The 115000-nt window shown below is 43.6% G+C and overlaps 6 protein-coding genes across 8 annotated transcripts; 4 read left to right on the top strand and 2 right to left on the bottom strand.

The window, feature by feature from the left end:
- The first annotated feature begins 16060 nt into the window (after nt 1–16060).
- On the top strand, nt 16061–23330 carry cbx4 (chromobox homolog 4 (Pc class homolog, Drosophila)). Its single transcript, XM_084488542.1, has 5 exons — nt 16061–16387; nt 16483–16526; nt 17231–17296; nt 19053–19119; nt 20299–23330. Exons 1-5 carry the CDS (start codon nt 16319–16321, stop codon nt 21751–21753), a joined length of 1701 nt encoding a protein of 566 aa, XP_084344668.1. The 5' UTR covers nt 16061–16318; the 3' UTR covers nt 21754–23330.
- A 5323-nt stretch (nt 23331–28653) lies between these two features.
- Nucleotides 28654–31364, top strand: cbx8a (chromobox homolog 8a (Pc class homolog, Drosophila)). The gene is made up of 5 exons (XM_084488610.1): nt 28654–28840; nt 28983–29026; nt 29429–29494; nt 29585–29651; nt 30166–31364. The coding sequence occupies exons 1-5, from the start codon at nt 28772–28774 to the stop codon at nt 31012–31014; spliced, it is 1095 nt and encodes a 364-aa protein (XP_084344736.1). The 5' UTR covers nt 28654–28771; the 3' UTR covers nt 31015–31364.
- Nucleotides 31365–33588: 2224 nt separating this feature from the next.
- On the top strand, nt 33589–35929 carry LOC311345302 (meteorin-like protein; the record flags this gene model as incomplete). Its single annotated transcript, XM_084469661.1, has 4 exons — nt 33589–33674; nt 33869–34266; nt 35120–35179; nt 35580–35929. The coding sequence occupies 4 exons, from the start codon at nt 33589–33591 to the stop codon at nt 35927–35929; spliced, it is 894 nt and encodes a 297-aa protein (XP_084325787.1).
- A 9935-nt stretch (nt 35930–45864) lies between these two features.
- Nucleotides 45865–62364, bottom strand: LOC311360149 (aquaporin-8-like). Its single transcript, XM_084480246.1, has 6 exons — nt 62161–62364; nt 49612–49880; nt 49040–49166; nt 48182–48396; nt 46939–47073; nt 45865–45993 (listed from the first exon to the last, which is right to left on the bottom strand). Exons 1-6 carry the CDS (start codon nt 62293–62295, stop codon nt 45951–45953), a joined length of 924 nt encoding a protein of 307 aa, XP_084336372.1. The 5' UTR covers nt 62296–62364; the 3' UTR covers nt 45865–45950.
- On the top strand, nt 54460–81479 carry arhgap17b (Rho GTPase activating protein 17b). Of its 3 annotated transcripts, XM_084479990.1 has the most exons (21): nt 54460–54818; nt 58729–58768; nt 64379–64483; nt 64801–64877; nt 65824–65935; nt 66248–66324; nt 66503–66605; nt 67077–67145; nt 67249–67330; nt 68333–68460; nt 70851–70962; nt 71934–72015; nt 72193–72273; nt 73599–73712; nt 74147–74238; nt 74563–74704; nt 75637–75936; nt 76803–76924; nt 77584–78018; nt 79136–79171; nt 80147–80281. In XM_084479990.1, the coding sequence occupies exons 1-20, from the start codon at nt 54766–54768 to the stop codon at nt 79141–79143; spliced, it is 2334 nt and encodes a 777-aa protein (XP_084336116.1). In that variant the 5' UTR covers nt 54460–54765; the 3' UTR covers nt 79144–79171; nt 80147–80281. The 3 variants fall into 3 exon arrangements, with proteins under 3 accessions (XP_084336116.1, XP_084336115.1, XP_084336117.1); XM_084479989.1 differs by lacking the exon at nt 79136–79171 and having other exon boundaries at nt 80147–81479; XM_084479991.1 differs by lacking the exons at nt 75637–75936; nt 79136–79171 and having other exon boundaries at nt 80147–81479.
- Nucleotides 81480–82166: 687 nt separating this feature from the next.
- On the bottom strand, nt 82167–94397 carry slc5a11 (solute carrier family 5 member 11; the record flags this gene model as incomplete). Its single annotated transcript, XM_084488654.1, has 15 exons — nt 82167–82408; nt 86026–86203; nt 87174–87389; nt 87648–87816; nt 88886–89036; nt 89301–89408; nt 89746–89881; nt 90294–90499; nt 90912–90992; nt 91392–91497; nt 91668–91772; nt 91927–91986; nt 92718–92822; nt 93562–93633; nt 94275–94397. 15 exons carry the CDS (start codon nt 94395–94397, stop codon nt 82167–82169), a joined length of 2058 nt encoding a protein of 685 aa, XP_084344780.1.
- Nucleotides 94398–115000: the final 20603 nt, after the last annotated feature.

The following is a 115000-nucleotide window of genomic DNA, read 5'->3' as shown; positions in this document are numbered from 1 at the left end:
CAAGTTTCAACACCTTAAAGTGAAAACTGGCATTCAATCCAATTGCAAGGTGTGTCTTTCCCTGCCATAACGAAACAAAGCCATTTTAAACTTAAATGATATGGTGGGTGCTCCAGTCACATTAACAGCACACAATGAAAAGAACTACAACAAACAAACCGAAAAAATGCAGCGGAAGCAGTTATTATTTTCAATCCCTGGCAAAACCAATGAGCCTGGTCAAAGCGTTAATCTGTCCTTTTGCAACAAACACATCCCGATCCAAATGTCTCCCCCTCCTCCCCCATATCTATGAGAAAATAGGAAAAAGGATGAAAAACCAAAACAAAATAAAGAGCTTTGCGGTATTCATCACAGAAGCTTCTGCTATCAACCCCCCCCCCCCCCCCCCCCCCCGCCGGCCACCACCCTCTCCTGTCACATGACCAAGTCGCCGATAGACTAGTCTATGAATATCACAATAGGCTCCACCAGCCATATTCCATACTCTTCGATAACAATAAGAGAATCACCTCTATGAATATTAATGTGTGCTGCTGGGGGAGTGCGGAGGCTGAGGGCTGGGGTGCGGAGGCTGAGGGCTGGGGTGCGGCGGCTGAGGGGTGGGGTGCGGAGGCTGAGGGGTGGGGTGCGGAGGCTGAGGGGTGGGGTGCGGCGGCTGAGGGGTGGGGTGCGGCTGGTGGAATAGGGTAGCGCAGGGGGGGGCTCCTCCAAATCCTCTGGCTGATAAACTGAGGAGGGGAAGGGAGATGATTACACGCATGGTTCTTCACAGGGCGGAGTGCATCCTAATGTGATTCTCTCGCACACGCACACACGCACACGCACGCATGCACACACGTGCACGCACACACACACACACATGCACACACACCCTGACAAATTCACACCTGCGTACATGCACACACCTACACACCCACACGTACGAACACACAGGCACTCTTGCAGGTGCATGCACACACAAAAATCTAGACTCTCACACATATATTCTCACATTATCCAAATGTGCACACACACACACACACACAAACTCACACCTGCACATGTACAACACACACACACACACACACACACACACACACACACACACACACACACACACACACACACACACACACACACACACACAAACACCAGACTGTGTTAAGTCCCCCTCCCCACCCCCCACCATAAGCCGCCGTTAAAACAGGGGTCGACGGATCGACAGTTCCGGTGATTTCCTCTACATATATAAACCCCCCCCCCCCCACCCACACCCCCACCCTAACCTACATAGTGTAGCGGCACCGGGTGCTCTGTCACGGGGCGTTACAGGAGCGCGGCGTGGGGCCTGCTTTGACCTTTTGTCTTTGTAGCGCGCCGCATGTATCATTGTCATTTAAACACGAGACGCGGACAATGGAGGGCCACGGGAGATGGATGGGTGGAGGGTGCTGAAATGGGAATCAGGAGTTATTTTCTGTCACCCGTGATGGAGCGCTCCTCTGTCACACATGTAGCACCAGACCTCTGGGGGGGGGTGGGGGGGGGGGGGGGAATTCATGCCGTAATTTCCAACTCTTAAAAGGCATGTCATACAAACACACACAATGTGTGTCTCTGGACGCATGGCGATGATCTCCTCCTAGTTATTGTAATGAGAGGTTTAATCAAGGATGGATGGTTGGATGGTTTATTGCAGACTTATACAATATATGTGGATGTCATATCCCGGACAGTAGATCCTCACACACAGAACCTTAAATTATGAAACGTACGTTAATTTTTTATTGCAAATACATTGATCTCTTCCTGTACTGTTGTGATATTTAAGATGACTGCACCAGCGCATGCACACACACACACACACACACACACACACACACACACACACACACACACAGACCACAACCACACACACACACACACACACACACACACACACACACACACACACACACACACACACACACACACACACACACACACACACACAGACACTCACACACACCCCTAGAGCACACAGGGGAGGGCTTAATTACGCTCTCGTTTTCCATGTGACAATCAATAATCCAATTCATCCAATCATTCATGCTGTCATCTTAATCAATACCCTGGCGGGAGCGTTCGTCGCTCGTTGGGATGTCCTGGGGACCGGGGCCCATTGTTTCATGGCATGTTTACGAGGCTGCTTTTACTGTTTTACTGTCCTGTCATGTTTACCAGCCGTTTACCATTACAAACCCCCATTTAATCAAACATTTGAGTAGGGAAACGCCGTGTATATAAACATCATATAAACATCATACGTGTCCTAATCATACCTAGATCCACATGGGCATTTAAGTATATGTTAACAAGTATATGTTTAGCTTGTAATGAATAGGAAACAAAATACTTAATTTGAATTATAATTACTTGATAATAATGAGGACATTTTTCAGAAATGTGAACAAAGGCAAGGGCAAACTCATTAAACTGTTCTGTTTTTTATATTGACATCACATGACTCAAGTGTAGCAAAAAGCGTAGTCAATGTATCAAGAAAGGTAGCATTTAATTATATTTAGCAATCAATGTAATACACCAATAAATAAATAAACCAGCTCTAAAGGGACTTCAAAACTGAGACTGAGGACACTGAAAAGTAATTAATAAATAAATAAATCCACGGTCAAGTCACTTTAAAGCTAAAAAAGGAAAACACACAACAAAAAGGCCCATTTCAAAACCAATGAGGCAAAGCCCTTATAAGCATGTGTTCGTATTGCCACAACACTCACACACGTCAGCAATTAAATGAGCTGTGGTGTGGCGTTGACTGCCCTTGTGAGTCCTTTACATTTACAATTCATTTAGGTCATTTAGCAGACGCCTTTATCCAAAGCAACTTACAATAAGTACATTTGTCAGAAGAAAGGGAGAAAACAATATATTGCTGTCGGTACAGTAAGTGCCAAGCATGTACTGTACTGGAGTCCAGGTGAACTCTGAACCAAGTGAGTCTTGAGTCTCTTGCGGAACAGCACACCGGCGTCACCCTCACAACACGTCACTAATATCTAATGATGCTTGAGATGATCTTAAGGTCACCATGGCGACAAACGTGAGCCGAAGGTAATTTTTCCACGGGACACCGGGAAACACACTCTGACTCATATCACCGGCAGGCGCGGCAGACATCCCTCAACACGGCACCACAATACCACGCCATGCGATGTGTTTTCCCACTGAAGCCGTTACTCATTTGTTCCATTGTTACGGCGCGCCACCAAAAGACCACTTTCCCTAACTGTCCTATTGTTTCCCTCTTAAGACGCTCATCTCCAGCACATTGTGAGCACATGAGCAGAGAGTGTTCTGAAGGAGACTCTTCAGAGGGCTGCCTTTGTCCCTCTGAAGGCAATCGGACTGCACAAGATACCCCCCTCTTCTCCTCTCAGGAGAGGAGAGATGGGAGGCGGGAGGGAGGGAAGGAGGTGAGAGGAGCGATGGAGCGGGAGAAAAGGGAGGGAAGGGGAGAGGAGAGGAGAGAGGAGAGGGGATAAGAGAGAGGAGGTGAAAGGGAAGGAGAGAGGATAGAAAGAGAGAGAAGGGGAGGAGAGGAGAGAGGACAGAAGTCACATAGACAGGGTTATTGGTGTTTTATCTTTCCAATGAAAAGGTGAAAAAAGGAACCATGGGTTCTACTAGAAATAGCCACTTGTGTGGTGTGTATCTGTAAATGTGTGCACACGTTATGCGTGTGTTTGTATGAGTGTGAGTGTATGTCTGTTTTAGTGTGTCTGTGTGTGGGTGGAAGGCCAGACCTCAGGCCCATACTATATGTGTGTGAGACACACAGCGAGTTGTTCTCAGACATGCACTGTTATAAATAAGACGAGCTACAGGGAGACCAGGGCAGACCGCATCGAGTCTGGTTAAGGGGAAGATTTGTATGTGTGTATTACGTATAAAAATGTCTGTCAAGGTCTATGTGTGTGTTATGGGTAAATGTGTCTGTGGGGAAGGTTTGAGTGTGTGTGTGTGTGTGTGTGTGTGTAGCGCTGGGGGTGTATGTGTTTGGGTGTGGTTTCAGTGTGTGTGTGTGTAGGTGGGGGGAGGCATGTGTGGGTGTGTGTGTGTCAGTGTGGTCACACAGCAAGAGCAAGCAAGCATTCACTTGTGGGCGCCTGCATGTGTGATAAAAATGGCATGTGTGTGTGTGTGTGTGTGTGTGTGTGTGTGTGTGTGTGTCTGTCCATATCTGTGCTTGTGTTTGCATGGGCGAATTACCGTGTGCGAGTGATCATCCGTGCTCATATACCTGAGCCCATGTGATAGGGGAGAGAGAGAGTGAGAGAGAGATAGAGAGAGAATGACAGAAGGAATGAGAGAGGGAAGTCAGAGAGACAATGAGAGAGGGAGAGGGCCAGGGAGAGAGACAGAGACAGAAAGAGGGAAAGCCAGAACGAGGGAGAGAGAGAGAGGGAGGGAGGGGGAGAGGGATAGAGCAACATAGACAGATAGAGAGAGAGAGACTAAACAGCTAAACTGCAGCTCTCGTGTTTCGCTTACTCTGTAAGTGTGAGATGCACTTCACACCTCCCAGCATGCACCCTGTCCTCTCTCTGACCTCCGACCTCTGCAGCCTCAGCTGCCATGTTGGTAGCGCATGTGTTCTGGGCCATCGGAAACACGGAGCCGCCCGTACAAACACACATAACCACACATGCAACAGCATGTGATATTTAGCGTAGTCGTAACTAATGATGAGAACGCTCCCAGCATGTGGTCTGACACATATTGTACACAACATATTGTGTATTATATTTTGTGTGTGTGTGTGTGTGTGTGTGTGGGTGTGTGTGTGTGTGTGTGTGATAATGACTCTGTATGTGTCTGTGGGAGGATGTCAGTGGGAGGGAGCACTGACCTCCAAACATCTGTGTTTGTGAGTGTGTGTGTGTGTGTGTGTGTGTGTGTGTGTGTGTGTGTGTGTGTGTGTGTGTGTGTGTGTGTGTGTGTGTGTGTGTGTGTGTGTGTGTATGTGTGAGTATGAGTGTGAGTGTGAGTGTGTGTGTGTGTGTGTGTGTGTGTGTGTGTGTGTGTGTGTGTGTGTGTGTGTGTGTGTGTGTGTGTGTGTGTGTGTGTGAGAGACTGCTCATAGGGGCCAGGGTTGGGTGGCTGGGTATACATGACATGTTCTCTTGGGACTAATCTGTCAGAAATAAAAAAATCAATTAAATTCAACATGAATAGCTGGATCATTCGCATTAGGTTGTATCGTAGTTTGGATGAACACAGATACTATGGGAGGGTGGCACACAACACATTTTTGTATTTTTGTGGATTTCTGAAATATATTTTAGTGGGACTACTACATCTTTCTACAAGGAACATACATGTCTCTGCTGTGATCATGTGATCACACCATAATTACCTTCCTGGAACATTCCAGTCTGTAACTAATCAACAGTAAGAAACAGAAGTGAGACGTTACATCTTACACTGAGGCGGGGTTAGTTATTGGATGCGTCAGGCTAGATGTTACCTTGCCTGTGGTGGTTTAAAGCGCCTCGAATTACTGAATAAATTTGTTCTCATATTTTAGCCAAATACAATTTTCAGTTTGGTTAGGCCTATATGTCATGAAAAATTATCTCAGGTTCAACATGCAAATTAAAATGAAAAAGCCTGAACATTGCATCAACTTATTGTTTGAAGATATTTTAAGGTTAGGTAGCCTATTTATTGATAGCCTACCACCAGAAATAGGCTCTGCTTCTACTACTAGCATTGCTTTATTTTAGGCGGCAAAACCCTCAATTATGTATTAAAACCCATGTGGCACAATGTGTTAAAGCTAGCCCCGACCAGAGGAGGCTCTATGTTTTCTTTGCTAGCTATCCCTACACACTTCCATTCCAAATCAAATTACCTCATATAAGCTATATAAACAACAAGATGGTGATTGAAACAATATTCATTTGAATTAGCTGGGGAACCTTGACCACACAATAATCACAAAAAACGTAGTTGCTATAGCAAAACTGCCCAAAAATACCTTTACATTAAATGTTAAATTTAACCCCTCGTTAGGAGTTCCCCTTTATACCCTTACTACATATTCTACTCAGTATCGGTTGTATATGTATTTTTACATATACATACATATATTTGTATCTAATATGTATATATATATATATTTGATATTATGCTTTGATTTTTCTCAGCTGTTACTCACTTTGGATAACAGTATCTGCTAAATGAAGAAATCGAAATGTCATGTAATTAAACCGTTAAATGTTATTTCTCACAGTTTGAAAAGTATAACAGGTTTACTCAAGGTGCTATGTGTGCGTGACAAGACCCAACCAAAAGATGCGAATTTGTGAAGTCTCAGACTGCATTTTGTCTATTCAAAAAGACTCTACTGGCGTTGGCTATAGCGATAGAGAGACATCTTATTGGCTTATTTATACGTGAGCAATCCGGTCTTCACAGGCTGCGGGGGCAAAACAAAAGGGCCCTTTTATGAAAACATTTCCCAGCACCAGATGAAGGGACTCTGAGGAGAGAGTTCCACCCAGGAGAGGGCTCTCCAACTGGGGTGACGCGGAGAGACGACAACCCCTGCCTTTGTTGTCGGTGTGGGAGTGTGGGTCAAAGTCGAACACAGTGTCATGACTGTAAGTCCAGCCCTGGCTGGCTAGAGTGTAAAGTATGTGTCCACTTTTCTCCCTTTCTTCTTGTCGTCCCAACACCTAAAAAACAAAAATCTGTATTTTCCTGTCGTACTTTGTCTTAATACTTTCATAGCTAAAGTTGTATAGTAGTTATCCGTATCCATTTACTGATAGGGAGTTTATCTAACGCTCTTCCTTTTTTCCCAACAACAGAATTGTCCATCATGTCTATACCAAAAAAATTAAGACGAGCACTTAAGAAAGCAACACTTCACTTCACAACACGTTCTGTGTGCCAGAGCTGCCATATCTCATCCTCAGTCGAGAATTTCCATCTAATCCATAAGACAGGCGAGCATTTCCCCTTCCTCCTGTCCTCCCACACACACACACACACACACACACACACACACACACACACACGTAAGCACAGAACACGTGCGTGCACGCACACACATTCACATGCTACAACCCGCAGTGGAAACCTCCTGCTTATACAACACAACATGACAGAAGCCCAGCTGGCTGACAGGTATACAAACCCAATCACACACACATCACATACATGCACACGTGTACACGCACATGCATGCACACACACACACACACACACACACACACACACACACACACACACACACACACACACACACACACACACACACACACACACACACACACATGCACACATACACATACACACACATAAACACAAACACACACACACACACACAGACACACAATGTTAGAGCGTGTGAAAGGAGCATGCCTTCTGCACTTTTTACACCAGTGCCCTGTGCGTGTCAATAATATCACACTTACCGCCCACATGCAACCAGCAGAACATTGGCAGCCCGACTGCACACAATAGCATTACTTTATTATGGTTTCACTTCCATTTCACCACATGAAGGCTTTACCCTGCTTCAACAATATGTTTAAATGGGACTCATTAACCTAGCGGCCCTCCACATTGGTCAGTTTGACAATACTGTTAGCATTTAGAACCAAGATGGAACTAAGATGGCTGCTAGGCGAATAAGGCCCATACCAAGACAAAAAATACAATCTTTTTTACATTGATTTACACTGACATTGAATAATTTAGCAGACTATGCTCTTATCCAAAGTGACTAACAATTGACGTTGAGAACAATCAAAGCATAAACTCAATATTGGAGTAACTATCAAAAATAAAATCCTGCAATAATATTTTTTTTATAGTTTGAGTAACGATAGGATGATTACAAACCACAAAAGGTTATGAGTCTACTTTCTCCCCACATGAAGCTCAGGAAATGTGCAATTTGCAGTGCATCCGTCCATTCCTCTTTGGACTCAGGCTAGATTTGGACTCCCATTCGTTACCGTGCCGATGATCCGCCCAGCACGCGGGCCCTGCTATGGCCGCACGTATTGATTTACTATTATGTTGTATGTGGGAGAAAATCCATAGCCCTCCCTTTAAATAACCATCACTGGCAGACAAGAGAGATACATCACGGAGAAATAATATCGAATCGGAGCACATGAGATACTCCACGGACAGACCCCACCCCTCCCCCGGTGAGCCTGGGGTTTCCTGCAGGACAGGCGGACCAATAGTGGATCGTCTAAAAGAGCTTTGCTGATTCAGGGTTTGTTATTCTTCCCGCCAGTGCATTTTGTGTCTTATTAAGAATTCATCCGCACACGCCTGGGCCTATTGATGGCATTACACTGTGTGTGAGTGTGTATACATGTGTGTGTGTGTGTGTGTGTGTGTGTGTGTGTGTGTGTGTGTGTTTGTGTGTGTATGCATCATGTACATGGACGTGTTTGTATATTTAGTTTGCCGAGTGAGTGGAAAGCCGCCACCTGTCTGAACCTGTGGCTAATCTCACCTGACGACACACAAGATGAAAATAACTTAACTCAGAAACGGCAATATTTTGACAGTGTGACGCCCTGACTGGTACACACACTGCATGAATTATTACTGTGACAACTCCTCAAAACCAACATGACGTTTCACGCACATAACAAGCTGAGAAACAGACAAGAAGAGAGACAGATATATATTTATATATATATATATATCTGTCTCTCTCTCTCTCTATATATATATATATATATATATATATATATAGAGAGAGAGAGATCTCTCTATCTCTCTCTCTCTCTATATATATATATATATATATATATATATATATATCTCTCTCTCTCTATATATATATATATATATATAGAGAGAGAGAGAGAGAGAGAGAGAGAGAGAGAGAGATTTTTCGCTATTACAATGCAATAATAATTATTCTAATAATTATTATTAATTTGTACTTTATGTTTGTATCTCAGTTGATATTTTGTGATTTGTTGTTTTCCATGCCAATAAAGCTATTTGAATCCATACAGAGAGAGAGAGAGAGAGAGAGAGAGAGAGAGAGAGAGAGAGAGAGAAGAAAGGACAGAGAGAGACATAGCAGAGAGCGAGACAATAGCAGCAGGCGCCTGCACCATTGGTGTTCAGGAAGAGGTCTTGTGCTGTGGTTCCCCATACCTGCTCCTCTCACTTCCTGTTGTCAAGAGCTTGATACCCGGACGTACCAAGACTCAGGGTCTACAGACAGGGCCACCCAGACACATCTGTAAAATGGCCACTCACATGATTTTTATTACAGAACAATAAGACAACAATAAGACAACAAACAACAGTTTTCTGGCTGAAAAGTTTCCAACAAATTACTGTTTTCACACAAAGGAATACTGGAGGGAGCAAGAGGAACTCCATAGGTTGGCATGGCAACCTTCTTTTTAAGCATCAGACCAGTTTTGGGGGAATTTCTCCTGTAGACAGGGCCGATGTATTACTTCCTTGAAGCTACATTTGTCTTGTGTATGGGTGTGTGTTGTGTGTGTGTGTGTGTGTGTGTGTGTGTGCAGAAATAGTGATTAAATATAAATCAAAACCACAGCTCACATCAAGACAAAGATAATATTCAGAAAATAAATAAATAAGAGCCATGAAAAGCCTTTACTTATTTGCAATGACTTAAAATAACAGAAGAGCTGTGGACGGCATTTTTACTGCTTGTCAACCCTTTGTTCACAACGCCAGGCGGCCCCCACTATCTCTCTAAATGTAATACAAATCTCAAATCCCTAATGTGCTCTTTGCACAACTAAAGCGAGCTCTCGTGTTATCTCTCGGCTGCTCTTCCCGGCACTCCTCTCCTCCTCTCCTCTTCTCCTCCTCTCCTCCTCTTCTGTTTTTCAGCCAATCAAAGCCGAAAGTGAATTATAATAAAAAAAGAAGCTGTAGGGTTCATATCGGCCCGGCTGCATTTCCATATAGATAGACGCGCACATTAAACAAGTCTGGCTGCCATTTCTCCTTCTCTTGTCCTCTCTCTCTCTCCTTTATCATTATATATTACATTTTCAGACGGAGAGATAGTCTTTCCATCAACATCATCAAGTTGTTACATCCCCCTCCATTTCTCTCCATCTCGCTCTCTGCCACTCTCTCTGTAACCCTCCACTCTCTGTCTTTATTTCTGTATCTGCTCACCTTGCCCTCCCCTCTCTTCCTATCTCTCTTGCCGACCCTCTGTGTTTGATCTTTTTGTTAACCATGGTTCAGATCCCCTCTTTAACCGCCTGCGCGCATTTCATTTTTAAGGAACCTAACAGAGGGTTTCCCTGGTGTGGACACCTCTTAGGATGCCCAGCCATTGCCGCTGCGCTATTCAACCACTTCACACCACCTCTGTCCTCGCCAGAGCTCCCATAATGAGCACACCATGGGGAAAAGGGAAAGGAAGGGAGGAGGAAGGAAGGATGGATGGTCAAAAAAGAAGGGCCAGGAAGCGAGAACGACGGGAAGGAAGTGATAGGTTGATAGCAGCAAGGAAAGATTAACAGAAATAGAGAAAGAGGGAAGAGAAGGAAGGAATGAGGGAAGGAAATAAAGAAAGAAAGGAATAGATAAGAGGCAGCATGGAAGGAAGGGAAAAAAGGATGGAATAGAAGGACAGAAAGAAAATAACAAGATCATGGCGCTTCAGGCTTGCATGTAAATTAAAACGCAATAAAAAAAAACAACTGGCAAATAATCTGTTCCCAGGAGACGGCGTGCGGGGCCAGGGAGGAGCGGAGGAGCGTAGAGAGCCGGCTCTTAGGATAAGGGCCCCTGCGTCACTCATCATTAGGCTGGCATCAGAGAGCAGGGGGCTATATCTGGCTCAGAGGCACGTGGAGAGCCAGCTTTGCTCCCTGGTTAGAGACCCCCACAGCCTTCCCAGGTACATGGCTCCTCTATGGTCTCTATGTTTCTCGTTCGTGGGTTCTGGAGCAACGGGGGATTGCGTCTGGGGGATATTGATTAAGGCTCTTGCCCACCCCGCCTCTCTCTCTCTCTCTCTCTCTCGCTTCTCCCCGTCATGGAGGTTCGATACCTCGAGGCTCGATACGCTATCGACACGCCTGTCCTCGCCCGGCCTGCTAGAATACCACCGCACCTAGGCCCCTCTCATCTCTCTTATTCTCTCTCTGCCCTCGCTCTCTGCTCGCTGTCTCATTCTCTCTATCCCTCTCTCTCTCATTCTCTCGCTCTCCTCTCTCCCTATCTCTTTCTAATCCTCTCGATCCCTCGCACTCCTCATCCCTCATTCTCTCTCTCCCCTCTGTCATTTTCTCCCCTCTCATTCCTCTCTCACCCATTTTTATGCCGTCTTTCTCCCCTCTCTCCCTGATCTCCACCTTTCCCCCCTCATCTTTCCCCCCCCCCCCCCTCTCTCTCTCCCTTCTCATCTCCCTCTCCCCTGATCCCCTCTATCCCCTCTCTCGGCTCTATTTCTCCTCAATCTCTCAGCTCTCTCATTCTTTCTCCCACTCTCACTCACCTATCTCACCTCTCACACGCCGTCTCTCTCTCTCTCTCGTATTTCTCCCCTTCTGCCTTGGAGCATACCGCACCCCTCCTCCCCCAACCCACCCACCCTCCAGTACCCCCTCCTTCACACGCACCCACCCACACACACACACACACGCCCACACACACACACACGCGCGCCCACTCCTGCTAACCCCCCCCCACCCCCCCACCCCCACACACACACCCCCTGCTCAGGCCCCTGGCTGGGGTGTGTGTGTGTGTGTGTGTATGTGTGTGTGTGTGTGTGTGTGTGTGTGTGTGTGAGTGAGAGCGGAGAACCCCACACGACGACAAGCCTCCACACAGGCAGGAGAGGAGAGAAGGGCAGAGGAGAGGAGAGAGAGAGGGGGGGGGGGCGAGGGATGGTGGAGGAAGGGGAGGAGGTAAGTGGGATGGGGGGGGAGATGGGCAGCCCACCCTGCTGCCAGAAGGAGCACCCCTCTCCAGGAGACCCCATGGCTGGCGCTGCAACAATGGCCGTGACAATGAAGACTGGAGGAGGAATTTCCTGCTGCACCCCACCTCCAACCCCCCCCCCCCCCCCCCCCCCCCCCCCACAGCCCCTCCGTAGCACATTAAAAATTGGTGGACGCCTCGCACCAAGACGAATGGCTTCCTAATGGCTTTCATTTGTTTCAATTAACATAATTAAACATATGTCAGGGGCATGACAGACAGAGGTGTGTGGGGGGAGGGGGGGTAAGTAAACACCTGAATGAAGTGTAATTTGACACCAGCCGTTGATTGGTGCTTTTGTATAGGCTACTAAGCCATTATGGAAAACATTAAATGTACTACATATATAAATATAGCAACAAAATTAGGTTGCAAGAGGTGTATATAGATAGATATTTATTCATATCCATCTTCCTAACTCATTGTGTTTGACAGCTGTGATGATCGCCCACTAAAACGTGGGTGCTGGTAGAAGGTCCTCTCGATAAATTTGGGATTCCCCCTGTTATAATTTTGATTCAAACATTATTTATATATATATCTAAATTCTTGTATCCCTCTGCAGCCTAAATTCCGCAAAACGTATTGTAATTTCATTCATTCATTCATTTTTTTCATCCTTCTCCTGATGCAACCGTAGGTGGACGGCCGTCGAGGCCTCCAGATAATAAGAGCCAACTGGGGCAGTGCCCATGAGAGACACAGCGTTAAATAAGTTAAAACTAGTAAAAACAAAGACAGAGGTTTGATTCAATAAAGAACGACTAAAACAACAGGCTTAACCCGACGTGGCTCTATTGCCATCCAGTCCGTCACGCAGCCACATCTTTATCGTTTATAACAAGCCCTCGACTAGAGTCGCCCGCGCGAAATCATCATTAATCAACTTGGCTATCGCACGTCCAGTAAGGCCCGCCGAGCACGAGCTGCATAGACACACACGGGTCAAATATGACCAGGCATGCATAACATTTGACTTAACAGAGTCACAATGTTCCGTTTTGATGTTTTCTTTGTACAAGCAGCACCCGAGTCACAGGTTTTCGTTTGAATAACGGCCATAAAAACAGACGCACATTACTGTCGTTTCGGTAAAGGATGTGTAGGCCTACACACGCCTCCTTAGTGTCACATGTGTATTTTTAGTAGGTATTTAGATAGCCCAACTATTTGACCTTCACCCACCACCGCGAGACAAACGTTTCTTTCCGTAAAAAAGCCCTAGGCCGAAGGGATTTATAGAGATAGACAAGTGACAGTTAAAAACGAGGGGTCTCCTTATCTATCTCGGGGAGCTGGATGCAGCAGCATGAAGTAAATTCTGGAGGCTACATCTGATTGATTAATAAATCGGGGCTACTCTAACAGATTAATTATTGCAAAGCACGCCGGATCGATTCGTCAAAATACAAGCTTTAAAAAAACCTTGCTATTCTATATTCCCCGAAGCCTTGCACATTTATCCTTAATGTAGCATATAGCCTACTTTGTTTAAACCTTTCGCATCGCAGTGGTGTTCCGTCCGGCCGATGGAAAGAGTTTGGTCTCCGTGAGAATTGCACTGCGCCTTTTAAAATCACCCCTTAGCCGCGGATCTGAGGGTGTTAAGCGCACCTGTGTTCTGGGTGCTAAGGTCTAATGAACCGGAAACGTCCCTCTTCATCCGAAATAAATGAGTTGGCAAAAACGAATGGAAAAATCTAGGTAGGTGACAAGATGAGAAGTTAAACCGACTGCTCGCGTTTGGTTTGTGACGTCTACATGTTTCCCCGAGATAACGTGTTGTGTGTCACAGAGGATCGCTTCATAACTCTTTATAAAACACTGAATGTCTTGTAAAAAATGGGAACTAGAAAATTAGACCCGACACATCTAGGCTACTGCTTATATGAGACTCTACAATTTTTACAACTCAAAAGTTTGTAGGATCAGCAGTGATGTTAATATATTCACAGTTTATTGGTTTGCGACCCAATATGGCTAAGGCAATTATTTTAAGTTCCAAAGGTGTAGCGCACACACACACACACACACACACACACACACACACACACACACACACACACACACACACACACACACACACACACACACACACACACACACACACACACACACACACACACACACACACGCGATGCGTTACAAATCCTACACATTATAATAAACTGTGGTGTCGGAGGCATTGCTATATGCATTTTAGGATTTCTTTCAAAAGAATTCAACAACAATATTTCACCTGGTTATATCTGCGTGGCACCGACAGAGAATATAACCTGCTCATATAAATGGCCCATTAAGACTTTCAAATAGATGTGTGGTTATCATATCTAAATATCTATCGAGGATGAAATTGAGAGGCGGATGCCTCGGGAGCCAACTATCCTATGACATTTAATCACGGGCTTGATTTTGGAGCTAAATTATATCTCTGGTCTCTTCCATGCTGTTGCTAGGGAGGCATGGCGTATACGCTGTGTGACCGTGGTTGAAGGGCAAAATGAAAAGCGGGAATAACGCTAGGAAATGGCGATTTATCGTCCCTATTGGACACGGGAGAGGCATTACTTGGTCCTGTAGCGATATTGAGACCCAAAGTCAGGAAATCGGCAATATTAGTGCGAAACGTGCCTAGTTTATGGTTATTACCATATATGGAGTGGCTGCGATAGATCGTGCCTGCGTACGATAGGCTGGCGGCTGCCGCGCTGCAAAAGGCTTCTCTTTAACCCTTCTGTTGCTGAATTTCTGTTTATCATTTCATTATCGTTTTTGTAGCCTATGTTGGATTGACGACATACGCTTTTTCATTTTCAACAGCTTCAGTTCAAGGGCATTTTAAGGACAAATTAATGTGAACAGACACAAATGGTGGGCGCAAATCGGTGTTGTCTGCGTGGTTGTCTGAAAATAGGCCTATTGGATAAACCATTGATGAACATAATTAGGCTACCACACGTATGGCTCGTCGGTGCTCATATTTAGATAAAGGACTGTTTTTGTAATGAGAGCCGAGCAAAGCACCTGTGCTGGTAAACCCAGTCAATATATTGGTTTAATAGCATACATTATTGTAGTCTTTGCCTTAACAGTATACTTTATACTCTGGCAGTTAACCTACATTTCCCATTAAAACGTTACCGCAGGTGAGTAGCCGAGGCTACTGCACAACAGAATGATTTCAGTTGAAGGCGCCCGGAGGACACTTGTTTCAGGATGTGTGACCTATATTTGCATTGCGAGGTTATGCTACCAGGCCGACATAAGCTCCCCGCTATACACATTTCGAGCAGTGGTGCTCAAGGGGGTTACATAGCAGGGAAAAGGAGACACCCACAAGGGTGTAACGCAAATATTATATTTATTTGTTTCAAGCGTAAAGTGTCCAGGGATGGTGTCAATTACGTTCTGGTCCGCTGGCTTTGTAACTGGTGTCACATCTCAACCGGTCTGGAAGAAAATATCCAAATTAAAAAGCTGAAGTAGTTCCTACAAACGTGATTGTGCTCGTTGCCTAAATATTACAATCATGTCAGGCCTATGTATGTCTACATCTAAACTTTTAGTAGCCTATAAATTACTATGAGGCGGTGGTCTAATGAAGGCTAAATTGCTAAGCAAATAGACCAGATCACTATGTTACCCCTTAACATATTTGCATTAGCTTCCCTAGCGATAACCTACATAAAAAAAAAAGTTTTTACAATTGTGTTGAAACTTGAGAATTATAATGTGGCTACATTTGCAACATCAAGGGGTTTAGCATAGCAGTGTCTATTTAGATGAGACCGTAACGTCTGTATGCATTTATTTGCAGTTACACTGAACACTGCCGTTATAATTGCCTACAAATGGATTTTACATTTCCAGCGGTTACTCCGTCCAGTCGAACCCCGCTGTCCAACAGTGACCAGCAAGGATGTGCTATGTTTTCACCTCCCCCCTCGTGCTGACGTCACGCGCCCCACTGAACCTTTTGCGCTGAGCGACTCCGTGCAGCAGTTACAGTGAGTGTCTTTCTGCTTGCAGCCAGGAGCACCCGGAGTGTGCGAAAGAGTGAGGCTACAGTCTGTATGTGTGTGTGTGTGTGTGTGTGTGTGTGTGTGTGACACGGAGAGAGAGAGGCAGAAAGAGCGGGCGAAAAGCGAGGCAGAGAGAAGAGGAGAGGAGGAGGGAATACAGCGGGGTCTTATAGTAACTGGAAAACTACCAAGCCTGTGAACGCATCGAGTGAAGGCATCGACAGAACGTAGCCAACATTTCACTCTCCGTTCGCTGCAGCCGGATTCGAACGAGAATGGAGCTACCTGCGGCCGGAGAGCACGTCTTTGCGGTAGAAGGAATCGAAAAGAAGCGCATTCGCAAGGTATGTTGACGGCGCGAAACATTAAGCGCGATCCGTTTGGATTTTTGTTTTGCTATGAATAAGCCTTACAATTTTTTCTTGCCCTCCCCCCATAGGGCAAAATAGAGTACCTGGTCAAGTGGCGAGGTTGGTCTCCGAAGTAAGTCTTAATATACTATATGCCAATATTACACTCGTAACAAGTAGACGCTGTTTTTAAAGGGGAATGCTGTTATATTTTGCAGCAGTTATGCTATGGTCTTAACGCCTATCATGGAGGTTGTGCGCGCACTGGTGTTTTGGCTGGAAAGAGCGGTTGGTATGCGTTTCAGTGTATCCACGGATGCCTTCACTAATTTATGCGAGGGAAGGGGGTAGACACAGCCATGTAATCCTGTTTTAATTATTTCTGCCCTGCCAGCGAATTTGTGAGACAGTAGTGCTAAAATGGCCGACTGTAGAACTCGATGCTACAAGACACTTGTTTCTATGCCGTTTGGAGCGTAGCAGACTCAATTTGACATTTTCTTACGTTCGTCCGTGCAGTGTAGCCTACTCGGGACGTGCCCATCGTGTGTGTGCAGAGCTAGGATGTAGCAGCCATTTGATGCTCATTTTGTGAGCATCATCTCCAACATCCGATATTTTGAAGAGGCAGTCCATTACATATATGCATATTACCCTACATAAATATGGAGTCCACGCGCACCTGACCATTCCACCTCGTGCGCTAAGGGTCAAAATAAGCTATAGTAGCCTAATTACGTGGGCCTGCCCGACAGCCTATCTAGAACAGACAAGCGCGTATAAGCTCCAAATAAGCATTGTTAAACACGTATATTTATATTTTCCATATTTTTACAGATACAACACGTGGGAACCCGAGGAAAACATCCTTGACCCGCGCCTACTCGTCGCGTTCCAAAGCAGGTGAGACTTTGGACATGGCAGCTGAGCGTAGTTCTGCCATGGCCTTATATGGGCATGGGGGGCGGGGCCACGTAGTAACGCTGTTGAGATCCATCAACGCAATGGATATTCCCTCGACAATGGTTGCATAGCTAGTTGTGAGTTACGGAATGGTTATGGAGTGGCAGAATACACACGATTAGTGTACTATTAGAATCATACATTATTAGTTTTTTTAAGGCTACTATAACCAAATGTCACACATGTGGACAATAACACTCTAAATTCCACATTCAAAACAATAATACAGTTATTAGCAATTAGCTATCCAAAACGATGGAAATTTAAGGGTCAAATTGGTGTCAGTTGAATTGTCCCTAACACCGCTAAGTCACAACACATACTTTATATTGCTGTTTAATGGATATGCTGAATAAGCCCTGCACATTATCTCTGCGGTGGTAGACTACAACGCTACACAGTCTATAGGGGGCCCAGGAGACCACCCTCCCAGCAGACATCAGGGTTTGGGAGAAGAAAAAAAATCTCATTGACATCCAGTGTTCGCTAACATTTCCAGTGCACTGCCCCCGTATTCCCTATTCCCACAGCAGACTGCCTGCACGTGCGTTTTGGGGAGGGGGGCTGGGGGTGGGGTGGGAGGTAGCACTGCGGTCATGGAGGAGTGCTCTGCTCTGTGTGTGTGCGTGTGTATTTGTGTGTGTGGACTTTGCACAGCTCCCCAAAGGCATGGGGGAGGGTAGCGGACGGGGAGAGGGGAAGGCTGTAATTGCCAAATCTTCTGTAAATAGGGGGTCGCCCCATTGGCTGTTCCCTTCTGTGAAATCGCTCATGTTTTGCCCATTGTGATCGGAGTGGTTGTTTGTGTTCAATCTGTGTGAGATCTGATATAGCGATTCTCCGCGTCTATCAGGCTTTGCACGCTTCACCCGGGACACCTATTACTGTTGGTTATTTACGAGCTATTGATGAGTCGGGAGGATTATTATCAGGGAACCATACTTCACCCAGACAGGTTAATAAGTCGGCCCAGTTGTGGCCAGAATAACCCCCCCCCCTTTCCTTCTTGGTGGCCTTGGTGTCAATAAGAAATGACTCAACAAGGGGCTTGAGGCAGCTTAGCGGGATGTTAATCATCTTATCTTTGGAGTATGTTGGTATTTGTTGTTACAAAAGCAGGTTTTTGTGAATGTGTGTGTGTGTGTGTGTGTGTGTGTATGTTTCCACCGCCCACTCCTGTGTGACAAACGCCTGGCCCTTCTTTTGTCCCACTTCAAGCGTACCTTTAATTGGGATTTGAATGTGACTGGAAGTAGAAATGGGAGCGATATGAAAGGTGGAGCACAGAAGAGGGGCTGTCTGAAAGGAAAAGTAGAGATCCCTCCCTGTCCTACCACTAATTGAATTTCTCCCCCATAATGAGAGTTTGGAATGGGCCAATTACAATGGAGAGAGCTATGCAAATAAGTCCCACAATGCCTTGCATCAGGTCACATGTGGGCCTTCATTAGTCCTTCAAATCAAAATTCCTTTTTCAACCTTGAATGGGAATAAAAACCTGCATTAGAGGTCAAATAATCTTTCATTTTCAAGGCTGGTGTATTTTCTTGGCGACTATGGTATGTTTGAAATGATACATTTTTTGTTAGCTCTACAGATCTGATGATATATATAATGTTGTTTTTCAATGTTTAAATATTTCTAAATGCGATCATGTTTAGCATTGCATTAAAACATTTTTGCTTCTTTTTCACAGAGAGAGGCAAGAGCAACTGATGGGGTATCGCAAGCGTGGGCCTAAACCAAAACATATTTTACTGCAGGTAATACCAATTATACCATATTCATAGACACACTATGTCCTTAAACTGGAATTTTTTGAGGGGCAGATATGGCAGAATCTCATGTGAATTTTGATTAACTGTAGTTGTGATTGTTTTTTATTTAGATTGACATCAAGGACAAAAATATAAATATACAGACAGAATAGGTTCAGTTTTGTTGCCCAAGGTTATGGGAGTGTTGGTTGACTACACACATTTTATTGCAATGTGCTCATTATGAGAAATGCTAAATAACAGTGTGGGGGGGGTTGAGGGGGGCGGAACAACTGCTTCCTCTTTTTAATTTGAATGCCTTGTGTTATAGACTGTTCCTTTTGTCCCATATGAAACACATTCAAAGAAAGAACAGTGTTTAGTTATCTTATTTCTATTCATTGTTATGTATTAAAAATAAGATTCTCTCACATCATCTAAAAACTATTTGCTTTAATAGTAATACAAAGCACACACTTGCAAAATAACATAGTCATCCTCTGGGCTACCTTAGGACTGGACTTGACAAGACTGCATCCTAAGCCAAACGTGATTATGTATTTTTTGAGAGAGCCATCCGTAGCATTGCTGTGTTGTGGAGAATCACCTCTCTGCCTGCCTCACATGTGGCCAGGCATCAGGGCTAAAGCATGACATGTCTAGTGGCACTTCAGTGACCCTGGGTCATAGCCTGAGCAGCTTTATGGTTCCACCACAGTGCCCCTGTGATGGCTCACAGGGACAGCCAGTAGGGGGAGTGAGGTGTGTGTGTGTGTGGGGGGGGGGGGGGTTCAATACCACTATAATATAACCACTTTCTTGTGTCTTCAGTTGCTTTGTATTAGTCTATGAATACATATTTTATGCATTGAAACTATTATTTTATACAGCTTTTATGCAGAAGTTGGTTCTTTAGCTTGCTGCACTAAACCATTTAGACAAAGTACAACTGAAATCAATTAGGTAAAGAGGATTGCAACTTGTCTGGCGTGTTCTGTGTGTGACAAATTTGAAGGGTAGTAGTCTATCCTTTTTTCCACAGCTCCAGCCTCGTCAATAATCGTCAATCACCATTCAATTGCTTTGACAAAAAAAGACATATAAAAAATACATTTACGTCGTTTAAGTGGTGAGATATCTTGGGCAGCAGCTTACCATCAACTTTGTGTTTTCTCTCATCCCCAGGTTCCTTCCTTTGCCCGGCGATCCAACGTTCCCACGGGTTTTGAGGAGACTTCCCAGGATGGCGAGAGCTGCCCCATGACAGATGTCCTCCAGACGCCCCGCTCCCAACCTCAGCAGTACCAGCTGAACAGCAAGAAGCACCATCAATACCAGCCCAACAGCCAGGAAGCCCCTCCTGACCAACTGCCAAATGGCAAGAAGAAGTTGATCTACCAGCTGAACAGCAAGAAGCATCACCATTATGAGCCTGACCCCAACATGTACGACGCACCGGCCTCCAGACTGAAGGAGGTGGTCAAAGTTCAAGAGCCTGCCGGTAAACAGGCCAACCCCGGCTGGAACCTGCCGCTGGCACTGCAGCAGAAATGGGTGCGTGACAAAGACACAGGGTGCTTGAGCAAGGTCAAGGAGCTTGCAGTTGAGGTACGGAAACCAGTGGTTAACACCAAGGTAGCGGACGGCAAGGAGGAGGATGGGTGTTCCCTCAAGCCCCAATCTAAAGATACTGCGGCCCCGACCAGTGGTGGTAGCAAAATGAAGATAATCAAGAACAAAGATAAGAATGGACGCATCGTCATCGTTATGAGCAAGTACATGGACGGTCACAAGGCTCACGGGTCTAAGGGTAAACAGGGAGAACCGTCGAGCGAGGAGAAAGCCCTGCATGCCAAGTCGTCGCCGAGCAATCCATCGCACAAAACCAAAACAGGGGAGCCCTTGCACCCAGAGAACGGTGTACCCAAAGAGATCTGTGACGGACGCTCGCCCCCTGCAGCTGACCACCCCAAGAAGTGTTGCCCAAAAGAGAGGCATTTCTCAAAGCCTTCGCCCAGCACCGCAGAGGAATACAACACGGAGGTAGCTCGTGGGCAGGCCGATTTGCCGGACGACTTACCCTTGCAGCTAACGGCGAGCTCGCCCCAAACCTCCTGGACTATGGACACAAATATGCTGAGTCGTACGGACATTGACCATATCAGGATCCCCACGTTTTCGGCCGACCGCAAACGTAAACTCTCAGAGCCCATGGAGGAAAGGTGCGTTTCTAAGGTGTTCCAGAGCTCAAGGAGCTTTAGCACCCCCAGCGTAGTGGATGCAACCCCGCCTCAAGACAAACCCATGGACCTCCACTGTAGCGGCTCACGTCGCAGAGATGCTAGCGAGGGTGACATTGGAGATTCGGACAGCCAAGAGCAGCCTATGGATCTAAGCTGTCCAAAGACCAAGACGCAACAGCCCGAGCCCAAAGTCCAACCAGAGCCGGAACCTGAACCCGTTCCTGAGCCTATCGGTCAAAGTTTGGTGCTGATGGTGCCAGACCAGAAAGAGAGTTCTGCAGAGCTGCCCAAGGAAGAGACTGTTACGAAAATATCGCCTTTCATGGGAAATATTGTCATCACTGACATTACGACAAACAGTCTCACAGTCACGTTTAAGGAATACGTTTCTTTCTAATCAATGTGCTTCTTTTCCCCCCAAATGGAAGTTATAGTTACATTTTCTGGCCCTGTCAATATGTGCATATGTAAAAAAGAAAAAACATTTTTTTGTAAATAAGGGAATTTATTATTTATCATTCAAATTGAATATGTTTCTTAAACTATTTTATACTGAACTCCTCTGTGTGGTTAAGAAAGTACACTTGGGGTTTTGAGTGACTGCGTTCAGGTGGATTTTTATGTGTCCACAAAAATATCAATATATCTGAAATGCGAAAGTACCTTTGTAATACTTTGTATACTTGTTTCATACTGGTACCAAACATACAACCTGAGATTTAGGAAGGTTTATTAAATATTTTGTATCTAATAATATGAGATATTTTGGTTCCGGACAAGAACAAGGGAGTGACTTGTTATGTGTACAGCGATCGAAGATCAACAAAAGAAAGCACTTAATTGCATTCACTTGTGCTTATGTTCATTTTTACAGCATTTTATTTTTATGGAGAAATAGATCATCTCCATCCGTTTAAAGTATAGTTTGTTGCTTTACAATCTGCTCTGGGTACAGCCTTGTACCTGGTTGTGTCCTTCAGTTGCTTGGCCCATTTTGCTTACGTCATGCTTTCAGACAAGTAGTTTAGAGTTACTGAAAGCCCAAAAGTGTGGGAGAGGTGTTTCTGGCACCCTGGGCAACAATATAACCCTTTTGTATCTTTACATTGCATTGTTTGTCCATCTCTGCATAAGATATAGCAAACACCTTCAGGGCTAACATCAAGGATTTTGAATGGACAGATACAGAGTTAAACTAAATGTATTTCCCACAAATTGTCTGACATTTTTGCCCCAGGATTCAGCAACGGGCCTGTCCAAAATGTGTGGCTCTCTATTGCTATATTGCACTTTTTATCGGTTGTGACATTCATTTAGTTAAATATATACCTTCAAAGGTCAGTAATCAATTGGAGAAAGAATAATATAAAGAGTACTATTGAATCCAAGTTCCATGTACCAACCATATCCTTTTAATTTTTTTTGTACAAGGTTACTGTGGACCCCAGAATATATGGTAATTCTAGGCTACAGTCGATAACTTAAATAGATATTCAAAGACATTCGTCTCATCTTCTGTCTGTTTTGCATAAAGCTACCAGGGTTACTAGTCATCAGTAGTATTTTGTACAGGTAAAATGTAAAATATGAGACTGGTTTTGAGTTCCTGTTGAATCCAATAAGTGCAGGCAATTTTGATTATGTTGTTGAGAATTACATCATAATACTTTCATCTTAGAAAACTAGTTTGAGACTAAATTGCCTTCCATGCACATTTAATGCAAAGCTTTTAAGCATACTAAAAATCTATAATATGAAGAAGGAATGCTTATATTTATTGACATTTCATTTGTTGGCTAAACTTTGCAGTAGTTCTCCACGTCAGATTATTGCATCTGATTCTAACGAGCTGATTGTCCTGTTTCCTGCTTTGTTTTCTTTATTCTTTCTTGCACTTGGTTCAAAGTCCAAAATGATTGTCACAAAGTATGTTCCGTAGGGGATAGGTGGATTAAATGCTGTTGACACAGTTTACTGGATAATATGTTTAACAATAAAGCAAGATAAATAACCCTTTGTTGACTTTATGTGAAACTGTCATGCTGATCGGGCAGGCTAGGAATGTTTTACTATGTGTTCCGCATGCAATGACTCGACTTCATTAGCATTTCCTCATAAAGTTATGTATAATTGCGACCGCATTGTGTGTGCTTTCGTTCTTGTTGTCCGGTCTATATCTACATGAAACATAGACCTGCACCGTCGCTAGTAATCTCTGTTGTCCTAAGAGATGATGGAATAGCTCAAATCGGAATTTAATAGTCTACAACATATCGTGTTGCACTATAGGCCTACCACAACCCGACAAATGCCCCTATGTAGGTTACACAGGTCTTACTGGACCAGCTACTTGGATGATCAGAAAGTCACTCTTGTTTTCAAACGTGTTTTGACCATTTAGGAATGTACACACTTAACGTAAGACAATTCAATTCCAGCGCGTTAATGACTCCAGGTCCGCGTTCGTAGGCCTAATGGCTCGGTGATAGAGAGCAGAGGGTCACACCAGATGTTGATATTGAGTTGTTTTTACCATAAAGAGTATTTGTATCCTTTAATTAATCAAACGAGGCCCACGTGACCACGTAAAATATTTTTTTACAAACGGTCTTCCCAGCTGAACAGATAGTTAGGATCCGTAAATGTTTCATTTAGATAATCCACAAGTGTGTGTGTGTGTGTGTGTGTGTGTGTGTGTGTGTGTGTGTGTGTGTGTGTGTGTGTGTGTGTGTGTGTGTGTGTGTGTGTGTGTGTGCGCGCGCGCGTGTGCGTCTGGGCAACCTTTCCCAGGGGAGCTGGTTATCGAAGAATTCTGCCAACCTTACCTTGAAAATGAAGTGAATGAATGGGAAACTGTAAGTTAATGAATGCAGAGATAACAGGGCTTGACAAGAAAGTAAGTAAGAAAGAACATAGGCCTATACATTTCCAATAAATACTCTGAATAGCTGTTATTGTGGAGAGATTACTGGATATTTACTTTTCTATCGACTGGGCTTGATGAAGCATATGTTGATAGTTTTTTTTCCCGTAATGTAGGTCTACAGGTCCATCCACCTATCTGGTGTTTTCAATATAAGAGAGACATTATATTACTTTAGTGTAGGCATATTTGTTGATTTGGCGTGATCAATTTATGGTCTTTCTTTCAGCCTCGCCTAAAGGATCAGATCGCTGGAATGTTCTTCGCGGTTAACGTAGGCCTAGGTATTCAAATCATTAATCGGCTAGGGGTATTTTTTTTTAGAAGTGAGGTAAATAGGCCTAACATAAATAAGCTGATGACATCTAGCCTATCTGTAGGACAGATATGTTCAAACTACCTGGAAGATAGGCTACGCTCTACATTTCGCTTACCAATAGCTCTATTACCGTTGGCTGGTTTGATCGCTTGCAGTCGGATTGCAATCCAAAAATTTTACTGACTGTTAAACGTATGGCTATAGTCTGCCATTTGGGTCCTGTGTCTAGTAGGCTACAGTGGAAAGTATAGCGACAGCCATTTTCTCCTCCCGCTTCATTAACGAATGCGAAGGGGCTTGAGGAAATGGGCGCGTAACATAACGCAGTAGGCCTATAGTGGTATGAGCAGCCTACACGCAATATGCTCAAACACCTTAAAGAGTTAAGAACTATCCTAATAATCTCCACAAATCAAGTCATAGACCGAATCCCAGTGCGGCACATTTTGACTAACAGCAAAACAACACCTTAAAAATGATAGGCCTAAAAATTGACTGTCATGCAAGAGGTTTAGCTTATGTAGGCCTAAGCGCTATATATTTCACTTTAAATAGACACTGAATGGACAGCTCAGCTAACCAATCTAAATAATCTCTTGGCCTGCTTTTCGTTACACCAAACTAAGATTTTCTTCAATAAAAGAGGGAGCTGATTACCCAATTTAATAGCCTACAGCACAATTTTCTTGGATAGGTTTTAAACTATAGATATGCCCTAATTTTATAAAATAGTAGATTAGAACATAACAATAAATAAAGAACCGAACAGGATACAACAGAATATAATTTATAGCCTTTAGTGTCACCGTGAGGGAACTTCAGTCGACCCCTATGTCATTGGCTCTAAAAACGATTGCTCAAAACGTAGGCCTAATAGGCATAGCCTATAAGTAGCCAACTGAAACACAAATAGTTACTTTTTTTGTTTCACGCAAGAGGAAGAGGCTAAAGGCAGAGGAGATGGAAGATTAAAACGTAGCCCGAATAGCTTAATCATGACACTATTAGAACAAGGTGAGACAAAGCGTCACTTCCACAAATGCGCATATTCACAAATGCACAAATGATTTGCACTATATGGATAAATAGCCCAAATTGTTAACATTGGACATGTAGGCCAACATCGACAAAGTGTTAATACATTTAACCAGGTAGGCCTAATGCCTTTTCGAACAAAATGGCTAATTGATATACCCTAATGAAATGGGTTTGGGTTGGTGACGTATATAGGCCTGCTAAATCAATGTGATAAAAAAGTATAACCGCACTGCTAGGCGCGTCTTTGATCAATAACTATAAAGCAATTATATCGTCATTACGTCCGGATTAATATATATAGGCCTATATGCTATATTTAGTAGAATTGAAATGCCTGTGAAACAGCACGATTTCGTATGGAATTTTAACAATATTGCTGATTAGTGCTCGCACAAGCAATAGGCAGGCAGGCCTATTTGTAGTAGCCCGTCAATGTGCACGTTTTGCCGTGCGCGATCATTTAGTTTGCTTGCTGCGCCCCTTTAGTAGAATGTAGTGAAATATGTGAGAGCGCGCGGAGCTGCCTGCAGTTGCCCAGAGACACGCGAGCCAATAACAGAGAGGCTCGCCCTGCCTGGCGCCATTGCGGCGCTTCTCTCGGGCTTATAAACCAAATTGTATAGCCGATACCGAACTAAAGCGATTACGAGCCATTTAGTATCTCTAGTACGATCACACATGACAGATTTATATGTGTAACATCAAGCCTTTTACTCCTAGCAGCACCGACAGGAAATGTCGATCTCGAGCTCTGACTGTATCAAAATGGAGGTTGATATTTCGGCTGCAACCACAACGCATCTTTTGTTCGTGGCACACCCGCCCTACGTATTTATGCGTAGCCTACATTATTAGAAATGTCGATATAGGTAAGTAAGTATATAGGCAATATTATCCGGCATAGGCTATCATTGTCTGTTGAACTCTCATTTAAAAGAAGACGTGATCAGATTTAAAGCATTGCTACTTGCGTTCTAGTTGCCATAGAGCAATTAATTTCCATTTACATAGGCCTATCCTATAGGCCTATGTCATTTTATATGTATAGCGATACAATTACTTATAAATTTAGGACCGATGAATATGCTACTAGGCCTATAGCATATCAATAACCGAACATGAACTGAAAAAAAACATGTAGCCTAGGCCTAATATTTATTTACGAGTAGGCTATTATCCGTTGTTGCATTATCGACTTTAATTATGATAATTCACGATGATGATAATAATAAACATTATTATAATAATAATAATAATAATTATTATTATTATTATTATTATTGTTAGTAGTAGTAGTATTAGTAGTAGGCCTAGTAGTAGGCTAGTAATACTAATATCATCATCATTATTATTATTTGCATTGTTACTATTATTATTATTAGGCTATAATTAGGCAAATTATCGATACGACTCCGTTTTATATTGTTTTTATGTTCTTTATTTAATCTATTTTAGCCTACTACAAAAAACATTTAGAGAGTAAACTACAAACTATCAATGTTGTCACCACGTTAGTTTAATAATCAGGCAATCAGCGGAACAATATAGGCCGAGGTCTAATTAAGGGCGATTATGGCAAGATACAGTACAGGGGTAGACAACATGTGTCTTATAGGCCTATAGACAAAACTACAAACGACTACTAGCCTACTTCTATTAATACTATACTAGCCTACTAGGCATACTACTCATACCACTACTAATTATATTGATAATAATAATATGAATGATTAACCATCAATAACAACAACATTACGAAAATCAAAAGCCGGTTGTGACGGAACCATATTTTCTGCCATGCAATAAAATCAAACGAGGATTATATGTTTCAGTTTAATTCATGAATAATAAGAATAAGAATAGGCTACTAGAAGGCTACTAATTATAGCTAGCCTACTACTTATAATATATATATATAATGCAATATTTCCTAACTATAAAATATACTTTTTTTGTATCGTGCATAGTATTTTTGAATTTTCCCTACATAATAATTTTCCCTACGAATTTCAGAGACGGGAAAAAACGAGAAAGAATTCAAATTAAATAGCCTACATTCATCAATATATTAAGCCGTTGAAACACGAATATATTTACATTTCAAATAACAAGACTTATAGTAGTTTGAAGGGAAAGTTGTATATTCAAAGAGGTCAGTTTGAGGCAGGATCGACAGAACATCCGAATACAGTATTCGAATATAAATAACAGGTTGTGGTTGCTTATTCGCGTTGCGCTTGGATTTCATACTAAATCGATGTCCATCTCCTAAACATGAATGCAATTGTTGAGCGGTTAACATTAAGGACGGACAACACACCGTTTGTGTATTTTAGGTTATACTAATCTACTGGACTTTGTCAATAGTCCTAACCCTTATAAGGCTTATCTCTCTGTCCATAGAACAGACTAGGTTTATAAAAGGTGCTTATCGGCCATACGACTACGCTTAGCCTATAGTAATTGAAAATCCATTCTACTCCTTGAGCTATTGGCGAATTAAATTAGAATTAAACCTTCTAGTCCTTCTAAAGTCTACATTTCTAACAACTGAAATAGGCTACTGAAATATAGACGTGTGTTCATGTGCCAATGTGATAATGTAGGTAAAAAAAAACGTTTATGGCATATCTGCCGCGTCATTTTAAGTCAATGTGCAAAACTATACTGCGCCATCAACTTATTAAAACCACAATAAATAGCCTTCGGTGAAACACTATTTTACAATTCCAAATCAGACTACTTACTTTCAATAAACACAGGCTTCTATCATCACCTTTGAGCTTGCTACGCATTTTTTTTTTTTATGCGAGGTTGACCACCGTTTGATTTAGAGGGGCTGCACTTTAAGGTTATTTCTCTCTGCCAGAGACATTCCTGTACATGCGCCAGAGCCCAGCCGGACTCCTCCCCCCGCGCAGCGACTTCATAGCACGTAGCAACAGCTGAGCCAATGTACTCACACACCAGGCTCGCTCCTACTGACTGCGGTGCCTGGCAACAGAAAAAGACGTGATGACGTCTCACACAGATTGCGTATTATGGGATGTGCGGAATTAAACATCGAAGAGCGGACACCAGAGAGAGGGGAATATTGCTGGAAAAATAAACAAGGGTTCACACGTTCTAAAACCAATGGAGCTGTCTGCTGTTGGAGAAAGCGTGTTCGCCGCCGAGTCCATCACGAAACGGCGTATCAGACGGGTAAAACGCTATTCGCCTGCATATGCACTTCGTCCACACGGGCTTTTATTTCCTCTTCGTTGCGCAAGCAGTTGTTTGTGCAGCAGCAATGTCAGTGGATCGCGTGTGCATTTGAATAACCAGTCCACTGATCATTTCGCAGGGTCGCTGGGAATATCTGGTGAAATGGAAGGGTTGGTCTCAAAAGTGAGTACAGGCTACAGGCTACAGACAGCGTTGCTGCCTGGTCGATCCGACAACTGCAGCGTCTTAAGGACTGTAGCTTATTATTTCTTTATACGTATAGTTGTCAATCCGCTTCGCTTCGCGTGTTTAACAATGTCTAGTGTTTAGACACGTGTGTTGTGTTGTGTGCGACACCGTTGACGGTGGATGCTAGCTGTTTAGCCCATTTTGGATAGAGCCTCTATCAAATCCACACTAGCAATAGCAATCATGGCTAAGTTTACACGCACGTCCGTGTCCGCTACGTAGTGGCATAATAACCGTGGTGTTTGCTGCATGTCTGTGTCATCACGAGCTCAGTAAGCTACGTCTCCGGCGGTGGGTAAATAGGGGATTGTGATGTGTGGTTATTGTTTTGAACAGGTACAGCACTTGGGAACCCGAGGAAAACATTCTGGACGCACGCCTCTTCGCAGCCTTCGAGGAGAGGTGAGGTTTGACAGCACCAGACTACTAGGCCGCTCTGGAGAATTCACATTTAATAACATGATTTATATTAACACATCCTCTGTTCATTAGGGAACGGGAAAGGGAACTATTTGGGCCAAAAAAGAGAGGCCCCAAACCCGAGACTTTTTTATTGAAGGTGAGTGGTTGTTAATGACAGCATTTGACAGCCCGTATCGCTAATTGCCCCCAAAAAACAGCCGTAGGCTATATATCTAAGCCTATAACGGGAGCGATTCTTGTACTGAAATGACCTGGCGTACTTGATCATGAGGTGCATAATTATGTTTATTTGTTGTCATTAAGCGTTTTACTTTTAGACTGATTTGCGAAGCGAACCAGTTTGAACCCTTTCACCTAAAGCATATTTGTCTACCTATTGCCGTTAGTCATAACCGTTGAAGCGCTAACCAAAATTATAATCTCATCATTCTTTTACATTTTCTAATCCTATTCTGTCTTGATCACATTTTTTTTTCTGAAGTGTAATTCAGAGTTGATAGGGCAGGCTAAATGTAGCTGCACCGCACCCCAGTCGCATGTAACTTATTGTTTCATTTTACCATGTTTCTGTCTTCAAACAATTAGGACTACATGACTATTGCACTATAGGACCAATGATTACATTAGTAGGTTTTCTTTTCTGTCTCCAGGCCAAAGCCAAAATTAAGCCGTATGAATTCAGGAGAGAGCCGTACCGGGGGATTCAAGTGTCCTATCCCATTCCAGAGCCGGTTATAACACCGCGAGCTCGCGAGGGTCTGAGGGCTGTCGTCCCCACAATATTTCCACCGAGCACCGTCAATAGAGGGGCGAGTGTAGGCCTACACCATACGTCGCACGAGCCAGAGAAAAGGTCCAGGCACCTTCAGCCACTGCTTCCTTTCACAGGAGGGCCGGAATTGGCCCATGTCCCTAAAAAAAGAGGTCGTAAACCCAAGAAGAAGGTGCAGATCGGCGAAGACCTCGAGGCGCCTGTAGAATCTGCCAAGCGGAGCAGGTTGGAAGAGCAGGTGTTCCACGGCCTGTCTAATCCACCGAGAGATCTCCATCACCGCAGAGAGGCGCCCGATAACGGTCTTCTGCAGTTGACGAGGAAGTTTCAAGAAAAAACGACTATTACACCGAGGTCCGCACTTGTGCAAAAACAAGCGGTAGGCCTGAATAGAGGATTAATAATCCCAGAGCTCGGAGATCAGCACAAGGCCAACCATGGAAGCCACGGCGCTAGTAACTCAAGCAGGACACATTTTCCTCAGTCCAAAATGAAGCACTTGGTTAAAACGCACAACCACCGGTCTCTGGAGTTTTCATTGGCCAGGGAAAGAAGTCCCGTCCCTGTTAAACCGCCGGAGTCTCGCGAGGGAAAATCCGTCGAGCTGTGGGGTCCGTGGATCACCAAGTTCGACAACGTGATAGTGACAGACGTCACCACAAACCTATTGACAGTCACCATCAAAGAGAGCGCTACTGACAAAGGCTTTTTCAAAAATAGAAGATGAACTGTTTTTGTTATCTGGGTCCACACGTAGTAGCCTAGGCCTAGTAGGCTCATAAACATTTATTTGAGAAGATATACTATCAATTCTACTCTATCAATATATTTTTCTATGTAGCCTACACTAACTTGTATAGCCTACACATTAAATATTTAATACCTTGCCTAATAAAAGGACAATTTGTATTAATTTGAATGTGCTCAGTTTTTCATTTTCAAAATGTAGGCTATTTATATCTGTCATATGCTATTTTTCTAAAGGAAAATGCACAATATGGTGGCATAGCCCTTCACCGACATGGTGTAGGACTGTCATGATTATGCAAAAAACAAATACATGGAATACATAAAACATGTCGCCTAATCAATCCGATGTCCTGTCATTTTAAATCAATGCTATGCTGTGGTTATTTGACATTTGAATTGTTTCGTGTGTGCCAAATGAATGCATGTGATATGCTATCCAAAAAATATAAACACTGGTTATCTTCATTCTGGAGACGTATTCCAAAAAACGTCGATCAATTGGGTCTCAATGGAACATATACTTTCTCCAATTCATAGTCTACTATAGCCTACTTAGAACTCGCGGTTGGTTTTTCCGCGTAATTTTGTAGATCAGCCAATATAATTAAATGTAGGCCTATTGATCCCAGAATAAATGGAATATGTTAACTGTTAATTTCGTTCTATTGAGGTGATATTCATTATTAAACATTTTAGGCATGAAAGTCACAGAGGACAAGCTGTCGGTCAAACAATGAAGGAGTCATCAAACACTATAAAACCGAAAACCAGGAGCTATTTCTCTTGGGAAAAAAATGTTGCGGACCAGTGATAAAATAGGTTGTTGTCTCAGTGAATATATCAAAAATCGGTTGAATTTAGTCTAAACTTTCCCTGTGACTTATACGGTAACTGTCTTATCATAATACATGTAGATGGTTAAATCGAACTGTAGTGCGTTGGGCCCATAGGGTAAATCTTTCAACTCAAGTTTGGACCCATCAAACTCCCTTTACCTTACTTTGTTCATTCCATCACTGTTAGGACCATGTCGAAACAAATGAGAACATATTTGGCTCTCAACCTTAACCTCTGCGAAGCAATATTTTCCCCAGACAGGTGAATCTCACCCGAGTTTCTGGTTTATTTGATAAATATCTTCCCGCGGTCTTTGATGTTCCCACAGTTTATCATGCCTGAGGTCATGCAGGCATAGGCCTAACCTCTTAACCTAGATGTTTAGGCCTATTCACGGTTTACAATATTTTGCTTTTTACACAAGCCTATAATTAGTTTTTAATACAGTCGGCCTAATTGTTGCAGGGGTTTTATGAAGATAAAACAAATTCAGCCTAGTCCAGTGAAGGGTAGGGATGGTCTATAAACTGGACTTTAGATATTTTATAGCCTACATAATATAACATCTGACAATATCTGATAGGCCAACGTAAATATTGCAGTATGACAAGTATATGTTTAAATGTAGGCATACAGTACCTAAGCTCCGGTAGATAAGGGATTTATGTCGAGGGCCACTGAAGGACTGTTTCATTTCATGGACAAAGACTCCATTCATAGGCCCCCTCGCGATGGGAAGAATGGTGGTGTCACGTGATTCCACAGTTGAGCGACTATACGGAGGCGGCATAGTCAACGTTTTAAAATGCGAGCCATATCTCCTGGATTATTTATAGAGACGTTGCCAAGTAAGTTTAAGATTTGTGCCACATTTGCTCCACATTTGACATTCAAGATGTATTATCCACCTGAGCAAACATCTGTCTGACTTATCCTCTTGTCTGAGTTATAGGCTACTTCCGCCCGAAAACTCGTAGAAACACATTCATTTTCCCATGAGACCGCCAAATTAATTTACAACATTAAATGGTTTTCCTGTCTTTCAACGAGACAGGAAATACAATGGACATCACATCGTTGGGAATATCGTCACCACCAGAGGTCGCCACAAACCAAACAATGAATTGTATTGAATTGTTTTAAATAAGGCGGTTAATAGGCCTAATATATTATAATAGCTAATAGGCCTACTGAAAGATTAGTAGACCTATGCCTATATACTTGAGACTTGAGCCCCTTGGTTTTATATGTATAGGGCATCCACTTTTCTGCAAAACTGTTTTAAGAGAAAACCAAGAGAGAAACATTTTGAGATGGACCGTCCCGTTATAGGGTTATCTATTACAGGCGCTCAAGAACGTTTAGGCCTTATGTTAAATCATTGTTGTGGTTTAAAAGTTATGCTCCCCTTTTTTGGTTTAACCATCAATCACTGGTGGACAGCCTCTTCTACAGACTAACCAATCACAAGCAAATTGCCTCCTAAAATCTCGTAGGGTGTGCCGTTCTGCACAATGAGTGGTAGGCTACGGATGGTAAAGAGGCCTTTCAAATAACACAAGAGAGAGGGAGAGAGGGTGTGCCTTTAGTCGAGTCCCACGACACCCACTATTCAGTCAGCTGCTGCTCACGTTTATACTTGTTGCAAACGAACTTGTATTTCCCAAGTCATGTATTTAACCTTTCTTCAAGTCTATTTTGTAGTTATTCTGAGATGTCGTCAAGAGAGAGTTTATTTACTTTAATACTGGGTCTTCATTTGTGGCATTGTGCCGCCGGTTTGTGCGATTGGTCTGGAAGGTAAGGATAAATTCTTTCAATAAATTGGTTATTAAACGATTAGGATATTATCTTAATTTAACATCCGTGTACAAATATTCAGGCTATAGGATTTTCATTCAAATTCCATACTCTGTTATAATAAAATATAAACCTGATCTCAAATAGACCTATAGGCCTAACACTTAGCCTAATGCGCTTTTTGCGTTCCTTAGCGATCTGACGCGAGATAACGACTCCAGAACCGTGCTTCAAGTTCGGTTGCGCTGCACCGAGGGCTCCGTGGCCTGGGTTCACCCGGGCCAGGCCCTAAGGGTGGTTCTGGAGCCCAACCTGTCCTACGCCAACCACACCACCGTGTGCATCAAACCCTTTCGAGGTTTTCGCCAAGCAAGCGTGTACGTTGAGCGTGCCGGAGTTCTGGAGCTGCTGATCACGGATGCAGGACGCCCGGAGCAGGTGTTCTGTTATCGGGCAGATGGATCTCAGCAACCCGCCATATACATCCAGGTCCACCCGCAGAGGAACCTCAGGCGACGCACGGAGGGCTTCAGATACGAGCTGATCTGGAATAAGAATATGTCTCCGATCCTAAGCCAGAATGCGAAGCAAAGTAAGTAAACCCTATATGCATTATGCAACCCTATATGATTTTTTTTGTTCGTTTATGGATAGGCCAAATTAAAAAATACCCCCAAAAATAATACATTCTACTTTTTGGGACAATCCTCATTTCTTAAATAATCATTCCGTTGTTAAGATGAGGATTCAGAATAATTATCTTCATAATGGAATGAAACATTGATATTATTTAATGTTATTTTTTTTATGGTTTCTGTGGTGTTTGGCTGCACCGTGACAACAGATCCGTAGATCGTCTGATCCAATCTCGGTTAAACTTTAGCAGATGATGGCCGACCTTGTTAGGAGTCATCACCATGACTTCACACAGACTATTTGAATATGGTGATCACTGCCCATTTCCCAACCACAGAGGCCCTCAATGGCAAATATTGAACAGATTCTCCAAATTCCCCATCATTGTTTATGCGTGTTGGCATTTAAGCTTGCTTGCATGTCTCAGTGATTACAGCCAGATGCCCTCTTCCACTTTGTTTTTCTGTCTGTCTGGTCGTTTCTCAGCATTGACAGAGTGACAGGGTAGAATATGACTAATTGACCTTCACATTCTCCACTCTGGCACTGGGTCTCTAGGTTAAGGCTGGAACAAAAGGAGAGCATCATTTGGGTCAGGATTAACCAATTCTTTAGATCCTAGACTGTTCGTAGAGCAGTGAGCAGGACACATTTCCACATTTGAAGATGAAGGAGACACACAGAGATATTGGAGTGAACTGGGTTCCTCCAACTGTCTGTCTGTGTGACAATCAGTCTTCTATAGATTTGATAATGTTGTATGAAACCCTGTTAGTTTTATCTTGTTGATTATTTTCCGCCTCCAACAGACTCATGCCAGCCTTGCAATGACACAGAGCTCCTAATGGCCATCTGCAACGGTGACTTTGGTGGGTATATATTCAACCAAGACACAATACTTCACCCTACATCTTCAATAGTCATCCGATATAAGCAGCAATGCAACCTTATTTGCTGCCTTTTAAATACAGGATAGGAGTTGCGGTTATATACACACTCATCAAAATACCAGCATTGAGTGCAAAGCTTATCAATTCAAACCCCCGAAAAATTGGTTGGTTTAATGGTTTGAACACCTTTAAATGCTGATGAATACACCTTTAAGTCTATAGATGAGCTATCAGAAACATAACTTAATATTAATAAGCAGTTAGTTACCAATAAGCTACATAATCGCTGGGTAGTATGGATCCCTCGTAAGTTGTATGGCTCCCTTGTAAGTTTTTAGAGATGTATGTTTATGTGCCTCTGTTCTTTGGTTCTTTCCAGTAATTCGGGGCTTCATCAAAAGTGTGTCGCATGACCCAGAGCGGCAGACGTCATCGGTGGAGGTGTCGGGGAGAAGAGTCTACCGGCAACGTAGTGGCGTCTTTATGCAGGAAGCGGTCACTGCCACCGTCGTGGGGGGATCCACAGCCCCCGGCGCCACCTGGTGTGGGCGGGTCCGCGTGCCGCTGCAGTGCCATGTGAAGACGGGTGCCGGGGAGTTCTTGTTCACCGGATCTGAACACTTTGGGGAAGCCTGGTTGGGCTGCGCGCCGCGTTACAATGACTTCCTGTCCCTGTATCGGGCAGCCTGGGAGGCACGGCGACACTTCTGTGACTTCCCGTTGGACTGAGTTTGGTTGTTTAGATGGTTGTCTGCGTCTGGGCGCTTTAGTTTCTGTTTAAGTTTTTCGAAACAATCAACCAGTATTTACTGGTTAAGGTGTTCAAATTGAAATGCACTAGATCTCAGACACAGGAATGGGTGGGGTGGACTTTTGTTTTTGTTTTTAAACAACCCCATAATGGTTCTTTCTTTGGATTAGGGTGGAGCAGGAGTAGGGTGCTTGAGGTTGTTTCCATGGTTACGGTCACCATTATAGTGTAGTGGTTGCCGTGGTGTTGTCCTCACTGGCAGAGATTAAGCCGTCGGAGGCTCCGCTGAGGATACGTTACAAGGACATGACACAGGGACTAGCTGAACTTAAATCTGTGTTTGTCCTGGAAAAACTTAACTTTTCTGGCTGACTGCCAGTGTCTCTGACCTCTGAACTTTGAAAGGCTGGATTTAAGTGTGCCAACGATTTTAACTTCAGTTTCTAAGTTGTTATTTCTTATTTTCACTAGGGCTTTATTCAGTGGTGATTCTAATTTTGTATATTTATGTCAGTTTGGATTTATATTGTTGTACTTGTATGATGTCTGATGTCAGTGCTGCTACAGGGAAGGAATAATGTTTACATTGCATTGGATTGTCAAAGTTTGTAATACAAAGACATTGGGTTGGTATCTCTATGATGCTGATGATTTTGTCCAGGGATGAAAACAAATGCCTAGAGCCCTTGCCATGGATCGTCACAATGATATAAACATAAACACATTAAACCAAAATATCATAGATTGTTTTTTCTACTTTAAAAATAATGTTATATTCTGCGTCCTAAAGTGTGTCCTCGAGACACATTTTGGGTTTGGTTCAATAATGATTTCTGCTGGTAAGCCAAACAGTATACCAGCTCATCAGTTTTAAAATGGTTGATTAAAGGATTTGTATGTTATCAGTCCCAATGCAGAAATTCATTAAAGACCATTGAAAGTCAATTTTCATTCATCTTGTTTAAAATTTTTTTTTCCGTAAGCAAGGAATCAGCCGGTCCATTTATGTGTAATTGAGTGTTTAGAATTGAAGAAGAGCTCATGAACAGTGGATACAATTCTGACTTTCATGAGACTCGGCCCCTCCCCCCCTCGCCCCTTGCCAGTCAATCCCATAGGAACTGACTGCCCTGTGTGGCTGCTCCCCCTCTGCACTCACACACACACAGCTCTATATAATAGTATATAATCGCTGCTTTACGAAGACAATGGGCTTCCGGCACAGAAGCAAACTAGACAGCCCTTCTCTGTATCTTAGTGCTCCCAATCAGGCCATGTAATAACTATCAATTCCATCATTTATTTTTGTGATGTGCCTATAACCAGCAGGGACCATAGCACTAAATAAACTGAACCAAACACTTTTCTTCTGGGGTTGTGTGGCTCAGAATCACAACCAAAATGTAATTTGAATAATTGAATGGACAGATGTGGCCCCCCCTTAAAAGTGCAGGGTCCCTCCCATTTGCCCTCCCCCAGAAGAAAGGAACAATTAATGGGTGCTTAAAGCCACTGCTTTCTTAGCCCCTGCTAACTCTTCTCCTTGGCTGAGCAGTTCTCACAAATTGGAGTGTTGAACTTTTTATTGGAGTTAAATGGCCGCCAATGAAAGTGTTAATGTCTTGGCGGTGTATGGGGCCCCCAACAATGGGCCCTGCGGTGACAAGGCCTCAAGCAGACATAATGACCATTGTCACAGCTGCTGTCATCTCCAAACCATCAGGGGTCATGGAGCCGACAAGCCGGAACTCCCATCAAGACTCAGCAGTCATACCATTTCACCCGTTTGTCTATCTGTCTCTCTCTCGCTCTCTTTTTCTATCCATAAACATTATCTCTTGCTTCTTAATTTATTCTTGCTGTTAATAAATTACTTAATATATTTCCCTTCAGGGTTAATTTAAGTTATCTTGGCTCATATGTATTTTGTTGTAAAATAATTCTACATATACTATACATAATGCACAATAAACACATTTCTCTTTTCAAGGTTTAGAGGTATATCAGAAATCTAACCCTAAGTGATGTTTCATCCTAGTTTTCTTATCTTCTAGGATAAGAAAGTAATAAAATAGACATCACAAAAGATGAACAGACCAAAACACTGCTGTTCGAAGGGAAACCGATCTACAAAAATAACCAGAATATTTCCAACTGATATCCGCATGCATTGAAATGCATTGAAAGACATGAACTAAATGAAGGAACTAAATTAAATCCTTTCTCAGGATCAATCCCGACATCGGTAGAGGAGGGGTGTCATTTTATGCTATATTATTCTATATTATACTGGCAAGCTCTTCAAAACCTCCAAGCTATTCTCTATAGTCTGGGAACTCAGCCGGCTCTTATGGGGGATCTGATCCGCCAGCATTCAGCTTAGAGCCCCCTTGGACGGCACACTAGCAGGAGTCCAACCCGGTCTCTGAGAGGGGCCGGGGGGTAATTGGTTTATCCCAGTGCCTGGGCCTGCTTTTCCATGTGGGCCACTGCTGTGTGGAGGTCTGGGGGTACAATATACAAACAGCATGATGCCCTCTGGGACTGCTTGGGCATTCTCAGCCTTTATGAATCTGGACCCAGACTGGGTTAGCAGCAGGGGCACACCGCCTGGAGACTCAGGAGGAGAGGCTTCTTTGGTTGAAAGGAGTCACCATTTGGTGCCTTTTCTCAGGGTAGCTTGGGTTTGTTTTTGTTGAATATCGGATGCATGGTGATTCAATTTGCAGAGCGAAGAGGGATTTTAACTTTGAAACCTTTTTCTTTCCTTGTACTGCGTTTTTTATTCATACAAGTGTGTTTGTCTGCACTTCTTTTGGAGGCATGAGTCACCATGTGTAACACCTGGTGGACTGGCTCTGGGTTTATTTCAATAGGCTTGTATAACGACAGAGATTGAATTTTACAATAAACTATATTTATTTGTTACATTTTACTACATATAGTGTGATCTGTAACCTAGTGGATTGTGCCTTGCTATTTAACAATGCTTTATGATAGAGACTTACAGACTATATATATGCAATAAGTTAGGCTCTGCTTATAAGGAAAAAGAAAAATACAACATAAGAAAAAATACAACATAAGAAGTGTTCAGATCCGGTGAACAACAACATACACACATTTTTATTTGGTTCTTTCACATGTATAAAAAAGTAGAATTGTATTTTAAAAAATGGTGTGAGGGATAAATACATTTTAAGAAAGAAAGACCTAAAATGACGAGCCTCACAATGGCACGTTCATTTGACAATAAATCCACCTGCACGTCATGATGTCATCATTTGATAATAATGCGTGTGTTTCCTTCTCCCAGCAGAAGCCTGAATCCCAAAAGACATAATTAGCAACAAGCAACACACACACAGACACACACTTAGTAGCCATATTCGACAGCCAAGGCAACGTGATTTTGACGCAACGTTGTACTTATTTGCAGATTTGAACCTCCGGCACCAAATCAGTATGAGCGTTTGGAATTGTGGTCCTTGCATCCTATCCAAATGGTCTGACCATATGGGTTGTAACTTGAACGTTTTTCATCATTATGAATGCTGCATGTGTACATACATGTTTCATACATATTGCACCTTCCTACTGGTAATGACTGTTGAAATCATGAACTTCCAGGCCTTATTATAGCGCCACCCACGGCTTATTCTGGCCCATCCTTAGATTCCCTTAATCAGTTTAAAAGTTCAAGCCTGCCAATTTTTATTCAGAGCTAAACTTTTGAGCTAAAAATGTCAGGAAAAAAATTATAACACTAACTAATACAATAGGGTTCTTACGTTTTTCATAATAAACAAATATAGATACAAATTATATTTGAAAGAATGTATAAAATATTAATAAAATGAATATAAATAAATACAGTTAAGGTGTGCCTCAATTAGGCCTGCACGCTACTCATCACTGCACCACATGCTCCTCCAATCCCATAGGTGAACCTACAGAAATAACAACACATTGTCGACACCGGACGTCCTCTTACCGGGCCAGGACATTGATGATGACAGTGCAGCCCACCATGAAGGTCATGAGGGGGCTCCTGGTCTCGGCGTTCAATGTCCCAGCAGCACCACCATGGTGACCGGGCAGGTCATGGCTTATCTCCCCGAACAGGGCGCCCACTAGCTGCTCCTCAGACTGCAGCAGGGTGAAAGCCGTGCCCTGGGACTTGCCATAGTTCTGCGCCGAGGTCATTGCCGGCGAAGCCAATCAGTGACACCGTGTGAAAAGGTCATTGATAAGTCAGAGAGATCAAATCATAAAGAACAACGGGTGTATACATCGGTAACTACTCATTCATTGGGCGATTAGAAGTAAAGATGGAGAAGATAATATGGCAAACTCTTTAACCCTAAACCCTAAAACGTTTATGGTTTGTAAACATGCCGGAGCCATCCAAGACCTCCTCTTCGCCATCAAAGCCCCCTCCGAGGACCCCTCCCAGCAGCTGGCTCAGCAGGTAGGGTGCCATCATGGACATCTCCACCCCCCACACAGGTAGATAGCCAGGGTAAGGGGGGGGGGAATGAGAGCCACTGAAGGGAGAGAGAGAGCAAGGGAGGAGAGAGAGAGAGAGAGAGAGAGAGAGAGAGAGAGAGAGAGAGAGAAGGGGGGGGGGGGGGTATAAGAGAGATTGAGTTATTCGTAACTTCTTTTTATAATCAAAGTGATAATTACAATAACTAAATAAAGAATCTTTTTTTCGTAGGATGGTAGGGGCACGTACCGCCTTTTTCGCCTCTGATTGGTTAGAAGGTCTCTCCTCCGATTGGTTATGGCACAGGGCAGGCTGTCCGTCCTATTAAAGAGTACATAAGCCGACTTATGCATTGAATAAAACTGCACTATTTTGCCCAGCTGTGTGCAGTGCAGGTCACACAATTACACAGAGGGAACAAGGTATGGAAATCAGCGAGAAATGTAACGCAACTATTGTACTGCAGTGGAGTAACATTGACAACAACCTCTAACAATTAGGCTCCAAGTTTTCCGAACCAGCAAATATTCGTTATAGTATAGTATAGTTATAGACCTTATTCTAAACGTCACCGCGTTCGCGGCGGCCATATTGTTGACATAGTTGACATTCCTAACATAAGCTCTACGCGACAAACTGAGGATTTGAGCCAGCGAAGGAGAGATTTATGGCTGGCTAGAATTAATAGGCGAGACTTCAGCCGACTACTCATAGCGAAGTCTGTTCCCAACATTTCACCACAGGTAACGAGAGAGTTACCTGTGGTAGTAGTTAGAGTTAGATCGGGAGCGTAAACTATGTTCCCCGGTCGCGTTTTTCGTAGGTGGAATCCGGAAAAAGTTCCGCCTCAAGCGCTTGGATTGGACAGACAGCCTGTCAGGCAAACTCACACGCGGACTCCTAACCCTAACCATAACCATAACCGTAACCCTCACCCTAACCATAACCCTCATCCTAACCCTAACCATAACCGTAACCCTAATATTCATTCTTCCGGATTCCACCTACGAAAAACACCGGTCACATAAAGCGGGGAACATAGGGATGACCCCGTTAGATCGGTCTAGCACACAGTCTATACATTATTTTATCACAGGGAGTAAGTTGTAACGTTACGATGGATGGTTTCCATTTGATAACGTGCGAACGAAGCCATAATATTGATAACTCAGAACGACAGCTCACTTTACTCAGTTCAGACAACTCTCAATCAGTGTCATGTCAACAAAATGGCCGCGGCGACGTGAAAGGGGGCGTGCGAATACCCTCTATTACAGCAGTACCTACAATTAACAGAACAGTCAACACAGAGTCCATTAAGGCTCCCTGAGGGGACGAGAGATGTGTTGGTCCTAACTTGCATCCTGCCTTACTTAACATAAACTATTTAATGAAACTATTATGTCCAAATTATTACCAAATTAAAGGCATGATGGTCATTTTTAGTAGGCTACCACAGATGAATGAAGCCGCAGTCAGTCAAAGGTAGAAAATACACCACAGTTTACTTCTGTTGGTGGTAGACTAGCCGTCCGACAGCCTGCCAACCAATCGGAGGAGAGCCCTTCCAACCAATCAGAGGCGAAAAAGGCGGTACTTGCCCCTACCATCCTACGAAAAAAATTTTTTCCTGTGCACGAGCGCCGGAACGCAAAGAATGTGGTGCTCACGAGCTCAGCCAGACATGGTTGAACTACGTGTTCGTAGACGTTGCACCGCCACTCCCCGTGCTTATTTAAGTTACCGGTCAGTATCCCTTGGAGTTCATCCATCTCCAACGTCTTCTCCTCCACATTTGTATTACACTGGGGTCTGAGTCTGGGAGAGCGAGATAAAGAGAGACAAAAGGGGATGGAGCCCATATAGGCATATGATATGTGCCCAAATATCCTTATAATGTTGATTTGTGTGTGAGTAGTGTGTACGAACATTGCCATGAAAAGTATGGAATTTACCAAAATGTACCCTACTTATTCTTAGGAATGTGTTTAAATATAAGCACAGCTCTGGCCATGCGTACGACCCAAATCTAGTGGTATAATAGTGATATTACAAGCAAAAAGCATAGCATTTAAAGGACAATTCCGGTATTTAGCACATTGACCCCCCTTTCTTTGTTGTCTCGGATGAAATAGAGTGGTTGACACCGAAATTTTGACTATTGGTCCAGTCTCGGGTATTTGGCTCTTTTCGAATCTCCCCTGCCTGCTTCAGAATGGCTGGCTACAGGCATTCACAAACCTGTCCTTAAAACAACCCTAAACGTTTGTTTTCAGAAATGTGCAACTCAACGACAGGTTAGTGGTGTTCGTTGACGTTCCAAATCAAGTATCGTAGCAAAATACAGTTTCTGTCTGTGTTTTATTTGGCATTTTGTAAATCCCATTGAAACGGAAACCGGACCGGAACCGGAAACGGGAAGGGGGGCTGTTTACGTTTGGGTGTAGTTTTTTCGCTCGGTTCTCCATCTCAACAGTAGGGCTAGAACCAAGGAAAAAGACAACAACCAAGCGTAAACAGCTCCCCTTTCCGTTTCCGGTTCCGGTCCGCCAAATACCCAGAGCTACCAACTTTTGCGTTTTGCGGGGTGGGGGGGTGGCAATCGGGATTGTTGACTGGGGGGGGGGAGGGGGGGGCGAACGCGTCTCAGATTTTTTTTGCCGTGAGAAATTGGATGTGTGGCGTGTGAGCGTGTGTAAGCAGGCAAAAGGTGAAACCGTGAGAGTTGCCAGCTCTGCTACCCCTAACCCTAACCATAACCCTATCAGAGAAATGCGTTTGACTAACGTTAGTTTAATTTACATTACAATTTAAGTTACCTACCCTGCAGTTACGTCACAGATTTTAGCCTTTTTGGATTGGATCAGGGATTTAAACCAACGTGATTGGATAATCTCTGGCTATCCCCTCATTAATATTCATGATTCTTCCGGATTCCGCCTATGAAAAACACATTTGCTTCCCGTTCGTCTTTGTGATCGTGTCATGTCATTCGCTAGTCATTGTTATTGTTAGCTACATTAGCCTCTTTAGCAAACCAGCTCAAAAACGGACAACACAACTTTAAATTGTATTGCACGCACAGCAAGACCGTACAATGCATACATTGGTGACTGGAATATAGTAGCAATGTAATCAAGTGTGTAAAAGCATTTAAAATCGACATTAAAATGACCAACGTGTTACAAATACAGAGAAAATAAATCTCTTCACGGGCACAGCCATTTTTGTTGAGAGTGTCATCGCTCGGTCTACTCTCAGAATTCCGAGGGGGCAGACCAAAAGGGGGCATGCCTTCGAGAAATGCCGCAAGGAAGTTTCGGAGATTTCCCCACTTCCGAGGTATCCGAGGCATCTGGAACACGCCATAACTATAGCTAGGGCCGGGAATAGGAGTGCTTATGCAGTGCGACTTCCCAGCTAGGGGTTCTCCGGTTCCGCTACTTATCGGAGGCCTCACGAGTGCTGGACTGTCGTCTCCCTTCCCCCGTTTGCCTACCAGCACCAAAGCCAGACCCCGGGGGAGGGTCTCGTATCCCGGGAGAGTTAAGTTTTAAACCTCTAGTGTGTGTGTGTGTGTGTGTGTGTGTGTGTGTGTGTGTGTGTGTGTCATCATCATCATCATCATCATCTTTATTTGCCAGACTCAAAGTCCAAAAGAACACACAACTACACATAAAAAACTTGGCAGTCTAACCTAAAGCTTCATGATTGGGTTGGGAGGGTGAATGATGAACTGCATCCTTCTGTAGCCTAGTCCGATTGCGTCTTTGGTGTGGCTTGTTATTTGCATTGTGAACGTGTGCAGTGCCCTATGGGGGTGGTCTGTATAGTTTTGACTTATTATGGTGTGTGTGCGATAGCTGTTGCATTGCCTGATTATTGTGGGGTTCCCTGTGTGCCGTGTTAGGGCCTAGACTTCGCTGTGGTGGGTTATTCGCTTAGGCGGACAACATTTGGGGTTGAGGACTTGAACCCGACCCAGTGTGACATATTTGGTAGCTGCATGAATTACATAAAATAAAGATGATTGTTTCTACCTTTGTGGTGCTGCCTGGGTTGTTGATCCAACAATCTGACCTCAGTCTAGGTTTATTACAGTATGCATCAAGCAATCAACATCCGCATATGTCCCGTGTTTCCTTTAATTTGAAAAAATGTAATTACTCCTTTGTCTAATTTGAAAAGGACAAATTGGTGTCAAACCCTATAATAGACAACTGGCCATAGTAGGATTCATAATTTCGCATCCGGGGTCAGATCGCGGGGAAAGGGAAGTCTGTGACCATATATGGTTCATTGGAGCCGTTTCTGAATGCAAATGGTCTGAGCGTGAACACACATGGTACTTAAGAACAGGTGGGATTTACCAAGATTCATTGTGCGTACGATTGCCTTACGCACGTTTGATAAATACAGATTTTTTTTTTACTCAAGCACATCCTAAATTTCATTCGTAAGAGAGAATTTAGATCCTTTTCTACGCACGGTTGATAAATGAGGCCCCTTGCTTCTGGGTTCCGTCACCTGACCTTTTCAGAATTCAGGGGTTTAAACTCACCAGATAAGGGTAGGTCAGGTGGGCTATGTGACCCACAGGTCATCCGTTTTGAAAGTGTATAAATCAGTTTTGTAAGATGCACAAAAGTCAGAATTGATACAAATGGGAGTTACAATAGATGTAACAAACAGACAGACATCCCTGAACTTTACAGAGAGAGTTCAATCCATACAAGCATTACGGATTCAGATAACAGTCTGGGCCCAATCACAAAGATAGATCTACACGGTTTGGGCCCACAAATTTATTAATAAATTGTGCTGTTAAGTTACAGTTAGCGGGGGGGGGGTGTTAGTGAGGGGCGGCATTAGCTCAGGAGGTAGAGCGGGTTGGCTGGTAACCGCAAGGTTGGTGGTTCTATCCCCGGCTCCTCCTAGCTGAATGTCGTGGTGTCCCTGAGCAAGACGCCTAATTGCTCCTGTTGAGCTGGCTGTCGCCCTGCGTGGTTGACTCCGTCGTCGGAGTGTGATTGTGTGCATGGGTGAATGTCAGTCAACACTGTAAAGCGCTTTGGATAAAAGCGCTATAAAAATGATTGAATCCGGATTTAGCATGCAAATATCCTGTAGAATAGGATACCGTTGTGTATGTCTCAATGTTTGCATAAGCAGTTTGACTTATCTTTCCCCTTTTTTTCCATAGAGATAGAGCTTCATATATGTGTTCAGGGTGATAGTTACATACATACAAAATCTTGATCTCTTAAAATGTAGCCTATGAAGTCAAGTCTGAATTGGAATGAAAGAAATACAGTTATTTATTTATTAAAAAGTTTATTTTACACAAATACATATATCCTAAATCAATGAAGAAATACATGGTACAGTTATAAGCCTAGGGTTAGAGATAGAGTAAATAAATGTAAAAAATCATAATCATCATAAAATCTGATTTGAAGCTGTACATTTAATATAATGCAATAGAGTAAGAACTGTAAAATTAAGGTTGATTATTTCAGCAGCACTCGGATCGTCTCGTCACCTAGCAACAGCCTAAAAAAAGATGGCATCAAACTACGTGTCACAAACGTATAATTATAATACAAATAATCACGTATTAATATAAAGCTCTATAGGTTTTATTCTGTTACTTATAGAACAATCGCAACTAACTATACAATTTTTTTAAATTTAACGAATATTATCTTAAAATTAGCGATGTGTGCAGAGAGAGAGAGAGAGAGAGAGAGAGAGAGAGAGAGAGAGAGAGAGAGAGAGAGAGAGAGAGAGAGAGAGATCTTAGGTCTAGACAGACATAAACATTACTTTTCACAAGCCACAGTAAAGTGAAATATGTGTCAAAAGACTATTATCACCCTGTGAGGTTTGTTGTTTTTTTCATGACCCTTTTTTATTACTTAAGGCTCCAGAGTAAGTAATCTTTAACATATTTTATGGTTAGTTCTTAAACATATTTAACAATAATCGTAAATGTTATCATTCTTTAAGTCAATCAAATACAAAACACGTTGATTACTGAAGTTCATAAAAACATCCAGTGAATAGGATTTAGAAATATTACCAAAGGTCACAGTTACAGTATGTCGTATTTACTATTTAAGAATCAACCAAGATTATTTTAAAGGGACTTGACTTAGATGCGGCCCAGTGGGTTGAGAATTTTGCACTGGGATGCCCACGTAGTGGACGTTGGGGTGCGAACCAGGAACCGTTCAGCCAGGAGTTACACAAACTAAAACATCTAGACTTTTCTGGCTATCCAGGGCTACGGATTACTCCAATAGAAGTGTTTCAATTACGTGATTTAAGTACAGTCCCATAGAGTAAGTTCAAACATGCCATTTTGATATTTTCTACAAAAATTATACATACATTTTAGAATAACCAAGCAACCAGTTGTAGTTATTCCTGCTATAATGGTGAGAAAAATCCTGTGACACCCTCCTACAGAGGGATAAAGAAGGGGTTGGACTGCACCTTATGATGCTGCCGGTGAGTAGGGCACCACCCATGGGTCCGATCCAGTAGATCCAGTGGTAGCTCCAGTAGTTTGCCATCACAGCTGGGCCAAATGCCCGTGCTGGGTTCATACAAGCCCCTGAAATTGCACCTCTATGAGGGTAAACAGAAACAGAGATGACAACACGCACGCACGCACGCACGCACGCACGCACGCACGCACGCACGCACGCACGCACGCACGCACGCACGCACGCACGCACGCACGCACGCACGCACGCACGCACGCACGCACGCACGCACGCACGCACGCACGCACGCACGCACGCACGCACGCACGCACGCACGCACGCACGCACGCACGCACGCACGCACGCACGCACGCACGCACGCACGCACGCACGCACGCACGCACGCACGCACGCACGCACGCACGCACGCACGCACGCACGCACGCACGCACGCACGCACGCACGCACACACACACACACACACACACACACACACACACACACACACACACACACACACACGTAGAACACAACAAAGACACACATACCCACGCACACACATACAAACAGAAAACCACAACACATACAAGCACACATTGCACGGGAATTCAAGTATTGAAGTCGGTTTGGCTGCCACAGCATAAAAGGTTTCTTGCAACATTAAACATTCTGAAGAAAATATGGGTGGTTGCAAGGGACCACATAGTATCTAATGGCCTATCATTTGTTTTTGGCATAGCGTTTGCTTTTCCATTATTTACGGTTCATGAGGGGAGTTTTTCAAAGATATTCCAAAACGTTCAAAAACAGAAAACATAGTATGTACTTATTAATGTAATGTTCGCTGTCAGTTTTAAACCCAGAACCTTATGCTATGAGTTAAAATATCTGACCAATGAGCTAACTCAGCTCACACATTTTCTTGTGATCATCTCCTCTCCTCAGTTGCCAACACACGTCTATTTCTAAATTCTAAATTACGTCTATTTCTAAATTCAAATTCAAGGCACTACAGTGCCTTGAATTTAAAATATAAATGATGAAGTGCACTTAAATGTGTATTGTGTATACAATATTAGGGTTATGAGGTGTGGTGGCATGTGAAGCCCTTGCTTTGAGACTGAGATTAAGCACAATACCAATTAAGTGGACTTGACTTGGCATAGCCAATAAAACATTTTTTTTTTACAAAGAAAGTATGTACGTGTAAATACATGTTTTTTGTTATGATGCCTGAAAAAGAAACTCACCCTGCCAGAATGTCCACAGTAACAGTGAGCCCTATGCAGAGAGGTGCCAGCAAGCTGTGGGTGCGCTTGTTAACGGCCCCCATACACACTACCATGGTGAGAAACAGGGTCATGACCCCCTCCGCAACAGTGGCACGGCCAATCTGGCCGTCCCCCTGCACCACGTTGAATGCTGCTCCAGAAGAGTTGTCAAAGTTCTCCACCGAAGAGATAGTCTAGACACACACAGAGAAGGAGTGATAGAGTCCATATTTCCCCTCTGGGATGATTAGTCATATATCATTATTCAAAAAGTACAATTTTTTTTATTAAAAAACCTGTATGTAATAGTAATTCATATACAAATGAGACGGTGAGAAGTTGAAATGTGTATGAAAGGGGTTAGGTAAGGGTTATACATTTCTGTGTATATTAACTGCATGTACTACATACATTATATGTATACAGATGCTGTATTTTAATTTTAAAGCATCGGTACAGTATCATTTAAATATTTTTTATTAGTTTAACTTATTTTCAATGTATGGCCAATATATACCAAATTCTGTATATCTTAAGTCTTTAACTGTTGTATTTTATTGCCCTTTAACTACGGTACTTTTTGCCTTGTTAGGCATTTTGTCACACTAATTTAAAAAGGTGTTATATAAATATTATTATAATATATAATATGTGAAATGTGGAATATGAATTCTGGTTATGTCAGTAGATTGACAGCAGAGATCGTTGGATGTCAAAGACAAGTTGAGTCTCTGTATTATGGCCCGCTACGGTTTGGGTCTAAAGTTTTAAGCACACTATATCTGCAAAGAATGTCTTCTATCTAGTTTATGACATAGGTGTCAGCCCCACTATTACCATAGCCAGGCCAGCCCCTATCATGCCCCCACAGAGCTGGGCCAGTATGTAGGGCAGCAGTAAGTAGATGTTGAGACCCCCGATCATGAAGACCGATACAGACACCGCAGGGTTGAAGTGACCCCCGCTGCAGGGACAGACACATGGTTCATACGGCATTACATACTGTGATGGATAGAAAGACAGACATCAGCAAATAATGACAAAGATGGATAGATAGATAGATAGAAAGATAGAAAAATAGATCAATGGAGTTTACACACAGATATACATACATAGATACAGACCCGACAGAGATAAATACAGTAGAAAGATAGATCCAGTAGATAGACGGACAGAAAGATGGACATATTGACAGATAGATGGATAGACAACGATAGATTGATACAGCAGATAGATAGTTACAGACAGTAATAGACGGACAGAGATGCAGACAGATAGACAGAGATAGATAGAGTAGATAGATACATTAGATAGACAGACAGACAGTTGGACAGACAAACAGAGAGACAGACAGAGAGATACTGTAAACAGATAGATACAGATGACAGACAGACAGAAAGACAGTCTACCTAATCTCTCCAAGCACGGCGATGACGATGGCCAGCGCCAGGCCGTGGGCCAGGGCCGGCTGCAGCCGCCCCGTTCCCTCCGTGTTCTCCATGACCGACAGGCAGCCGGTGAAGATGAACAAGGTGGAGCCCAGGAGCTCGGCCAGACATGGCTGGCCAAAGCGCAGGAACGCCCGGACCCACTTACCACCGCCACCGACCCTCTCTGGCGGCTGCGTCACCTGCACCTCGGGCACGGCCAGGTCGTAGGAGTCCATCTGCTTTGAATCCTTGGAGGACATGGTGGGGATCAAGATCTGCAGAACCTGGTATACCGTGTATGTCTGTGTGGGTCAGGGGAACTGACTGGGCTGGACTGAGCTGGCATGCTTGTTATCTATTCATGATGATGAAGGGGGTTGAGGAGGATAGGGTGAGATATGGGAAGGTGGAGTCAGGAAGGACAATCTGGACTCTGAAGGTGTCATGGGAGGATCATTATTATTGGATATCAACAAATTATTCAGGACAAATATATATTTTTCTTTCATCTTAAATTATTTAGGATTTGTAGGATTTTTTCTTTCATGAATTTGTTGTATGTTTAAGCATTTCATGGACATTCATTGAACCATAAAGAAAAACATAAAGATACTTGGCAAGGTTATCACGACTTAGTGGTTCTTGGGGACGAGCTGACCATAAAGATTAAGGTAACGTATTAAGATAAAGGATATGAGGCTGTTGTCCCCCAATGTATACATTAACTATTATGAGGTGTTGGGGATCGACTCCAAAGGTGAAGAGACATCCTCAGTTGTAATCATTATCGGTGATAACCTGAAGATTTCAACAATTCACCTGACAATTTATGTTTGTACATATACCAAAAGAGGCATTGCTAAAATTGCAATAAGATAGAAAGAAGAAGCAGTCATTTCATACTCTTTGCACCATTTATATTGTGGTCCCAAAAGTTAGTACTTTCTTAAATCTGATTTGCAATCATACTCTTTTATTAAAACACAACCTGCACTCAATCTCTGCATGCAATAAGGATGACAATACACTTCTCCGTAGATCAGGTGTTCCTGATCACTGATCCGGCAACCCTATTGGCTAGTTTTCTCAGTGGAAAATCCAATATTTGAGGATAGTTTCAGAATTAAAATGAAAAAGTGAATGGAAAGGATGTTTTGTTTGTTAGTTAATGCAATGTTTTCTATCGTTGCCATTGGGGTTGCTAAGCACGCTGTTAATGTGAAACCATGTAGCTTGCATGTTATTAGAATCATTGTCTTTGTGTTAGGTAGTTATCTGCGCTGTTATCATATTGCTATGTTATCATATTGCCAGGTTATCATATTGCTACGTTATGCTTTATTTTGTGTATGTTTTGAGTAACCCAGGATGATATATTTCTTCCTCTTTTTGAAAAATACGACAGACTAGACTGACATGTTTTGGTATGGCAACATGGTAGTTTATGCCATTACATCCTCAAACGTTTTTTATCATCTGATGACCTCACAACAACCTTTTGCATCACTTTACGTAGAGCTAAAATCAAAATTGATAATCAATTGTATGTCCTTGAGGCCCTCTTTCATATAAAAGACACCCCAGTCTCTAGCTCACTCACAAGTGTTCTCACTACAAGGGCTGCAGGGCTACAACCCAAATGTAGAATATTTGAGTAATCTTTTTCTTCCGCGTTTTACTTTATTAATTGCATTTATGCCTCAACAACCTTAAAACCTGTAGTCATTTCTTGTTAAACCTATTTTGCATTAACTTACAAACTAAAAATGATATACACTAATTGAACAAAGGTTATAATATAAATACAAATGTCATTGCTCGGAATCGTATAAAATATTGTTAACCAAAACAGTTTACCCATTTTCAGTCTATTCGGATGAAACATTATTATTATGGCCATCCGACGATCCACTGGATCCCTGCTGCCAAATTATGGGTTGCAACCTACAGTTTGAAAAACATGTCATAGGCGCCAGATATGTGTGAAAGTACCTTGCAACATAATAATTCATCGCCCTGTTTGACAAGGAGTCCGTCGGCCTGTATACTTAAAACCTTGTATCTATTGTGATATAGGTGCAGAGGCAGTTTGCTGATTGTCAACTTTTGTTGTACTAACGATTGGGGAACCGTTTTTGATGCAATGCCAATTAAATAAATGTAGGCCATGACCTCTAATAAGGGTCAGTGAAGGACTAATATAACTTTCTTTCTGATTTATTGAAGTATCTGCTTTCTTACCTTGCTAAAGCATAAACATTCCTATCATTGTGTCCTTCTCCGAGGTTGACAGCACCCTCCTCTGGCACAACGTAGAGACTACGCAGAACCCGGGGACACAGTCCTCTGGCTCAACATAGAGACTACTCAGAACCCGGGTACACACAGTCCTCTCACTCAACATAGAGACTACTCAGAACCCGGGTACACACAGTCCTCTCACTCAACATAGAGACTACTCAGAACCCGGGTACACACAGTCCTCTCACTCAACATAGAGACTACTCAGAACCCGGGTACACACAGTCCTCTCACTCAACATAGAGACTACTCAGAACCCAGGGTACACACAGTCCTCTCACTCAACATAGAGACTACTCAGAACCCGGGTACACACAGTCCTCTCACTCAACATAGCTATATATATATACACACCACTGCGCTCTCTATGGTAAGGTTGGCTGGCCCTCTCTATCTCTTAGGCGCAGTTACCACTGGCACTTGTTTATTTTTAAAGCCGTTAGTGGCAAACTTCCCCCCTATATCTCCTCCCTATTGCAGTGTAATCTTGGTTCTTACCAAACCAGATCCAACAATTGGCTCACTCTCAGGGTTCCTAATGCACGTTCTGATCTTGGCAAAACTGCCTTCTTCATTGATGCCCCTAGCACATGGAACGCTCTACAACAAACACTAAATGTAGAGGTACTCCCATCTGCTACTGTTTTTAAATGTTTACTATTGAATCTCTGCTCGTCAAATTGCAACTGTTTTTAGTTTATCTACTTATTTTATATGTTTTTATGTTTGTCCTTTTGATGTAAACTTGTCGTCATTGAAAATTAGGGAAACCTCAATGCCTTACGGGTGTAAATAAAGGTTTGAAATGAAATGAAAAATAGAGACTACTCAGAACCCGGGTACACACAGTCCTCTCACTCAATATAGAAACTACTCAGAACCCGGGTACACACAGTCTTTTGGCTCAACAAAGAGACTACACAGAACCTGGGGACACAGTCCTCTGGCTCAACAAAGAGACTACTCAGAACCCGGGTACACACAGTCCTCTGGCTCAACCTAGAGACTACTCAGAACCCGGGTAAACACAGTCTTTTGGCTCAACAAAGAGACTACTCAGAACCCGGGTACACACAGCCCTCGGGCTCAACAAAGAGACTACTCAGTACCTGGGTACACACAGTCCTCTGGCTCAACCTAGAGACTACTCAGAACCCGGGTACACACAGTCCTCGGGCTCAACACAGAGACTACACAGAACCCGGGTACACACAGTCCTCCGGCTCAACACAGAGACTATGCAGAACCCCTGGGTACACACAGTCCTCCGGCTCAACACAGAGACTATGCAGAACCCCTGGGTACACACAGTCCTCCGGCTCAACACAGAGACTATGCAGAACCCCTGGGTACACACAGTCCTCTGGCTACTTGACCCCAAAAAGCCATACTTTGACTCCCACAAGTTTCTAAAGTGGTTGTCCTTCAGCACCATCAAATTAGGATTATGTCCACCTTGCAATCACTTTCAATGGACTGTTATAAGGCCTCCATGGATTATTGTATTGGTGTTCTCCAGACCGGAAAAAGCTATATGCAGGTTAAACTAAGAGAATTATCAATACAGAGCAATGAAAAGGAAGGTGGAATCCCACTAATGTTCAAAATAACGGGGGATTATCTGAGATTGTCTCAGCAAAACAGATGAGACGGATAAGGTAGCGGTAAAGGCAGGATCTTCTTCAATAAGAGGCATGCGCAAATAGGATAAGCTCATCAAGTTCTTTCTCTTCACTGATTGATTGAGTTATTCGTTCCTTGGCTGTTGTATAGTCACAACAGGGTCACACACACCTTTCAGAGGGTTTCAAAATTAAACATATCAATTTGATGGAAGATACTTTATACCTTTATTATGTACAATTTATATTATTTTACATAGGGCCTACTAATAACATAGTCATTACATACTATACATATTTGATAGGACATAGAGTGCATTTAAACTCAATGGGGCTATATATGCTCCTGACTTTTTTTAAAGTAGATGTATAACATATATTCGAATTTATAGTAGGCTTTGGTATTGTAAGTAAATAAAGTAGTAAGAGTATATAGCCCATAGACACACACGAACGTCCACACGTATGTTATATGATGCGGCAGTGGCCAGCAGGTTGCAGCAGAACACAAAATGCCGAAAAGCTGAAAAATAAAAAGTTGTCAATAGTACAAATATTAAACAATAAAATACCACAATTGATGGAAAATACCATCAAATGTAAATCCAGTTATTAAAAAGTAGTTAATTCACCTCGTAGGTTTTCTGACCAAATGGCATTATTTAATGTAGCATATGCTTTTTACATTTGTTGCATTTTAATCGCCGTCCAGAATTGTCGAACTTTCTCGTTGTGGCTTTTTTTTAAACACAATAATCATGGGCTTGTGGGGCCCGACCAAGGAGAAATCCACGCTGGCTTGGTTTTAACTGAGATATCACATGTCACCGTTCGGCCAGGGAGCATTACAGTAGGGAAGTAAAAAGGCACTTCCTTCTTCCTATAATCCTCACACACCGGTTGCAAAACCGTTTTGGACTTCTTCGATTAGTGGAAATTTGACGTGGACGAACGTAAACGATAGTTTATTTAGTTGTTATTATAGCATTTTAAATATATTTTTTTACACCGCCAGGTGATTTCATTGATCGATCGCTTCCAGCAACGCTTTTGTTAGTTATGCTGTAAGTCAAAGCCCAGCTTTTTCTGCCTTACAATGGCTGCTACGTAGAATTACTTTTTTGGATATACGGTGGATGAACAAAAGTACGCTGAAGAGGGCCTGGATACTTTTACGAAATTGTTGGATACATCGGTGCACGGCAGCAAAATGAAAAAACAGTTTAATCGCATGAAACTGCTCGCCAACCAGACTGTTGGAAGGTATGTGTAATAGGTTACATTGTTCTATATTGTTGTAGCGCCCCCAGCATCGGGGCTTTTGTTATTTTCACATCACGTCAGTAAGTTGTAGAATGTTCTCTCCATGCACTTTTTTCACCTGATGTCACTTTGCAGAGCCAGGGCTGGGTCACCTTTTTCTGTAACAAAGTTATTCAGAGTAGCCTACCTGCACACTTGGGTTTACTTTTTAGAACTTATGTGTATTTAGCATACGCTGTACAACGAGAGAAGAAGCATAGTCCTACACAAATCATGTTTGTAACCATTCAAGGAATTGGTCGCTTCTCAAGTTAGTAGCCTATGCTTGTTATGTTCGTGGTGAGTATTCTATAATGTGTACTTTTCAGGTAAAAAGTACATGCGATCTATTTCTTTGCATCGATATGTCAATAACTCGAATCACACTTGTACATAGATGTGTAGTGTCTTGATAATACATGACAGCTGAGCGGACGAGTTGATTGCAGCCCCACCCCACTCAACCCCGATAAACCCTTAACATCTTCCTACGAAGATGACACACACACACACACACACACACACACACACACACACACACACACACACACACACACACACACACACACACACACACACACACACACACACACACACACACACACACTTAACTAATAATCAATTACCTCATTCATAAACCAACTTCTAAATTCCGCTAATTGCTCCACCCCAGCAAGCAGCCGCTAATGCTGATGAGCCAAATGAGGCTCATGGTGTACATGTCAACAAGGGGGTTTGTTCTGTCCAGTAAGCATTTTGCATTGTTGTTGACAGTAGGGCAACTGTGGACTAGCTGGGCCAAATTTACAACTCCTAAAAAGGGAGAACAACTTATTTTGAGTAGATCGTAGGCTACTAATAATAATATCTTAGAACAGCACTGGTTCTGACAGGATTTATGGAGCAGTTATGAACCAATTTTAGTGTAAGTGCAGAGCAATATGTAGAATTGGAATCAGAAAAGGCAAGAACTATACAACAAAACAAGAACATGGCTGTTATGATGTTAAAGTAGCAAGTCTACCCATGGGTACACTTCGAAAGATGAGGCATTTGTAGTTACTTTTAAAATGTGTTATGATAGATGTTATGATAGGTGTGATATTATATATTGTCAAGTACTTTATAACTGTTTGGTTTCTATTACACCATTTTTATAAACAATAAAGAGATTTGGAAGTTTGGAATTGATGGTAGTGTAAATACTGTTTAATGTAGAAATACACGTATACTGTGGTATAACCCTCAGCACATCGCTGTACCTCACACACCCAACATATTTGTTGGACAAGTCATGATGACATGCACGTGTGATATAATCAGTACACATATAGACATTAGTCATAAGCTTTTGTTTGCATTCAACCATCTCTGCTTTTGTGTTGTGTTTTAGGTCTGTGTTGATTCCCCAGCGTTCAGTATTGAAGGTGTCCTATTCTTAGTTAAACAGCAGTGCTTGGCTCGCTCTCTGGCCTCCGCTTAAATCAGTGCTCATTCAATATTGATAGGAGAGCCTTTGCATTTCCATTGACAGACCAGAATAACTGACCTTTAACCAGAGATTGTGTAAATGATTTTGTCTGACACATCCTCATGTTAATCAATTGTCACGTTGTGACAATTACACATTGCTCCATTATCATACATTTATGATGCTGAAACATTGAAAATGCTGAAAAACACTATCACATACCATCACAGAATATACACAGATTACAAGTAATTAAATAATTTTGATAGATAGGGTCCAAGATGATTCGTAGCATCTATACAGTATTTGACTTCAAGGCAAAAGTACTAGTTTTGAACCCGAATGTCTTGACTCCCTTCAGGTATCCCTTGGGTGAGATGACTAGTCCTCGCTGCTAAGGAAGGAGTCAAGTTAAAATCCAAGTTGCATTTGATAAAAGCTTCTGCTGAATTACTAATATTATGACTGCAATTTATGTCCCATTCACTGCCAGCCTTACAACACATAACTGATTTAAAATATACCCTGGGATCCAGCAGTCCTACTATGTTACAAAATGACATCTGTGGGGAGATTGCATAGAGCCTTGATCGGAAAACAGAAACTGCAAGGGGCGGAGCTGCGCCTTGTGTCCTCTTTCGTTACGGAGATATTCTACTGAAGAAGAACCTTAAGGGGATTTGTGTATTTCTACAATGGCCAGTCTACACGGTGTTGATTTGGAACCTTTACAGTGGCTTTTTCTCTAACAGATTACTACTGCTAGCTTGTGTTGTGTAGATACCCGCCTCCAGCCACATGATTGGTCGAAACAAATGTGATGCGAAAGAAAGGGAGATGCCCTGTTCGCACAGATTTGAGCTCTTCTGCCATCAAACATTAAAGTCAGATTTTGTGAGACTAGATAAAGGGGAACCGCCACAATTCCGCAAACCTGTATTAGCCCAGACAGGGAGCTCTTGTCTAGGTGTATGTTCTCATGGTGGGAGAATGTGTGTGTGTCTGTCTGTCTGTCTGTCTTGGAGTGCGTTTCAAACCATGTTGGTGTGCATTATTATTATATTATGTTTGTTACAACGGTTTGTTACCGTGATTTGGGATATATAGCCTCCATTTCTACAGTGAGGTAACAGTAATATGTCAACACTAACTGTAAAACCAACTGACCAGTTTAGTTAAGTTCTCCTCACAATCATGTTTTTTACTTTGTTTACGTTTGAGAAAAATGCTTTGACACAATGAGGTCCGTGTATTCAACAGTCTGAGGTCATCAAACTGTGTTCTTATAAAAAACAGAGTTTGATGATTGATGACCCTCTCATACTGTTGAGCACACAAACATCATACTGTTTTGGAGTACCGCTACTTATCGGAGGTGTTTAACCAGTTACTCAAAGTAACTGGGTGATGGAATTGTGCTAGAATGTGGAACGCTCTAAGCTACACCCTTTTCCTACAGCGAGTCGATGCTTGTGTCTGTGCACGCATATGTGTGTGTGTGTGTGTGCGTGCGTGCGTGTGAGTGTGTGTTGTCGACATCAATATGCCACTTACCAGCCAGCACCATAGCTCTCCCTGTCGCCATAACAACCAGGCTGGATATGACAACAACACTGTGTTTTGGGTTCTCCAGTGATGGCTGTTTGTTGGTTTATTTGTGTGCATTATTTCTCAAGGGTGGGTATGTGGGTCCATGTGTGCGACGTGTTCACCCTGGAGTTCACCCTTATGAAGAATGTTAAAGTCCTTGCATGAACACCAGGGCAGCTTGCCTAAAACAATCTAAATTGACTCGTAGGCTAGCTATTTTGGGAGTCTTCACTCTTCCGTCATCATTATTCCGATACTGTTTAGGTTGGGCGGTTTAGGTTGGGCGGTTTGTGTGCAAATATCAGACATAATTTAGGTGGATCCTGTTAAGTGGGCTTTTAATTGTTCCTTGATCTTGGCTACAGAGTTGTCTCAGCTGGATGTGTTCTGCAAGTTAGTTCTTGCTTAAGGCACATTTCTGGCATGACAGAACAGCTCCCAAACAAATAAAAAGCTGTCTGTTAGCAGCTAATATTAAGACGTTTGAGATGGTCAGAATGTAGAACATCCTGTTGCAAAAGCCTCTACTAACTGCACTTCACTCCAACCAATTCAATACAACACAAGAAACACAACACAAGCCGTACTCAAACTTAGATAGCATTCCTTTCTTGGGGTTTTCTTAATCTTTCATTGGAATATTACAGAATGGTCTTTGAGAATTCATTTTACATTATTACATTCTAGAGAATTTTACTAGTCATCCACCAAGGCCTGTTCCATGGAATTCCTTCTTTTAGGTCATGCCTGTAAAAATACATTAAAGAAAACTCTGACCTTTGACCCTGTGATGTGTGTTTCCCTCCGCAGGGCAGAGAAGACTGAGGTGCTGAGTGAGGACCTGCTACAGGTGAACATGGATTTCTTTCTCTCTCTTCACTAGTGTTTGCTCAAACACACACTTGTATCAGGTTCCAGTGGCATTACATTAATTTCCCAGGGGGTTTAAACTATATTGATGAAACCTCCAACTCTCTAGCTTGTTGGGTGTGTATGGGCCAGCATGAGACTGCAAACGTTTCTTGTCATGATTTTACATAAATCATCCAAACTGCCACAATCATCTCGATATTAAACACATCTTTGTGATCCAAGTTCAAGTTATTTTCCTGAAAGCAAGTGCATGTGCATGCGCCTTGTTTCCTGTTTCGTTCAGGAGACGTTCTACCGAAGCAATCTCATTGGCGAGTGGCAGGAAGTGTGATTTGTGAGATAACTGTTAGTTACCCTGTAAGCAGAAGTGATCACTTTTCAAATGCTGCCACATCACGCAAACTTAGGGCCAAGTTTATTAACTTTAAGCATTTAATCAAGAACAGAGTAGCTCAGTACTAGATGAAAAATGCAAAAGTAACCAAGTTTGTTACATGTACCACATTTTGACAAAAGACAAAAGGATCATCTGTGTTTTCTAATGAATTAACCAAAGCCCAGATTTAAATTTGGTGGAACAAACTAAAGTGGAAGCAGAAAGTGGAAGTGGTGGCTGAGGAGGACTTAATCAAGCTTATTCTGATCACAATGCATGCAACACCACAACCATGTTCCAAGTAGCAGGCCACTGATAACTGTGAAATGTTTCTTAACACTGCTCTTTTCATCTGTTAACTACTCACCCGCAAGAAGGTAAAAGTGAGCTACCTTTTAATTAACTTGTAAGCTCCAATTCCAAGACATGCTAAGCTTTGGTAGCATGGCTCTGGTACAGACATCACATTTCACTAGTATGTTGACAGCAGAGCTATCTGGAGGCCTGGAGTTAAATTGCTGGCAGGTGAAACAGTTGGTGCTTTGCCACCTGCAATGCCTCACAAGCTCATACGATTTGGTCGTGTGGGAAAGTGCATCTGTGTTTTTTTCCGTTTGAGGCAGGCCTGGCTGCTTGTGACGAATCGGTTATGCACGCACAGCACGCACACGCACACACACACACACAGCTTTGTGTCTGTATATGAGTGTACTATTACGTTTTGGATGGGGGGAGGTTGGTTTTAGTTGCTAGAGGCATAAGCTCATGGCTGTGAGATGAGTATAAAAAACAAAACAGAAACAGATATGCATCAGTGATAGATTATGTGGAAAGTCGTACTACACTCACGCACGCGCACACACACACACACACACACACACACACACACACACACACACACACACACACACACACACACACACACACACACACACACACACACACACACACACCAAAGTCGTACATTTATTATAGGTGACACTGAACTGTGAACCCTTGTGTAACTCACTCACTCTGTTAAGTACGCCTGTTAAGTAGATCACCTTAATTAGCTCTACCTTTGTCCCAAAAGCACTTTCTCAGCACAAATGAGTAAACGACCCAGCCATTCAGAGAGTGCCAAACCTCTGGCTCTGTTTCTCTCTCACTTCTCTTTCATCTTGTACTCTCTCTCTGGCTCTTGCTCTTTTGCCCCCCCCTCCCCACCCCCCCTCGCTCTATCTATCTCTGAAGAACTGAACTTTGGCCATATCTTAAGAAACGAGAGCACTGTGCTCTGTTATTCAGCGTCAGTTCACACTCCTTTAAAACTCTGACGAACCTGCCTCAGATAACTGATACGTGTGGAAACGCAATCATTCCAAGAATGTGCTGAAACTGCCCCTCCCTTCTCCCCCTCCCATGCCATCCCATCCAAGATGGCCATGGTTAAAACCCTAGGAGTCACCATTCTCCTGGTGTGTGTGTGTGTGTGTGTGTGTGTGTGTGTGTGTGTGTGTGTGTGTGTGTGTGTGTGTGTGTGTGTGTGTGTGTGTGTGTGTGTGTGTGTGTGTGTGTGTGTGTGTGTGTGTGTGCGTGCGTGCAGATCAAGCAGGATTTGATGCTTTATTTTTGGGAGAGCTTAGTGGACACACCCTTAAAGATGTCAGTTTAAGTAATATTATTACATATTTGGCCCTTCAAATTCCTCTTCCTTCTCTGCCAAGAATTCCAGTTTTCGGTGATTCACGTACCACACATCCTATCACAAAGCAAGGCCTTGCCTAGATATAAAGCAGATGTCCTGAAGGAAACTCATTGTTTGAAACATGGGCAAAAGATGCATGCCTAGAGCAACACAATGTTGTTTATTTGCTTGTTCCAGCTGCCTTGGAAACTAGAGATCTTTTTCTGCACAGTCATCACAACTGGCGGGCCAGACCCAACAACAAGCCCACTTGTAGCCAATGAGGTCAGCCAGCAAATTAAACAGTCATCCAGTTCACAAATCCTAGCCAAGACAATCAGTCACTCAGCCTTCAAGTCGTCAAAAGCAGCTGCACTTCAGCGAACAAAGCTGCGTCCGTCCAGGCCCTCTGTGACTCATTGGAGGTTTCCATAGTTAGTGTTGTTAGGGGTCAGAGTTTAACCCAGCCCAGGCTTTTCATTGGCTGCTGGGGGTCGTCTGGAAACAAGTCAAACTATGAAGCTTTAAACAAGCTCACTAACGGGACATGGGGCGTAACGGAAGGGAAAGTATATGCATGTGTGTGTGTTTCTGCATTTGCTATTATTTATGATATTGTGTAGAGTGAGTGATAAAAAAATGATAGATGAATGTTAGATGAATCAACTATGATTAAAGTAAACATGCCCTAGTGGGCATGTTTACATGCACGTGTTTTCGTGTGTGTGTGTGTGTGTTAGTTAATCTTAATTAGGGAATTAATAAAATTAATAAAGGGAATTACAAAATGAAGCCAACGCCAAGAATACTATGAAATACTCTGGACTCGAACTCAGGTCGGGCCTATCACAGGGCAAGTGCTAGACCATTCACCCAGCCGCTGATTCCTGATTACGCGATAATAGGCTACATAGATTTGTGTAAAAATGTGTTGAAAAAATAGCCACAGTAATAATAGATAGCAATTCATTTAATTATTTCATTTGCATAATTTAATCTTAGACCCTTAATGAAAAATATACGTTGTTTGTACTTCATGTAGGCTACATTTATGACAAAATTGTGAGGACTAGGCTTGGCGGAACCTTCTGATGTTACAATTGTTGCTGACAGATGGATTTCTCTGAAACACCGCTCAAGTTAGCCTGACAGTTAACCTGCTCCCGACCAGGTTAGTTTGGTCGGATAAATTGCCATGCACTTAGCGGAGATTCCCTTAAGTCACGTTCATGGAACGCAACTCTAGCTGAAAGAAGGCTAAGCGAAATAAGCCCGGTTTTGCGCTTAGCCGGGTTGATGGAATACCTAAAACAACACGACGGCATACCTTGCACAATAGCGTAGTTTGCTCTTCGTCCGCTGATTTATATCCGAACCAGCTCCAAATCACAGAAGTAGCTCCTTTTTTAGGAACCAACTGCTCTGTCTCGGTCACTCCACTCCGTTCAGATGTCGCACTCATTTTATTGAATAAATTCAGTTTTATCTTCGTTTTATCCTCGTTTTAACAGTAGACGCTCTTTATTGTTTACTTAACGTTGCCGCCTTCACAGTGACCTCGTGGGTAACGTAACGTCCGGTGCGTAATCAGTGTAGGTTTGTAATGATAGTTCATTAGTGTTGTAGCCATGGACGTTTTATAAAAGTCTGTGCGCGCGTTATATTTCTTTCTCCGTATGCGCTCTAAACCAAAACGTGTTTTTATGACGTCATTACGGTATTGCAAACTACCGCCCACCGTGTGTGTGTGTGTGTGTGTGTGTGTGTGTGTGTGTGTGTGTGTGTGTGTGTGTGTGTGTGTGTGTGTGTGTGTGTGTGTGTGTGTGTGTGTGTGTCACATAAATGTATTTACTAGCTGTGTGCGTGTAAGCTTGTTCCATCGCACTCTCTCTGGTAGTCTGCATCTGTTTCTCCAATACCATATTCACCCATGGACAAGCCTTCCCTGGCGATTACATGGCTTCTGTCTCAAAGTTTTCCAGGAGTCCGTGGTAAAAGCCAAATTTCAAGGGAATTCTTAATCTTTATATCCAATTTAAGATCTCATTCTCTTGCAGGAAATGCTTATTGTGACTTATTGCCTACTGTGTAGGGCAGTACTGTGGGTTATTGGTGTAATAAATCATTACGAAAACACTACGTGTCTCATCCTTGGATACACGCAGGCGCTGTCAAGGGGCCGAAGCTGCATGATAGCGCTATCATGAGACCCTTACCGGCGCTGTTTTCAGAGCAACAGTGCAAAGGAAGCCCATTTTATATAAATTGACTCTACACGTAACTAGTGACCCATTATATATTCCCCAATGAATTTATTTTCCGTTAGTGAGGAGTACATGGGTCACAGAAAAAATAGCTGTTGGAACCTCAACTGGCACTCTTAACGCATTCACTCGCTTTGATGTTGGTCGTAAAAAAAAGTTTCCGTGGCCAGAGACTGAGACACAGAGGCTGAGACACAATCAGCCCTGCAGCGTATTCACAAGTCCAGTTGGCAGACACACAACACACACAGCCACAAACCCGGGGGCCTCTCTCTTTTCCTTTCTGTCTCTCCCTCTTTCCCTCCCTCCCACCCACCTTAGCTCAGAGTGCCTTTACGAGAGCCTGGATCAAATCGACCCCGTTGTCAGATTGGACCACGCTTCCACACAGGAATCAAAAGGCAGGAGCCATGGTGTTCGGTTGCAAGGAGGCCAAAGTCTAGTTGGCAGTGAAGCTACCAGCTGCAGGAGAAGAACTATTAAGTCATTTCAGACACTTTTATCTGAAACCACTTGCATGTGAGGCTGAGAGCATTCAGAGTATGGCATCATTTTTGGAGTTACTAACTAACTAAAAAAATGTATACAGCGTGCAGAGTAGCTATAGGAATAAGAAAGACCAGAGAATATAATTGTTATTTATTAATTAGCTACAATAAAAGACCCCAAAAGAGAGGGGGAAAGATGGGAATTAGTTTCATGGCAGAAGAGTGGGAGACTTGGACGTAATGTTTAACATTGCTGCTCCTTTCACCTCATCTGCCAAGGGAATGCTTCCTCTGAAAGCCTCACAGGTGCAGCACAGAGCTTGAGGTCCTCTCCTAGTTGTACCTCTGCATAGTTCAACACCCATGTACACCTTGTTTCACAGATCCCATATCGTTTTATGGCATTCAGCTCATTAGCAATCAACTTCATGATGTTATTTCTTGATAGTGTCTGATAGTGTGTAAAGAGAACCGTGCACTAATGGGTAGAAAGGCCCTGTGTACCATTATTACTGTTTGTGTACAAGTATGGTCAGATGGGGATCTGCCTTCAGAGAAGCAGAACAGCTGGATGTTTACTGTTGCACAGGAAGAGGAAGTGGCTGCTTATTAAACAGACGGACTAGTCTGATGCAAAGTCTTTGTTTTTGCAAGGATCTGTGCGTTGTGTGTGCACATTTTTCAGAATCAGTTAATTTCAAAGGAACCTTCAACCATCCTAACCTCCTCTTCAACTTCCACCTAACTTGACCTGACATTGTCGTGTGTGTGTGTGTGTATATGCGTGCCTCAGATCGAGCGGCGGATGGAGCTGGTGCGAACGGTGTCACACAACGCACACAAGAGGCTGGTTTTGTGTCTGCAGGGTCAGCTGGGCACCGACACGGAGAAACGACACGTAAGAACAAGAGGAAGGGGAATTCCACCTTCCTCGCACTGTTCTCTCCTCTCACTCCACTGTTTCATCTCATCTTTCCTGCCAGCTTCCTCTCATCTAACACCCTGATCTGGTACAAAAAGAAAGAGCAACTTTGAATTAAATTACCCTAGTTATCATTATATTATTAGAGTACCATGGCTGGCTAACCTCGGATCATTAGGTTTAGCAAAGAGTTATTTTGAATGTATGATTTAGCAGGTGCTTCAAAGTGAATGTATTTTGACATGCACACATTACTGGTGTCTCACTTTCACTTTCTATTTAACCCCCTGCAGAAAAAGCTGCCACTGACATCTCTGTCCCAGGCCATGCAGGACGCAGGCAGCCAGCTGGGGGAAGAGAGTCTGATCGGGTCAGTATAAGTAAACTTAACATAGATCAATAATACTGCTCATGGCTGTATTAAAGAATGCAGACTCACTTACCTTACCCTCATCCTCAAACTGCCACTGTTTTACACTTGGGTTAAATAGTAATAATAAGAGCATAAGCTTGTCTTCACTGGCTGTATGAGGGTTTAGTCTGTCCGTCTTTTTCACTGCCACAATTCTTATTGGAAAATGCAGCATTTTTGCATCATAACTGTAAATGTAAAAAAAAAAATTGACATTCAAAATCAAATTTCTGAATATTCTGAAGAATCAAAAGTGAATTGCTGTTTGAAGAGTGAACTTTAACATTATATTTTTATTGTGTATATATATATATATATATATATATACACATAAATATTTATTGTATTTTCATTATATCAGTAGCATCAAAATGGTCTTAAATTGCAATTATTGTATGATTATTTCTAGGGCAATATTTCCTACAACAAAAGTAGTTAACGATACAATATCACCATTTCCGATTATTATATGTACTGTAATTCTGTAAATATTGTGAAGAGTCGTCTTTTGTGTAGTTTAACGTATGAGTTTCATTTTGGGGTTCAGAGTTTCAGAGTCAATGTTCGCTATTGCGAAATGAAAGGAAAGTGGCTGAGTAGAACATCATCATAGTTGATTTGAGTGGTTGGACTCGAAGGACATCTTAGATGTGTTTGGCTTTACACTGTTTGTCCTCTCCTTGTGAGCCCATAGTAGTTTCCCACTCACTCACTCACTGACTGTGTGTTTCTGTGTGTGAGAAATTTTCTTGGTTGTGTGTGTATGTGTTTTGTATTGTTTTATCTTGGTCCTGTGTGTGTGTATGTATTTATTATTGGTTTTGTGTGTGTGTGTGTGTGTGTGTGTGTGTGTGTGTGTGTGTGTGTGCGTGTGTGCTTGTATTCTGTCCTTGTGCTTGAGTAGTAAGATGATGGATGTGTGTGGGGAGGCAGAGAGCAGGCTTGCCTCGGAACTGATGCAGCATGAGGTCACACTAGAGCGGGACGTCCTGGAGCCTGTCAATCAGCTCACAGAGGTACAAACACACCGCTAAGCACCACTACACAGCACCACACATATAACACCAACACCAGCGATAACACCATTACACACCAAATCACCCCACTACACCCCATAACACCCCCTTAAAAAAAACACTACACACTACCACACACCATACCAGACCAGTACACACCATAACACACTACACACATCACTCCATTAGTAATGCTCATTATAAAAAGATGTACTGACAGTCTGGGCAACATTATAATGAAGATTATATGGATCAGGTTGTGTGTTGAAAGTGTACCTTATGAGTTGGAGTCTCTGTTTTTTTATTCCATAGGTGGAAATTCCAAACGTGCTGAAAATGAGAAAGCAACTGGGCAAGCTGGTTCTGGACTACGACTCGGCCAAGGCTAGGTAAGCTATGCGCTAGCTTGAATAATGGCACTGTTTGATATGATCCAAAAAGGATGCTATTTCAAACATTAAAGGAACGCCAATCTTAAAGGCAAAGTAACTTAGCCAGGTATTTTTATTTAATCTTAAACCTTTATGTGTACTACCTACCTGCCTAACATTTTTTACTCAACCACAGGTGGTACCAGGCAACAAGGACCAATAACCAGGCCATGGCGTCCAAGGTGGACTCACTCAAGGATGAGATGGATGAGGCTCTTAATAAAGTAGAAATATGCAAGGTAGTTGCTCCATTTATTAAAATCGAGTCAAACCCTCGAGGCTTTATATTCCCAGCTCTGGTCTCTTCATTAAGTTGGAACAATGGGCCTATTCATATAGTGGCCATCTTGGTTCTAAATGCTGGATGGGGGGAACTGAAGGATGCAAAATCTTTGCATTATTCCGTTCCCCCCACCCAGCTTGTGTTTAGAGCCAAGATGGAACCATGATGGATGCCAGGTGAATAAGGTTCATATCCAAACAGGGTTGGAACAGGGCAGCCTTTGTCATCAGGAGTCAAGTCTTACAACCAATCAGGTTCTATGATTTACAACAGTATGTCCTTGGACATTTAATCTGCTTGGTCATCAGATGTTGTCTTCATGAGGAATTTGGTTAATATAACACAGTATAAAATGTAGATAACATGAAAGATGTGTGACACTGAGTGAGGGATGTATATTATAAATTTATGTTTTTATGCCACACAGGACCAGCTTTCTGCGGATATGTATAACTTTGCTTCAAAAGAGGGAGACTACGCAAGTTATTATGTTTTGGTAAGTCTGCGATGATGAAGGTCATTTTCTCTCCACATCTAAACTGTTGAGTGAATCTATCATTTATTTGTACTTTTTGTTTGTGTTTGTTGCATGTGTGTAGCTATTGGAGGCCCAAGCAGACTACCACAGGAGGTCTCTGGCTGTTCTAGAAGCAGCCATCCCTGCCATTCAACTGCAGCAAGGTAAACCTAAACAGCATGAAATACCTCATTTCAATTCTGAAATGTATTAATTGATTGTTGGCGATCGACGTACATTAAAACCTACACAAACTGCAAATCCCAACATGCAACAGTATCTAAAATCTGTATTTAAGAATTTAGCACTTCAGCATGCAACCCCAAAGAAACCGGAAACCTGAATAAAAATTATAAACTCCATTTAATTTCATTGTCTACTGTGTATGTATTTTTTTATGTCTGAAAAATTGTGCGAGACATTCTATTTTGAGGTTGGCGGTACTAAATGAGTGATACCATTGTATTGCTTGGCTTATAGAAGAAAGGCCTAGAAGTTGGGGTTGACTCAGAGGTCTTTGTGCATGTTTTATGATTTTCTTTCATAAATGTCCTTATTGATGGTTTGATAACCCCTTTGTGTACTGGCAGTGGCACTAGCCAATCATTCTAATTTCAAAGTAGTCAAATATAAACGTCTAAAATCTAGCAGCATTTCAGAACCATTAAAGATTATCCCAAAAAAGTAAAATGCCAACTGTGTCAACTGCAGTTAATCATACCACTGACACTGGTGAAAAGTATTCTCCATCATTACTCCCAAGTGCATTTTACATTTTAAATCAGTTATACACAATCCATTTATCAGTGTTTGTTTTTTTGCATGATCGCATGTGAAATAAGACAGAATAAGACGGCACAAATCACCACAGAGACCGGCCACTGTTTGATTAAATAGATGTATCACGGTTTATTATATTAGGTTATTTTCGGATATTTTCTGTTCATGGAGCTGCATATATAAAAATATATATGATATACGTAATTAAGGACAACCCTAAAAATAATCTAAATTACAATATTTAAATGTAGAATAAAAAATGTTAGGTCAGTAATTGTGTGTCAGATTTGAACATTTTATCGCTTTAAAAAGCAAATCCAAAATGTCTGCCAACAGCCAACTGATCTCCATGTCGTGTCTCCCTCCCCTCACCCCTCCCCTGTTAGACTCGTGGATGGAGAAGCCAGCGTTCGGCACGGCCCTGGAGGAGCACCTGGAGAGAAGCCACCGGGAGATCGCTCTGCCCCTGGAGGCCTGCGTCATGATGCTGCTTGAGACCGGCATGAAGGAGGAGGTACAGACTGAAAAGTTACATCATATTGTCCTATCATGATATCTAATTAGTGTTGTTGCAAAGCAAGCCACGCTATTGTTATCATGTTTCTCTTTTTTTTTTTTCTTGTTATTAATTTTAAGTACAGAGTACGGAGGTCTCCAAATCTTTTGTTACCACTGTGACCACAGGGGAGCGCTATAACTCGTGGTCCAACCTTAATTATTTTCTTTTTGATTGTGTTGCAAATGGCTGTTGTTTTTGGCTGATTTATGCAAAAATATGATTATGCAAATTAGCAGCCATTATTCAACCAGCCCGCTTCAGAGAACCTCAGAGGTCTAACATTTGGTGTACCCATCAAAGACCTCCCCCTTAGGTCCCCACAAGTTTTGTGTTGATAGCTGAGTGGTTGAATTTTCACTGTTGCCAGTGCTCACCAAGTTTTTTTGTTCAATGGAAGTCAATGGGAAAAAAAGCCATTCCAAAAGGCGAACAACTCAGGGTTGTCAAAGTTGGTACACGTGTAGAACTGGGGGTAAGCAGGCCTCTAAAAAGTACCTCTTTGGCAACAGGGGACGCTATAATTCGCAACCAAACAAAAACGATCAGACCCATTATTCAATCAATCAAGTCAGAAAACTGCCCAGGGACATGAAACCTGGTGTGCTAACCTCATTAACTTTACTAGCATGTCAATTAATGAGTTAATGAGACAGTTTAAATTGTCAGTTAATCTTTCATCTTTATAAAATGTCATAAATAAGCATATGAACAGATTCTAAATTTTTTGACTTTTTTCAGAATTTTGAATGATCAAATAAATTCAAATATATAATCTAATGTAATCAAACAATCTTCTGCCATTCTATGAAACAGCTAAAAATAAATAACAATTACAGGTAATTAGTTTGCCTCCTGCAGATTACTTTTAGGTTGATTCAAAATAAAATCTCTCAATTGTATGATGGGGTTAATAATTCTGACATGATTTGAAAAATGGAAGTTGGTAACATTTTCTTAGGCTGGCTTTCCAATTGTGGCCATCTTGTGGTCTGCTAGCCGTGTGTGTGTGTGTGTGTGTGTGTGTGTGTGTGTGTGTGTGTGTGTGTGTGTGTGTGTGTGTGTGTGTGTGTGTGTGTGTGTGTGTGTGTGTGTGTGTGTGTGTGTGTGTGTGTGTGTGTGTGCCTACGTATGTGGTGTTGCATTTCCTCTCCACATCTGTGACCCATTACCATAGCCACTAATACCCTCTTTAAAATGCAGCCACAGCAATAGATCTCCTAAAATGGTTATTCAGACGTTTTTTTACAGGAAGCCAGGGTAGCGATTTAAAGGGGCAGTGTGTAGAATCATGGGATTCATATATTCATATGTATGTTTTAATTTGTAGTGTATAATCCCATGAAATTAAGAATCATTGTTTTTTTGTTATCTAGAATCTAGAGGCCTTTATATCTATGTAGCGAGCAGGTGCTCTTCCATGGAGGCCACCATGTTGCATCGCCATGGTTCTACAGTAGCCCAGAAAGGACAAACGGCTCTAGAGAGGACATGTTTGTTATTCAAAAAAGAGAATAGCCGTTTCTCAATACCAAGTACGCGGACTACGTTCTCGCGGACTTGGAAGTACGTACTTGGCAAGTCCGGACTTTCAAGTACAGACTTCCGAGAATGCGAGTACGCACCTGCAATTGGAACAGCAGCGGACTCGATGATGCATTCTGGGATATTTAACGGTCCCAAGTCCACACGAGTCACCTCCGATGCATCCTCGGTAGAACGGCCTCATCGAGAACGCATCGAGAACACTTCCGGGTTTTACGACAGTACTCGCGTACTTGCGTACTTGGAATTGGAACAGTGCTTGGGCTACCACTGATGACGTTTATCGAGAACGCAAGTACACGAGAACACACAAGAACGCGAATTGAGAAACGGCTATAGTGTTTTAGGCCAAGAGTTCTAGGAAGGAGATTTCTCCATGGCCATGACCCATTTCTAACATTGTTTTAGTACTGTTGTTGTGTAGGAGCATTGAAATGAGCAATGTTATATACAGTATATATATATGAAAAGCTGCCGAGCACCACACATCGTGGCATTGTACTGTAAGTCTTCTATAAGCGTGAGAAGGTTAACCCTCTCTCAGGCACACCTCATATAGCCAAGGGACCACAAGCTATATGTTTTTGCCTTTTTGCCAATGGAGGGTTAGGGAGGTTTCAGGGTAGGGTTTCATTTAGTTGCAATCTGTAACTTCACTGCTAGATCCTACACACTGGACCTCAATTTAGTTAGAACCTGAAACAACCCGAGTAGCACAAATATGAAGTCAGTTGGTAGGAGCAGTAGGTTGCAGTTGGAGCGGAGAATCATTTGCACGACAATTGATATATTGTATTTCATAGGGTCTCTTCCGCATCGCCGCTGGTTCATCCAAGCTGAAGAAGCTGAAGGCGGCGTTGGACTGTTCCACGTCGCAGCTGGAGGAGTTCTACTCAGACCCCCACGCAGTAGCTGGTACGATCCACTGTCATGACAACACTGTGAAAACTAGGGATGCACCGATTCCTCTTTTTCTCAGACCAAGTACTTACATTTGGGTACTCGCCGAGTACCGATATGAGTAATAATACCATTACAGTTTAAAGAGCAAGTGAACCCCACTCTTTCACTGGGAATTCAAACAATTTTGAGAATTGGGAATTTTTTGAACAAAATTCAAAAAATTGGGCTGAGAGTTCAAGGAAAGAGGGAGACATTATCGGCATAGTTACGGTCCACGGCAATGTAGTGCTACTTTTTTAGTACCGTCGTTGTGTATGCGAGTTATAATGAGTGATGTTGTATATGAAATGCACCACACACCGTAGTGATATACTATATGTCTCTTGGAATCCTAACCCTCGCTTGCGGGTATTAAATAAGTTGCTGCTCAGACAGAGCTTCACCATCCACACACACCGTAGCGGTATGCAATAATAATAATACAATATAATAATAATACAATAGTTCCAAAAAGCTCATCGTTCTCTGAGACGCCACAGTCAGACAGAGCTCCACACATCCACATAAACCGGTGCCACTTTTTAATCTAAATTTGGGACTTATTTCAGTAACGGTGATGAAATGGCATAGATTACTATGTTGATGATCATATAGGACATATTTGTAAAAAAAAAAGGAAGAACGTTTTGGGTTCATCGTTGGTTATTTCACGGTGTGTAAGGTGGTATCAGGTGGTTGTATCGGAGACGTTTCACGAGTACGAGTACAGGAGCACAGGATCTGGCCCAAGTCTGATTACTGGTTTCAGTATCGGTGCATCCCTAGTGAAATCACACCACTACTCTACTTCTCTTTGTGTGTGTGTGTGTGTGTGTGTGTGTGTGTGTGTGTGTGTGTGTGTGTGTGTGTGTGTGTGTGTGTGTGTGTGTGTGTGTGTGTGTGTGTGTGTGTGTGTGTGTGTGTGTGTGTGTGTGTTCGTTCAGGAGCCCTCAAGTCCTACCTCAGGGAACTTCCGGAACCTCTGATGACGTTTGGCCTCTACGACGAATGGTTACAGGCCTCAAAGTACACAAACTCTCACACAGACACAGACAGTTCCTGGCCAAGCTGACAAGCATATATACATATATATCATGTATATATCAACATTCATGGGCTTTTGACAATTTTACCTCTATCTCTGTATGCTTAAAGTAATTGAATCCAATTTGTCCTGACCCACCACTGTGCGTGTGTGTTTAGTGTGTCGGATCCCGACAAGAGGCTTCAATCGCTGTGGTCAACATGTCACAATATGCCAAATGCACACAAGGCCAACCTCAGGTAGCGTCTATTCCATTCTATTCTAATATATTATATTTTGTTCTAGCTGTTGGATCTCAATCCTTTCTAATCCTAATTCTACCCTAGATTGCGTGTCATTATTTGACATAAAGTATATGTACTAGTATATGATACATATTGTCTAACGTGCAATTTCTGCACACTATGTATTTTGGGAAATTAAAGCACATGTTTGTCTGTATTACACAATAAAGGTATTGTGTAATACAAATGTACGAACCTGACGCAACAGATGGTTTCTAACACAGAACTGGGAAGACGTTCTTTGAAACTGTTTCGATTGGGGCAGGCAATTACCACTGTCCATCATGTATCCTGTAGTTCAGGATAACCTAGCAAGATAGACACACACACACACACACACACACACACACACACACACACACACACTCACAGCGAGAGGTTGACATGCAGCTATTTTGTAATATAGTAAATATCTTGTATGTTACACAGTATACATAGTGTGTTACACAGCATTTGTTGTACGATATAGTAAACCTTATCCTGTGTGATATACATTGTGTATTAAATAGTATTTGTTGCATAGTAAACATTTTGTGAGACACAATATGTATTGTTTTTAACAACGTATTGTGTGTTGCATATGATGTATTGTTTGTCACATAATAAATATCCGGTGTGTACAGTATACATTGTGTGTCACACAGTATGTATTGTCTGTTGCATAGTATTCATCTTGTGGTACACAATATGTATTGTCTCTTACACAGTATACATTGTGTGTAACATAGTATGTATATTCTGCATCAGGTTTACGTGTCGCTATGCATGTCCGTGGTAAAGAGAGAACAAATAGTTGGTCTTTGTCTGTGCATGCTATTACTTTACTATTACAATGTGCAACAAAAACAGAAGATAGGCTGCTAAGTTGGTCGTCGTTGTCCATTCTGGTCATTACATTCGAAGTCCATGATGACCGAATACAAAACCTCTCCACTTTTTACAGATTACTAGCGAGTAAAAAAAAAAGTACATGTTTTGCCTTTGATGTTTTACATAAAAAGCGTATTGCCGGAAATGATGTAGTTAGCGGACCAATCACAGCCCTTGCGGCAAGGTTCCAATTTTTGGGAGGCGCATGTCAGGCCCTTGCGGTGGATGCAAGGAGGGTCCGCACGGACGTAACGGGTCCGTAGCCCCCTTGTGTTGCGTCAACGTGGAAACATAAAGAGCCCTTAACATAGTATTGTCTGTTGCGTAGTATTCATCTTGCGGTACACAGTATGTATTGTCTGTTACACAGTATACATTGTGTGTAACATAGTATGTATTGTGTGTTGTAGATACCTGGTGAAGTTCCTGGCTAAGCTGGCGCAGGACAGCGACGTGAACAAGATGACCCCCCCTAACATCGCCATCGTCCTGGGGCCAAACCTGCTCTGGCCCAAGACAGAAGGGTATGTAAACGGCACACTGCTTTCTACTATCGAGTCATTCATCCTTCAGCATTCCTTTACCACAGACTCACAGTGGATTCAGATACAGGTCATTATGGATCAGGTCGGGGTGAGCAGGGAGATGGCGGCCATTGGGGATCAAAACCTGAAACCTTTGGTCCTGGATTCTCAAAGACCTTAACCACTTTTGCACTATCCCACCCTCCCTACCTCAAATCTTATTCATTTACACAGAGCTGAGTTTGTTTTTTAAGGATAACACACGTTTTTTAAGGATACACCAAAAGGAACGAAATCTTTAAGTATCTATTTATTCATTTAATCTATTAAGACAAAATTAATAAATGTAGTCTTTAAATTTAAAATATTAGAATATACCTTGTTTTTCCTAATGGTTTCCTCATGCTCCATCTCGTGTGTTGTCTTGTGATCAGGACCCTGGCAGAGATGGCCGCCGCCACGTCTCTCCATGTGGTCGCCATCATAGAGCCCATCATCCAGCATGCAGACTGGTTTTTCCCTGATGGTAAAACCCTGTAATGAATTTTATTAAATGTAGCTGAATTAAATGTGTATATATATATATATATATATATATATATATATATATATATAATTTTTTAATATGTATTTCATTATTATTTTATCTATTTACGCTTTTGCATACAGAATTTATCTTCAATTCAATTTTTGATAGTATATTTAACCTCATTATTTCCCAGGTAACCATATCTAGCCTCACAACCTATTCCACACAAAACAACCAACCCTGACTTTCTTTATCCCAAAACAAATGTTCCGTCCCGGTGATCTCTCTCGTCTCTCTCTCTCTCACCTCTGTGACCTCCAGAGGTTGACTTCAACGTGTCGGGCATGTTCGCCATGCCCAGCCACCCGGCCACCCCCGAGCCCGACCCTCCCGGCCTGGAGAAGAGACGTCCCGGCAGCATGGGGGGGCCGGAGGGTGACGGCCACACCCCCCGTAAAGACAGGTACCTGTCCCGCCCAAACCTCAGCCTCACCCTCAGCCTGCCGTCTCGCTCCCGGCCCCAGGTGCCCCGGGGGCCCGCCGTGTCGGCCCTCTACGTGGCGGCCAACGAGTCGGTCATGGTCACGGAGACGCCCACCGAAGAGCTGCCAGGTCCAAACTTTAAAGCTGAAGCGGCCACGATGTAGGGCCCCCGGTATAGAGCCTGGTTTGAGCCCCCTAGTGTTGGCCCCTGCTATGAACCTCTGGCATAAAACCCAGCACACACACACACACACACTCACACTCACACACTCACACACTCACACACACACACACACACACACACACACACACTCACACTCTTTTCCTTTTACTGAGAAACTAAGCTAATAGTTTATTTTTGTGTGTATGCGTGTTGCTTCAGCACTACATTATGTGCTACCTTTTATCAAGGTACAATTTACATTGATTTTGCACGGCTGCCAAAGTCATTAAGTGTGTTTATTTAATTTAAGGTTACTATTGTACAGGAATGAAACAAAGGGGAAGACGGTGGAATGGTTTTCAATGTGATGCATTGTCATTCTTCTGTGCTACGATGTCTTTCGATGCGTGACTGTACTCTTGTGAAACTCTTATTCTTTCCATTAAAGCTTAGGTTTCACTGTGGCTTGCGGGCTGTATATTTTGTGCGGGTCTTCCTACATTGTCTTCCAGTAGTTCCCTCTCATCTCTCTATTCTCTGAGAAAACTGGGGTTTCTTGTGTTGCCTCGAAAGGGGGAGTTCTTTTCACCGTGCAAAGTCTATATCTCTCACTCTTTATCTCCCAGCATCTCGTGGTCCTCTCACGTTTTCTCCCAAGTTCTCCCTCTTCAATGGTTGGTTTTATGTACTTCCTGATATTTTCTCTTCCCGTCCTCCCCTTCTGCCCTCCCTCCCTCCGTCTTCCTTAGCACTGGTAACAAACCACCGGAGCCCGCCCCGCGTAGACTCGGCACTCTAAATAGAAAGCACCTTAGCTTACCCGCCTTCAAGTCCCAGACTCTGCCCCTTCCGGAAGCTGGGGACTCGCCCACACTGCCCCAAGCCCCAGTCCAAAGCCCTACCCTGGCTATTGATGAGGAGCCAGTCTTCCTGGTGGACGGAGGAGGTGGTGGTGGTGAAAGTGGAGGAAGGGGTAGACACAGGGATGTGGTGCAGGTAGACTCAGTGCAGCCTCAGCCTTTGTCCCGCCCCAGCATTGAGAAGATCAGGTAAGGAGACGCAAACCCGGGATCCCGTCACCTTGCAAAAAAAAACGACCAATCAGCTCCGTCCGCCTCCCAAATCAGCGCTCCAGCGACCCGTCGTTTCGTCACCCCCGCCCCGAAAATGTTGTCCCGTGTCTGCTCCAGTCATTGTCTTCACACATTGCCCAGATTGATTATTCCAATATTGACAGTTGACGAGTTGAATCAAGGAACTCTCCATGTTGAAACGCTACCAGCTTGTTCCAGGAGAAGACATATTGGTTTGTTTACAGGCTTAGCCACTTCAATGGGCAATTGTCCACATTCTATGTTTGATAATGCTCCAGATTTGTTTACCTGCCTGCCTGCCTATCTGTCTGTCTGTCTGCCTGCCTGCCTACCTGTGCCTCCTCTTGATCATCGGTCTGTCTCTCTTTCTCTCTCTCTTACGTGTCGGAAATATGATTTCCAAACGCAAGACCAAATCACACAATCTTACATTGTACTTTTTAAATTCCCTTTTCACTAACATTTCTTAACAATGCTACCTAATACAAATTTTCCTGTCTGTAACATACAAATAAACATGATCTCTCAACTACGTTGTTAATATGTTGTTAATATGTTCAATATGTTGATAAGAGTCACGCCATCGTGTCATAACATCAATCCAATGTTATTGTCATCAAAGTGCATGCATTTGTCCAACACTGATTGTGAACTGGGACAAGGTGTGTGTGTGTGTGTGTGTGTGTGTGTGTGTGTGTGTGTGTGTGTGTGTGTGTGTGTGTGTGTGTGTGTGTGTGTGTGTGTGTGTGTGTGTGTGTGTGTGTGTGTGTGTGTGTACGGATTGACCTTCTACATGTATACCATGTTCCCCCTCCACACAGCCCGGCGCGCGACGTCACATCCACCCCCCCTCCTCAGAGGAATGGATCGGCCCACCTGACTGTGGGCACGCCCCACTCCCAGGGGGGCTCCCGCGGGCCAAGTCCACACATGGTGCGCAGGGGTAAGATCACACACACACACACAATATCATTTAGGACTCATTAAGGACTTTATAAATAAAGGTTTATATAATTATATAATATAATAAAATATTGTATAATTTTTAGAGGAACAAGGAATTTTAAGGGTGTAGAGGGGGAGTCGCTCTTACAGTTAAAGTCACCTGACTTTGTTTCAGTTACACCATACACCTTGGCCAACACCATTTTTGTTTATTCCCATTTATTTTTCAAGCATTAGTTCGAATCAAAGAGTGGATTATTTCAGAAGTGCATCCTTGTGCAATGTGTTTTGAACAAGGGACAAAGGTGAATCTACTTATTATAGGAGTATCTTACAAATCATAATTGACAGCTGGAAACAGTGAATGGGTTTCATCCACCTTCAGTCTATAAAGATTTTAAAGTAAGCTTTTGAAGTATTGTAGCGGCTAGAAATGTAAAAGATTCACACAATTCACATCATTGTTGTACTTGTTTACCTTTGGCTCCCTTTGTGTGCAGAGTTGATGCCGCTAGTTAATTCATGTGTTACCGCACTGCAAGGCTTTTTTTGTTCATCCTCTGTGGCAACAAGTGAAGTAGCTTCGGCTAAGCTTGCGTCGTCTCGTGCGCTCCCACATCTCAACATGGTGACATTTTACCCCCCTCGCACCCATAGGTACCAAGAAGCAAGCCCCAGCCCCTCCCCGGCAGGCCAGCCCCTTTACGCCGCAGTTGAGTAGCCAGCAGACCCCCGGCTCAACCTACCACCCGCCCATCGCCCCCAAACGCCACTCGGGCAAGGAGAGCCCTCAGATCCACGCGCCCAGCCACCCTCCCCCGCAGCCGCCGCTCACCCCCACCCCGGGGGCGGGAGGCGTGGGGGAGACGGACCCCTCCCCACCCAGCACCCCAACACCACCCAGCACCCCTCCTCTGGACGCTCCGCAGCCCTACCCGCTGCTGCACCCCTCCTTCCACTCGGGGTCGCTGCCTCGCCCATCCAGGCCGGCCCCAAAGCCCCGCTCCCGGCCAAGCGGGCCGCCGCCCCCACAGCCGCCGGCCAATGATGGTGAGAACGGCCTCTTCAACTCCGCCTCCAAAGTCATAACAGGTATAGTGCCGCTGGCCGTTCTTCAAATATGAATTGTAAATATAATAAAATAATATTAAATATTGTAGCGTATTAATTTACTTTAAACATGCACTATGTAGTTCATCATCTTTGGTTAAAATGGGATTTTCTGGCATTCTTATTCTCAGTTGATGAGGATGACTGAGGAGTGAGCTTTTATTTTTAGTGATAACACCCATTTTTGTTTTATTAATGCTGGCTGCAGTGGGAAGATGCATAGTCTAGGTTTATTCAGGAAAATACAATATACTATTAAATAAAAGTAGTAATGGAGGATGAAATAAAATAAAATGTCCAGTAAGTACAAGTTGTTGTTGTTGGTAATGACACAACATCAGCCACTAAAGCTGGTGTGAAATGTTAAACATTTGATTTACTAAACCACAGAAAAGCCTAGTTCAGTTTAGCAGCTCATACATAGTGATCATTCAAACGGAACGTTCCAAAAACCCTATGTTTCCAGCTCTTCTGTAAGGATTTGTGCAGTTAACTAAGACCTCGGGTTGATTGTTGATTATGTCTATGTTGATGTAAACCCAAACTGGTGTTTAGCAGCTCCCATATGTAGCTATATCTAAGGTTTGTCCAACACAAACTGAATTATCACATTGCCTTTAACGTGTAGACACAGAATCAAAACATGGATTTGTTCATTTGTGGGCACTATTGGAGAAAACAACCTAGTTGTTGAAAACAAACTAGTTTAGTTGATCCATATAATGTCAATTGATCGCTAAATGCCACATTATCAAAAGTGTCTACAGATCGAGAGGGGGTAAGACTTGACTAACTTACATCTGGACAACAATTTACCTGGGGTCTAAACAAACCGGCCAAATCCTTTAAACCCTTTTTGTTCATCTGTGTACCTGAACAGCAATGGCTGCTGAAGTCACAAGCTGAGGATTTTTCCTGTGGTTTTCAACTGTGTTATTCACGACAGGATTTCCACTGCGCTCACTATGTGTAGGCTGGCACTATGTCTGGCTTGTGGTTCCACTGCCTTCTCTCTTCTACACACACTCTCTCGCTCTCTCGATAATCTTGTCATTGTGGTGATCTGACGCATGATGGGAAATATGTGTAAATATTGCAGATGTGTGAGCTGCTGAGATCTGAAAGGCAGGCGATGGTAAGACTTTGATTGGCTGATTGGCCCTGAAGCCCCGCCTCTGTGTGTGTGTGTGTGTGTGTGTGTGTGTGAGTGTGTGTGATATATACAATATATACATAATATATGTATATTTTGCATGCACGCTGGCATGAGCCTCTCTATTAACCTGTGCTTTTTAACAGCATGCTTGTGGTCCCTACCCCTTGTTCTGTGCTGGTTCCTGTTGGATTGCTATTGGATGCTAACACCGTTTGCTTATTAACTCTTAACCCAAAAACTTTGTTTTTTGATCGTCTGTATACAACTCTGCTGTGGAGGATGGTTAGGTTGCCATTCATCGACGGTATAAAATGGGTTGGATGAGTCTACCTGTAGGCTACGTTAGCAACTACTCTTACCCTATACCTGCTCATTAACGTGTATCTACAATAAAAACACTGGCATACTTGACAGTGTTTTTTAATCCAAACCAAGGTAAATGACTTAATTCACTATTACGTCATGTGGTGTCAATAGTGAGTGAATCTTACTTATTCCTTACAGACCTGCTCAGATGTATAACATGAGAGGAACACTATACACTGTTCAAACCACCATTGAAGAAATATAGTTGAATTGGAAATCTGTTGTGCTACTTAATAACCATGTTAGATCCACGTTACCTAGCTATGTTAAAAAGAGGGGTTTCAGAGTTTTGTATTTGTTAAAGGAGGTTGTGTGTTGGATTAACATATATATATATATATATATATATATATATATATATATATATATATATATATATATATATATATATATACACACATCTTTATCTCTATCTATATCTGTGTGTTCCCAATGTTGCAGGTAGGCGTTTTTAGGGAGTGTGCTTTTAATTATTTAGGTTGTGTGTTTTGTGTTGTGTGTGTGCCTAAGGTCTGTGGGGGGATAAGGTAAAACAGGGCTATCACGGAAGCTCCTACTGCTGCTAACTATTCCTCTCTTGGCTGCAAGGCAAAGAGGCAAGCTCCATCATCAAGCCGATTGGACGAGCCCTGATTCCTGTGGTTGCTGTGGACCAACCGGAGGAGAGCTCCACTGGTGAGGAGCCCTCCACGTCCCCAGTCCCCCCGGCAGATCCTGAGGACTTATTGGAGAGCACCATCATGTGAGGAACGGCCTGGAGGTCACCATTCACACTGACGAGACAAAAGATTTTTCTTCTCCAATCAGCTTGCAGAGCTCACTCAGAAACAAGCACAACGCCTTAAGACCACCCGACTGGAGGTCCTATATTATAGAAAACAACAACACACACAGAGGTCCTCTTTTGATGGCTTAAGCTGAGACTAGACCATATAACCTCCTGTATCAGGTTCTTGTCTGATAACATGGGATCAGTCTTGCTTATGACAAAGTTTTGTATTATATTGTACTTTAAGACTGGAACTGTATAACCTGGACTCTAGCCTCTATACTCCCTAATCTTTCAGAGCACATTCATTATCACTCCCATTTTCTCTGAGTTTATTTGTCCTTGTACTATGGCTATTCACAATGCAGACATTCTCTTTATTTTCGCTATTTTGTAATCTGCAATTTTGTGTTTGAAATTGTTGCAGGAATGTCAATTGTGAATCTCTTCCTCTTGAAACCCTGAATGTGAGGTATTTTTTTGAAAGAATTGTCAATATTGCCTTAGGTTTTGCAATTTGTATATGTATGTAAAGAACACATGACCTTATTGGACCTGTTGTTTAATTTCATGGTCATGTCAGCAAATATATTGTTGAAAAGGGCCAAAAGAAAAGAATGTTGAAATTATTCGATTTTCCTTTGTTTTATAGCTAATAACCAAATATTTAGGCCACAAAGAGTGCAATATATTAGAAATAATGGTAAAAATGGCTTTCGTCTGATAATCGTCTTCCATCAATACCAAGGTGTTGACCTATCTTGTTTTTTTGGTATTGTTTTTTTACCTTTCTTAAATAAGTATTTTGTGACCAAAACCAAGTTCCATATCTGCAAGTCTAAAATATTTACAAAGTTGTGACACTGTGTGTTAAAGGGATTAGTAACAGTTATTTCTTTGTACAAAATATTTTTTTCATAAAAACAATGCATCGTTTACTACTTTATTTTAACACATTGCTCTAGCCGAGGCTTAAAGATTCCATCTAAAAACAGGGCTGGATTAAATATATAAATATATATTTTTTCTTTAATTACTTTGGTAAATTAATGTTTCTGGGGCATTTTCTATAATATTGATTGTTTTTCCATTTTGTTGTTCATATCATGGTAAAAAAATGTTTGAGATAATTTCCTATATCAATAAATGCTAAGTGGGTCAACATGTGTATATTAAAAATCATTATATTTATTATAGACAGTACATGCTACTAAAATGCAAGGCAAAACTTTTCATTTTGGTCGGGAGCAATGAAATACTTTACTTTTTTTTTTCATTTTTAAGAATGAATAAGTTGAAGTCGCAATGTCTATGTTTGAGCCCCTCCTATTTAGTAGGCGGGAAACTCTACCTGGTTGTGCAACTGTGTGGCGAGAGTGGGAGGGGTTTTGGGAGTGTCTATAGTACGGCTGTTTTTGTTTTTTAATATACCAGTTGTAGGATGACATTTATATTGAAATCACTGTTCAGCGTTGATTTCAGATATGTCCAGGTTATTTTTTGCCACAAGCTTGTTGAAATGTTACAGATTGCGACTTTAAAGCTAAAGATCAACAATTATTCACAGGAAACATGAAGCATTTCAAAATATAGATCTCAATAGAATTGGACACATTTACAGACACAGTGACTCCTAAAAATGTCAATCCGTCATTTTACATATAAAACCCTGTTAATAAATAACGACTGAAATTATTGAATGGCCACCCCCTTTAATAATAAATTAAACAAGGGAGGAGCAGAGAATTTCAACCACTCTCATACACTAATTAATGATAAACACCAGTGTTTATCAAAAAATTGGACCGGCCTTATGATTGGTTGTTCAGCGTCTTCTGTTCAGGCCCAGTAGCCAATGAAGAAGACGGTAACCGACATGCACACAATGAGGTTGAAGTTGACGGCGAGCTGCATTCGCGGCTCCTCCTGCAGGAGGCGAGCGGGGTCCTGGGAAAGAGGAGGAACCGAAGCGGGCGGGGCCGTCTCCCCCGGCCTCCTCCTCTCCATCCCACAAAGCCAGTAGAGGGCGGACGACAGCCGGGACTGAATCTGGACGCTGGTCACAGAGGAGGACACAGAGTCTGGATGGAGGAGGAGATAGAGGTTCAGAAAGAAAACAAGAGTACCTTATCAGTAATATGTTGTAGACCAGTGGTTCTCAAACGGTGGTACGCGTACCACTGGTGGTACGCGAGCGTTCTCTAGTGGTACGATTATTCCCCCCCCCCCCCCCCGTCAAAAATGGCCGTGCAGTGTTTCCCACACATAGGCCAATGTGTGGCGCTGTGCCACAGATTGAACAACGAGCGCCACAAATTGATTCCGCTTTTCTTATTTATTTTTACTTGAACGCGTTTTTTAAATGTAACTCCGCCAGCCCGTAATCGCGCCCCCGTAATGCTGCCAGTCCGACATGTTCCCATTCCGACAGTCCTGTGCGCGTATGCAAATTAGCCATGTGCGCCAAACAGAAGAAGGGCCCTATCTTGCGCCCGGCGCAATTTACTTTCTACACCGACGCATGTGTCGTTGCTAGTTTGCACCCGGCGCAAAGCTGATTTTCCCCCGCAGCAACCAGGCACCACTACACTTGCATGTTAAATATTATGATGTCAAAGATTATGCATACGTGTGAAACTGCATAGAAATAGCGTGTGGATTGTGGAAAAAAATTTTTTTCCATAGGGCTGCATGAATGAACATGAATGAAGTATAGTAAGCTATGCCATGCGTTAAAATAATAATAATAACAATAATACATTCGAGAAAGTATATTCCAGGCTTCCAAAACAAAATCTAGTTTTAGGGTAGCCTAAATGATTGGTTAAATGATTTGGGAAAGAACAGCTGATACAGCGGTAAATTGTAGGCCTACTTTTAAATCAATGCATCTGCAAACACCGTACAGCAAACACATATGTTCTTGACAAAGACATTGTGTACAAGCCCATTACTTTTAGGATTGATGAGTATTTGATCGTGAGAAAACATAGTTTTACCGCGAGTGAGTGTTTAAAATAATGAATGAATGCGGGTGATGTTTGGTGCGCGTGTGTGTGCACGCCCATCTGTCTAAACACACGCAAATTAAACACGTAAGTGTATGAGAAGGAAATCGAGTCAGTCGACCAGCGATAAGTAAAACATAGTTTTACCGCGAGTGAGTGTTTAAAATAATGAATGACTGCGGGTGATGCTTGGTGCGCGTGTGTGTGCACGCCCATCTGTCTAAACACACGCAAATTAAACACGTAGGCGTATGAGAAGGAAATCGAGTCAGTCGACCTGCGATAAGCAGCTGATTCTGAACGAACTCGTCTTCGAGATGGACGTGTTCTAACGCATTTTTAATCAATGAAATGTTAACACAACAGTAGGCTATATATCTGACCATTTAATTTTCGGGGAATTTTAGGGGAAGCCGAGCTTCCCTTGCAGTCGAGAAGTCGCCACTACGAAAGAATGCAATGTATCCAACTAGCGGGATCTAAACAAACTAAGCTCCAGCGAATTACTACAATGCAGAAATAGTGGAGAATGGCGAAACACAGCAACTCTAGCCTACTCTCAACCAAAATAAAACTAATCGCCGCCCGGTGCAGCAGTGTGAACTGCCCCGTTTTTAGAACGTCTCAGCCCGTCTCGTCGCAAGGAGTCGCAAGGAGTTGCGAGTTGCAAGCAGTTGCGTCGCGAATCTTTGGTCTGAACTGGGCTTTAGCATTATAAGCAGTGGCGGTTTTAGGCACGGGCGAAAAACGAGACACACGAGAAAGAAAATGATCCGCATTTTCTATTAACGATAATGCCCCCGTCAACAAATCCGCCACACATTGCTACCTGGGGTATTCCATCAACCAAGCTAAACCCAAAGCCAGGCTTATTTTGCTTAGCCTGGCTTCTTTCAGCTAGAGTTGCGTTCCATTAATGTGGCTTAAGGGAATCTCCGCTAAGTAACCATGGCAACTTATCCGACCAAACAACCATCAAGCTAAACATAAAGCCGGGCTTCTTTCAGCTGGAGTTGCGTTCCATGAACGTCACTTAAGGGAATCTCCGCTAAGTAACCATGGCAATTTATCCGACCAAACTAACCTGGGGGTATTCCATCAAGCAAGCTAAACCCAAAGCCGGGCTTATTCCGCTTAGCCGGGCTTCTTTCAGCTAGAGTTGCGTTCCATGAACGTCACTTAAGGGAAGTAGCCTAACCATGGCAATTTATCCGACCAAACTAACCTGGTCGGGAGCAGGTTAACTGTCAGGCTACTTGAGCGGTGTTTCAGAGAAATCCATCTGTCAGCAACAATTGTACCATCAGAAGGTTCCGCCAAGCCCAGTCCTCACAATTTTGTCATAAATGTAGCCTACATATATGAAGTACAAACAGCGTATATTTTCACTAAGGGTCTAAGATTAAATGACGCAAATGAAATAATTCAATGAATTGCTATCTATTATTACTGTGGCTATTTGTTCAACACATTTTTACACAAATCTATGTATTATCGCGTTATCAGTAATCAGCGGCTGGGTGAATGGTCTAGCTAGCACTTGCCCTGTGATAGGCCTACATGCGACCCGAGTTCTAATGTGTAGTATTCTTGACGTTGGCTTCATTTTGTAATTCCCTTTATTAATTTTATTAATTTGATTAATTCTCTAATTAAGAATATTCAAAGAAATGGAAAATAAATGGCATGAAAAGTTATTTGATTTCTCCTATATTACTATTACTTGCGTGGGGATAGAACCCCGGACGACCGGGTACAAGTCCGACACGTTAACTCGAGACTATCTCCCTGCTTTTAAATCCATGGTCAATATTAAATTAAAATATGTTACGCTTAATACTACTTATGCATTCAACAGATCGCCGATTTTTGTGCCAGGCAGCCTCCCTGTTTCTATTAATGCACGGTGTTCCCTTTTTGAGTTATTATATGCGTGTACTCCTCATAGACCTCCACAAGCAGCTTCTGTTCGCCGCTGGAAAAGATCCCGCTCGGTCCTTTTCGGACATTTGATCCATGATTCGACATTCACGGTTCTGGGCTGGTTACATATCTCGTGAACGCGCGTAATCCACGATAACGTGAGCCTGGTTTGAACTAACCTGAGCAATGCGCGGCTGAATTGCGTTGATGGAACGGCTTTAGCCTCAAGTGGAAGTTGGCGCTAGTTCTAACCAGGCTTAATCAACTAATCGCCGCTTTCATTAGCGACTTTGATGGAATACCCCCCACTATGCTATAACAAAACTCCTGGGAGAAGACGGCACAGCGCCTGGGACGGAAACCACAAACTGCAAGGGGCGGGGTTACGCCTTGTTTCCTGTTTTGTTACAGAGATATTCTACCAAAGAAAACTCTTTTGCGTGAGTGGAAAAAGCTTTCAGATGGGGATTTTATAAGTGTATTACTAGAGTGGCCTGTCTGTGTGCTCCTGTGTTGATTAGAAATGAAACAGACACTTTTTTACAGTTTATAAGTTCTGGACGAAGTTTGTTTCCAACAATTACTCACTTACAGATCCCTGCCTACAGCATTGTCATTGGTCGAAACAAATACGAAGCAAAATAAAGTGAAATGCCCCGTTCAACCAGATTTGTGCTCATCTGCCTTCATACTTAAGATATTAATCTAAATTCTGATTTGTGAGACAATCACAAAGAGTTTGCGGGACACAGAGAAGAGAGACCCACCGTTCCTCTCATGTCTCACTCCGTTGCCATGCCGAGGGTTACTCTCTACGGGCTGCTCCTCCCTGTGGTCCACCTCCATCTCCTCCCGTGTCTCCATACTCGCCTCCACCGTGAATACCTGCTCTCCCGGGGGCGTGTTCACCTGGTCGTACCTAGTGAACCAGGTGAGACGGCTCACCTGGCAAACAGAACAAAACAAACAGATACGATACACAATCCACTTAAAACAACTTAGGCAGAAAGATTCTTCCATTGTCTTATTACCTCCATTTAGACATCATGACAAAGAAAGAGAGCCATCAATGTTATGGGATGGGGTCAATGCTTAAAAGTCATTAACCTACCATTGTAAACACAAAATAGGGGTTACGAGTTCACAAGTCCTTTGTTACAGGTGCACAAATCCTATCCTGTGCATCACAACTTCAAAGAGTCATGCACAAACGAATTACGAATGCACAAATGTTGTGCACGTTCTCAGATTATGAAACATGGGTGTGCGAATGTGTTTTGCACCAACTGCGCTGCAATGATTGTAGCAAAAGTGTCAAGTGCATGACTCTTTGAAGTTGTGATGCACAGGATAGGATTTGTGCACCTGTAACAAAGGACTTGTGAACTCGTAGCCCCTATTTTGTGTTTACAATGGTAGAAAAAATATTTACGCCTTCAAATTTACTGTTACACATTTGTGACTTTAGTGTATGCATGCTCAAGACTTTTGCTACTATAATACCTTCATGTTGGGCTATGACTGATGATGTTTCACGAGAACGCAAGTACAGACAAGAACGCGAATTGAGAAACGGCTGTAGTCTTTTTTTTGTAATATCGAGTATTTGTCAGATGTGAGATTCAAAAAGGTTTGAAAATTAATTGTGCAATATAAACTCAAGAAAAGTGTGAACTTATATGGGGAGCGCAAAACAATTAGAATAAGCAAATGTTTGGCATACACACAATACAGTTTCAGTTGTTCATCGCCATTTTGTAAAGACCCATTTTTTCTTTATTTCAGTTTATTTCAGGGTATTAAGTTAGTTATTTTTCATTGTTTCGTTCCGTTCTTCGTTAACGACAATAAACTTAAGGAGTATAGTGATAGGTCACTAGACTGTCAGTGGTTGGGTCTGATTGGTGGCACTCACCTGTTCTGGGCGGGGCTTCTCTGTGGCTAGGCTGATGGAGACCACCAGCACCAGGGTAAGGAAGGAGAGCATGGTGGAGAAGTAGAGGTAGTGGACGTCCTTCACTACTGCCGGCCTGCTGTCCTCCTGGGAGCACAGAGGGCTGGGGTACACAAAGTCCAGCACCATGCGCACACAGCCCACCAGCAGGCCCAATGCCAGGCCCCAGAAAGCCCCCTGGGGAGGGAGGGAGGAAGGGAGGGAAGGAGGGATGGAGGGAGGAGAGAGATCTGGCACATTTGCCACATCTTTGCCCAAAATAGTTTCTGAGAGATGTATGTTCTTCACAAGAATAATCTGTCAGGTGTAAACCTCACGGCGAGTTTATAATGTGGTATCCTATTTTTAGCTAGCAACATTATTTCCCCCGTTTTCAAACCGAAACCACAATTAATAAACAAAGGCTGTAGTTTAACACCAGAACACACATACTACCTTCTCATTGGTCCTCTTCCAGAAGCAGCCCAGGATGAAGACAATGGCGACGGGGGGCTGCAGGTAGGTGCTGATGGACTGGATGTAGATGAAGAGCTGCCCACCCTGGCTGGCCTGCACCACCGGGATCCAGAGCACCGACAGCACCACCAGCACCAGCACAAACACCCTGACACACACACACACACACACACACACACACATACATGTACAGAGAGAGAGAGACACACACACACACACGCATGAATGCATACCGACACACATGCACACACCACAAACATATACACACACACACACATATTAAACCTGGTAGCAAGCCAGCATTTGTTGTTCGACTGCTCGTTATATTTACTTCAACACAGTTTATTGAACGTGGGGTGGTGTGTGTGTGTGTGTGTGTCTGTGGCTGTGTCTGTGTCTATGTTACCATTATCTGATTAGGGACTGTGGAAGATAAGCAGCATCTTATAAGAGGGCATTAGCAAATTAGCATGAACTCTGGGCCAATCCATCCAGTGCATCTTATTGGTACTGAGGGAGGAATCTGTGTCCCAACTAATAACACCAACACGTCTTAGCACGTTAGCTCTATCCCACCCAAGACAGGGAGTACATTTGGGAACCCTACTAAGGAGTTAATGTCTTGAGTTTCATTGTCATTACGACGAGTCACGACTACTATTTTTCGATAATTTAACCATAGTAACTCACAGTGACATGTTTTTAGTCGTCAGACATTGGGGTTCGAACCCAGAACATTTTGGCAGGGAGTCCAACACCCTGACCATGAAACGTATCATACCCATATAATAAGTTGTCTAAGCTGTCCTCCACCACTGCTTCAGTGTCCCTACAAGCAGGGAATTGTGTGTGTGTGTGTGTGTGTGTGTGTGTGTGTGTGTGCGTGTGTGCGTGTTTGTATTTACCTGCCCATAATCTCAGATCCAGCAGTCCTTTTATGTTATAGCAGAACTTCTGGGGGAGACGGCACAGAGCCTGGGCCAGAAGGGGATTTTAATAGGTGTTTCTACCATGGTCTATAAAGTGGTCTTAAAGTTTCCTAACAGTTTTTTTTTACTGTTTAGTATTGCTGTCTGATTTTCTGTTAATAGTCTATTACGCACTTACAGATATCTGCCTGCAGCCCCCTGATTGGTTCAAAACATATATAAAGTGAAACAAGTTGAATGACCCCCAGACATTAGGTAGAAATCTGATGTCTGGTCTGCGAGACTCACCTGCCCACAATCATGAGCTCCCACTCAGAGGCGCGGGGCCGCGAGTAGCGCCACAGGTCCATGGTGAAAATGGTACTGGAGCTGTTGAAGATGGACGTCAACGAGGACATGAGAGCCGCGATCATCACAGCCATCATCAGCCCCCGCAGGCCTGCCAGGGAGCACGCACATACTCACACCCATTAACATACACACAAGGTCAAACATATACACGCACTCGTTCACACGTAAAACATAGGTACCTACATACAGTACAGACATGCATGCACACATACACACACAGAAACAAACACACAAATACAATATAAGTACATCAATAGACACACAATCGAGACATAGCGAGAGAGCGGGAGAGAGACAGAGATAGAGATAGAGACACAGAGAGAGTCGATAGCGCTAGCAGCAGTTCTCTCACCAGAGGGCAGGAGGTCCATGACCAGCTTGGGGTATGCTATGTCTGAGCATCCCACTGGGTTCCCACACACCTGAGTGCACACCTCAGGGTCTCCGCACGCCACCTCATCTGCACACAGCAACCACAGTCACACACCTTTACAATCATCCCAAACCAACACATCCACACACCGTTTGTTAACAGACCTTAACTTAACCTGCCATCTGTCTCTCATAACCTTTAGGACACAGAGCTTTCCAGTACACACAGTATGGATGTACCCATACTCTGTACACAATAATGAGGATAGGGTACAAAAGGTGTAAAATAAATAAAATAAATGTCTGAACAGACATTATGCAATGGCGAAAGTAAATGCATGCTGTATACATATTTACAGTATCCTACAGTACATACAGTATCATACAGTGTCATTGCTGAGTGCCAGGGTGTGTTAATACAGTACCAGGGTACAGGATCCTGCTGATCATGCCAGGCAGCAGCATGATGAAGAAGGGGAGGATTTTCAGGTAGGCTGCCAGCAGGGAGCCTCCCTTAGCATGGCTCAGGTTTTTAGCAGCCAAGGAACGCTGAACAATCACCTGCACACAAGAAGACCTTACTCAGGGTGCAACTTTGTCTACATTGAAGCATACAGCTCAGCCATTCATGAAACAGCAAATCAACTCAACTCAAACCCAAATCATTAAATATTATATATACAATTATATAAAACATGAATAATGTCCGTTGCCCATAATCCATCCTTTTCACTATTTACTATTCAGTAGATCATCAAGACTTCATTCAATGCCACTCTGAATTCAGATGCATTGTCATACACAAAACTGAAAGAAAGTGCTGCATTCAATACAATTCTACATATATTTTTAGTAAAACAAATACTCAAGTTTATCACAGGAAAAAGGGAGACATGATCTAAATTCAACAACCTAGCTGTTCCCGGTATAGAACGAACAGCGTAGACCATGACTGTTTCTGTTGTCCGCTTACCTGATCAGAGCACCAGTACCACATGGAGGGGACGGACATGCCGATGAAGATGCCTGGCCAGGGCAGGTCAGAGGTCAACGGGTCCCTGAACAGGTGAAAGGCATCATCGCGCGGGAGACCACAGGTAGAGTTGGCGACCCTGACGGAGGGGATGGCGTCAGAGTAGCCCTGCAGAAGCGCGTCCCATCCACCCACCTTGGCAAAACCTGGAGGAAGAGGAGGAGGAAGAGGAGGAGGAAGAGGAGGAGAACAGGGAAGTCAGGAAGCAACAATGGCTGGAAGTCAAGTCAAGTCGATTTTATAAGCAAGCTTAACTAGCCTAAATCAAGATGTGAAAATGCATTTCCTGCAAAGTCCTCTTTTTCTAAATTACAATTTTACTATTTACTACATATTACCACGTTTAAAAGAAAAATAACTTCACACAAAAATCCAAACAAATCGACTTTTTGACTACTGCAAAGGGAGGGGAGCGCTGCTTCCATGGTTAGGAGCGTATAGGTGTCCAAATGGACAGCCATATAACGGTATAGCGAGAAAAAAATGTTTTAAAATCATTCAATTATTCAAGATTATTAGTAGGTTAAAGAGTTCAATTTGCATCTACTTTTGACTTACTGAAAACCATGAGGGCCAAAGCCCCGGCCAGCATGATGCATGTCTGGACAGCATCAGTGTAGATTACGGCAGCCAGACCACCTTGGAGGACAGAGACACACAGACACACAAATACACGGATGCATTATGTGCAGACATAGTTCAGTAAATTTCCAATCCACTATAGGAACGCAAAGGAATTCCTTACAATATCAAGGAAGATGATACACAGATATAGCGCAATAGACAGGTGGATAGCGCACATTATCCATAGAGAGAGATAGATAAATAGACAGTGGTTAAATCCAGAAAGAGAGAGATATTGCTGTTTAACTATTTAGTAATTTAACATTTAAAATGTGTAAAATGTTTAGTGACTTGTAGTGATGAACCTTTCTTGTGGGTCAAACACCCTGACCACTAGCCTGCTGTCCTGTCCTGCCCCTGAGAGAGATGGAGAAGAGAAAGAAAGGTAGAGAGAGCAAGAGAGTGGGATGTTACCTGCTATAGTGTAGATAGCAGTGATGCACAGCAGCACCCCCACAGCTAAGTAGAGGTTCCACTGCAGTGCCCTCTGGATGAACACTGCCCCGGCATACATATCCACCTGAACACACACACACACACACACACACACACACACACACACACACACACACACACACACACACACACACACACAAACAGACACACACGCACACAAATGATCATGTATTTCCAGTTATAATAGCAGACATCTTCTTGATTCTTTGAAAATGAGTTCAGAAATCTTCTTACTGATATCTTAGTGAAGATATAAATGAATAAGTATAAGATGGATATGAATAACTGTATTCTCTTGCCACCATATCTCTTCTGCAGATATTCTGGCATGGTTGTCACCTTGGGAGGAATAGGGTCAAATGATTAATGTTGATTAATATTATGAATAATATAAGAGGATACATATTGAAAGTGCATATGTGGCTGTCTCTAGGCTGTGTGTGGGTGTGTTCAGCTGTACTGTATATTTGTGTGTGATGTGCTTATATCTTACCCCGGAGGAGATATATATGGGTAGAAAGAGCCATCCCAGCAGCAACACCATCAGCATGCCCTGTCATAGACACAACAAAAACTATACCATGGAAACAACAACGACAACTATAAACATAGCCCTGCCCTGCCATGGAAACAACTACTATCAACATACCCCTGCCCTGTCACGAAAACAACAACAAAAACAACAACAACCATTAACATACCCCATAACAACATCCATCAACATACCCCATGCCTTCCCATAGAACAACAACAAAAACAACAGAAAGAACCATCAACATACCCCATAACGTGACATGGAAACAACAAACACAACAACCATCAACATACCCTGATAGAAAAACAGCAACAAAGACAACAACCATAAAGAAACCCCATACCCTGACATGAAAACAACTTTAACTAGAACAGAAAATAGAACCATAAATGTACCCGTAACCTGCCATAGAAACAACAACAGAAACCACCATAAATATACCCCATACCCTGCCAGGTCATTGTGTTGCGTGAACGTTGGACCATAATCAGCCCTTAAAGGTCCCATGACAAAACTTCCCCTTATGACGTGTCCACCTAGATGTGTGCTGGATAGATCAGTCTACCAGCCTACCCAGTTGACTGTAGCAAACGTTGCTCATCTATCCATCACACATCTAGGTGGACACGCCCACCTGTGATGTCATAAGGGGAAGATTTTCAAAAGGGCTTGTAACGGCTAATCACACCACACCTGGTGGCATGTCATGGGACCTTTAAGAGCTCCTTCTGTGAGAGAGCCCTGCTTACGTTCCACTCGTACGCGATGGCAGCAATGCCAGCCGCGGCCCCAGAGCCGGCTAGCCCTATGAAGTGGCCACTGCCGACGTTGCTAGCGAACAGAGATGCACCGACCTGGAAAATATTACAAATAAAGGTCATTCATCTATGTATTTGATTTATTTTTTTAATTTTATGTTGTCGTGTTGACAGCGATAAATTGCCATTTTCTTCGAAAAAAAAACAAGGTAATTGAGCCCTTTAAAGGTCCCATGACATGCCACCAGAGGGGTATTCCATCATGCAAATAAAATAATAAAATGAATTGCTATCTATTGTTATGATGGATATTTTCTCAATATCGTGAACCAGCAGTTGGGTGAGTGGTATAGCGCTGATGCTGTGGTGCGGGCGGCCCGATTTATTATATTTTTTGTAGCGTATTTTTGTAATTCCCTTTATGTCAGAGAAAGTAGTTAACAATTTACTTTTAACAACTGATTTTATATAATAAATAAGTCTTACAATTTCCCCTAGAACCCAAATATAACTTGCAAAACCCCATAGTAAAATTAATGTTAATATTAATGTTACTGATAGTGAAGTCTTTGTCACAATGACAAAGACACTGCTGCATGGGAAATTGTCATCCACATAAATTCCATTCAGGTAAGTTTCTCGGCAGGCAGCCGAGACCACTTCTGGTGGCATGTCATGGGACCTTTAATCCATTTGTGAGTACTATTTAGTTGCATATGACAAAAACATGGGACCCTTTGCCCAGGTTCCCATGCTGTTCCAGAGGGGTGCTCATGTACTAATATAGCTTGTTAAACCCACATGAATAATGGATGAACAAATGCAATAGACTTACAGGCCACCATGTCATGTTCTTCCCTGCGAGGAAGTACCCATCCACTGTACTGCGTTTGGTCCTCCACATGGACTGCAGATAACAAAGAAACAGGTCTGAATCAAACTACAATAACATTGGTAACACTTTTCATTACAGTGTCCTTGTTACAGTGCAATTACAAATGTGATAAGCAATGTAAGGACCTGTGAAAGCATGAACTTCATATGCTACGGGACAGCCTGTTACCATAGAGTCATCTCTTCGATATGAGATGGAAAGCAATTTGAGATAGCCCTACTAATAAGTCTCCATTACGCCACCGGTTCCATGCGGTTCGTTAATGTTATTACATATTTTAGCTTGTCTAATGTCAGACTTTAAACTAACAATATATTGTTACATAAAGTCTGACTTGTGAGACTGCTTCATACTAATACAATTTGTGATACCACGCAAGATAACTTTAATTAAAGCCCTGTCCTAATACCTCCCCTAACCCTATATTTTTGCCCTAACCCTATATTTTGCACATTCTCGTGTAGGGGTAGGGTGTCCCATTAGTGTAGGGAGCAAGGGGGAGTGCTATTTAGCCCTTATAATCAACCCTCAAAACCTAGTGAGGTCTGATGCAGGCTTAAAATGAAGTGAAAGATTTACTGTTGAGGGCACTCCAAACCAAGTGGAAGTTTTAAGGGGGGAGAAATGGGACAGGGCCTATATACCATACTTACCCAAAGTCCTACGGCCATCACCAACACAAAGTAGAGCACCAGTACCACTATGTCTACCGTCTCCAGGGTGGCTTGGTCTCCTGGCAATGGGGGTGCCATGCTGGTCCAAAACGTCTTCTCCATCTGGTAAAAGGTAAAAAGTGACATCCAGGTATTGTGAATAGGATTGTGGAGTACAAATCTAAACAGAAGCCATTATCTTGGACTTGAATGAAAACATTACAATACATCATTGATAGCATACACTCCACACACACATGGGACGCTAATGGAAGAATAAAACGACATGGGTAATAAACAACTAACATTCATCAAACTAAATGTGAATTCATAACCGAAACCAATCATTGACATACATTCAGACTCAAGAACAATGAGAACCAACCTACCGGAAGCACTCTGGATTTCAACGTGTGTCCTGGTGATGTTCTTGTGTGTCCTGGTGATCCTCGTATAAATCCTAGTGTTTGTCACGGTGGCCATCAGAGGGTACTCACCTCAGACTGATTCAAGTCTATCATATGACCAGAGCATGTTGCGCACGACCGCCCCCCACACAAACAATGTCCACCTTTAACCGTAGGGTTGTCGTGCCCTTCTAAAGGGTGAGCGCCAGCCGGCTCAAGGAGCAAACTCCACTCCTGTCTTGCTAGATAACGTGACACTATCTGGTTGAAATGTAGGAGACTCATTAACATGTGTTGAAGATGAAAAGTAATATTGGTTAACTCAAGCGAGGATGGTGACATCAATGCTGTGTTGGCCCTTTTACGAACCTGACTAAAACAATGCGGTGACGTTGTGTACTGAATAACATACCCGTTTAGAGATCTGTCAAACATCCATCATGTTGGGTTCTGTGCGCATTCATCCACATTTTGTTGTACCTACTATATGTTGCTGATTGTTGATGAATACGTGCAAAGTAATGCCAGCAGAAAAGTCCAGACAAGCTCCGGCCTCAGGTGTCGAAGAAATTTCAACATGCAAACAAACAATCAATACCAAACAGTAATGCAGACAACAAGTTTAATTCATTGCCCTTTGCATGTTGTTACATGTAGTCACCTTTTCCCCCAATACAAAATACATCCTTAATCTTTATGGAGTCAATTATAAGACAATGGCGTTGTATTATTATGATAATTATCAAAGTAGGTCATATAAATTGTTCTTAACAATTAGGGGACATATGCAGAAGCGATCCATGTACTGGACATTTGCCATACTTTGTTCTTTCTCTGTATTTTATTGTTGCTTTCAACTGATTGTACAGCATTTGGAGTTTGTGAAAAATAAGTGCTCAAAGTGTTTTCCTAAAGTATTCAGAATGTACTCACATATAGAAGTTATTTAGCTTACAGCAGAGTTAAAAGACTAATGTTACTTATTTCAATGAGGTATGGCATAACTTAAATTATCAACTGACAATATGGCAATATTTGGCTGGATTAAAAGTCTTGGCATGTTGATATTTACTGCATGATAACAAAGTGTAATTAATGTATATGATTTCAATACTATACAATGATTGGTTATCTGAGTTACACTGCATAAGAAAACATTTACAAACATTAGTATATTGCACATTCAACATCATACTGAGCAAAACATTACACAATGCCCTTCCTAAGGTCTAAAAAACCTCTCTCGAGGAGGACACAAAATATTGTACAGGTTTTATACAAGCCCCAAATCTCTGAAATGATTTTGATTTGTTTGGCTCTTCACATCATTATATGTACAGAGCTTAATAGATTTGGTAGTGAAAGCGTTTGTACAGGCTTCAAGTGCCTTACATAAATGGCCTTAAAGGTCTTCATATGGAAAATGGCCACATACAGACACAGTGGCATTCTCTTTCAGAAAGGTGCCATCAGGTGTTGACCATAAATATATTGAAAATACACTCTTAATAAATTAATGTTATTACATTCAATGTGGTGGGCGCCTTACTTACTTTAAGAAATATGGCCATTTGTGGTTTCTTTTAAAGAAACACTAACTATCTTGGTTATATTACATTTCTTATAATAATATATATTAATTGATACATTTTTTGAATAATTACACAAAAACGACTATACTTCATATCTCTATGTCATAGATGTTCATGAATTTCTTTGACAATGTTTGTATTACCAAATAGAAGGTCAATCACCAAATGTTTTGGTGGCAAAGCAAAGACAGAAAAAAATGATTGACTGTCTGTATAAAAATACAGACACAGTCACATAATAAAACAAGATACCTTTTTAGGTATCTTACACTCTAGTTAGCAAATCGTCTTCAACCAAGGCTTTGTTTCGAAGGAAAAACACTGTAAGCATAGAGAACACAATTCCATATTATATTCTATGAAACAACACAGTTTGAGTCATTCCGATTTCATCCAGTCACCTCACTCCAAAGCTCATAAAGACCCATGACTCACAGCCGCATGTACAATCAAACTGTTCAACCTTTGCATGGGCACAGGAAAACTTTGATTAGTGTGTGTGTGTGTGTGTGTGTGTGTGTGTATGTGTGTGTATATTTATGTGAGTGTTTGTGTTTATGTGACACATACGTGTGTGTGTGTGTGTGTGTGTGTGTGTGTGTGTGTGTGTGTGTGTGTGTGTGTGTGTATATTTATGTGTTTGCTTGTGTGTGTGTGTGTGTGTGTGTGTGTGTGTGTGTGTGTGTCTGTGTGAGTGTGCATGTATGTGTGCGTATGTTTAATGTGTATGTATGTGTGCCTGTGTGTTTGTGCATGCACATTTCTGTATGTTAGTGTGCATTTATTTGTTCATGTATTTATGTGTGTGTGTGTGTGTGTGTGTGTGTGTGTGTGTGTGTGTGTGTGTGTGTGTGTGTGTGTGTGTATGTGGGTGTGTGTGTACATGTTACCAGGCCAACGGCGAGGCTGTCCGTGGGCTTCTGGGACTCTTGGGGATTTCCCCGGTCTGTTGATCACTTAAAGCTCTCTGTGGAATGAACATTGATAGGTTTGTTTTAGCCATTATCCAAATATCCCTAAAAACAAAAATCAGCTCAGCACTACACAAATTAATGAATGAACAAATGAAAAAATTAAGCAGTTCTCCAATGAAGATAACTAACCCTACAAGAATGAATAAATGAATCAAAGGCAATATAGCAGTCTTTTGACCAGCAACAGGTGGAGGTCAAAAAATGGCCTGCCAGCTATATTTGTGGCCTCCCAGATTTTTTAATAATAAGAAAAATATTTTTTTCCATTTTTTTCTCGATTTGATATTCTTGGAACTAACTATGAAAGTTGCTTATATCATTTCCAAAAAAAATTGAACCCCTCCTAAATAATATTATGTTTTCATAATATGTTTTATGTTTTAATAATAATTATTATATTATTAGCGGATAAGGTTTCAGGCTGCAGTTCACTTACTGGCCAAAATAATCACTAATAAAAAGGAATTTCTCTTACACGTAATCCCTTTAATCACATCTATCATTCTATGAATTCACTTTAAGTGGCTTTGGATAAAAAAACGTCTGCTAAATCACAATTCTTTCAACCATTTTTTGGCAGGGTTAGTATTGGTGTTGTGGTGGGGGGGGGGGGGGGGGGGTATTCACCTCAAACTTGCTCAGGAACTCGCTGAAGATGCCAAAGAAAACCTCTGTGTTGGTGGCCTTGCTGTCCTCCCCGAAGTAGGAGGAGGTGCGGGCAAACTCCTCCATGGACCTCTGCTGCAGAGACTCCAGGGACTGCAGGGCCGGGTGGCTGTTCTCCAGGAAGTTCTACACGCTCCAATCAAGGATCGCTCCATTTGGACATTTTTGGCTTTATTTCTTTGTGTTGTCTTTTTTTTTTACATTTATTGATGTCTGAGTTAGATATCCTTTTTCTGTATCCCTCCTGTGATTTAACTATGTTAAGCTAACCTGATGATGATTTGTTACACAGAGCTATCTTGCCACCTAAAGGGCAGGCCCCTAATGTCTCAAAATGAGCTATACAAACAAAGGCATATTATTTGTACTATTAATTATAAGGAAGCAACACAAGGGGACACTAGTGGATAGTTAAATGGTTAGTATAATGGCCGAAAGGTTATGCATTTGAATGTCCACAGCCTACCTACCTCATCCTGATCCAGGCTAGATAACCCCCTGCCTGTTCCTTAATTAATGACAGGTATGCCTATCTAAAAAAATAACTGTAAATCTATTTTGATTACAGCATATTATATCATATAAATAGCAGAAAGTCTATGGTGTTAACTGCATGTATGCTTCAGACTGCTAAAGAATAATTTAGGATTTCATATTATGAAAGCATATTAAGTGACAAATAGCAGAAAGTGCATTGTGTTTATGTATGCTTCCGTCTGCTAAAGAATATTGCACTGTAAATCACTTACAATAAAGCATATTAAGTGACTATAGCAGAAAGTGTATAGTGTTTATGTATGCTTCTGTCTGCTAAAGAAGAGGATATGTTGTCAGGATTCTCGTGTGGACTCTTGTTTTTGTCTCCCCCTACCTGCTGGACTGAACACCCATGTCCTTATTTGGGCAACTTCCTGCCTTTGTTGGTTTCCCTCCATTTTCTGTTCACCTGTTTCTCATTTTGGTTTTGATTGGGAGAGTATTTAAGCACTGCCCTTTCTGTTCAGTTTGTCAGATCGTCACGTTATGTCCTGTGTGTTCCTGACTGCCACGTAAACTCTTTAAAAGAGATCTACCGTTTACTATTATATATTGTTTTGGACTAAGTCTTCTGCCCATTGGTTTTGGATTTCTGGCCTGTACCTGTACGTCTGCTTCCGTCTGCCTGCCTGCCCGTTGATGAACTCTGCTTGTACCTGGATCTGACTTGCCCGCTGGACTGTTTGTGAATAAACCCTTTCTGCAATTGATTCCCGTTTTGAGTCGTGACAGTACGATCTGACCAAGATGGAATCAGCAGATCTGAATCAGTTGAAGGCTGTGCTGGAGAGGCAAGGAGAGCTTCTCGGTCGACATCAAGTCCAGTTTGAGACAGTTGAAAGGTCTCTGGACGCCATCGCAACCAACATCACAGCCTTGGCTACCCAGCTGCAGCAGGTCCAACTGGCCCTGGTGCCACCACCCCAGCCTCAACTGCCAACACCGCCCGACCCACCCGGCTCATCTGGTAACCCGGTCCGAGAGCCCCGACTGCCAGCTCCTGCACTTTATGCCGGGGAACCAGGAACCTGCAGATCTTTCCTTTCACAATGTTCGCTGGTGTTCCAGCTGCAGCCCGCCACCTTTCCATCGGACCAGTCCCGGGTTGCATATGTCATAACCCTCTTGACGGGCCGTGCAAGAGAGTGGGGAACTGCGGTTTGGGACTCCAACTCCCCAGTCTGTCTCAGCTATCAGGCATTCATAGGAGAGATGAAGAAGGTTTTCGATCGCTCGGTGCATGGGAGAGAGGCCGCCAGAGTGATGTTGCAGATCCGTCAAGGCAAGAGGACTGCTTCAGACTATGCTATAGACTTCCGTACCCTCGCCACCACCAGTGGCTGGAATCCAGATGCCCAGTATGATGCCTTCCTCAATGGACTCTCTGAGGCCATCAAGGATGAGATCGCCACCTGTGAACTACCTTCCACCTTCGATGACCTTGTGGAGCTTGCCATCCGAGTGGACAGACGCCTGAAGCAGCGCGCCAGGGAGCAGGAGTTCCGCCCTCCTCGGAGGTCACCCTCCTCGGAGGTTCCTCTTCCGTTCCTGCCAATGCCAGCTGACCCCAGTGTTCCGGAGCCCATGCAAGTGGACCGTACCCATCTGTCCCCAACTGAGAGACAGAGAAGAAGGGACACCAATTCTTGCATGTATTGTGGCAAACCTGGTCACTACTCCGCCCAATGTCCAGCAAAAGACAACGCTCACCCGTAGAGGGGGGATTACAGGTGAGCGTCACTCCTCTTCATCCCTCTTCTACCGTCCGTACCCTTGTCCCTGCCACGCTCATTACAGGAGCCCATTCCCACCTTGTGTCTGCACTTATTGACTCGGGAGCTGATGGCAATTTCATGGACACCTCTCTGGCTTCTGAGCTACACCTCGCCCCAGCCAAGCTGCAGACATCCCTGGAGGCAAGAGCGCTAACCGGAGTAAGGTTCTCCCAGATAACCCATGTCACGCCCCCGGTGAGTCTACTCATTTCTGGCAATCATCAGGAGAACCTAGTGTTCCATATGTTAGACTCACCGACTGCTCCCATCGTCCTCGGCCGGCCCTGGCTGGTAAAGCACAATCCACATATTGATTGGGCTAATAACACCATCCTAGGCTGGAGCCCGTTTTGCCTGAATAACTGTCTTAAGAATGCTCATACCCCCCTGTCTGCAGTTTCACCAGCCACAGATGATTCCCTGGATCTGTCTGAGGTACCACCTGACTACCTGGATCTCAAGGCCGTGTTCAGTAAAGCCCGTGCAACCTCCCTGCCACCACATCGACCCTATGACCTGGCCATCGATCTTCTACCTAGTACGTCACCTCCTAGGGGTCGTCTCTATTCCTTGTCTCCTCCCGAAACTGTAGCTATGAACAAATACATTGGTGAATCACTTGCTGCCGGGATCATCCGCCCCTCTTCCTCGCCTGCTGGTGCCGGGTTTTTCTTCGTAGGGAAGAAGGACGGCGCTCTGCGTCCTTGTATAGACTATAGGGGCCTAAACAACATCACAGTGAAGAACCGCTACCCTCTGCCTTTGATGTCCTCAGCTTTTGAGCTGTTGCAGGGGGCCAAGATTTTCAGCAAGTTGGATCTCCGCAGTGCTTACCATCTGGTCAGAGTAAGGGAGGGGGATGAATGGAAGACTGCATTTAATACTCCTTCAGGTCACTATGAGTATTTAGTCATGCCTTTTGGTCTCACCAACTGCCCAGCTGTGTTCCAGGGTCTGATTAATGATGTCCTGAGGGATATGCTTAACAAGTTTGTTTTTGTTTACCTAGATGACATTTTAATTTTTTCTCCGTCGGTTTCCCAGCACTCCCAGCATGTCCGTAGTGTCCTGCAGCGCCTTTTGGAGAACCAACTGTTCGTTAAAGCGGAGAAATGCGAATTTCACAAAGAGACTGTTTCCTTCCTGGGGTATGTCATCACAGCAGGAGGGATCCAGATGGATGGTCCGAAAGTGAAAGCAGTCACCGACTGGGAGCGTCCAACGTCTAGGCGGGAGCTACAAAGATTCCTGGGGTTTGCGAACTTCTACCGGCGGTTCATCCGCAACTACGGTTCAGTGGCTGCTCCCCTAACCGCTTTAACCTCCTCCAGGATGAAATTCTCTTGGACACCAGCTGCCGAAGCAGCGTTCAACAACCTGAAGAGTCGTTTCACATCGGCTCCGATCTTGAGCCAACCCGACCCTGACCATCAGTTTATTGTTGAGGTGGATGCCTCAGATGTCGGGGTGGGTGCTATTCTGTCTCAGAAGTCTGGGGCAGATCAGAAGGTCCACCCCTGTGCCTTCTACTCCCACAAACTCACTCCCACTGAGCGCAATTATGACATTGGGGACAGAGAGCTACTGGCAGTAAAGTTGGCCCTAGAGGAGTGGCGTCATTGGCTGGAGGGAGCTAAGGAGCCATTTGTAGTTTGGACAGATCATAAGAATCTGGAGTATCTCCGTTCAGCTAAACGCTTAAATCCCAGGCAATCTCGTTGGTCTCTGTTTTTCTCCCGTTTTAACTTTTGTCTGTCCTACCGACCAGGGTCCAAGAATGGTAAACCGGATGCCCTGTCTCGTCAGTTCCCAGATTCGGATCCTGCTCCTGCGCCTAGCACCGTCCTGTCTCCACAGTGCCTCATAGGAGCTGCTAGATGGGATATTGAGTCCATGGTCCGCACAGCCCTGTCTGGTGAGCCCGGCCCCAGGGCTTGCCCTCCTAACCGTCTTTTTGTACCACAATCCGTCCGTCCCCAGGTCCTGCAATGGGGTCACTCATCCAAGCTGGCCTGTCACCCGGGTGTCAGACGTACCGCGGCGTTAGTCAAGCAACGCTTCTGGTGGCCTGCTATGGAGGGGAGTGTGCGTGAGTTTGTGGAGGCCTGTTCTGTATGTGCCCAGAATAAACCATCAAACCAACCACCTGCCGGCTTACTGCAACCCCTACCAGTACCCAGGAGACCCTGGTCCCACATTGCCCTGGACTTTGTCACTGGGTTGCCACCTTCTCACGGTAACACAACAATCCTCACTATTGTTGACCGCTTTTCCAAATCCGTGCACTTGGTCCCCTTACCCAAGTTACCCTCTGCCAAAGAGACAGCGGACTTACTCGTGCAGCATGTCTTCAGGCTACACGGGCTCCCAGTGGATGTGGTCTCTGACAGAGGTCCCCAGTTCACCTCTAATTTTTGGCGTGCTTTTTGCAACCTCCTCGGTGCCAAGGTCAGTCTGTCCTCAGGTTTTCATCCCCAGTCAAATGGCCAGTCGGAGCGAGCCAACCAGCAGATGGAGACAGCGTTGCGGTGCCTGACATCACAGGACCCTACAGCCTGGAGCCTTCAGCTGCCATGGGTGGAGTACTCCATGAACTCCTTGCCATCTGCTTCAACTGGTCTGTCACCGTTCCAGTGCTGCCTCGGCTACCAGCCTCCATTGTTCCCGGCCCAGGAGGAGGAGGTTGGGGTTCCCTCAGCACAGACATTCATCCGACGCTGTCGCAGAACGTGGAGGCGGACCCGGGCCGCCATTCTTCGCTCACAGACCAGAACGAAGAGTCAGGCAGACCGTCGCCGCATCAGGGCTCCCCACTACACCCAGGGGCAGCAGGTGTGGCTTTCCACGCGTGACCTTCCTCTGAAGGTGACTTCCCCAAAATTGAACCCACGCTTCATCGGCCCCTACACCATCTCCAAGGTGGTCAATCCCTCTGCGATTCGCCTGAATCTCCCTCCTGCCCTCCGCCGCATCCACCCCACCTTCCATGTGTCCCGTGTCAAGCCCTTCCGGTGTAGGCGTCTGGGTCCCAACCCCGACCCCAAACCCCCACCACCCCCCAGACTCGTTGATGGGTCTGAGGTTTACACAGTTCGCCGCCTGCTCGACGTCCGCCGTCGGGGGCGGGGCCACCAGTATCTGGTGGACTGGGAGGGCTACGGTCCCGAGGAGAGGAGCTGGGTCCCTGCCCGGAACATTGTTGACCCCTCGCTCATCAAAGACTTTCACCGTCAGCACCCTGCTCCTTCCACGGTCAACGCCAGGAGGCGTTGGTAGAGGAGGGGGTACTGTCAGGATTCTCGTGTGGACTCTTGTTTTTGTCTCCCCCTACCTGCTGGACTGAACACCCATGTCCTTATTTGGGCAACTTCCTGCCTTTGTTGGTTTCCCTCCATTTTCTGTTCACCTGTTTCTCATTTTGGTTTTGATTGGGAGAGTATTTAAGCACTGCCCTTTCTGTTCAGTTTGTCAGATCGTCACGTTATGTCCTGTGTGTTCCTGACTGCCACGTAAACTCTTTAAAAGAGATCGACCGTTTACTATTATATATTGTTTTGGACTAAGTCTTCTGCCCATTGGTTTTGGATTTCTGGCCTGTACCTGTACGTCTGCTTCCGTCTGCCTGCCTGCCCGTTGATGAACTCTGCTTGTACCTGGATCTGACTTGCCCGCTGGACTGTTTGTGAATAAACCCTTTCTGCAATTGATTCCCGTTTTGAGTCGTGACATATGTGATCATTGGTTCAGATTAAAAAGATGCTTAAACAGCCATCCTCATATAATAAGGATCCAGATCATTCTGTTTCTCTTCTATTTAAAGGATACACTCATGACAACGGCAAAGCGGTCCTCAGATGTAGCAGGCATCTTCTGGCAGGCGGCTCTGGTCTCCTGTATGGTCGTGTGGAGGTCGTTCATATCCGACGTGATTGCCCTCTGGTTCACTGTGGACAAACATTTAGGGGTGATATCGTGTGTGTGTGTGTGTGTGTGTGTGTGTGTGTGTGTGTGTGTGTGTGTGTGTGTGTGTGTGTGTGTGTGTGTGTGTGTGTGTGTGTGTAAAATGCTATGCAATGATATAGGTGATAAAATCATATCCCTATTCTACCTTTGGCTGCCAGTGGAATCATGGTTAGGTCTTTGGAGAAGTCCAGCACGTCAGGAAAATGTTGGCACAGAGACCTGACCAGGATGTGCAGAAATGTTGACTTCCCATCAACGGTTTTGGTGGTGCTAAGCTACAATGGACATGGTTAATACTCAAGTTAGTATATTTAAAATATTTCTTATATATATTTATATTTATATTTAATATATTTCTTATATTTATTTTTTATTTTATTATTTTTTATATAAAACAAAACAATATTTAGTAATTAATTTAAGTAATGGATAGGTTATTATGCACCTCTGTGAGGAAGTTGATCTTGAAGCCTGTGGTCTTGTTGGTCTTTGGTTGACCATTGTTCAAGTAGTTGCCCATTGCCAGCACAAACTACAAAAACACAAGAGAGAAGAAGAAAATTGTGAGTCTGGAATTAAGCTGAATAAAAAAATCAATATTATTATACTTTTATTTTTAGACTTTAAGAATTACTTATTTTCTACTTAGAGTGGCTGTTAAGGTTGAGGTAATTCAATGAAGGAATGTGACTTTAAATGAAAGAATACCAGACTGATCATATCTGTTTAGACACAGGTTTGCTGACAAGCGCATTGTCAGCATTTTCCTATCTTATCTTAACTCCATCAAGTCGTAAAAGCTGCTTTATTGCGGAAATACCTTTCTGCATCAATTCCCAACGCTAAATGCAATAGTTTTATCACAAAACACTAACAAACCTCCAGTATCTTGGCCAGCTTCTTGCTAGTCTTGAGCTCCAGTGAGGCCTTGTAGATACAGTCAAAGCCTCCTCGAAGCTCATCTGTCTTCTCCTGCAAGGAACACTTGAAGTGGAGGCTCTGGAGACGCGTCTTATAGTCGGGAACCAACAACATCTGGAGGTGGAGATTAGTAAACACTAACCCTCAACGGTTAGCTCAGTCGCCCAACAGTTAGCACACATTCCAATTAGTCAACACATAAAAAAAACCACAGATAACACGTTCCACAAAGCGTACTACTCCTAAACGATCTACCTTTTCTTACATTTACGTGTATTTGCAACACTTTGGACAGTTTTTTGCTGGGAATTTAACACGTTGGCCCTAGCCACTACACTAGCATAACAAACAAATCATATGTTCCGATATGATCTCTACCTGCAAAACGAACTGGTCAGGCTCGCTGAGCTTGCTGGGGTCCTGGCGGTACTGCTCGTACTGCTTCACCTCCCCGGCGTCTGGGGCGTACAGCAGCAGCTGCTTGATGTGCGCCGACTCCAGCCTGTCAGAGGCCATGGTCATGAGCACCTTACGAAGCTCCCCCGGCGACAGCTTCAGGTGAGCTATAAGGATGGCTGGAGGACAGGTGAGGTCAAAGGTCACGCACAAGTACACAATTTTCTTCATGTACAGAATAGATGAACATCAGAATAGATGAACAATACAAGTACATTTGGACAATAGGTGGTGCCTTTGTTAGTGCGTGCTGCTTACAGGCATTGTGGGCTTTTTTATGGGAGAGGATTTCAATAACGTCTTTCTTTTTGAACGTCTCCGGTAGATGAATTGGCTCTGGAACCGACACTAAACACATGAAAAACATTGGGAACAGTGTAATCAAATGGGTTAGCGCATTGCATTACATTTAAAGGATTCAATACACAAACTCTGGATATAAGTAAAACACGTACAGTGGCACGAACCTTGGCTCTTTTGCGTCCCAAAGTGCAATTCTAAATCCAGGTATTTCACCATGTCATTCAGTTTGTCGTAGTCCGAATTGGCCCCAAACTAGAAAAAAAACAAATGCAAAATCGAATCTGATCTATTCTTTTTTTTCCATTTTTTTTGTATCAATCATATCCCCCACATCACCCTTCTCACCTCTCCCCAGATAGTGCCCTCTGAGTTCTCCACCTGCTCCCAGCGCAGCCTCTTCACGCTCATGTGATGAGAGTCCATCCTGGACAAGGGAGGCCTGGGCAGGGGTGGAGGGGAGCAGGGTGGAGGCAGAGGAGGTGGCGGTAGAGGAGGCTCTGGGTGTTTCGGAGGGTCCGACAGAGCGTGTGGCAGGGATTGTGGCTGGACCTGGCCCTGGGACTGCTTGTGGTGGGGCTGTAATGGGGGCTGACACTGGAGCAGGTGGTGGGAGGGCTGGGACTGTGGGCGGGTAGCTTGGCTTGGAGGTTGGGCCTGGTGGGGTTGAGGGTGCTGGGGTAAGGCCTGGAAGGTAGAGGGTGTGGTCTGGTGAGGCTGTAGCGGCTGGAAGGTGGAGAGGAGTGGCTGGGGCCTGTGGGACGGCTGACCTTGTGGAGGGTGGATCAGGTGGATCTGGGGCTGGTAGTCCTGCGGAGGGGGCTGAGGGGTCATGTGATGGATATGGTGGATCTGAGGTGAAGGGGAATGGTGGCGTGTCTGCTGGATGGAGTGGGGTCTCTGGGGAGAGGGTTTGTTGGGCTGTGGGTGATGGATTTGATGCTCTGGGTGTCTGCCTTGGGGCGACGCCTGGACTTGATGGTGCCCCTTTAGGCTCCTTCGGCTCTGGTGAGACGAGCTCTCTCGGGTGAACTGGACCGGCATGGAGGCAGGGTCTTGCTGGGTTTGATGCAGCAGTTCAGCAGAGGAGTGGTGGGGCTTGGCTTGCTGCATCTGATGGGCCTGGTGGAGCAGCTCTGTAGAGGAATGGTGAGCTTGGACTTTGTGCATCTGATGAAGCAGCTCGCTGGAGGAATGGTGCGGCTGCCTCTGACTCAGTCGGTGAACCTGGTTGAGGAGCTCCGTAGATGAGTGGTGAGGCTGCTCATGGTGCATCTGGTGGGCTTGGTGATGAAGGAGCTCAGACGAAGAGTGGTGGGCCTGGGCCTTGTGCATTTGATGCAGCATCTCATTGGAGGCGTGGCGGGTTTGCGCCTGCTGCATGTGGTGGATCATTTCAGCGGATGAGTGGAGGGCTTGAGCCTGGGCTTGGTGCATCTGGTTGAGCATCTCAGCCGACGCATGGTGAGCCTGGGCCTTTAGACTTTTGCGGCTTTGGTAGACGCCTTCGATGAAGTGACCCTGTTGACCTGGGTGGGCCGTTTGTTGGGATGAGGGCTGGTGGGGTGATGGCGCCGACCGGGACTGGCGCCGGTGGGGGTGGCTCTGCTGGGCTTGTTGCTGCTGCTGCTGCTGCTGCTGCTGTTGCTGTTGCTGTTGCTGCTGCTGTGCTTGTTGCATCTGGTACAGAGGGTGGTTAGTGCGGGTTCGGTTGGAGTCGGGAGAAGGAAGAGGGGGCAGGGATTGGTGGAGCTGCTGGAGGGGATGTGGCGAGTGGGGTGAATGCTGGGCAGGGAGCGACTGGTGGCTCTGATAGATGTGTTGCAGTTGCTGCTGCTCTTGTTGGTAGGCTTGCTGCTCATGGTAGGCCTGGCGCTCCTTGAAAGATTTCTGCTCCTGGTAGGCCTTCTGCTCCTCGTATGCCTGTCGTTCTTGGAGCTCCTGATAGATCTGTTTGGCTTGGAGGGCTTTCTGCTCTTCGTAAGCCCTCTGTTCATCATAGGCCTTCTGCTCCTCATAGGCCTTTTGCTCTTCATAGGCTTTCTGCTCTTCGTAGGCCTTCTGCTCCTCGTAAGCCTTCTGCTCCTCATAGGCCTTCTGCTCCTCATAGGCCTTCTGCTCCTCGTAAGCCTTTTGCTCTTCGTAGGCCTGTCTCTCTTTGTAAGCTTGTCTCTCCTGGTAGGCCTGCCTCTCCTGGTAGGCCTGCTGTTCCTGGTACAGTTGTTGCTCTTCATAGGCTTTCTGTTCCTCGTAGGCCTCTCGCTCCTGGGTCGCTTGCTGTTCCTCGTAGGCCTGTCTCTCCCGGTAGGCCTGCTGTTCCTGGAAGGCCTTGAGCTCCTGTATCGTAGCACGGACCTGTATGTCTTCTCTGGCAGGCAGCACTTTGTGAAGGGACTGCCGCTTGGGTGGCAAATTGCTCCTGGGTGGAGGTGGAGGAGGGGGTCCAGACTTGCGGCGCATGGGCACGTAGGCTCTGGGCGAGTGCTCGGGGCTGTAGATCATTAGTTGCTGTGGAGGGGGCGGAGGAGGCGGAGGAGGAGGCTGGGCGGCAGTAGGGGCAGGGGGAGGCGCTGGAGGTGGTGTGTCATTGAACTGAATGGGCGGCGGGGGAGGAGGGGTCATGGGCGGAGGCGGGATGTGGTCGGAGGAGGATGAATAGGTGAGGGAGGAGGCGTTTTCCTCCTCTGCACTGCTGCTTTGCACGTCGCTCGGGCTGCTGAGCTCCGGGGCCACAAAGCCCCCGTTCTCCTCGTCGTCCTCTCCCAGGTCATCTTCATCATCATCTTCGTCCTCCTCGTCTGGAAAACTCATCTGGACAACATCCTGGCATTACCATCAATCATATTATTATCAGTTACACCGCAGAAAGCCTCATTCCCACACATAACACGTGACATACTCCGAAAGCTATTTTATAGGAACTAGATCATAGCTGGATCATAGTTAACATTTTTACAGGAATGATTACACACATCTTTGTATTAATAATCGTGATACTACTTACTTACATAAATTGATAGTTTGTCATCTTCCGAAGCAAAAAACTAAACTAAACTGCCAGCCTACCTCTTCGTAGTCATTCTCAGGACTCAGGAAATCATCGACGATGGCCACCCTCTGTCCCAGCTGCTCACTGAGGGCGTCCAGGAAGCGATCGGTGTCATCTGACCGGGGCGGCTTGGAGAAGGTGTAGCGCCGCTTGCTGCTGCGATGCCCCATAGGGCTCGGGGGGTAGTCAGGGGGGTCGGGCGGCGAGGGTGGGGGGCTGTCCAGGCTAACGTAAGGGTTCGACTCAGCACTGATCTGGGTGGGCATCCCGGAGCTGTAGAACGGGGCATCCGGTGGACTGGGCATTGGTTCTGGCCATGATGTGGGCGGTGGGGGTCCCTTACGACCGCCTGCGAGAGAACCAAAATAATAGGGATGATTAATAGGGATTTATAATAGGGAACAGACAGCCTTTCTTTGAACTTGTGATTCACAACGTTACATCACTAAATTGAGTCGATCTTATGAGCCATTGCCCCTTCCCTGAAAAACTGAAATGTGTCAGTCCAGGTGTTTGGACGGGTGAGGTGTGAGTTCTCCACCTGTGCTGGCAAGCATGGTGGGGGAGGCGGTGCGCGAGACGGGCTCCATCTCTAGCAGGCTGTCTTGGGTGGGGAGCGGGCGGTTCTTCAAGGACTTGGACCTCTTGGACGAGTACATGTTCTCCAGCTCTGCGTACACCGCTGACAGCTTTGCAGAGCAATGTGGAAAGGTGTACCGCTTTATTATTAATTGAGTAGGCAGATGCTTTTAACCAAGAAATGTATTACAGTGAATTCAGATACAGGTGATAAGGAGCAGGTAAGGGGGTGAGCCATCTTGCTCAAGGAAGCGTACAAGTAGCCTGTGGAACTTGGAGATTGAACCCAGTTCCTTTCGGATGAAGCCACTACATGATGCTGCTCTCTTATGGTTACAAGAGTATTTTAAAAAGTTACGTCTACTAGTCTGTCTATCTATGTGTTTTTGTGGGGTTCTTTGTAAATGCCCTTTTTTGTACATTGGTGAGGTTGTTGGGGGTCTCAGGCAGGGAGGTGCCGTCCCCTGACTGTCTCTCCCCTGGAGCCAGCCTCATCCCCGTTTCCAGCACTGGCTCTCCACGGTAACCTGGGACGTACAACAACATCTCAGTCAGTCATCCTTGGTAATGATCCAAATGATCTGTGTTTAAGGGACTTTTTCAACTAATTTATAAGAATTACTGAAAAGTAGGAATCATAGCAATGTTTCATATTCAATTAAAGCTATAATACAATAAAAAAAAATGGCAACCTCCTTTGTAGTGGTAATGAATGCCCTTGTGATGGGATTTCAAAAAAGCCTAACAAGTTTTAATCCACTTCAGGGACAAACATCCATATTAAATAACAAAAGCTCACAAAAGTTTTTAATTAGAGATTACATTACTTTAACTGTGAGGATTGGTTAAAAAAGGATGACAATGATGAAGATGATGAAGACAACAAGGATGATGATGATGATGATGACGACAATGGTAACAGTAAACCTGATGATAATGGTGATGATGATGATGATGGTGATGATGATGATGATGATGATGATGGGTGACAATGAAGAAGATGCTGAACATGAAAGATAACATCCCAAACTGGTCCCAGCCCTCAAGGGACTCATACCCATCCCCAGATGGGTGCCTATGACCAGGTCGTCAGAGCTGCGGCCCCTGACACTGCTGCGGTACGTGGTGCCGGTCACCCTCATGGAGCTGCTCCGCCGGTGGGGCTCAGGGGCCCCATCATGCTCTAGGGGAGGGGGGGGCGGTGGAGGTGGAGGGGGAACTGAGAAACACATTGTGGGGGGGGGGGGGGGGCGTTGGTGAAACCCAAAGAGAACAAGGTCAGGTCAAGTCAGGGCAGGTCAGGTCAGGTCAATTCAGGTCAGGTCAGGTCAGGTCAGGTCAGGTAAAGTCAATAAATCAAGTCAAACATTTTGACGTGAATCAATATAATAAGTCAATTTAAGTCAGATAAGGTCAATGAGGCCAGCTCAGGTCAATACAAGTCAAAATCAAAAAGTCAAGTGATTTCAAGTCATGTGTTTTCAAGTCAGGTAACTTAAGGGAATTCAAGTCAAGTCAAAGTCTCAAAGTGCTGGGGGACTGTAAATAAAAAAAATAAAACTCTTCTAGATCAACCAGTTAATCTGCTAACCCCAGCCCTCTCCCTATGTGTGTTGTGGCCTTCTTGTTCAATTACCTTCATTTACATTCCTTCACATGCATGATTGCAAACTGTTCAATCCACATACACTAATATACATACAGTACATACAAGCACACACACACACACACACACACACACACACACACACACACACACACACACACACACACACACAGACACACCTGCGGAGGCTTTGAACCCGAGGAAGCGTGTGATCTTGCTCTGGCAGTGCTCCTGCTCCTCATAGGTGAGCAGCTGGTAGATGAACTGCCAGATCACCTGTTTGGCCGGGGTGTCCAACACGGGGAACACATCCACGATCAGAGTGTCAACGTTCCTGCTGACCAGGAAACAGCAGAAAGAGGAAAACAATGTCATCAATTACAAATATTGGAAAGAGACTAGATAGATTGATAAATAAATAGATACAGGGAAAGAGCCGATAGGAAAGATAGTGGAATAATTGGGACATATTGAATGCTAACAATGTTTTCATCTTGACTTCAACTTGACTTGACTTCTTGTTTTTACATTTTTTCTTTGAGTCATTTTTTTATTCATATGAATCCTCTTATTATTAATATACTTTTTTGTACTCCACGTAGCTCAAAAGCCCTTGATGAAAAACTGCAAAATTGCTTAAATTGGGGAATTGTTAATGTTATATCACTTTCTGTCCATAAAAATCTCAGCTCCCCCGTTTGCTTGTATTTGTTAACAAGCCAATCTTGGCCTCTCCAATGTAGCTGCGATGGTGACGTCTCGTAGCTATGGGCAGCAGTCAACACAGTTTTCATCTACACATGTCTATACTCAATCCCCCCACGGCTGCCGGCGGGTCTCACCTGTGCTGGAAGAAGTTCTCCAGGGCCTTGCAGATAGTGTACCTCTCCTGGATGGTCAGCAGGTGCTCCAACTGCTGGCCAAAGGTGCGGCCGTGCACCCTGATGCTGGGAGGCAGAATGTCAGCCACCCACTGCAGGGAGCTCAACACCGGGGAGCGGGAGCCCTCCATGGGCGGACCCCCACCACTGATTCCTCCTCCTCCTCCCACCAGCTCCTGCTGCTCTACCAGGGAGAAGGAGGCCGGGCCGTCTTCCACTACCAGCGAAGGCATGGCTCCACTGCCCTGCAGCATGGACACCACCTTCTCGTGGGAACACGTCCTACAGGGGACACAGCACACACACACACACACACACACACACACACACACACACACACACACACACACACACGGACATACACAGCCAGGTCATTTGTTTTTTATACACTTGTTTGTAAATGTACACAAGAACAAGCAAGGAGACAATCCCTTGAATATGCAAACATTTGCACACGCTCAAAGATGCCCAAACAGACACGCATACACTCAGATGCTCTCACACACTGCTTTCTCTGAGACTCAACGTCAGCTGGGAATTATGTGAATTATAATCTCAGTCAATGCGTGTATTTGTGGAGAAGTCCAGGTTGTGATTTTTGTACATTACGGAAGAAAATTTATTAAATTGAAATCTAGAGTGTGAATATTTGCGTTCACATTCACACAAATAAATAAAGATCAAGAGGTTAGGGCTGTGACATCACATGAACAGGCAAGGAATATTTGTATTCACACTCCAGGCACCCTATTGTACATCATCAAATCATCCAAAATGCTAAGACTATAATCTCAACAAACCAAAGTGTATGACAAACTTTGATATTGAATAAAGAGACTATTTAACCATACTGATGGGATTTGGATGCCAAGCCACACCAGGCTGTCCATGTCTCTCCAGACATCTACCCTGCCTGTCCATGTGATGTCACAGCCCTAACACATCACCTCTTGATGCTTATTTATTTATTTTAATGCTTATTTAAAAGAGATCATATCAATTAACATCAGTAAACAAATAAATGTTTTGGTATGCCGTTATTGAGTAAAAATGCAAATGACCATCTATAGTACCTATGCAGGTAACAAAAACAGAAACATAAACAGTGACACCGTACAAATAGAAATACATAGAGTAGTAGAAAAACATTATTATTAGCCACGGCGTGGCTGTGTGTGTCCGGCGTGGCTGGAGTCCACGGACCCGCTCCCGAGGGGGACACGGATTAGCGTTTCGCTTCTTTCCCGGGGCTCGAGTTTCACCTCCATTAACGTTACCGTATGACAACAATAGACGCGCACTCATTGCGTTTTTAAATTTAATTTTATTTCCCGTTACCCATCATAACCTTGGCCTGTGACCTTCAGTACTCACTGGATTGGTTCGAGCTGAGTTATGAAGCGGCTAGGATGAGGATCAGCACCTCTAAATCTAAGGCCATGACTCTCAGTCAGAAACCAGTGAATTGTCTACTTCGGGTAGGGAATGAGTCCTTACCCCAAGTGAAGGAGTTCAAGTACATCAGGGTCTTGTTCGCGAGTGAGGGGACGATGGAGTGTGACATTGGCATGAGAATCGGAGTAGCGGGGGCGGTATTGCATTTGCTTTTCTGCACCATTGTGAAGAAAAGAAAAGTGAGCCAGAAGGCCAAGCTCTCGATCTACCGGTCAATAAGTCTTTGTTCCTACCCTCACCTCTGGTTATGAAGGATGGGTCATGACCGGAAGAACGAGATCGCCAAAATGGGTTTTCTCAGGAAGGTGTCTGGCGTCTCCCTTAGAGATAGGGTGAGTAGCTCAGCCATCAGTGAGGAACTCGGAGTAGAGCCGCTGCTCCTTTGCCTAGAAAGGAGTCTGTTGAGGTGATCTAGGTGGAGAGATTATATATCCAGCCTGGCCTGGGAACACCTCGGGATCCCCCCGTCAGAGCTGGTCAATGTGACCCGGGAAAGGGAAGTCTGGGGTCCTCTGCTAGAGATGCTACCCCCCGTTGCCCGACCCCAGATAAGCGGTTGAATATGTGTGTATGTGTGTGTGTGTTTACCCGTTTAAGCAGACACTTTTATCCAATGTGTCCTACACTGATTACAGATACATGTCAAGAAGCAGGAAGGGGCTAGGCATCTTGCTCAAGGATGCCTACAGGCGGTTGTTATATATTGAGGAGAGTAGACTCAGCCCCACCTCATGTCCAGTCCGTTCAGAAACAGAATGCGGTCCCCCGGTTTGAGACCCGCCTTGTCAGCTGGCTGCCTGCAGAGATTGAGAGAGAGAGAGAGAGAGAGAATAGGGGTTAAGGTTATCTTGCTGAAAGACGCCTAGGACGGCTAGAATTGGAACAGCCTAGCGACTTATTGACTCACGTTATCTATTTACCATAGAGCATATGCTTTCATCCAAAGCTACTTCCTGGGACCTTTCGGATAGGAGTGAAACACCCCTAACACAATGGAGGGTGCGCGCATTGACACACTATTCCCATTAGCTACCGGGATGACTGAGTCAATCCAGACAGGAGCATGGCCTCGGAGTGTAAAGCCAAAGCTCATGTTGCCCTTGCACACCCTCACTGTCCTGGGGGGGGGTGGGGGGAGAGAGAGTGAGAGACAGCGAGTGAGCGAGAGGGAGAGAGAAATTACAAAGAAAGACAGTAAGAGAGAGAGAGTCGAGATACATGTATATATATCGTCACCCTCTTAAAGTAATGGCCTAAGTCATATTTTCAAGTTGTTCAGAAAACAGAAAAAACTGAACCATAGAGTTCAGTTTTTTCTGTTTTCTGAACAACTTGAAAATATGACTTAGGCCATTACTTTAAGAGGGTGACGATATAGATAGAGAGCACTTACCACTTATTAATGCTTGTAATATGGAAGAAGACTGTATAGCAAAGATCATTTATACATTTATACTATACCTCATGAAATTATGGGCGGAATGTGGTTACCATAGAAACTCAATACCGTCCTCACATTTGCTGACACAAGTTACACAAGTTTGCACACTTGTGGTTCTAGTAAG

Source organism: Micromesistius poutassou (genome assembly GCF_964030765.1).
Source record: "Micromesistius poutassou genome assembly, chromosome: 1".
Lineage (NCBI taxonomy): Eukaryota > Metazoa > Chordata > Actinopteri > Gadiformes > Gadidae > Micromesistius > Micromesistius poutassou.
Note: the sequence above shows the minus strand (reverse complement) of the source record. Positions and strands in the feature narration are given on the sequence as shown.

Bases quoted from the DNA above. Each gene is read 5' to 3' on its own strand.
- cbx4 (XM_084488542.1), top strand. From the start codon at position 16,319: ATGGAGCTACCTGCGGCCGGAGAGCACGTCTTTGCGGTAGAAGGAATC. The intron at 16,527-17,230 runs GTAAGTCTTAAT...ATATTTTTACAG, and splicing joins TGGCGAGGTTGGTCTCCGAA to ATACAACACGTGGGAACCCG. The intron at 17,297-19,052 runs GTGAGACTTTGG...TCTTTTTCACAG, and splicing joins CTCGTCGCGTTCCAAAGCAG to AGAGAGGCAAGAGCAACTGA.
- arhgap17b (XM_084479989.1), top strand. From the start codon at position 54,766: ATGAAAAAACAGTTTAATCGCATGAAACTGCTCGCCAACCAGACTGTT. The intron at 65,936-66,247 runs GTACAAACACAC...TTTATTCCATAG, and splicing joins CTGTCAATCAGCTCACAGAG to GTGGAAATTCCAAACGTGCT. The intron at 66,325-66,502 runs GTAAGCTATGCG...ACTCAACCACAG, and splicing joins TACGACTCGGCCAAGGCTAG to GTGGTACCAGGCAACAAGGA.
- LOC311360149 (XM_084480246.1), bottom strand. From the start codon at position 62,295: ATGAGTGCGACATCTGAACGGAGTGGAGTGACCGAGACAGAGCAGTTG. The intron at 49,167-49,611 runs GTAGACTGTCTT...CTGTCCCTGCAG, and splicing joins GCCGTGCTTGGAGAGATTAG to CGGGGGTCACTTCAACCCTG. The intron at 48,397-49,039 runs GTAATAGTGGGG...GTGTGTGTCTAG, and splicing joins TAGGGGCTGGCCTGGCTATG to ACTATCTCTTCGGTGGAGAA.
- cbx8a (XM_084488610.1), top strand. From the start codon at position 28,772: ATGGAGCTGTCTGCTGTTGGAGAAAGCGTGTTCGCCGCCGAGTCCATC. The intron at 28,841-28,982 runs GTAAAACGCTAT...ATCATTTCGCAG, and splicing joins CGAAACGGCGTATCAGACGG to GGTCGCTGGGAATATCTGGT. The intron at 29,652-30,165 runs GTGAGTGGTTGT...TTCTGTCTCCAG, and splicing joins CCGAGACTTTTTTATTGAAG to GCCAAAGCCAAAATTAAGCC.